The sequence below is a fragment of the Haliotis cracherodii genome, unplaced genomic scaffold (genome assembly GCF_022045235.1).
Source record: "Haliotis cracherodii isolate W230 unplaced genomic scaffold, xgHalCrac1.p SCAF_11, whole genome shotgun sequence".
NCBI classification, from domain to species: Eukaryota; Metazoa; Mollusca; class Gastropoda; order Lepetellida; family Haliotidae; genus Haliotis; species Haliotis cracherodii.
In genome coordinates this window covers 43,399,676-43,521,571 of record NW_027266266.1, presented here as the reverse complement: position 1 = coordinate 43,521,571, position 121,896 = coordinate 43,399,676, and the positions used below count along the sequence as shown (strand labels likewise).

General features: G+C 40.5%; 5 protein-coding genes and 2 pseudogenes across 5 annotated transcripts; 4 read left to right on the top strand and 3 right to left on the bottom strand.

Moving 5' to 3' along the window:
- Window positions 1-1,758: 1,758 nt before the first annotated feature.
- Window positions 1,759-6,988, bottom strand: LOC139456528 (proprotein convertase subtilisin/kexin type 5-like). Its single transcript, XM_071238297.1, has 3 exons — window positions 6,902-6,988; window positions 3,554-5,931; window positions 1,759-3,151 (listed from the first exon to the last, which is right to left on the bottom strand). Exons 2-3 carry the CDS (start codon window positions 5,855-5,857, stop codon window positions 2,846-2,848), a joined length of 2,610 nt encoding a protein of 869 aa, XP_071094398.1. The 5' UTR covers window positions 5,858-5,931; window positions 6,902-6,988; the 3' UTR covers window positions 1,759-2,845.
- Window positions 6,989-9,349: 2,361 nt separating this feature from the next.
- Window positions 9,350-26,299, top strand: LOC139455118 (uncharacterized; annotated as a pseudogene).
- Window positions 26,300-34,698: 8,399 nt separating this feature from the next.
- Window positions 34,699-35,328, bottom strand: LOC139455117 (uncharacterized). Its single transcript, XM_071236683.1, has one exon. It carries the CDS (start codon window positions 35,326-35,328, stop codon window positions 34,699-34,701), a length of 630 nt encoding a protein of 209 aa, XP_071092784.1.
- A 2,794-nt stretch (window positions 35,329-38,122) lies between these two features.
- Window positions 38,123-40,086, top strand: LOC139455116 (toll-like receptor 3; annotated as a pseudogene).
- A 5,233-nt stretch (window positions 40,087-45,319) lies between these two features.
- Window positions 45,320-47,377, top strand: LOC139456529 (toll-like receptor 13). The gene has a single exon (XM_071238298.1). It carries the CDS (start codon window positions 45,320-45,322, stop codon window positions 47,375-47,377), a length of 2,058 nt encoding a protein of 685 aa, XP_071094399.1.
- A 17,712-nt stretch (window positions 47,378-65,089) lies between these two features.
- On the bottom strand, window positions 65,090-68,618 carry LOC139456530 (proprotein convertase subtilisin/kexin type 5-like). The gene is made up of 3 exons (XM_071238299.1): window positions 66,499-68,618; window positions 65,569-65,667; window positions 65,090-65,521 (listed from the first exon to the last, which is right to left on the bottom strand). Exons 1-3 carry the CDS (start codon window positions 68,599-68,601, stop codon window positions 65,285-65,287), a joined length of 2,439 nt encoding a protein of 812 aa, XP_071094400.1. The 5' UTR covers window positions 68,602-68,618; the 3' UTR covers window positions 65,090-65,284.
- Window positions 68,619-70,335: 1,717 nt separating this feature from the next.
- Window positions 70,336-81,463, top strand: LOC139455829 (uncharacterized). The gene is made up of 9 exons (XM_071237380.1): window positions 70,336-70,383; window positions 70,930-71,518; window positions 73,953-74,006; window positions 75,088-75,218; window positions 75,833-76,093; window positions 76,938-77,039; window positions 77,680-77,715; window positions 79,658-79,726; window positions 81,096-81,463. Exons 2-9 carry the CDS (start codon window positions 70,948-70,950, stop codon window positions 81,282-81,284), a joined length of 1,413 nt encoding a protein of 470 aa, XP_071093481.1. The 5' UTR covers window positions 70,336-70,383; window positions 70,930-70,947; the 3' UTR covers window positions 81,285-81,463.
- Window positions 81,464-121,896: the final 40,433 nt, after the last annotated feature.

Below are 121,896 nucleotides of genomic sequence, written 5' to 3'. Positions count from 1 at the left end.
CCGTTGACGTCGCCATCACACATCGGTTTCGGAGGTGAATCTGCCGGATGTAGCGGCCTTCGGCCGCTGTTGTCACTCTCGGTCTTCCCGATCTTTGCCGGTCTTGAGTCTGTCCTGTCTGTTGGTAGCGGATTATCAACTTGCTGATGGTGGTCTGGGATCAGTTGAAGGTTCTGGCTACCTGCCGTTGAGTAGCCCCCACATAGGCCATACCGATCGCTCCGTCTCGTTGCGCTTGTGTAAGTCTGGGCTTATTCTAGGAATGCCTGCCCTGTCCAACGTCGGTATTTATGCCACAATCAGGCACGTGCATTTGGACCAATGTCTCAAAATCACGTTTTGCACGTTTTCAACAATGCATGATTTGGAAAGATGGCGTTCGAAAATCTGCGTTGTGGTTGTGGTGATGTTGCATTTGGGCGAAGGTTTTGTGCGGTGGTTCAAACATGTACCAGCTTTTTTGCTTTTTATACAACTATTTTTAAAGTGAAAACTTTCTTTTGCCCGGAAGTTTAGGAAAGTGTTATCCCACATATAGCATTTGTTACATGGCACCATGTTGCCTTAACTCCACTTTGCCTACAGTCTTATAACAACAAGTTATGGTCAGTGGTCGTGAAGATATGCTCTGATAGTCAGAAGTCTACCCTTTGTGAAGAGTGAGTGAGTGAATGTGGTTTTACGCCGCTTTTAGCAATATTCCAGCAATATCACGGCGGGGGACACCAGAAATGGGCTTCACACATTGTACCCATGTCGGGAATCGAACCCGGGTCTTCGGCGTGACGAGCGAACGCTTTAAACACTAGGCTACCCGACCGCCCCTCCTTTGTGAAGAATGGGCTGGACCATATTGTACTCAACAAGAAGACGAACTTGGGGTATTAATGTAAGAGATTTTATTATTTATGATGCATAAGATAAATATACAACACGGATACGGTCTAACACATAACAAGAAATATCAAAGTTTATCTCCAGTTGTGAGTGGCTGAACAAGTTACTTTCATCGTCCCCATAGTCACTACTCATACATACACTAAGTCATTTAAACTTCTAATAAGAGAGGGCGGTCGGGTAGCCCAGTGGTTAAAGCGTTCGCTCGTCACGCCGAGGACCCGGGTTCGAATCCCGACATGAGTACAATGTGTGAAGCCCATTTCTGGTGTCCCCCGCCGTGATATTGCTGGAATATTGCTAAAAGCGGCGTAAACCCAAACTCACTCACTCCAATAGGCCATACCATATATCTATATTATGGTCTCTATTTCAATAGAAGACCGGCAGGACACCCGTGAAGATCCGGGGTGGAATAGGTCTTCAGCAGCCCATGCTGGCTGTAAAAGGCGACTATGCTTGTCGTAAGAGGCGACTAACGGGATCGTGTGGTCAAGTTCGCTGACTTGGTTGATGCATGTCATCGTATCCCAGTGATTGACATCACGAGCATCGATCCACGCAATTGGGACACGATGATATGAATCAACCAAGTCAGCAAGCCTGACCACCCGATCCCGTCAGTCGCCTCTTTCGACAAGCATGGGTTGATGAAGACCTTTTCTAACCCGTATCTTTACGGTTAGCTTGTTTTGTAGTCCCCATAATGTATATCATTCGACCTTTCTTATTTTACTCATGACAGGAGTGCAAGAAGTGTAATGTTTATTTTATTGTCACACGCACATTTATAACAACATATTTACATATCCAAATACAAATTCTAGAACACTACAAAAGATTTGAATATAAATGTGGCGGTGTTGTAATTAGGATAATACTGGAAGAATAAAATACGTATACCAGCAAAACAGTGTCTCGTCGGTTTCACAATTAGATCCATCCATATAGATTCGGAGTGACAACAAATACTATCCGAATGGCTGTATGACAAGAGGGACGACTCCAAGTTTCCAATAGTCAACTTTCCAGCAGCTGCAGCCTTAAGAGCGTCATACAACTCAAATGTTGTTTGATCAGGGTTAAAACATTCAAGGCTTTAGTGAAGCTTTCACAAAGTTTTATTGTAGACATGTGGAAGGCATTTCCAAATAGTGGCAACAAATAAGTTTGATACAAATCGCTATTTTGACTGATGAATTGACTTGCCTTTGCATGTGTTTGCGCGTGTGCCACCGATGGGGCAGGATACGTTCACCTTTTCGCGAACACCTGGAAGCATTGTGTGTATGCAATGCAACCTCGAGAGTGTAATGGCGTCTTGTGGGCATTGCAGTCAAAGGGAGATAACTGCAGGTTTACAGTTAATAGCGACAGAAATGCTTCATTAACCACGAGCCACAAGCTGGTTTCTGTCAATTGCAGTCAGACATTCATAAGGTACAGGATGACAATAAAATGTCTAATAGTATTATGGTAAATATTTATCTGCCCAGAACAAGCGTAACATGAACAGAAATTACAAAGTGACATTCATCATCTTTGTACATAGTCGTCATCAGTTGGGCACGCCAGAAACCTATAGTCTTGGGTCCGAATTCCGGTTGACCCTGATTACGTTTCGAAGTTTGTCAGCACGACACGTGCTCGAGATGTTCACCAAAGTTGTAAACGTCCCGGACCGGCATCACTTCGGGCTTTCCTCCCACTTTGAGCTGACTTGCCGCGATGTAATTGGAATACTGTTAAAAGAGGCGTTAAACCCAACTCACTCACTCACTCACATAATTACAATAGCATCTAAGGATTAATTACTAATTATCTTTACAGAACGTGAGGATATATGCACACTTTGACATATGTCTATCTGTATAAAATTAACTCTGTCAGTTCTTATCCAAACATGACAGCAGTAAAACATATCTCTATAAGCAGGTTGTAAGTTAACCTAAACATTGTTTCCATCACCGAATAAGAGAGCATCGTCTGTTGAGTGACTGCGATAAATGTCCTCGTGTTGAATCAAAGGGTCGTCATCTGGAAGCAATGGCACATCATCTTCGTCGTTGAGGTGGTGGACAATGGCATCGACGACACCTTCCGCCATGGTATGGTTGGCATTGGATAGTTCTTCTATTGCAATCATCACCTCTGAACATTCTCTTTCTTGATCGGGTCCACTTGAGGTTCCTTGCTCTTGGTTTAGCATGGTTTGGAGAACTGCACAATTGAGGTCATCGTCGGCCTCCAGTAACTGCAGCAGAACATTTGATGTTTTAACCGAAGAACCTAAGACGTGAAGAATTAAACACGTGACTACGAACCACTTTATCATTAGGCAAAAAAGGTATTATGATTCTGATCTTTTGGTTTGGCCTAAATGACGCGACGACCTGACTTTCCTTTTTCCTTTTTATAAACCCGTTTGCATGACCAAAAAACTCTTTCATAAGTAACTGTTCTACACTGACAGAAAAAGTCAATATAAAGGATACAAAACAAACCAAAAGGCCTTCCCATTTCCCCACATTCATCATGCTTTCAAATGTACTGTTAGCGTAGTATCGTGATGTTGTCAATGGATAATATGACAGCCATTTTATCCATTGACAATGTTACAGTGTGTTATCATTATCCGGAATCCGATTCCACTTACCTTCTGATTGTCGGGTCGCACCTGTGTGATATCCTTTCCTTTCAAGTTGGTAGGATTATGGACCAAACAGAATAGTAACACGAACATCACCAAGATCAAGGCTGGTAACACTTTGACGGTGTATTGATCTACTCTTGCATCGTAGCATACTCCTCTAACGAAAGTCGAAGATCCTGGTGGGCACTCTGTGACACAGCTACCATTGTAAATAAAGTAATTATTGCTAAGTATACACATATATTCCTCGACACAGCTAGAACCATTTAAGACCGTGTTTTGTGGGCACTCAGTATGACATATTTTGTATAGAGTCATTTGGGCAGTGTATGGTGCCTCCGTTGGGCAGGCTGACATACATATTCCATTGTAAATTTTATTCTTGAGGCAGGAAAATTTGCTCACACAGGCAAATCCTCTAATAAGCATCCCTTTTGGACACTTTGACAAGCATTTACCATCCTGTGTGTAGGGAACATTCTGTGGGCACGATAGTAAACATGTACCATTGTAAATCACACTGGGAGGACATGATCTTGGATAAATACAATCATGATCGTTTATCAACATTCCCAATGGACACTTTGACAAGCATTTACCATCATGTTTGTAGGGAACATTCTGTGGGCACGATGGTAAACATGTACCATTGTAAATCACACTGGGAGGACATGATCTTGGATAAATACAATCATGATCGTTTATCAACATTCCCAATGGACACTTTGACAAGCATTTACCATCATGTCGGTATGGAACATTCCGTAGGCACGATGGTAAACATGTACCATTGTAAATGACGGCATTTGATTCAGAATAACAATTCATAATGGTCACACATCGGTTACCGGGAAACAAAGAGCTGTTGGAGGGGCATTCTGAATAACAGGTATTGTCCAGAGTATATGGAAAGGTTGATGAACATGAGTCAACGCACTCGGTTTCCTGAACAAATTTGTTTTGAAATTTGCAAGACAAGGCTAATATGCAAAACCTACTTGTCAAGCTTACAGTTTTGTTTGGGCACACTGAGTAGCAGTGACCAGCATAGATGTACGGACTTTGTAATGGACATGTTGCTACGCATGTGTTGTTGTACACCTTCTTGTTCAATTTGTTACACTGCAGTTCGTCAATGCACAGTTTCTGGCCGGGTTCACTGATAACACTGCCCCCTGGACATGTATGGTAACACAAGCTACGTAATACATATGGCGAGGCTTGTGGACACGTTGAAACACATGTTCCATTTGAAATATATCTATTGCTATCCAAACAGTCATTTATGTCAACACATTGCATATCACTGACAACTGTTGTTTTTGGGCACGTGTTGGTGCAGCCTCCATTATTGTCAAATGGTGCTTCTTGTGGACATATATCAACGCACGTCCCATTGAATATTACCATAAGATGACCAAATGGTGATACACACACCAGTTCGTTGATGCATGAACCATTATACAAGACTGTCCCTTCTGGACATTGCCCATAACAGTGGCTGTCAACATGTAACGGTGCAACATCCGGGCAGTTTGCTGTGCAAGCTTTCTGATACACAAGCATGCTCTTTTGCTTACATTCTTCAACAAAAATGCATTTTTTTCCAAGAGCAACCTTTCCTGTCGGACACTTTTTGTAGCAGGTGCTGGTATCATTGTATGGAGCTTCACGTGGGCAGGTCGCGACACAGGAGCTATTAAAAATTACCCATCCTAGTTTAACAGTGCAAGTTTCCTTATATAAACAGTTTGTCCCATTGCCTTTTACAGCGATACTGGAAGGACACGAACGATGACAAACACCTTTCAGAATGTATTTGTTTTCTGGAGGACATTGAGCCACGCATGCACTGCCATTGACGAAACCATTGTTCTTTTTACAATCTTCCCGAAGCAAACATTCCGATCCATTGACGACTGTATCTTTTGGACACATGCTGTAACAAGTCCCGTACTTCTTAAAAGCCATGGAGGAAGGGCATTTTGCCTGACAGGTTCCATTGACGAGTACCTGGTTGTTTTTGGACATACAGTATGTTCCATTCAAACATTCGGTTCCATTTAAAATGGTATGTCTCGGACACTGGTTATAACATGTACGTGTCTCCTGCAGATAGAATGTTCCAAGAGGACAGGAATGCACACACCTTCTACCGTAAACCAGAAATCCTCTACTTATACACTCCTTCACACTTATACACACCCCGTTGTTTCCTGTTGACACTGTGTTAGGACGACACGGAAAGGTGTTTGCAATTCCGGTCAGGAGACCTAAAAGGATAGCGCAAGATCCCAATGTAAGCATTGTCCTTGATCTGGCCAGGAACAAGAGATACGAGTTACAAGTATGTTGTTTGCTTCATGTATGTCCTTGTCGGTCTGAAATATAAAATAATAAAGTCCATGTTAGTCCAACATCTTCTTTATATTAGTTTCAGACATAGTACTTTCACTGTCTCATGAGGGTCTCTGTTTTGCTGTTTATGATGTTACATGTGTCGCATCTTGGTCTGTTACATCTTTTAACACATGATACACCCTGTACAAAAATACTTTGATGGACAAAGAATTTGATTGAGATTTTTGGGTTGCCGGGTACTTTTTAAAATTTTATGATTAAATGTATTCAGACCTTGTTTCATTGTCTCACTTTGGTGTAGAAAAATGGAGTCACTGTACACAAAGAGCAAAATAGAGACCCTAATGTTCCTAAGAGTCAGCAAACACATTAATGCTTGCGGAAACGGGAAACTTAATATTTTTTTCCGTTTGATAAATTATATACCAGTAATAAACATCAGAGACTGGAAAAAGAACAAATGTTTATCCGATTGATGAAACCCAAATTGAACTCTAGAATGCATTTTGGCATTTTAATCGTAAATGTTACACTGCCACTTTACAGATACATATAGAATGCTAAACGAGCTCCCGTGTAATACCAATTTTGTAAACGAGTTGATAGTTCTGGTATAGATACCACAACTTTTCACGAGTTTGATAAAATTTAAAGTTTACAATAATTTGTGGAATTTTGTTGCAAGATCCATCGGCGAAATAATGCATGTGACGTCAACCTAGCAACAACGTTGCTGGGGCCATTGAGTGTGCATAAGCTCCTCTCAGTGGTAAAGAGATATCGCTATTTGTTTGTGAAACGTGTTCTCGGCGAGAATACATAAGCACGCGTTTTGGTATTACACAATGTGTAATACAGCTGTATGTATATTAAACGGGTGATCTCTTCACGGGCTAGTAATAATATAGATTCTACCATGACATCGATGAATACTTGATTCTGATTGGTTAAAAAGAGGTTATAAGCTATAACAGAGAATGTTCGACTTACCAAAAGAAATCACTGAGCTCCACACTGTCGTATATTACTTCGGGAAATCCAAATGTACATGAGACTCTTACGTCATTGCGTCCTTGACCTTCATTCCCCCAGTGTTTGTGTCTATCCCGCTTGTTTGTCGGGTGTCAGTGACAACGAGTAGACAAGTGGAAGACTCGGGTAAGTGAAATACATTGTCTTGTGCATTTCAACAGGACATGGATACAAAGTTTCAGTTAATTTTAGTGATTTAATTTAGCAACTCAACAGTGAAGTGAACAAAAATACAAACAGCCAAGATTGACCCGTGCAAGTCACATTAATGTGCTTCAACAACCATATGTTGAACATAGCTGTGATAAACTCTTACCGTTTAGTTCCCAATACAAAAAACAAGAAAATACATTGTCCATTAACTCCAACAAAACAGTTTCGTTGTGGTAATCCGCAAACCACAGCCCAAACCGTTACTTTGTACAGCAATCTGTTTACTTCCTGACTCCAACAACGGCCCACCGAGGTAGTTACCCTACTTTTCCAGCTCTCTATACACTACAGAGGGAACTAATATGGCTATTCTATGTTCTAATAGTACGATTAACAACTGGTAAAACATTTTGGAGACTTTTTTTAACACGAGTGAGTATGGTTTTACGCCGCTTTTAGCAATATTCCAGCAATATCACGGCGGGGGTCACCCTGAATGGGCTTCACACATTGTACCCATGTCGGGAATCGAACCCGGGTCTTCGGCGTGACGAGCGAACGCTTAAACCACTAGGCTACCCGATCGCCCCTTTTTATCATGAAAACATTTCTACTGCACAAGAGTTTCCTGTTTCTCAAATCCAAGCTTTTGACGTTTCAAAGTAATATCCTTTGCACTTTTTGTACTTTTCACAGATTTTCCGATTAACGAACAAAATTGCGTAGATCGATGCTCATGTTATTAATCACTGGATTGTCTGCCGTCATATAGCTGTAATATTGCTGAGTGCGGCGTTAAACAACAAACAAAACAAACCATGCCTGATAAACGAAAACCTGTTCACAATGGTCCAGGTACCTTCAGGGATAGGAGCATCACTGTGCATAATGCCGCAAACCTGGAAAGTCCTGCCATACTAACTACTCATTATTTCATTGAAAGAACCCGTATAAAATAGTGAGTGAGCTTTTAACATTATTCCAGTTATATCACGGCGTTACAGCTTAATGTGGGAGGAAAGCCCGAAGTGATGCAGGTCTCAGACGTTTACCATGCACTTCGGTGAAACCCACGAACACGGGTATGGTGCTGACAAACCTAGAAATCTAATCGGGGCGAACCGGGAATCGAACCCACAATCATAGGTTTCCGGTGTACCCAAGGTACGCAGCCCTGCACAGCGAATCGCAGCGCCACCCGTGCCCCAGCTGCTAATAATGAAACTCCCCATACAGAAAACCCGACCTATAAGTATACACCCCTTAGCACTTGAGTAAACTTGTTTAGCTAAGAATAGTGGGGATTCCCCGATATTGCACCACACATTGAACAACGGAGTTGTTTACTGTGGCGTCACGCTCAATAACCGATCAAATTGCTGATATCATATTCTTCAGGTATACCCATTTGTGGCGCATCACCATGCGCGTCGGGTATCATTCCTGACTTTGACACTTTCAAGTAAGGTACATTTTGTAGTTCTACCTATCCGCAAATTCGGTCACTGCTTCAATAATTATGGTATCTTGATAACAAATGTTCACAACGCCATGTTCATGTTCAGTTTTTCATTCTACCTCTTGGTTCTATTTAAGCCCATACGTCTATCCGTTGATACTTGTACACATAATTTATTGATACATTGTTTTATGTTTCTCCAAAACTTATCCCAATCGAATATTTAGTTCTTTCTTAGGCGTATTAAATCAATCGAACGCTTCATGTCTCTTCTTCGATCTCTCAGCAATGAAAATGTGAGAAGACAATAAGACTTTGAGCTGGTACAACATCGCACAGTCTGAGAGAGCTGTTCGAGAGGAAGAAGAGCTTTCTGTACTGATGTTTCTGCCAATTGTATCACGATAGTCAAGTTGGCATGTTACATTCACAATGAAACAGCTGTGAGGGTGTCTGTTTTCTTCTGCTCACTATACGTTTCCTTTGTATGACGTAACCGATCTAATATAATATTCGAAATGAATTTATTTACAGTAAACTACGGCTTTTACAGTAAACTACGGCTTCGTGATAACCGTAGTTCGTTAAAAGCATTATACAGCATGTATGTAACACATGACCGGAAGTGAAAAATAAGTTCGTTATATCGGTCAGTTCGTTATAAGCGTGTTCGTTATAAACGTAGTTTACTGTAACCTGACCTAAGGCTGTGTTGTCTTATTCTATGCAAGTGTAATTTATCTATTTGTGTAAAAATGTTAGTTGAAAAACATTTATTAACTCTTGCAGATGTCGGAGAAATAAACAATGGCCACCTCGAGTGATCGTGATACCCTTATCCAGTTGGAAGAAGATGAGGAATATGACTTTGAGCTGGCACAACGCCGCATGGAGGCTGAGAGAGCTGCTAGGGAGGAAGAAGCGTTCCAAAGGAACACCCTGAATCTGGACATTCCCCCACTTCCAAATGGAAAAACACACCATCTTTTCATTTCCCATTGTAATGATCCTCCAGATGAATTGGCATGGGCAGAGCAACTTGTCAACACCATGGAGCGAGACTTTGGCTTGAAATGCCTTTGGCCAAAACGAGACTTTACCCCCGGCCATGATGTTGGATCCTTGATACAGAGTGGAATCGTGTCTTCTGTGAAGGTTGTCTTCATTCTGTCTCCTGCTTCCATGGAAAGCCGATGGTGCGAATATGAACGGAATTTTGCGTTTAACATTTCTGTTGAGAGTAAGGAAAATCAGATAATTCCTGTAATGTTTAGCCAGTGCGACGTTCCTGGCATTCTGAAGACCCTGAATTATATTGATGTGCCTGCCGGAGAGGACTATGCATTCAAAATTCGTCGATGCTTTGACGAAGACACACGTACGTAGTATTTGCTTGCTTAATTATACCTTTAATGTTTTTAAATAATGGATGGATAAGATGGCCTAAACGCCTGTTTAAAAAGTATGTAAGTTATAATCGGAATCGCAACTGAATGTCAAGGAAAGATACGCATGTATAATGTAGACGTTTATCAGGTCGGTGTAATCTACGCTCATGGGTATGGTGTGGACAAACCAAGGGATTAGAATACGAGATAAGCAGACCCTGGCACATCCAGGGGACATAACTCTGCTAACAAATTGTGATGCCTCAGATGAGTATGCCATCTGTGCCAAAATTCCTCTATGGCATATTTTAGTGTACCCCCGGAAATGATCTTGGAGAATTGATACAGGGCGGAATCCTGTGTTCCATGAAGGTCGACTTCGTTAGAGGCAGTAAGGAGCGGATGGTGTAGATATGAACTCAGTCTCGCTTTTTGAATTTCTGTGGACAGTACAGAGAATCACATTATACCTGTCATGTTGAAAATGTGTGAGTTACCTGGAATACTGACGACCATGAATTATGTTGATGTCACAGCAGGGGAAGACTATGCATTCAGAATTCGACGCTCTTTTGACGAAGACACGTGTTAGTTTAAGATTAGAACCCAAACAGGCCAACATTTCGACATGGTATAATATACTTCTAAACATCTTATAAGGTAACTGAAAACTTGAAGCATTTTAGGGCCAATAAATGACTTCCAAATAATATTCGTCGGGCCTATCATGGAATAGGCGGTCAAAGGCTCTATCCAATATACATCGGGGGCGGTCTTGACTGTTTCAAAGACTATTCAAATTCATTTTCCTTTTTTTTTTATCAACTTAATGACATTGCTGACCAAAATATTCCTAATATCTCTGCAGATCTTATTACTAAACCATGCTTTAACAATGAACGCAAACAGGCAACAAACTTCAGGAAGAAAGCAGATATACTTTTCCGCAAACTGCTAACAATTCATAATAATTTAGATGAACTGAACATTACGACGTGCTTTCAAACAAAATAGGCATCAATGTTGGAAGAATGTCTCCGAAACAAATACCCGAACACCAATGTGTGGAACATGATACACAATTACAAGGGAACGGTTCAAAATGTTCTGTTCACAATCTTAATAAAAGCGTCAATAACATTTCCATGATCATAATACATCTCTACTCCAAGAAGTTCATTGTACTATTCTGACATATCATAAGCATGTGTTCATGAATAACTTTTAAATAGTTATGATACCAGGTGTTCGGGAAAAGGTGAGCATATTCTGTCCCACCTGGGGCACACGTCACAAACATATGTAACTGTACGTCAATAGTTCGCCTGAAAAACAAACAAACATGGCAACATATGGTACAAGCAAAAAAAAAGGGAATTGCATAATCTTTTTCACTGATGCGTCAAATTTTAAATGTCCTCCACATTTCTACAATCACATTGTTTGAAAGCTTTACTGAGGTCTTGAATGTTGTATCCCTGATTAAACAACTTTTGAGCAAGGGTCATATTTCAAAAGTTGTGAAATATAGACACCAAAAGCTGGAGCTGCTGGAATATTGCACGGCATAAAGAGAAAGTATTATTCCTTATAATACGCTGGTAGATTTAGATGATATGGGAAAGGTAACACGTGGGCTTCACATTTTAGAAACCTTTGGTTTACTTACTGCTTTATATGGTTAAGTCAAATAGTTGTTGACGTTAACCTCGTTTTGAAACAATTTCGTGACCAATTTTTTAATATGTTTAATATGTCTCTAGAATTGCATTCCATTCTAGAAAAACGTTCACGTAATGACATTTTTAAAAGTAATAATACCCTAGTCAACCAGAAACATTCTTGTCTATATTTACATAACATAATTAGATGTCCCATTTATTCAATTTAGGCAATGTAGATCAGTATGGCGCGAGTTCGTATTGTTCAGTGGTCCTTCCAAGGACAATATGCAGTCTGACAGTCTGTGTGATCGCACCCCATATCATTACAGACCCGGCAATGCATTACACCCGAAATAGGTCATATTACCTTACGTTAACATACGCATGCATGGCGTTCGTGAGGACGCCTTCAAACACATCCACGTCTATCCAGAACGTCCAGAGTGAATCGGAATTCATCCGGAAACATTGCATGAGACCATAGGCGATTCCCCTGGTTTCTACGCCCTGAACACCATTGTCGTCTGGCTAGAACGTGTCGATTTGATAGTGGTGGTAACACATCGATCATTCAGAATAGCCACATGCAGACGATTGGTCATTGACTTGAACAACGGTGGCCTGACGCAAGTGAACAGTGATTTGATTGGAGCTATATTTCTTAAAGCCTGGTTTCTGACTGATCGATCCTGGACGTGTGATTTTGAGATGGAATGTCTTGCGCGGGCCGATCATTAAGAATGTGTGTCTGTAGAAACCTACCTCTCGCTGGCTACCTCTTGCTGATGTCTACCAGTTTGAAACATGCCAAAAGCCCTTAGGCATTTCCAGTCTGCTCAGAAATATTGCATTTAAGCAAGAGTAGAGAGCTTTCCATGTTTAACGTGGATAATGCATATAATTAAAAATACTAATAGGCACATATGCATGTAGGCTCAATGCAACGAGAAACACGCCCATCACCTCATCTGTAAACAAGATCCAGGTGCATTTAGGTACAGTCGGATAGGGAGAAGTTTCCTGGTATCGGTAGGTACTGTATTCATTCTATATTGATAGCAAGGTACCTCTTTTGCCAGACCTGCTCAGATCTCCTCAAGGTAAGAAATACCCTCTGGTGGAGAAGTAATTTACGAAGGGTGATTATCAACATCCGGGGGCATTTCGGAATGATCTAGCAGCACTACACTTCAGGCATCCACACACAGAAGAAGGTTTAACCTCAGTTTTGTCAAACTGTACGGTCATAGAGGCTGAAGTTGATACAACCTTGCAGCTGATTCCACATTGTGGGAATCAACAATAAAGGCTATGGTTTAAGGTATCTCTAGAGAAGAGGAACATTTTGTCTTTGCAGAAACCTGTTCCAAAGTCTGCAAATCACAGACAGAGACACATTGAACATATTGGCTACCTCTCAAGTCCTACCAGTTTGAAGCATGCCAATAGCCCTCAGGCGTTCATCACGTTGTAGACGACCCATTTCCAGTCTGAATACAAATATTGCTTTAAAAAGCAAGAGTAAAGTGATTACTTGTTTCTGTGGGTAATGAAAATCAACAATACCCATAATTCAGAGCGATTTGACGACATTTCACTGAAGTGACAAAATCCAAGAATGAACCCCAACCTACGTGCACGGTGAGCTGCATGGTCCATGTCACATGTTTCGGGTGTGTTAGGGTGCTAGGTTTTGGTTCCGACACCATTTTCCAAAGTTGATCTGTCTGCTGACGACTGATCATGACATAATACTTTACGATCCCATAGTTTTTTGAGAATATATATACCACATCATGTCACTTTGTTGTGTGAGTCCACACGAATGAGATTAATTTCACTGTACCTGGAAAGATGCAAGTAAATCAAGGTTGGTTGGTTTGTTGTTTAACGCCGCACTCAGCAATATTCCAGCTATATGACGGCGGTCTGTAAATAATCGAGTCTGGACCAGACAGTCCAGTGATTAATATCATGAGCATCGATCCGCGCAATTGGGATCGATGACATGCATTAACCATGTCAGCCAGCCTGATCATCCGATCCCGTTAGTCGCCTCTTATGGCAAGCATGGGTTGCTGAAGACCTATTCTATACTCCGTATCTTCACGGGTCAGTAAATCAAGGGGCATAATCAGGGATTTGAACCCATGACAATAGGGACGCAACTCTGCACAATGAATTGCTGCGCCTTTATGAGTGGGTCAGTTGTGCTCCACAATTGGGTGGAACAGGAGGTATATGTTTACCTTTTGATTGACAAGCTGTAGATGTTCACATAGTAATGAGAAGGTGAACGAGATCACCAAGATAGGCTAATGTGCTCAGTGCAACATGACACACTGTCAATACATCAGCCATAAACAGGATCCAGGGTGCCGTTGCACAAAACCTTAGCCCTAAGACTGTCGTAAGTCTATGTTAACGCATTGGAGTTACGACCCCCTTAGCGCTAATATCGCTTTGTACAACTACGCCCTGATGCATGATGTACAGAAGATACTTGCTATTAGAAGGTATTGTATCCATTCCATGTTGATAGCAATGGGCCAGTTAAGGTCAGTTATACCCTCTTGTGGAGAAGTCAACTTTGAACGGAGCTTATTAACCGAATTTTCAGAATGATCAGCAGGACTACACTCGAAAGCCTGGAGAAACATAACTCGGACATAATTTCAATGCTCTTTTGGAAAATCGTGTTTGATGCTGTGGTGAACAGGGAATTCACTTCAAAAACATGCATTCAGGCATCCATACAAGTTTTTCTCAGTACAGACTTTGCAGCTTAGGCCTATCAGTGGTCATCGATGCTTCAAGATGTCTCCAAGGTGGATATCTTGAAACAAGCCAAATGGCCAAAATGTTCTACATTTGACAAACGCATTCTGCTCTGACTCTGATACTATTCTTAAACATGACCATAAAGATGCATGAAGTTAACGGCTGTTTCATTGGTGAACTGTACATAGAATCAGCCATTGTGGAGGAATGGCGAGTAACTAATTACTGACAACTGACAGTGCCATTTGCACTGTTACTACATTCATATGTTTTAAGTTGTACAAACTGTACGCGTTTGAAAATATTCTAGGGGAGCATATATGAAGATGTATATTCATGTCACATTTTGCATTGTTATATTGTTTGTTGTTGTGAACATCTACGTTAAGATGAGCATCTCTTCATCTGTCCAAAACAATACTTTATCAGCATCTTTCATGGCATATTTTTCGGGTATTCATTATTTGGCCCTCGACGGTAGAGTCGCTGTAGTTGCTGCCCCAATAGTCAAATCATGTTAATATTTTCAGGTGATATGAAGTACCTCGTACCTGAAATCAAACATCGGGAAAAGAATATAGGTATTTACAAATTTGGTCATAAAATGAAACATGTTCTTGCAGGAGGAAACATTCAAACCATTGAGCCTGACCACTCGATCCATTCATCTTGTACTTTAAGCATAGGTTTTCATCATAGAGTTGAAATAAGCAAATGATGATCACTTAATCAAGGAACGTGTTGTCTTTGACATGAAAAATGTTGGGGTTGTATTATACATCCTTCGTAGTTTCAGTACGTTTCAGCCACCTCGTATGCTGAGTGCCGCGTCAAATACTCAAACAATAATATTGTGTGTCTGAATTTTCAATGCATACCTGTTTTAACAGTATTGATGCCAACAACTTTCCTCACCTGGTCATATTTCAGTTGACAATTTAAGACTCTAAACTAAACTACCTCGGTGCTTGCTTCTTCTTTGAAGCACCTTCAGTTTTTAATTTTAAATTAAAAGTGAATTAAATTAAAATATAAGATATGATCAAACTTCTATCTGCTCATGTTTAGCATTTGTGAAAGATAATTAATTAGCTTTATATTATTTTATTTGAAAAAATATCTGTTTTGAGGACCACTGAATCGACGAAGTGTTCAGATATGTGGAGGAAAACGTGTGAAATCCTGGAGAGGGCCAGCATGGTGGTTTTCAAGTCTTGACCAGCACCAGCGTTACCAGCTACGCCAGCTTGGAAGCAAGGTAATTATGCAGTCATTACAGCCGGTTGTGTATCTTTGTATTGTAACCTATCCGAGGGCTGAGAGTGGCCTTAAGCAATAGCATAAACTGGTTTTCATGACAAGCACTGAACTAGGCAAACATTCGCCAACACCTGGTGTCATTGAATTTCAGTGATCCATTCATATACTTTTTACCACATTTTACTCCTACTGAAATATGTTTCGAAGAATAATCGAGACGGGATATTCTCTGGCTTTGACTATTTATATTTTTGTCAATATTGAATCACGATATATATCTGACATGTTTTACGTCTGTTCTTCAATATTACAATGCAGTTCCCTCTGGCAGAAACTTTAGATATGATTGGGAACTTGACTATCAATTGGAGCATTAACTTATGATTCCAAGACTGCTAGATGGATTTACACGATCATTCTGCGTGCATCAGTCATCGTTAAATCTTCATCACTTCGAGGCTCACTCGTGTAATATATTGTATAGATTGCAACAACTTTCTTACTGAAAGACAAATGTCAAAGCAATATTTCAAATTACAGGAGAGGTCACCTATGGCGTTTCCGTCTGAACAGTAATACATAAACCTTCTATTTCAGTTTGCTGAAAAAACTTATTATGAAGCAAGTTATGTGATCAACAACTCATTTCGGATGAAATACTTTTCCCTCTTCAATTCCTGCGGCCGCTGCTGCAGTTGGTGCTGCATCAGTTTCGTCTTCTGGTTTCTACTTGTAGCTTTCATTGTGGGTTTAATACATTCGACACGGAGCCATCTGTTTGATGCCACATTTATGTGGTTTGGAATTTTCCCAGGGCTGCTAACTGCGCAAATAATCGCAATTTGCATTATGAAAAAAATGGTGAGTGTGCATTGTAACAAAGACAAGTCGTTTTTAGTCAAGGATGTTGTGCAATTGCTTAAAGGGGCATCTGCGGTTGGAACTACTGCACTCTAGTGGGCGGAGCTTATACGAGTGATCTGACAGGTCAATATGACGTCATGATAACACATTTCATTGGTTAATGAGTAAACGGGTGACGTCATGTAAACACCCACCCACGTGGACCGTTTGACAACAAGGACGTAAGTTTTAATTGTAATAAATAACTATCAAACGATTCCAAGACTTTTCAACAAAAGCGTAGGTCTTTGGTTTCAAAACCTACCTGCCATGTCGTCTTCACATCTTCATAAAATGATACCGCGGAATGTCCACGATTTATCCAACGCAGTCCAACACAGAAATTATAGATGTTCTCGTTCTGAGCTATATCTAGATCTATATATTCTAGATATCTGGACGAGAACGAAATACGTTTGTCGTGATGAATATGAGCAGTGTAATTGAACAAAAAACATAATATGTGTCACGACACCAATCGTTATCCTGTACGTGCTGTACGGTATATCTGCATTTTATAAATGGCATTTCTCACAATATGTACGGCAATCGGTGATTTCAGCAGCGTTTTTCTTCGTTGTGTTCGTCTTGCCTCATCTGGAATCTGGATTTACAACGATCGTGATTACCTGGTAATGGTCAAACATATTTTCAAGTGATCAAAGTAGTGTTTTGTCGTTTCCGTGACAGTATCAATGTATTTTGGCAAAGTCACACTTGTCCGACGAAGCTCCTCATGCCGAAGTTACTCGATCCGTGAAACTTGGCGGGTCCCAGTGACCCAGATCCCTGTTGATTGGCATGCCAAGGGTCATTTGCATAAGGCCATCCATATTTTTTGTATGTGTTTCTCCCCTCAAGCCTAAACTAACCAGAGAGTGGGTGGACGAGATAAAATATATTACTTACAAAAAAATGTCTTTCAATAATTGTGTAAGTTATTTTATGACATTTAAAAAAAAAGTTTAAACACTTGGTACTAGAATCTAATTAATTTATGATGTCGATCGATTCGCTTTGCTTCGGAAGAGAATTTTTAATAAACAACGGAACAAAGATAAAGTTGATCTAGTTCTTTTATGACGGTGCAATGGTAGATCTAGTAGTATTTCTTTTATTAGATCGGTGCGCAATTTTCCACAGCGGCAGCAAAATTAACACACGAAAACCTTACATTATTTCACGTCGGAATTGAAATAAAACTATTGAAATACGGACAGCCTCACAGACTTCGAAACGATGTACAAATAAATAAAAATCTGTTCACATTAATTCTGTCATGTGCCAGAAAATGGATTTCAACATTATTTTCATCAAGCTTATTCAGGTCACTGGCTCAAAGCAACAATGTTTCTCTCAGATACATTTTTTTCTCCATCCATGACGAGCATCTGTCATAATGTGCCTCAACAATCTTCCTGGTCAGTTGAATTCAACAATGTAATACACACGGCCTCATTCACGGCGTCATCACAAGATTCCTTCCAAATACCCACCACGTGATCAGGGTTACGACCTTGGGATGAATTAATAAATCAATTTGCACTTTTAGAAAAGATTTTTTTCCGTGAATATTATTATTAAAAAATATACTGTACATGGTACTTTTGGATTGCACTGCGGATTTCTTTTATTACTTTCTAAAACTTTTTGTTTTCCCCTTTCTGACCACGCGACCCCATGAGCGCATCGAGTTGCTGCTTACAACTGTCAAGAACTTTGTCATTTCGCTTGTCTTCAATATGAGCAACAAAACATTTTCATGTAAATCCTAATTTGACGAAGAGTTGTTCGAGATAATCAGGGAGCCTTGGGTCATTTCGATTATGACATTGGTGACTTTATCGTGGAGAAAGTTCAAATTCAAGATGACATCATTCCGATTCACAACTTGAATCGACAAGATGGCGCCTCTCTTCCCGCCCTTGCAAGTGCAACAGAAACTTTGACAAATTCAGTGCCGATTCTTGGGAGTAGTGAATCAGTGTCACAGCGAGATTTCATTGTGGAACCAGATGAAGCCGAGTATGTATATTCACACTTCTTTTGTCAACCATGCGTGACATGGCACGGGAATGGTGCGGCCACCATGTTGCAGAAATTCGTCGATTCGAACACATTGCTTCTGGACTGAGCTAAATAAACGAAGTGTTTGGAGAGATCGCAGATACTTGGATATTAAACGTTGCAGCAGATGAAGGACTTGTGTGGACAAAACGGGAAAGGGATCCCAGATTGTATTTTAAAACTTGAGCACGAAGTGTATCCAAATACCCCGAACATAAATACATGGGACAAGTGTGGATCTAATGATCAAATTCAATTTCGTATTTAAGTATCGTTACTGTTACATTAACCGAAACCGATTTTCTGCTGCTGTTCTGCCGTAAAAATATAAAACACAATGCACTTTGACCACAAATACATTGAATATGTCACATGTACACATGACCATGTGCTTTGCTATTTATAGCGCAACCGTAAATAAGCTCCGCCCACTGTGATTGATGCAGACGCCAAACACGATCGATTCGATTTTTTATAATAAAACTACAGAAAATCTGTTGACTTATATCTAGATATGGAGCCATTTGTTGTATCCATGGTTTGTCATTCAAGTTGATACAAAGTGTGACGGTCAAAGGTGATCTTCTTCCCGTATGGTTTTCAAAAAGCTTCTCCCGACACTGACTCGGTTGTGTTTACATTGTCAGTCATTGTTCGAAACTGAAACACCGCCACCTTGCGGGCTATTTATAGTCAGGGTGGGGCTTTAATATTTTTTCTGATGTATCAGCATAATGAATGGAAGAGGTACTGTAAATACAAGCGACAAAATCGTTTTCTATATTCATAAGAAGTCTATTCCAAAACAGTCGATTGTACAGTTCCGACTATATCATGAGCATGTGTTAATGAATCACTATTAAATAGTGATGATTCCCCACCGGTGGCACCCGTCACAAACACATGCAAATGCAAGTCAATTGTTCACCTAAAAAACACGGGAACATACAGTACAAGTGTAAATAGGGAGTTGCTTCGGACATAATTTTAAAGCTTCAAATTTGGAAATGTCCTCCCCATGCCTACAATAAAACTTTCTGAAAGCTTAACTGAGGCCTTGGGTGTTATAACCTTAATCAAACAACTGATCCATTCACATAATCTTCGCAGCTATTTTGATTCTTATACCAAATGGAATATGTTTAAATACTTACAAGTTCATATGCCTGGTTACAGTGTGAAAGACGAGTACAGAAGTGGGTACGCAACTACAGCCTTGGACATGTCTTGGAAACGAACATCTTCATACATGTCGACTTCACTGATCCCTCTGTATCCTTTGTAAACAGATTCTCCTTATCATATGATTTATTGGGTACTAGTGTTGGTTGCAGTTAGTTGAATTACCCAGTTATATGTAACATGGCGAGCATAATGAGCTTTATTACCCACGTTGTGAAGATACTAAATCCGTACGTCACACGTATGTCGTACATAAATGAACAAGGTTGAGCTCGTTTTATTCGTTCTGATTGGATAGCCGTGACCTCTGTCACATTGGAACTACTTTTTGATTTCATTAAAAAAAACACACGAGGAGTTATTCACTTTTACAAAACAATTATAACTACGGGGCAGAAATGAAGGAATCTCTTGAGAGCGGGAGACATTTACAAATTAAACACTGTATTAAATAAAACAAGATAGTCACATGCATCAAATTGGCTTTGCATTCTACATTTAGTTATGCATAGAGCTACTATATACATTATAATCGAGCTATATCAATTTGCAATGTAAGACTAGGCCTACCGATCGATAGATGAGTGTGACGCACCCGACCACTTTCGCAACATTCAGTTTGATTTAACTTGAAAGGTTAAGCGTGGTGAAATGAAGTCAGTTTAAACTCTGTGGACAGATATCTAGACTTACGTTGATGCCCCCGTTGTACCATCAGTCTCCCCATTCCAAGCGTAGTTTGTGGCACCGTTTCGGGAGGTGTTTGTTCGTGAATGAACGTACACGACTGCACAACTCAAAGTGAACAGTTCCGCCACATATCATTCGAAAACTCCGTAGAAGTGTGTCGGACTTATTTTGTGGCCCAAAACATCCAAAATTTGAACAATAACATTCCCTCTAAGATCTCTAGCGTAAAACGCTGTAAGTAGATCACTGTTGTCTTTTCTTATTCCGTGCGTGACCTTGCCCTTCTTTCGAAGCTATCACTGACATGCAAGCAGATTTGATTTTAACGTCTTCGTTATAGGGTCGTACAGTTAACATGGTCGTTTTCCTCTTCAAAAATGGCACGTTCAGGAGATAAATTCAGCTGATAGATCAAGGCAATCGAACCACTGTGATTGAACATCGTGGATCCCGGCGGTGCGAGTGACTGACTGTTGGTCCCATATTCAAAGCGCGGCGCTAATTGACTTTTTAAGTTTTCTTAAAGGATTCCAGCGTACTAACAACACTGCGTTTGAATTACCATAAGTTAAATAAATTATTTGAAAGGATCTTGGGCGTCGGTGCTGTTATGTTTGCAAACATAACAGTGAGTAAGAACATAGAGGATATTTCATGTGTCGAGGGAAATATCATGTTTCCCTCATCAGTGACGGGGGAAAAGGAGGTATTTTCACTCGTGGCTACACATGGGATACCCTATTCTCTCTACCTAACACACAGGGACGGGTCACCAGCTCTTGTATTTGCGACTAAAAACGTTTAGTTTTTGCAAAATCATGAAAAATATAAACAAAAGTAACAAAAAATATTTAGGGTCGCGAAAATTCTGTATCATACATATAGATATGATTATATACAAAATCAACTTGAACAAAAAATATTCTTGAAAACTTCGACACCGCTGTTTAGAAGCGAAAGAATACACGCTGGTCAAGTAACCAAAATAGCGCTTTGTGAAACGAACGGTCCCGATTGAAGAGTTAAGTGAGAAATTTACAGTTTATAACGGAACATTTTCAAGAGAACAACAAACGCCATGAGGAGATGTTTACTCCATAAATGACCATCTGTCCTTATTTTGCCTTGCCAGTGTGGAACTAACGTTAACAGGACGTCAACAGTTTGTGAACGGGCCAGACACCATACAGGGAGACAATTTGAGGGGAGGTCACTTCTTGTATGACACTAGTTCCGTCAAAGTGTTATGTACCCAGCAGTGAAATATCAAGTGTTATGTTCACTGCAATGAAATATCAAGTGTTATGTTCACTGTAATGAAATATCAAGTGTTATGTTCCCAGCAGTGAAATATCAAGTGTTATGTTCACTGTAGTGAAATATCAAGTGTTATGTTCCCAGCAGTGAAATATCAAGTGTTATGTTCACTGCAATGAAATATCAAGTGTTATGTTCACTGAAGTGAAATATCAATTGTTATGATCACTGTAGTGAAATATCAATTGTTATGATCACTATAGTGAAATATCAAGTGTTATGTTCACTGCAATGAAATATCAAGTGTTATGTTCACTGCAATGAAATATCAAGTGTTATGTTCCCAGCAGTGAAATATCAAGTGTTATGTTCACTGCAATGAAATATCAAGTGTTATGTTCACTGTAGTGAAATATCAATTGTTATGATCACTGCAATGAAAATATCTCAACTTCGGAAAACTCAGTCTTTCACACTTAAGTATATAGTAAATGTTGTTAATGCGTATGTATATAAATGTCAACAATGCCCATATTTGGGCATATATTAATATTCAAGCACAACCAGATTTTTCAACCGGTTTCAGTTTGGTGTGTTAACGAACGAATGTTGTTTTGTATTTACTCTTAAATACATATTTTACGTGGCTTTCGCTCGGTCAGATACCATAGAAAATACACTCATTTCGTAAAAAAATGGTATCTAACGAGAATGAGTGTGGTATTCTCTATTTATTACTCATAGGGTTAGAAATAAACGAGGTCCTAACAATCGTATGTGTTCTATTGCAAATATAACTTCATGCGCAACAGTGTATTGTTAACGTCATCCGGACGGCATTGTTGAGTTAATTCAAATCTTATTGTTTCTTAGAAACGACGTCATAGGTGAATATTGTTTGCGTCATTTGAGAGTGAGTGTAATGCTTGAATTATCACACTCTTTTCGTGTCATCGGTATGACACACATGCTCGTATGATAATCTCTATGTAGTGAATGCATAAACATAATGGCGGACTTTAACTTGTCTTTTGTTTTTTGGTGTCCTGGTGTCTTGGTGGCAAGGTGGAACTTAGGAAATAAATGACGTGTATGATATTGAAATGTAAAATATGATGGAAAAGGGGAAAAAAAAATAATGATAAAAAAATGATCTATGGATTTATAGATGAACAGCTCAGTATATATGGCGCATTGTCCGTCGTCATAAACTTCTCTGACACCATAAACCAATGAACCCTCAAACTTTACATTGGTTACCCCATCTATGACGTCTCTTAAAGCTGCTTACACTTAAAGGCGCTCTGATGCTATGGCCACAAATATGTTAATGCCAATTGGGCCATTTACTCAGCAAATTCTCTGCATGCGCATTTGAGACATTCATAAAACGACCTCTTCAAATTTGGACTGACAACCCACGTATGTGGAACCGATAGTTGGTTTAATTTGATGTAATTATTTATACCTACTCGGGTGTCCAACTTCTTTTGCATAATATCTCTGATGTAACAAATGCATACAGGTTTTTTGCAGCAGCATCTGTCTTTGTTTTATTCTTATAGTGCAAACCATTCCAATACGTTTCTCTAAAAACTTCATTTATCGAAATTACCTAATTGTTTTAATATGTTTCCAAAGTATTCCGAAATTCTGTCTTCTCTTGTTTCTTTAATGTATACAGCAAATATTCGGCGTATCCCCTCTAACCACAATACCCTTCTGGGCAGTATCCTCAATCTCTGGTTATATCTATAAATGTCATTTAACACTTTACATCGCCGGATATTACGTATGAACGTGGTCCAATGACCTCCTTCCACGTTACGTAACACTTCTATGTACAAAACATACATCATTGACAGAAGCAGACGCATTGTACGGCTAGTCGTGGCGTCGGCTACGGTCGTCGCCTCACCAACGACTACGTCGACGCCGAAGAATCGCCGTCCGACTTCCTGCCTATGTGTAAGTGACAGAGCGGGTCTCCGCACCTGGGAACGTTGGCCACTCGGTCCCGGTGTGCGTTCTGTCACGTGATTACAATTTCTACCTATTTCAACCTGCATCAATAAACATGGCTGCTGTCTTCAACCCTTCAACCCTGAGTTTTGTCTTCCGTCATCACCCAGAGCTACGACCAGAAGGCAAAACCTATGATCTTGGACATCACCAATGATTCCAACATGGCTGGGTAGCCAACTAAAATCGATGTGATATTGGCCAGTAGCAAGATCATAAAATAATTATTTAAGCTAATGTGTATATATGAGACCTATATGCCTAAAAATATTTACATTTCAAAGTACCGCTTACTAATTAGAATTAGTTAATTTATGTTGATGATGTCCCTAGATAAAAAAGAAACAATGATCTTAACTCAAAACCAGATACACATAATGTACTACAACATCAAACCTTGTCTGGTAAGTATAAACTTTCAGTTAGTTATTCCGGCATTACGTATTGGTTGTGACTGAGTTATAGTTTAACGTCACATCAGTAATATTTCAGCCATATCGCGACGAATTGTAACCTATGACCCCATTTAGCAGCGACGTGTGAAACAATGAAACGCTTTACTACAAGACTGTTAGGTTTTGGTGAGGTGAGGTGAGGTGGGGTGAGCTGAGATGGGGTTCAAGATTATTACACTTTATTACACATATATATATATATGGTACTTGTTGTTACCCTGTCTGACGTTCAGCATTACTGGGGTAAACAAGGACTGGTCGGAGTCAGAAAACAGCTATTATATGTGTTTGTGAAATCCGTGTTTTTACATTTATACGTTTCTTTTTGGTCCTGGGGGAAGGTTTTCTTTGACATTCAGGAAAGGGCTGGTACCGTTTGTTTTGCATGTAATGCAGACATTGTTTTCTCAGTATATATTTTCCCTGATTCTTCTTGCATCTTTACAGAAGTACATCTGTGACAAGATGCTTGAAACTCTAGATGGAGATGAAACCTACCAAGACGTGAACAAAGAGGTATGATAACACTCTCCGACCCCGTGAAGATTCGGGTCACTATAGGTCTCGGGCAACCGATGCTTGCCAGAAGAGGCGACTAACGGGATCGGGAGTCCAGACTCGCTGACTTGGTTGATGCATGTCATCGTATCCCAATTGCGTGGATCGATGATCATGATGTCAATCACTGGAAAGTGATCCAGACTCGATTATTTACGGATCGCTGGAATATTGCCTTATGCGGCGTTAAAAAACAAACAAACAAAATTTCCGACTCAGGAGTCCAGTTTGGGTTCAAATTCATCAATTTGCTTCATGATGTTTCGTGAAGCAGTATTGCGTCATTGAAGATGTTTGGCGAACTAGTTGAAATTTAGGAGGATCGGTCTTGATATTTCTTGCGTTATTTAATGTATCACATTTCTATCAGCAATAATTAAAATACAATAACAATGCATAACGCTTGCGACAACTTAGTTTAACTCGTTCACACTAGTTTGAATCACTGCGTTTTCAATCACAGGCAGCTTGGCTTGTATACTCCCCAGGGAGCTGAGAATGAAAATCGAATGCTCACTGATCCATAGACTGGGGTAATAATGTAAACGCCATGAGCACACGAGCTGGTATGGAGTTTGGCGCCATACGAATGGACGCATTATTATTATTATTATTATTACTGACATGCTTAATCAAGTAGCCGTCAGTAGCTAATCGGCAGTCCACGGAAGTTTGATTCAAGTCACTCAAAACCGACTTTAATTTGTTTGAATGTGTAGTATTATTTTATAAATGTATATCATTCTAGCGGTTAATGAGTGAGTGAGTTTGGTTTAACGCCGCTTTTAACAGTATTCCAGTATATCACGGCGTGTCAGCTTAATGTGGGAGGAAAGCCCGAAGTGATACAGGTCTTACACGTTTGCCACTTTGGTGAAACCCACGAGCACGGGTATGGTGCTGACACACATAGAAACATAATCATAGATTTCTGACGTGCCCAAGGAACGCAACTCTGCACAGCGAATTGTGGCGCCTTAGACGAGTGGGCCACCCGTGCTCCCCGGTTACTGAGTACTACACACTGACAGTGTCTTCCTATCTCACAGGGGTATGACTACACTGTCTAGACATAGATCGTAAATGGAGCATAGTCCCTCTTTTAAATGTTCGACAACTTCACTGTCCATGTTGAATTGCATGTCTGGCTCGCTAAAGGGTTCATGATATTATCATCTTTTGATTAAACCTTCTAGTAATAATCAAACACCAAGAGGCCGTTTAGCTATAAAAAAATGATTCATGTTAAGGCAGTCTGAAAAACTATATTTCATTAACCCACCTTTTCTCATAGTTTTCCCTTTTTTCAGGAAGCAGCTCGTACCATCGGAAGACGCAAGTTCTTCTCATTTATTGAAAGCAAATACGAAAGGCTCTTTTCTCTCAACTTGAGTGAATCTGTTGTTGCAAGACATCCTACGTTTCGTCAGAACAAATGCATTTGCGAAGTATTGGAGAAGGTGATGTTCGATGAAAAGAAAAAAACATAAGCTCATGGGTTGGAGTGTCGAGGTTAAACCACAAATATGAATCCAGAAGTTAACTTAATGATTGTAATTGTGCCATTCACTGGCAAATTAGTACCCTAATAATTCATCAAACATCGTGGCAATTCAGTTACACTTAAAGTCGTTTTCAAAAATGGTAAAATTGTGATTTTGGCGACACTTGTTGATATTTGGTGAGAAACGGAGAAATATGTCAGTGATACCATCCACTTCTCGCCATTTGATTTGTGTTCATTAGCACAGTAAAATATGTCACGCTAGACGCTGTTCACACGTTAGACTTGAGGTTGTGAACTCAACACTAGTTGTACATGTTATGACTTCTAAGTAACGTACGTTGCTATGGTTTATTCTATGCTCTTTCTACGCAGATTTAGAGTGAGTGAGTAAGTTGGGTGTAACGCCGCTTTTAACAGTATTCCAGTTATATCACGGCGTGTCAGCTTAATGTGGGAAGAAAGCCCGAAGTGATGAAGGTCTCAGACGTTTACCACTTCGAGGAACCCACGAGCACGAGAATGGTGCTGACAAACCTAGAACCATAATCGAGGCGAACCGGGATTCGAACCCCCAATCATACGTTTCTGGCGTGCTCAAGGAACGCAACTCTGCACAGCCAATCGCGGCGCCTTAGACGACTGGGCCACCCGTGTCCCCGCAGATTTAGAAGGACGTCATAGGATAAAATGATGTCTGACGCGATGCCGTATTCCAACTTGAAATGTGTTTGTTCAGATGAACATTTGACTTGCCTTTGCATGTGCTTGTGACGGAGTGATTTATAAACGCGTGCTCATGAAAAGTCGGAATCGTACAAGGAACTCTTTAAGTATATATTTCCTAACGGGAGAAGACCCGTGAAGATTCCGGGGTGGAATAGATCTTCAGCAACCCATCCTTGCCGTAAAAGGCGACTATGCTTGTCGTAAAAGGCGACTAACAGGATCGGTGGGTCAGGCTCGCTGACTTGGTTGATGCATGTCATCGATCCCAATTGCGTGAATTGATGCTCATGATATCAATCACTGGATTGTCTGGTCCAGACTCGATTATTAACAGACCGCCGTCACATAGCTGGAATATTGCTGAGTGCGGCGTTAAACAAAAAAACAACCAATCAACCTAACGGGAAAGTAAAGACTACATAGCAACTTTGTAGATTTTAATACATTAGGACCTACTTAATCGCAAATGCTTGACCAAAATGAAATTTGAAAACGGTAATAGAGTATATGTGAGGATTAAGTAAAAGACGAAAGGCCAAATCGCCCCACGTGTTTCATAAACGCATGCTTATGATATAGTCGGAATCGTACAATGAACTTCTTATGATTATGGAAATAGCTTTGCCGCTTTCATTTATGTTACAGTTAGAATGGTTTGTTTATTTGTTGTTGTTTTATTTGGTTGCATTAAACAGTTTTAAATACTTGTAATTACGTCCATGTAGTTTTGTTTGTGGGTAATTTAATGAAACACTGAGCAATATTCCATCTGTATGAAATAATAATTATAAATAATTGAGTATGGACCAGACAAACCAGTGATTGATATTATGAGCAACGATCCACGCCATCAGGTTGCTATGAAACACAATCAACCCGGTCACCGAGTCAGATGTATTGGGTCTCCTCGTACGATAATTAAGTGAACTTAAGTAATATTATCATGAAAAAGACATCATATCAAATCTGTCCAGAAAAACCAAGGCTCTGAAAATTGTCTATGTTCATTTAAAAAATCTGTGATACATTTCGAACGTGGTCTATTGGAAGAGCCTGGTAGAAGGTCGTGAGTTCGATTCCCGGCCGCGTCATACCAAGAAAGGTGAGTTCCATACCCGGCTCGAATATTGCTTGAATATTGCTTACAGCGGCGTATAACCACACACACTCACTCACAAGAAGAATGATACGTGAATGTACGCGACGCTAAACCATATTTCACGTCACCTCACGTTATGCACATGTGGTTGTTGTGTCTGTTCATGTATCTGTACCAGTTACTAGTGACATGAACTATTTTGTGTGGCCCATGTAAGCTTTGGAATGGATCAACCGCGCTTATCTTACCACCATTTCAGAATATTCAGATCTGACTGGTTCACGTTATCTTGATTAAAAAAATGGAGGGAAATACATTTCTGCGCGAGAGAATAAATCATTAATACCCCGCCACTAAGAAAACAGGCTGCACGTGGATTTCTGAGCGAGAGAATAAAAAACTCATACCCCGCTACGAAGCAAAACGCTGCACGTTTCACACGAGCCAATGACACAAGTTAACCTCAGCACACCAGATATTTTCTATCAATTTTTTAATTCGTTTTAATTATTTTACAACGGAAGATTGAAACATGTGGGCAAGATCAATTCGTTGTCGTTGTATCGCTCTTGATATAAGTGGTTTTATGCGGCCTCCGATCTAAAGCTAAAGCTTGACACATAAAACCCATATACCCCTCGTGATAATGCTACAACTTAAAACATATTGTTACACAAAGGAGAGGTTCGAAAGACGGCGAGAGCATGCAGGGAACCTCTGCAAATAGACCGTCTAAGCGGTTGACATGGCAGAACATCTGCAGCTATATATACCAATGTGCAGTGTATTTATGTATGTGCTAGCTTTGAAGTATCAACATCGTCAGAGATGTAAATAAAACATTGAGATATCTACATCATTTTCGAGTTACAATCAAACCTATGATGTCCCAGATGGAAGAATTATATAAAATAGATATACACTAGATAGACCCCCTTCGTCCGTTCCAGTGAAGCAGGTTCGCTCGTCACGCCGAAGACCCGGGTTCGATTGACGACACATGTACAATGTCTGAAGCCCATTTCTGGTGTCTCCCGCCGTGATATTGCTGGACGATTGCTAAAAGCGGCGTAAAACCATATCACTCACCCACTCCAGAGTAATTTGAACTAAGGCTTATATATATATATATATATATATAAAGCACAGTAAAGACATGTACACAAACGCGCTAGGAAAGTTACCCCACATAATAACAATATATATATATATATATATATATATATATATATATATATATATATATATATATATATATAAAAGCACAGTAAAGTTCTAACTCTCAGGCACAATATAGTAATAATTAAAAAAGTATATATGTATATATACATATATAACATTTAGGATATATAAAGACATATATATATATATATATACACACACACATACATACATACATTCATACATACACGTATACATATTTATATATTTCTCATATAATGGGTAGGTTTCTCGGCAGGATATAGCCAACGGATAAAAACGATATCCAGTGAATACACTACAGGGATAATTGCTATCATTATCAAAAGAACAGTCTAATATACTGGAAATCAGTGTCTAACGTACGAGTCTCATCAGGCCATAACTGAATAACGGACATGAAATAGTAACATATAGTTACGTGACGTCGTAACATTTAGGAAACTATGACGTCACAATACCAAGGTGACATTGGGCAAATAACTTACGCCTTTACATTTAACTAGGCGTGTATTTATGAATGAAATGTTGCTCTTTTTGAAACAATGTAGGTTCATGATCAAAATTTAGCTTATATAGCGGGAAAACTAAAAAGTTGCCGTTTCCACATGCTTCTATATGTTCACTGAGTGGAATCATGCGGTTGTGTGGCTGCTTTATTTGTGAACGGTGAAGATTCATTCTTCTTTTTAATTTAAGTTCTGTCTTTCCGATATACTTTTCATTGCATCCACTACAAACAATCAAGTAAAAAAACATTTCTAGTATCACAAGTCATATTTTGTTTTACAGTAAATTTAGTGTCCTTAGTAATTTGGACTGAACAGCCTTCAATTATATTGCTGCAAGTTAGGCAACGTTTGTCACTGCACTTAGAAACCTGTGGAGTGATGACAACAGAATCAATCTTTCTAAGATTTTTTGGTTGTCTTTGGCTGTTGATAATTTTGTATTTGCTTATATCGGCCTACCTTTAGAAAACAGTACCACAAACTTTTCAAAAACGTGATCATAGCCTATGACGTAATTTGTAGTATTTTGCTGCCAGTCACACCTGCGAAACAATGCCCTGTGACGTCAGGGGTCACCGACACTCTCCTTCCCAGAGTTCAATGCGGCCGGCAGTCAGCCAGCATAGTACCTCTGCCACAGGCCAGCGCCATGTGACGATTCGTCAAATCTTTCACAGTCCACTCAAGATATTGAATAATGAATATGCTTTTCATCCGTTTCATGCATGACAAGTCAACACATTTTCATAAACAAACGTCAAAGAATGGTTACGGTTCATTTAGAAAGTATCCTAATACGTGAAAATCTACTTGTTTTTGCGTAGTTATTCTTTGTTTACATTGATTGTAAGGCTCCACGTGCTGTCATCGAAGCCCAAGGGAGAGCTGGCGATACGGTCTTTTTGATGCATAAATATATATTGTCATGCAGCTCACTGTCGCAGTTGTAGTAGCATAGCTATATAATTATGCAAAACAAATACTTGCATTAGTCCGTTCTACATTGAGTTTTGAAAAAGCGCGTTTGTTTACAAACAAGAGAAAAGTCCGGTCACGTGATATGCTAATTAAGCCTGTGGCAGTGGTGTTATGCTGAGTCACCACTGCGCCGGAGTTCGCCTCCCAGTTTTGAATATTTGTTTACTGAATATAGCCTGCGGCGGCGCATTTTATAGCAAGCGCTAGTTAACGAAAGCACTTTTATTTGTTATATATTTTTTATTTCGTTTTTCTCGTAATTCAAGTGGCTAAAAGTGTTATAAATGGGAACTAATACACATATATTATATTTTCGGTGCATTAATTTTCATTATTTTGCACAAGAATGTAGTTTTTTAGGGATATTTGATTGGTGCTGAACACATCCAAATGTCGCCAGTGTTAGGGTAGGTTACCCCGAACTCTATCCTTAGCCCTTGGATCCCCTTCACGATTAATCACCCCTTTACGATCATTAGGGTTAGGTACTCGTTTAGTGGCTATTATAGATTATATAGCGTCTCCTTATATTCTTCCCACAAAAACGTCGAGTAAAAAGGATGACATGGTTTTGTGTCGAATATTTTGGCTACTGGAAACTGTCCTTGAACATTCACACAAGCCATTTTCACCAGCTACATTTTTCAGTACTGATTCAAAAGCGAACTCACCGTTGTGTCGTCACTAGTTATGCTTATTCCTCCATCGTTCCTAACCATCATCCTTACAGTGTTCCCTACCACACTTTTCTGTCACAAAAATCACCCTACTAATTATTCAATACCATATCATTCATGCGCACTCGCGAGTTCGAAGTCTGACGTCTGCATGACGCCTGGAGCCTTTTTCAGTTCGCAGCATATCGGCTCATTCCTCACCACCCGGTATCTTATAGATTACGGAATGGGACGAGTGTGCCAAATGATCGGGATCATTAATAAGTGTCCGTAGACGAAAGTCACGAGACACCATGCCTACCCGTAACCTTCGTAAGTGTCCGTCACCTATTCGACCCTTTTCGTTCAGTTCCGTAACGTCATAGGCATGACTAGGTAAATTTGCACTAAGTTTAACAGTGTGGAACAGTTTAACAGTCGGTTAGCTGTCAGGCTAACAATCCGAAGGTCGCGGGTTCGCGTCCGACGGATTCTCACTAAAACTGGTTGTTTGTCTTTTGACATGTGACCTACGGCAGAGATCGTCCTCACGAGAAGTTGTGGTACTGTATTCTAAAGGTGCTCCATTTACGTACACCGGTAATGAGACGCAAATACCATCACGTATATTTCAGCTGCGATACCTACATCCTTGATGTCCTCATACATTTTAGAATCAAATCGCCTTGTCACCAATACCAATTGTCTAGAAGAAATGAAGCAAAATAAATGAGGTGTGAAAACGAACGCTGAAAAAACTGCACTTGTTGGAAATGTAAACGGAGCACATTTGTATTGGTGACAAGGCCATTTGGCATTTCATTCTAAAATGTATGAGGAATTCAAGGATGTAGGTATCGCAGCTGAAATATACGTGATGGTATTTGTGTCTTATTTCCGGTGTACGTAAATTACCAAAACCACATTCACCATAGCAACAACAGAACGTTCCATGTTGACGCCTCACAACCGAGTAAGTACGAGATGTTAAAGAGTGCGCATGTTGTTTTCTAAATAAAACAATAGGTTTACAATATCGATAAATACTATGTGTGTGTCTATATCCGGGATTTTATCGAGTATTTGCATCTTGGAAATTCATCTCGAGACCCGAAAGCGTTAGTATATATTTTCTAAATCAAACCAAGATGAAATATAATGTTAATGTTAATGGAATGAGACTAAATAAAAAAATAAACTAATCAGCATATATCAATCACGGTAAAGAGGTTGAAATATGTGATGTGTATGTAGTGATTTTATCTCCGCGAACAATATGGTGATTAGCTGCTCTGACGGTTCCGCCAATTAATGGTATGATCGCCCGGCACGACCCGCGTAGTGCTATGTTAAAATGCGTCTTCCCGAGGCCAGAGAGTTAACTGACTATAAAAGTCCAGTTTCCACCCTTGCCGAACTAGGCTGGTAATATGAAGTTAGATTTTGACTGGACTAACGAGTCTATGCATAGTCCAATCAAAGTCTCGCACCGCAATCGAAATCCGGTTCGTAAAGTGTCATGCAGATTTCGGTCGACTGCAGGATTTGCAAAGCATGTGCACCGCTTACTCGTTGTCAACATATATTTTGATCAAGGTGCTCACGTGATTTGATGCACTTCGCGATCTAAGACTAGTTTTATCACAATATAGATCTTGATTATCGATCAGATTGTCTTGACTGGGCGCCACCGTTTTGTTTGAAGCAAATGCAAGTGATACGCGAGGTTAAATCTGATTAGTCAATAGGAGAGGCATAGAAAGGACATAACTCGTAGCCACTGGTGGCGCTACGATCGAGGCCAGGAATTCCAGCCTTTTAAAGTCAGTAAACTCTCTTGCCTTGGGAAGATGGTCCCATCCTGCTTGTGACTTCCCTACATGACAGCTTATGTCCTGTTATACCGTTCTACCTGTCCATTAGAAGACGGACGGTAGGGTGTTGTACGGGTTTTGTGAATGTGTAGCAAGGAAGATATTGACTTAAAGAGTTCACTCTCAAAATAACGACCTTGGTCCGTATGTAATTGGAACGGATAGCCAAATCGAGAGAAAAACTCATTGATAGCGGCTTGTGCCGTCACCTCCGCCTTTTGGCTTGGAAGAAGGATGCACTAAACCCACTTCGTGAATTGGTCCACAATCATCAATATGAAGTAATTCCCTTTTTTGCTTAAGGGCAATGGACCAATAAAATCCAGGTGCACCCTTTCCATCGGCGTGCCTGCATGGAAATTGGTCATTTTCGCCCTACATTTCTCACATGTGTGGACATATTCCTGTGCATCTTGAGAGCATCGGTACCAATAATATCGGGACCTTAGTCTCTCTCTTGTCTTTGAGATTTCCATATGGCCTGCTGCGGGAATGTCATGGACATGCTTCAACACTTCTTGCTGGGGGGTTACTGGAACAAGGAGCAGTTTGTTGTTGAAGACCTGATTACTCTCTCGGACCACCAGACCCCGGTGATCTCGTGAGAATAATTCTTTGTCTATCCAGTAGGACTTTGTTGCATGGCTTGCCAGAAATATTTCTTGTTCAGATGGTATTGTTTTATCATCCAACTATTGATGCAGAAAGGTTAGTTGTTTGTCCTTTCTTTGGAACTGCCTTAACTCGTCCAGAGAATATCCAAACATTGGTATCCTTTTCTGCATTAATGATGACCTTCTGAACTTGTACGTCCCTCGGCTCTGGAAATAATTCAAGATTTCCTGTTTGTGTGTCAGGCACCATTATTAGGCGCTGAACACTAACTTCAGGCTTTGGACAGATCTCTAAACAAGTCTGTAGATCTTGGGTAAAATACGTACTTGATGTACCTAGAACATTGCCCTCCATTGAAAATGTTGCTTGTCTGGAAGTGGAATCCAACAAGAGTTGTCTCACCTTGGCTTGAGTGATGTTTCTCCTTGACAAGGGTATGGAATCATCAACTTCTTCCTGGAAGGCCCCTCAATTTTTGTGTGCTCTTTTACAATATTTGCAGCCATTGCATGGGAGTGATAGGGGCTCCAACTGTTCCCTGATAATAAGGGCAATTATCCTTGGGAATCCGTGCTTGGCACCAGGTCTATGGAGTACTGTCATGTCGTACTGACTTAATTAGTCAAGCCAACGGGCGAGCTGTCCTTCAGGTGATCTGAACCCTAGTAGCCAGGTGAGACTGCTGTGGTCTGTTCTTACTGTGAACGGCCTACCCAACAAGTAATGGCGATACTGTCGGGTAAACCGTATCACTGCAAGCAGCTCCTTGCGCATGGTGCAGTACCCTCTCTGTTCCGGTGTGTGACTAAAATGCCGTAATTAATTACTCTCTCTTGACCATCTTGCACTTGTATCCGTTCCGCACCAATGGCCCAATCTGAAGCATCTGTATCCAAGATGAAGTGGTCTTTCTTGTTGTGCAAAGCAAACACCCGTGTTGACGTAAGGGCAGCTTTTAACGTTTTGAAGGACTGCTCTTGTTTTTCCTCCCAGATAAAGGGTTTTTTTCCTGTGAGGTCATACAAAGAACATGCCAGCTCAGCGTAATTCTTGATGAATCCTCTGTGATAGTTGGCAAATCCTAGGAATCGCTCAACTTCCTTTGTGCAGGTTGGGACGGGCCAGTTATGAACACATTCCAGGCTACCTGGGTTTACTTCTAGCCCATCCTTGCTGACCACTCTGCCTAAAAATTCCACTTTCTTCTGAAACAACTCACATTTTCTAGGTTTCAGCTTCAGTTTGTATTTCCGTAATCGTTCTAATACTCTCCTCAGATTGATGATGAAGTGGGAGGGTATACTGGTCTCATTAACCACTGCATCATCCAGGAAGGCAAGGACGGTGTCCCAAGTCAATCCACTGAGGACTAGTGCCATAACTCTAGAAAAGTGTCCGGGGCATTGCAGAGACCAAAGCCCATTCTGACGTGTTTATACAATCAATACTTTGTTATGAATGCTGTCTTTTTCTGGTCCTCTTTACCAATTTTGGACTTGCCAATATGCTGAATGAGCATCTAGATTGGTGAACCATTCACTGCCTGTTAGCGTGTCAATACAATCTTCAATCAAGGGCAGAGGCAACATGTCTTTGACCGTAACGTCATTCAGACGTCGGTAATCAATGCACCAACGCACCCCACCATTCAGACTTGCGAATGAGAACTGGAGCTGAAGCCCATTCTGACATAGAAGGTTGAATAACATTGGCTTCCAACATTTTTTTCAAGTGTGCTTCTTCCTCATTTTCAAATCCTAGCCGGGTACGCCTCATGCGTTGTCGGACAAGTTTAGCATCTGTTGTGTCAATCCTGTGTTCAAATGCGGTAAACTCCCCTAAATCCAGATCACCCTTTGCGAAGACATCCTCAAAATCTTTGAGTAGGTGCACTAATCGTGACTGATCATCCTGTGGCAAATGCTTGCACGAACGTGAATAGAGGTCCTTGAGAAGTTCTGGTAAGTTTACATGTGTGCCATGATCTATTTCACCTGGCTGTTCTGTCCCTAGATCGATGTCTTATTTGTTCCTGTCATCTCCTTCATCCAGAGCGACTTCCCTGATATCCACCTCTGATGCTTCCCCAACAATTTGACCTTTCTTTACCGTAATGTGGTGGTCTGTAGTGTTAAGGAAGCAAATGACTGGCTTATTTCCCGGTGAATGAAGAATTTGTGGTGATGTAATGTCGGCCATTTCTGGAGTTGGTTCGGAGATGTAGGTTTGTAAACTTTGCTCCTTGTAACAAGGTGTCCTGGTTACCGAATGGGGTGGTAGTAGCGTACGCCGGGGTATCATGATGCGACATACATTAACTGGTTTACCTGAATCCCTTAAAACCATGTCCACTGTTGTTCCATTTATGGTTAGGATATGATTTTTCATGTCAATTTCTGCACTATATTTCAGCAAGAAGTCAAAGCCCAGGATTATCTCATCTCCTATTGGAGTCACATATACAGGCATTTGGAAATGCTTGTCTTGAACCTGCAATGTGACTGGTTTGGTGAGGAAACCCTGCATCTTCAATTCTCGTCGAGCCGTGCGTAAGGTGACATCATGGTTCTTTGCTGGTTTATGTTGAAGCTTCTTGAATCTTAAAGTGTCCCACTTGGCCACACTGGTAACATTCATTGCTCCGAGCAGGTGATGTTGCAGGACTAGAGGAACCAGAACGCCTATTACTAAACCCATTACTTTGAATAGCATGGTTTCAATCTTGTCGAACCTTGCCTCCAGCTGGTCTATTTTCTTTTCCAGGGTTGGGGTTCTGGAGTTGCTAACTGGTGACCTTGACACAGCCCTGACTTTAAAATCTCCACCCTCTTCTTGATCAGATGCCAGGTATCTTATCTGCCTCTGTTTACCATAGATGGCCTGATGGATGTGCTGGAATGTGCGCACAGCATCCATTGCTGAGAAAAGGGATGTAGATTGGCTGCATACTGACCTGACTCCTCCTGCTCACATCCAAGACAGAACCTCATGATGACTTGTCGCTCAACATAGTCCTCTGGCAATCTGTCAAATGCAATTGTTGCTGTTGACATGAGCCGTTCTGACCATTTCTCGAGGGACTCATCTGGTTGTTGGCCCATGGTGTTGAATTATACCGGCGCTGTTTCTGGAAGATCTTTGCGATCATACCACCGTTGAAACTTCTTAACGAGATCCTCAAATGGGATATCGGGATCTCGCTCAATGCACGAAGCAAAGTATTTGCTCGCTCCGTCCTTCATGCAGAAGCATAACTGGTCCCGTAGCTCCTCAGAATTCCAGAAGTCCTAAACTTTAAATAAAAAGCCGACCAACGACTCTTTCCATCAATGATCAGGGCCCTAGGTACCTTGATTGCCGGGCTGTGTCGGTCCTGTCTTGCATAGCCCTGCCTTGGTTGATGCTGTCTGGCCCTTCCTCGGTTTGGAAACCAGTATTCTTCATCATGATGCACTGGCTCTATGCAGATCACCGGTACTTGGGCGACCAGGCTCTGTAACAATCTCTGTGTGTCGTCTGACATTCCCTGCCCCATACTCTCGGTCACTGATAAATTGCTCAGGGTGTATATTTCTTCCTGGTTGGTTTCCAACCCTTCTTGGCTGGGGAATTGTTTGAACATCAATGGTGGCCTGATAATTGTCAATGACAGAAATTAAATGTTCTTGCTGTCTTGTTCGGTCGTCTTGACTCCGAGATGCTGTTGCCAGTGCTGGCACTTTGGGTCGAACCCCACCATGGATATTTTGGTCTGGAGTTTGGACTGGGCTGCTTAACGGTACTTGTTGTGTTCGCCCTTGGCGTTCTGCCAATAATGACTGAATTAATGCATCTCTTTGACGCAACTCTTCCTCATATCGGAGTGCTGCAACTTGAGCAAACGCTGGCGGTGAGTATGGTGAGTACTGGTAAGGTGAGTGGGGGGTGGGGGTGGGGGTGGGGGCACCAGAGTGAGTGAGTTAAAAATTTAACGTCGAGGCCACCACCCCCGATTCACACATCACGGTAACCGACTTAAATGGGAATTTGGTGGTTCAGGTTGGGTGAGTGAGTGAGTTGGGTTCTCAGACGTTTACCACCTCGGTGAAACCCACGAGCACGGGTATGGAGCTGACAAACCTAGAAACATAATCAACACCATCGCATTCCGATCCAATTATGTTGCCTAAGGCAATGCATGTGTGTTTTGTGGTGGGGTTTATTGCCCGGTTACTTGTGTACAGCTGCGAACCGAGGCCATGTTTTGAGAAGCTCTGTTGGTGTACCAGGAGTGTTGCCAACTGCAGCTGGAATCCCACAAGTCTGACATACATCCCTCGCCTGAGTATAGAAGCTGAGAACATTTCCGTTCTCATTTTTTTCACATAACTACCTTCCTTATATTTCAAACCAAACTTTTGACAACATTACTTCTTTGAAAATCCAACATTTGAATCTTTTCGCAAATAATATTACATCAACGAGTTCCTATTCATTTGCTGGTTTACATTGGCTGACAAGTCTTGACCTAAGTAACAACCCCTTTATACTGACAGAGCTGACCAAAGCGTTTCACTTCTTGTCGCGGTACCTTGGTTATATATATCTAAATCACGTTGGCATCAGCGATTCGGATCTTGAAGAAAGTCTACTGGAAGGTCTCATGAGTTGTTCTATCACAGGGATCTATCTGGGTTTCCTGAACTGACAACTTTGAATCTTAATAACAACAGGATAAATCTTTATCCAGACTCTTACAATCAGGTATTTTCAAATACACTGACTACACTGTGGATAGGTCATAATAATATTACATCGATGCCTGATTTCTGTTCCAATGGTAAATCTGCCTTCCCTAACCTGTACACCCTTCAAATTGGTTACAATCAAATTTCGTATCTGAATAAGAGTAGTTTCGGTTGTTTGAGAATGTGTACAGGAGTGTGTCTGACTCATTTGCAAATATCGGCGAACCCCATTCAAGTGATAGGTAGTGAGACCTTCAGTTCATTTAAGAGTCTTCAAAAGCTTATTATGAAACAGTTGTCATCTCCTCAGACTGATATTGATGACGAGGCATTCATAGGATGCAACAGTTTCAACCAACTTGACCTCTCTGATACCAACATCACCGCAGACAAACTTGATCACCTTTTGCGACCATTACACAAAACATTAAACTATTTTAACTGCACCAACTGCAGCTTACAAAAAGTGCCCAGTGTTATATCTGAATTAAATGAACTGGAAATCATTCTTCTAGGTCACAATTTCATTAGTTCCATAAGCAACAACATGTTTGCCAACAACATCAAGCTTCTGAATATGTTATTATGTCACAACAATCTCAGCTATTTGTTTATACCGAACTCCATACGGAGTCGTCTCATCTATGCCGATATCGAAGGCAATCCCTTCAATTGTGACTGTGACTTACTCTGGTTGAAAACTTGGCTCGTCGAAGCCCGAAGTTTGTTCACCCGTCGTTTAACCTTTTATACTTGTTTTAGCCCTCCGGAAACTAAAGGGCAGAGACTGGTGGATGTTCAATCTGTTACGTACTCTGAATGCCTCCATGATAGCCAGTATGTCTTTCTAGTGGTTGGCGCTGTTGTTGCTGTGCTGATGAGTCTTTTGTGTTTCGCTCTGGGATACAAGTGGAGGTGGGATATCCGCTACTTTCTAGTTCATCATCTGAATCCATACCTCTCCTGATGAGTGACGTCTACCTTCTGTATTCGGATGAAGACTTCGTGTGGGCCAGACATCACGCATTGCCCAACTTGGAGGACAAAGGTCGTTTGAGGATTTGTTTCCGTTCACGGGATTTTGATCCTAAGATTCACATCATGGACAGCATTGTGAAGAATCTTAATGGCTGTCGGAAGGTTCTTATGGTCGTGTCCACTAGCTTCTGTAAGGACACTGGGTGTCAGTTCCAGTTGTCCCTGGTACAGAAACGCTTACAGGATCCCCACGAGGCGTTTGTTGTGGTCCTTTTGGAGGACATCGATGACAGGTATATGCCCGAGTTTCTATCCCGTCTACTACAAGATTGTAGGGTCATGACTTGGCCTGGGCGTGGTGGGAATGAAGTTGAATTTTGGAATCAAGTCCTGTTGATGCTAAATAGGTCAGACGAATTATACAAAATGTAACAACAATTCATTTTGGACAAAACAAGGTGGAATTCTTTAAATATCTTGTAACAGTTTCCTTCCTGTATTCGACCCGTGAAGATCCGGTGTAGAATAGGTCTTCAGCAACCCATGCTTGCCGTAAAAGGCGACTATGTTTGTCGTAAGAGGCGACTAATGGGAACGGGTGGTCAGGCTCGCTGACTTGCTTGATGCATATCATCGATCATCGATACTTTAATTTTATATCCAATCTTTATCAATTGTCTATGTTTTCATTATACTGAGTTTAGAGTGAAAATGAACATTGGACCGCTTTCAATTATTGTCCAAATTGTGTCCAAGTTATGTTGGTGGTGTTAGTTTAAAATGTTCGGCACACATACAAATACGTTTCCAATTACATATAGGAGTTGTGGTGATCGTAGTTTGTAGTTTAGTATTCTGTTGAAGAATTATCCATTATATGGAAGCAAATACGTTTGTAAATCAGTATATAGTCCAGCATTTCATAAATATTCCCCCTATATTAACTTGTAGATGGTTAGTCTTGTCATTTTGTCTTCGTGTGTCGAACTGTAATGTGTCGAACTTACAGTTGTCTCGAAGTAAAAACAAGGTCCCAGAGTATTCCTTCTTTATTCATTATTTTCTGTTGTGTTTAATCTCGGATAACTCGAAGTATACTGAACCAAATTAAAAACTTCACGATCCACAAATTTTAACATTTTGACCAGTTATCATTTTGGCCCTTATTGTGTATTTAAACAGTAATGGCCACGTATTGTCTTCAGATAACACCCGTTTTTGTGCAGGTGAATCGACCAAAATCATGTGCACGGCACTATAGTGGCAAAAGTGGTTTTTCACGTGCAACTGGTCACGTGGCCATAATACCGCACGTGTTTTCAGCCATACTTGTCAGCAGTCATTAACAAAACAAATAAAATACACAAGAAAACAAAAGTCTTTACGGCCATTTGACATGCCACGCCTTTCAAATGTGAAACGTGAACGTGCCATCGGCATGTTGCAGACGGGAAGGTCCGTAGCTGAAGTCGCAAGGACGATGGGTTGTAGTCGACGGACTGTTTATGATTTACAGATGTGTCTACAGCAAACGGGTACCACAGCTGATCGCCCTCGGCCAGGTCGACCAGGTGTGACGTCACATGCAGAGGATCGTCAGATTGTCTAAAGTCACCTCCGTAACCGATTTTTGACGGTTTTGTTTAGGGGTAGACTGAGTGCGCAAACTGTTCGAAACCGTCTGAGAACTGCTCACCTTCAAGCACCACGGCGATACTGCGGACCGATTCTGACTCAATTACACAGACGTCAACGTCAATTGTGGGCACAGCGACACTTACGATGGACTCAGAGGAATTGGAATCAAGTTGTCTTCAGTGATGAATCCCGATTTATTCTTCGACTTGCTGATGGTAGGGCGAGGGTGTGGAGGCGCCGTAATGAACGTTACGCCCAGTGTTGTGTAAAGGAGGTTGACAGTTTTTGAGGCGGAAGTGTCATGGTGTGGGGTGCTTTCTGTGGCAATGCACGTTCCAGGCTTCTTGTCATCCGTGGCAACCTCAACACTGCTGCTTACCGCGACCAGGTACTGGCACCAGAACTTCTGCCTTTTATGGCAGCATATGGACACGACAACACGACAATGCCGGACCCTACACAGCAATTTTGACAAGGAATTTACTTCAGAATGCGGGAGTCAACGTCATGGACTGGCCGTCAATGTCTCCCGTCAACTTTGAAACAACAGTGTTTGACTGTATATTGTAATTGCATATTAATATTATCACATATTAATTATCTCCATCTATTCAGAGCGTTGTAGCGTTACTGTGAAATTCAATCTTGTCGTTGTTGCGGAGTGTTAAACGAGAGACATATATAATATATGGACGATGAAAGAAGGTCGCTTTACCAAAATAGCCTTGTTGTATGGGAAATGAGCGAGAACAGTTGATCAGTTGTGTAATAAATTGACATTTTGAATAAAACTCCATTTTACGGAATCAAATACTTTCGTAAATAAGTAATATAGTCCAGCATTTCATTAATATTACTCCTACATTAATTTGTAGATCGTTTTGTCTTTGTTCTATTTGTTATACAATGAAACACCGCTGTATCGAACTTTGATGTGTCTAACGTACAGTTGTCTCGAAGTAAAAAGCATGGCCCCTGAATATTCTTCTTTAATCATTATTATGTCGAACCTCGGATAACTCGAAGTATTAACGCAGGTCCCGTCAACTTCGACATAACAGTGTTTGACTGTATATTGTATTTGTATAACTTGAGATTCGAACCCATGATCATTGGATCCTGACTCTGCTAAGGGAGGTAATTAGGTAAATTGACATCCGATGCCTTACACGAATTGACCATCCATGTCTCCTTGGCGCCGTGAAAGATGTCCAATTGAAATTTTGAAGTCACAGCGTGGTATTCACACTGACATTGTAAGGGATATGTTAGTCCTTCTTTAAAAATTATTATGTCGAACCTCGGATAACTCGAAGTATTAACGGAGGTCCCGCCAACTTCGACGTTTGACTGTATATTCTATTGAAAGTTTGAAGTCACAGCGTGGTATTCACACTGACATTGTAAGGGATATGTTAGTGTTACTTTCAGACGGATGTTGTTAAAACGGTCATGGCTGGTACACTGTAGCAACATGTACCATATCTCATAAAAGCAATGCTAACTAGGACCAGTGCTGCTGGGATAGCCTAGTCTCGTCGAAATCCTGAATTCCATTCCTCACATTCACAGTGTAAATCACATTTTGGTCACCATCTCCGTCTAACCATCGCTTGTACTTTTTCTAACCATCGATTGACCTCCGTCTGACCATCGATTGACCTCCGTCTAACCATCGCTTGTACTTTGTCTAACCATCGCTTGACCTCCGTCTAACCATCGATTGACCTCCGTCTAACCATCGCTTGTACTTTGTCTAACCATCGATTGACCTCCGTCTAACCATCGATTGTACTTCGTCTAACCATCGATTGACCTCCGTCTAACCATCGATTGACCTTCGCCTAACCATCGCTTGTACTTCGTCTAACCATCGATTGACCTCCGTCTAACCATGGATTGTAATTGGCCTTAACAAAAATTGTGCTTCCTTTATCTAACGATTGTACTTTGGTAAACCAACTATCGTACTTAGTATGAACAATGATTATGCATTTTCTTGCGCTCAACCTTAGTTCACCAGTAAGAGTATTTGAGACATGGTGTTGGTCTAACTGTACCCAGATCGTGTATGAAAACTCAACCTATCGGCGATTGTAGTGCAGTTTCCACTTCCTGCTCGCTTTTGAGCCAGTTCTACTTCCCTCTGTGTACGGTATTATCGCTAGCAGTGCAGTTTAGATTGCGGTGTATATAGTCGAGAAAGACACATATCATTTTCCTTATGACCAGGACACAATTCGTCGTGTGAATCAGGACCGTGTGACACTGAAGATACAGGTCGACATGTGCATGACTGTGGCGCTCACTTAAACATCGAAAGCGACTGTAACCTGTCAGGAATCTGCGTTAGTGTGAGAAATTGGTGGCAACCAGGACTGCATCTGTGTGGCTTTTGGGTAACCAATACTGAATCTGTGTGGCTTTGGGGGTAACCAATACTGAATCTGTGTGGCTTTGGGGGTAACCAATACTGAATCTGCGTGGCTTTGGGGGTAACCAGTACTGAACCAGTGAGGCTTGGTGGTAGCCAGTACTGAATCTGTGTGGCTTGGAGGTAGCCAGTACTGAATCTGTGTGGCTTGGAGGTAGCCAGTACTGAATCTGCGTGGCTTGGTGGTAGCCAGTACTGAATCTGCGTGGCTTGGAGGTAGCCAGTACTGAATCTGCGTGGCTTGGTGGTATCCAGTACTGAATCTGCGTGGCTTAGTGGTATCCAGTACTGAATCTGTGTGGCTTGGTGGTATCCAGTACTGAATCTGTGTGGTTTGGTGGTAGCCAGTACTGAATCTGTGTGGTTTGGTGGTAGGCAGTACTGAATCTGTGTGGCTTGGTGGTAGCCAGTACTGAATCTGTGTGGCTTGGTGGTAGCCAGTACTGAATCTGTGTGGTTTGGTGTAGCCAGTACTGAATCTGTGTGGCTTGGTGATCACCAGTGCGGCATCAGGGTAACTGGGTAGGTAACCAGTGCGGCATCAGGGTAACTGTGGAGGTAGCCAACACTGCACCTGTGTAACTGTGGAGGTAACTAGCACAGCACCTGTGTAACTGTGGAGGTAACTAGCACAGCACCTGTGTAACTAAGGAGGTAACTAGCACAGCACCCGTGTAACTCAGGAGGTAACTAGCACAGAGGTGACAGTGTGACATTAACATAGCTGTGGAGGTGACAGTGCGACATCAACAAAGCTTTGGAGGTGACAGTGCGACATCAACAATGCTGTGGAGGTGACAGTGCGATATCAACAAAGCTGTGGAGGTGACAGTACGACATCAACATAGCTGTGGAGGTGACAGTGCGACATCAACATAGCTGTGGAGGTGACAGTGCGACATCAACATAGCTGTGGAGGCGACAGTGCGACATCAACAAAGCTGTGGAGGTGACAGTGCGACATCAACATAGCTGTGGAGGTGACAGTGCGATATCAACAAAGCTGTGGAGGTGACAGTACGACATCAACAAAGCTGTGGAGGTGACAGTGCGACATCAACAAAGCTGTGGAGTTGACAGTGCGACATCAACATAGCTGTGGAGGTGACAGTGCGACATCAACATAGCTGTGAAGGTGACAGTGCGACATCAACAAAGCTGTGGAGAAGCGCACCACAGCACCTGTGTAACCAAAGCAACTAGTATGGCATCTGCTTAACTGTGTGGTGACCAGTGCGACATCTGGGAGATTGTCAGACATAGTCTGTGTGTATAACTGTTACTCAATAAGGCACACGTGTAACTTTGGAGGCAACCATTTCGCCGACTATGTAACGTTGGAAGTTCCCAATACGATATCTATGGAACTGAAGGTAGCCAGTTCGGCATCTGCTTAACTGTGTGGTGACCAGTACGACATCTGGGAGGCAACAATTTCGCATGTCACTTTCTATCCTAGATATATGTATATGATTGTGTACAACTAAATAATATTTGGCTGTTTGTAAATAGATAGGTAAGGGATCGTTTTAGCTCTTGGGGAGGTCCCAGGAAAAGGAGAAGGTTCCAAATAAGACACACCACGGTCGGTAGATGATGACGTCAGAGACACTGCTTGCCCTCCTGTTGATGGGTTGTCTAGTTAGTATTTATACCAGTAGCGGGGAGATTCCTGTCCCTTGTGGAAGGCCATGTTATGAAAACCTTTGTTGGTGTCGTAATAACACTGCTAATTGTAGTGATAATCACGACCGTTTAACATATATTCCTAAACTGAGAAGTGAGTGTTCTATTACAATTTTTCTCTTTCAAAATAACTACCTTCCGTATATCGGACACAATACTTTTGAAAACCTCACTACATTAAACCTACAGCATCTTAATCTTGGACACAGCAATATATCCCATGTATCTGAACGAGCCTTCAGGAAATTGACCAAGTTACAAAGCCTAACACTAAGTCATAACCCCCTCATTCTCACAAAACTGGCCACCGCTTTTCATTCATTGGCTTCTTCTTTAAGTTACATCTATCTCAATCACATTGGCATCAGCGACTCGGATCTTGAAGAGAATCTACTGAAGGGTCTCCAGAAAAGCCCAATAACAGGGATCCATCTTGCTGGAAACAATTTGACCAAATTTAACTTTAGCCACTTTTCTGTGTTTCCTGAACTGACAACTTTGAATCTTAATAGCAACAAGATTAGAATATACCCAGATAACTTCAATCGGGTATTTTCCAAGACACTGTGCACATTGTGGATTGCTGATAATAATGTTACATCGATGCCTGATTTCTGTTCCAATGGTAAATCTGCCTTCCCCAACCTGTGCACCCTTCGAATTGGTTACAATCAGATTTCGTATCTGAATAAGAGTAGTTTCGGTTGTTTGAGAATGTGTGCAGGAGTATGTCTGACTCATTTGGAAATATCGGGGAACCCCATTCAAGTGATAGGTAGTGAGACCTTCAGTTCATTTAAGAGTCTTCAAAAGCTTATTATGAAACAGTTGTCATCTCCTCAGACTGATATTGATGACGAGGCATTCATAGGATGCAACAGTCTCAAGCAACTTGACCTCTCTGGTATCAACATCACCGCAGACAAACTTGATCACCTTTTGCGACCATTACACAAAACATTAAACTATTTTAACTGCACCAACTGCAGTTTACAAAAAGTGCCAAGTGTTATATCTGAATTAACTGGACTGGAGATCATTCTTCTAGGTCACAATTTCATTAGTTCGATAAGCAACAACATGTTTGTCAACAACATCAAGCTTCTGAATATGTCATTATGTCACAACAATCTCAGTTATATGTTTATACCGAACTCCATACGGAGTCGTCTCATCTATGCCGATATCGAAGGCAATCCCTTCAATTGTGACTGTGACTTACTCTGGTTGAAAACTTGGCTCGTCGAAGCCAGAAGTTTGTTCACCCGTCGTTTATCCTTTTATACTTGTTTTAGCCCTCCGCAAACTAAAGGGCAGAGACTGGTAGATGTTCAATCTGTTACCAACTCTGAATGCCTCCATGATAGCCAGTATGTCTTTCTAGTGGTTGGCGCTGTTGTTGCTGTGCTGATGAGTCTTTTGTGTTTCGCTCTGGGATACAAGTGGAGGTGGGATATCCGCTACTTTCTAGTTTGGAAAAGGAGGACACGTAGCTCCTCATCTGAATCCATACCTCTCCTGATGAGTGACGTCTACCTTCTGTACTCGGATGAAGACTTCGTGTGGGTCAGACATCACGCATTGCCCAACTTGGAGGACAAAGGTCGTTTGAGGATTTGTTTCCGTTCACGGGATTTTGATCCTAAGATTCACATCATGGACAGCATTGTGAAGAATCTTAATGGCTGTCGGAAGGTTCTTATGGTCGTGTCCACTAGCTTCTGTAAGGACATTGGGTGTCAGTTCGAGCTGTCCTTGGTACAGAAACGCTTAGAGGACCCCCACGAGGCGTTTGTTGTGGTCCTTTTGGAGGACATCGATGACAGGTATATGTCCGGGTTTCTATCCCGTCTACTACAAGATTGTAGGGTCATGACTTGGCCTGGGCGTGGTGGGAATGAAGTTGAATTTTGGAATCAAGTCCTGTTGATGCTAAATATGTCAGACGAATTACACACAATGTAACTACAATTCATTTTGGACAAAACAAGGTGGAAATCTTTAAATATCTTGTTGATGCTAAGTAGGTCAGACGAATAGCACACAATGTAACTACAATTCAATATGGACAAAACAAGGTGGAGTTCTTTAAATATCTTGTAACAGTTTCCTTCCTGTATCCGACCCGTGAAGATCCGGTGTAGAATAGGTCTTCAGCAACCCATGCTTGCCGTATAAGGCGACTATGTGTGTCGTAAGAGGCGACAAACGAGAGTGGGTGGTCAGGCTCGCTGACTTGGTTGATGCATGTTATCGATCATCGATACTTTAATTTTGTATCCAATCTTTATCAATTGTCTATGTTTTCGTTATACTGAGTTTAGAGTGAAAATGAACATTGGACCGCTTTCAATTATTGTCCAAATTATGCTTTGTTTTCACATGCTTTGTTATGTTGGTGGTGTTAGTTGTAAAAGGTTCTGCACACATACAAATACGTTTCCAATTACATTAGATTACATGAGATTCGAATCCATGATCATTGGATCATGACACTGCTAAGGGAGGTAATTAGGCACAGCGACATCCGATGCCTTAGCCATATCTCCTTGGCGCCGTGAACGATGTCCAAATGAAAAGTAGAAGTCACAGCGTGGTATTCACACTGACATTGTAAGGAATATGTTAGTGTTACTTTCAGACGGATGTTGTGAAAACGTGGCCATGGCTGGTACACATGTACTATATCTCATAAAAGCAATGCTCAATGGGTAACTAGGTCCAGTGCTGCTGGGATAGCCTAGCTGAAACATTCTCTCGTCTCGACGAAAATCCTGAGTTCGAAACCTCTCATGTACAATGTGCGAAATCCATTTGGCATTTTGTAATATTACAGGTAAATAATAGAAAAGGAAGCGTAAAACCTACTTCTCTAATTAACTGAAACCACAGGTATTTTGATACAGTGTTCCAAATCAGAATGTCTTCGAAACGATAAATCAGATGGAGTACTTTAATCTGAGATTCCTGTCTGTTGTCTACTGGCAAAGTTGGACATTATACCGCATAACGTGACGTTTTTTCAGAAACACATAGCTGTGATTTTACTGTGTGGGATTGAGATATTTCTCGGAATTATATTTTACATTTAGTTTTGCTGATCAAGCTTCTTGTGACAGTAAATATTTATGAATGGGTTTTATTGTCACCAGACATATGTATAATTTGCGATCTATTAAAAGAATGTCTCCAACTTAAAAGGAATGTATGTGTAAACACACTCGCCTGCACTGGTTGTCTCACTTAAAAGTTTTTTAAAAATTAGAGAAAGGTTGGACCGACTCCTTGGTCTAGTGGATAGAGCGTCCGCCTGGAGAGCACATGGACAGCGGACGGTCGGTGGTTCGATCCCCGGCCGCGTCATACCAAAAGACAGTAAAAGATGGTACTTTTTGTTTCCCTGCCTGGCGCTCGACATAACTCAAAGACTGGTCAGCTTGGAATCAGCATACTGTGTCTGTGTTGGGTATTCATATTTGAAGACCTGTGATGATCCGGGTTAGAAATGGACAACAACCCATGCTTGTCGTAGGACGTGACGAATGTGATCGGGTGGTCAGGCTGGCTGACTTGGTTGATGGATGGCGTCGAATCACAATTGCGTGGATTGATGCTCATGATATCAGTGACTGGATTATCTGGTTCAGACTCGATTATTTACAGACTGCCGTAATATAGCTGACATATTGCTGAGTGCGTCGTTAAATAATAAACAAACAAACGTGCATGTACGTCGCAATATAAGTGTAATAATCTTGAACGCTACGTTAAACCCCATTTCACTCCACCTCCTAACTATGGAAAGGCTGGTTTGTGGAGTGAAAGACATACACCTACACCTCGAAATCGTAGTAACTTCTGTCCACACTGTAAGGGAGATTACTCTCTGGTCAATAGAGAAGTCGGGAAAACAAATTCATCTAACCTACAATTGTACCTCGTCTAAATAACGATTATAGTTCGTCTTACCATCGAGATTATTTCGTCTAACTACTGATGTGTACTTCGTCTAACCATCGATTGTACTTCGTCTAACCATCAATTGTACTTCGAAAAACGAAATACAATCAATGGTTAGACGAAGTACAATCGATGGTTGGACGAAGTACAATAGATGGTTAGACGAAGTACAATACATGGTTAGACGAAGTACAATACATGGTTAGACAAAGTACAAGTGATGGTTAGAGGAGTACAATCGATGGTTAGACGAAGTACAACTGTTGGATAGACGAAGTACAATAGATGGTTATATGAAGTACAAGCGATTGGTAGACAAAGAACAATCGATGGTTAGAAAAAGTCCAATCGATGGTTAGACGAAGTACAATAGATGGTTGGACGAAGTACAACTAATGGTTAGACGAAGTACAATCGATGTTTAGACGAAGAACAATCGATGGTTAGACAAAGTACAATAGATAGTTAGGCGAAGTACAATCGATGGTTAGACGAAAGTACAATCGATGGTGAGACGAAGTACAATACATGGTTAGACGAAGTACAACTGATGGTTAGACGAAGTACAACCGATGGTTAGACGAAGTACAATAGATGGTTGGACGAAGTACAACTAATGGTTAGACGAAGTACAATCGATGTTTAGACGAAGAACAATCGATGGTTAGACAAAGTACAATAGATAGTTAGACGAAGTACAATACATGGTTAGACGAAGTACAATACATGGTTAGACGAAGTACAGCTGATGGTTAGACGAAAGTACAATACATGGTTAGACGAAGTACAGCTGATGGTTAGACGAAGTACAATACATGGTTGGACGAAGTACAATACATGGTTAGACGAAGTACAATACATGGTTAGACGAAAGTACAATAGATGGTTAGAAAAAGTACAATACATGGTTAGACGAAGTACAATACATGGTTAGACGAAGTACAATACATGGTTAGACGAAGTACAATAGATGGTTAGACGAAGTACAATACATGGTTAGACGAAGTACAATACATGGTTAGACGAAGTACAATAGATGGTTAGACGAAGTACAATACATGGTTAGACGAAGTACAATACATGGTTAGACGAAGTACAATACATGGTTAGACGAAAGTACAATAGATGGTTAGACGAAGTACAATAGATGGTTAGACGAAGTACAATACATGGTTAGACGAAGTACAATACATGGTTAGACGAAGTACAATACATGGTTAGACGAAGTACAATAGATGGTTAGACGAAAGTACAATAGATGGTTAGACGAAGTACAATACATGGTTAGACGAAGTACAGTACATGGTTAGACGAAGTACAATACATGGTTAGACGAAGTACAATACATGGTTAGACGAAGTACAACTGATGGTTAGACGAAGTACAATACATGGTTAGACGAAGTACAATACATGGTTAGACAAAGTACAATAGATGGTTAGACGAAGTACAATACATGGTTAGACGAAGTACAGTACATGGTTAGACGAAGTACAATACATGGTTAGACGAAGTACAATAGATGGTTAGACGAAGTACAATACATGGTTAGACGAAGTACAATAGATGGTTAGACGAAGTACAATAGATGGTTAGACGAAGTACAATACATGGTTAGACGAAGTACAATACATGGTTAGACGAAGTACAATACATGGTTAGACGAAGTACAATAGATAGTTAGACGAAGTACAATACATGGTTAGACGAAGTACAATACATGGTTAGACGAAGTACAATACATGGTTAGACGAAGTACAATCGATGGTTAGACGAAGTACAATACATGGTTAGACGAAAGTACAATAGATGGTTAGACGAAGTACAATACATGGTTAGACGAAGTACAGTACATGGTTAGACGAAGTACAATACATGGTTAGACGAAGTACAATAGATGGTTAGACGAAGTACAATAGATGGTTAGACGAAGTACAATACATGGTTAGACGAAGTACAATACATGGTTAGACAAAGTACAATACATGGTTAGACGAAGTACAATAGATAGTTAGACGAAGTACAATACATGGTTAGACGAAGTACAATACATGGTTAGACGAAGTACAATACATGGTTAGACGAAGTACAATACATGGTTAGACGAAGTACAATACATGGTTAGACGAAGTACAATAGATGGTTAGACGAAGTACAATACATGGTTAGACGAAGTACAATACATGGTTAGACGAAGTACAATACATGGTTAGACGAAGTACAATACATGGTTAGACGAAGTACAATACATGGTTAGACGAAGTACAATACATGGTTAGACGAAAGTACAATAGATGGTTAGACAAAGTACAATACATGGTTAGACGAAGTACAATACATGGTTAGACGAAGTACAATACATGGTTAGACGAAGTACAATACATGGTTAGACGAAGTACAATACATGGTTAGACGAAGTACAATAGATGGTTAGACGAAGTACAATACATGGTTAGACGAAAGTACAATAGATGGTTAGACGAAGTACAATACATGGTTAGACGAAGTACAATACATGGTTAGACGAAGTACAATACATGGTTAGACGAAGTACAGCTGATGGTTAGACGAAGTACAATACATGGTTAGACGAAGTACAGTACATGGTTAGACGAAGTACAATACATGGTTAGACGAAGTACAATAGATGGTTAGACGAAGTACAATACATGGTTAGACGAAAGTACAATCGATGGTTAGACGAAGTACAATACATGGTTAGACGAAGTACAATAGATGGTTAGACGAAGTACAATAGATGGTTGGACGAAAGTACAATCGATGGTGAGACGAAGTACAATACATGGTTAGACGAAGTACAACTGATGGTTAGACGAAGTACAATAGATGGTTAGACAAAGTACAATAGATGGTTAGACGAAGTACAATACATGGTTAGACGAAGTCCAATCGATGGTTAGACGAAGTACAATAGATGGTTAGACAAAGTACAAGTGATGGTTAGAGGAGTACAATACATGGTTAGACGAAGTACAATACATGGTTAGACAAAGTACAATACATGGTTAGACAAAGTACAATAGATGGTGAGACGAAGTACAATACATGGTTAGACGAAGTACAATACATGGTTAGACGAAGTACAATACATGGTTAGACGAAGTACAATACATGGTTAGACGAAGTACAATACATGGTTAGACGAAGTACAATACATGGTTAGACGAAGTACAATAGATGGTTAGACGAAGTACAATACATGGTTAGACGAAGTACAATACATGGTTAGACGAAGTACAATACATGGTTAGACGAAGTACAATACATGGTTAGACGAAGTACAATACATGGTTAGACGAAGTACAGCTGATGGTTAGACGAAGTACAATACATGGTTAGACGAAAGTACAATAGATGGTTAGACAAAGTACAATACATGGTTAGACGAAGTACAATACATGGTTAGACGAAGTACAATACATGGTTAGACGAAGTACAATACATGGTTAGACGAAGTACAATACATGGTTAGACGAAGTACAATACATGGTTAGACGAAGTACAATACATGGTTAGACGAAGTACAGCTGATGGTTAGACGAAGTACAATACATGGTTAGACGAAGTACAGTACATGGTTAGACGAAGTACAATACATGGTTAGACGAAGTACAATAGATGGTTAGACGAAGTACAATACATGGTTAGACGAAAGTACAATCGATGGTTAGACGAAGTACAATACATGGTTAGACGAAGTACAATAGATGGTTAGACGAAGTACAATAGATGGTTAGACGAAAGTACAATCGATGGTGAGACGAAGTACAATACATGGTTAGACGAAGTACAACTGATGGTTAGACGAAGTACAATAGATGGTTAGACAAAGTACAATAGATGGTTAGACGAAGTACAATACATGGTTAGACGAAGTCCAATCGATGGTTAGACGAAGTACAATAGATGGTTAGACAAAGTACAAGTGATGGTTAGAGGAGTACAATACATGGTTAGACGAAGTACAATACATGGTTAGACAAAGTACAATACATGGTTAGACAAAGTACAATAGATGGTGAGACGAAGTACAATACATGGTTAGACGAAGTACAATACATGGTTAGACGAAGTACAATACATGGTTAGACGAAGTACAATACATGGTTAGACGAAGTACAATACATGGTTAGACGAAGTACAATACATGGTTAGACGAAGTACAATAGATGGTTAGACGAAGTACAATACATGGTTAGACGAAGTACAATACATGGTTAGACGAAGTACAATACATGGTTAGACGAAGTACAATACATGGTTAGACGAAGTACAATACATGGTTAGACGAAGTACAGCTGATGGTTAGACGAAGTACAATACATGGTTAGACGAAAGTACAATAGATGGTTAGACAAAGTACAATACATGGTTAGACGAAGTACAATACATGGTTAGACGAAGTACAATACATGGTTAGACGAAGTACAATACATGGTTAGACGAAGTACAATACATGGTTAGACGAAGTACAATACATGGTTAGACGAAGTACAATACATGGTTAGACGAAGTACAGCTGATGGTTAGACGAAGTACAATACATGGTTAGACGAAGTACAGTACATGGTTAGACGAAGTACAATACATGGTTAGACGAAGTACAATAGATGGTTAGACGAAGTACAATACATGGTTAGACGAAAGTACAATCGATGGTTAGACGAAGTACAATACATGGTTAGACGAAGTACAATAGATGGTTAGACGAAGTACAATAGATGGTTAGACGAAAGTACAATCGATGGTGAGACGAAGTACAATACATGGTTAGACGAAGTACAACTGATGGTTAGACGAAGTACAATAGATGGTTAGACAAAGTACAATAGATGGTTAGACGAAGTACAATACATGGTTAGACGAAGTCCAATCGATGGTTAGACGAAGTACAATAGATGGTTAGACAAAGTACAAGTGATGGTTAGAGGAGTACAATACATGGTTAGACGAAGTACAATACATGGTTAGACAAAGTACAATACATGGTTAGACGAAGTACAATAGATAGTTAGACGAAGTACAATACATGGTTAGACGAAAGTACAATCGATGGTGAGACGAAGTACAATACATGGTTAGACGAAGTACAACTGATGGTTAGACGAAGTACAACTGATGGTTAGACGAAGTACAATACATGGTTAGACGAAGTACAATAGATGGTTAGACGAAGTACAATACATGGTTAGACGAAGTACAATAGATGGTTAGACGAAGTACAATACATGGTTAGACAAAGTACAATAGATGGTTAGACAAAGTACAATAGATGGTGAGACGAAGTACAATACATGGTTAGACGAAGTACAATAGATGGTTAGACAAAGTACAATCGATGGTGAGACGAAGTACAATACATGGTTAGACGAAGTACAGCTGATGGTTAGACGAAGTACAATAGATGGTTAGACGAAGTCCAATCGATGGTTAGACGAAGTACAGCTGATGGTTAGACGAAGTACAATAGATGGTTAGACAAAGTACAATCGATGGTGAGACGAAGTACAATACATGGTTAGACGAAGTACAACTGATGGTTAGACGAAGTACAATAGATGGTTAGACGAAGTCCAATCGATGGTTAGACGAAGTACAATAGATGGTTAGACAAAGTACAAGTGATGGTTAGAGGAGTACAATCGATGGTTAGACGAAGTACAACTGATGGTTAGACGAAAGTCCAATCGATGGTTAGACGAAGTACAATAGATGGTTAGACAAAGTACAAGTGATGGTTAGAGGAGTACAATCGATGGTGAGACGAAGTACAACTGATGGTTAGACGAAAGTACAATCGATGGTGAGACGAAGTACAATACATGGTTAGACGAAGTACAATAGATGGTTAGACGAAAGTACAATCGATGGTGAGACGAAGTACAATACATGGTTAGACGAAGTACAGCTGATGGTTAGACGAAGTACAATACATGGTTAGACGAAGTCCAATCGATGGTTAGACGAAGTACAATAGATGGTTAGACAAAGTACAAGTGATGGTTAGAGGAGTACAATCGATGGTTATACGAAGTACAATCGATTGTTAGAAGAAGTACAATCGATGGTTAGACGAAGTACAATCGATGGTTAGATGAAGTACAAGCGATGGGTAGACAAAGAACAATCGATGGTTAGACGAAGTCCAATCGATGGTTAGACGAAGTACAATAGATGGTTAGACGAAGTACTGGATACAACGTGTTTGGAACTGGGAGTTGAATGTTTACCACTTATAGAGAAGAGCTCACCATAAATAATTATGGACTCGCGGACGGACTGTTTTCAATTCAAGACGCACATGTATCAAGTTGAACTTCTAAGGCAGATATAACTCCCTAACTGTTACATTAACTGCACTTTTCTTATACATATTTGTGATGGGGCGACAATGCGATAGCGAGACATTGACATTGAAAATGTCGCGTTACGGCATTGTCGCCCTTTTGTAAAATATTGATAAAGATTATTCAAAGAGCGACAATGCGACAACACGACTATGCGACAAATGGCCAAAATGTCGCGTTGTCGAATTGTCTCGCTTTGGTTTATTTTGACACGTTTTGCTTGTTTTTCAAAGGGCGTCAATGCGACAACGCGACAATGTCCCTTCCAAGATTCCATGGTGATCCGTGCAAATAAGTTATGAAATAGAAGTCTAACCTTCCAATTAAAAGATAAAGGGTAAAAATGCGCTGATGAGTTCATCTGCATGCCGAGACTATACGCGGTGATTAACAATAATGCTCTGAGTCAATACATTTTGTCAAATGTATGACATGTATTACCTGTAGGAACATATTGTTTATACTCGTCCATGTTTTTGACGGACAATATTATTTACATGCTCGGTAATAGTGAGGACGGGCATCATTGTGTGTTTCCGTGCTTTGTCCAGGTGAACAATTGACTTGTCCTTGCATGTGTTTGTGATGGGTGCCAACTGTGTGGCAGAATACGCTCACCTTTTCGCGAACACCCGTTGGATTACCTGAACCACTTCGGATTTTTACCCCACATCAGTCTGATACACCGTGATATAACTGAAATACTGTTCAAAGGGGTGTTTAATGCGATCACCGTAGTGTGTTACTGCAACTGTCCAAATTTTGTGCAGTGATGTTATGTAATATGTAAAATAAATCATATTCAATTATCCAATTGATTAGAATATACTTGCGTCAGTGTATTTTATTAACGCCCAAAACCGTATTTGTTAAACACATATAATAACAGATCATATACCCGCATGGTGCCTTGACTTACTATTAGCTTTAATAGGCCATTCCGGAATAAAATAGTTCCCCAAAAAGCGAGGAACATTTGTTTTAGTTTGTTTACAAGAAATATATTCCCAAAAATATCCTCATAAGATGAGAAAGTCTGTTAAGAACTACCCCTGTAAGTCAATCACAATGACAGAGCGTCGTAATACATTTACATTAAGTGCAAGACGTCAAAATGGCCGACACGATAAACGTGACGGGAGATATTTCCGAAGTTGTTAAATAACCTGTGGCGATTTCAAGCCTTTGTCATCACTGATCAATTGGCCGATCATTGAAAGGTGATTGTAAAGATGTGTCAAATAGATACTAAGGTAAATTCATAGATTGCTGTAGATTGTCACTACGATAGTTTGGATATATTTTTTTTCTCTAGGATGGGTTGTAGCAAGGGTATCCTTGAACGGGCATGCAACCAAACTCTATGACTTATCCCAGAGTATGCTGAGACGCTACGTTCAAAACTAAAGGGTCTAAATGATGAGAAACAACGCTTCTGTATGAATTCGTACTAGGGAATTCCTAGAGTTTTCCCCAGGAATGTGGAAGTCGTCAGTGTTTACGTAATGTCAAGAATACAGTCACGTGAAAAACGTCATGTGACCCACCTCTCGTCCTATGGAAAAGCCGTATATCGTGTAAACTTCACATTACAAAATTAGTTACTGTTATAACCAGATGAAACACAACCCATTATCCGATAGAGGTAACTGTGCATAGCGGAGGGATATGTTATCTCAATAAACTTGGTAACATGGTTTGGTTTGGTTTCTTGGCGCGTGTCTGAATTTCATTAACATGTTACATATCCTAAAACTGAATAATCAGCAAATCTCGCTGCACTGCGCGCGACAGATACTAGAGCAAGGCATGCCAGAAATACTAAAGGAAGCCTTGGGCATCGCATGCGTCGGGGGACCAGTGCCATCTGATTGGCCGTTAACAGTTGTACAAGGAGGAGCAAAAAGCATCGTTTTTCCGTCCATTTTACGCTTGAAAAACTCGACGCTTTTCCGGACACTTTCAAGACGCTAACCAATTAATCAATTTAATGAAGTTTTAGTCTTTTTTCCGTCCAATGACCATATACGGGAAAAAACGACGTTTTCGTGCTTGCAGTGTCAGGGGAACGAGCTGGCCAGGGGATGACATTCACGTTGTTTTGTTGAAGAGAATCCTGAAGTCGAGCAATATGAGGCCGGGCGTTGTCATGTTGAAAGATAAACGGTAGAACGACAGGGCCGATGATCTCGTCGCGGTAGCGCTGTCCATTAAGATTTTCCTCTACCAGTATCAAACGGGGCCTCTGTCTTGCTGTAATCCCACCCCATACCATAACGCTGCCGCCCCCGAGCCGATCGTCTTCCATGACACAATGATTGACGTAACGTTCACCTCGACGTAGGTACACTCGAATCCGTCCATCGCTGTGGCTGAGGTGAAAACGAGACTCGTCAGTGAATAGAACTTGTCCCCAATGCATGGCCGGCCAGCGTAGACGCTGTCTGCACCAATGTAGACGTGCTTGGCGGTGGTTTCCTGTCAAAATGGGACGTCTGGCGGGTCTTCTGGCGACAATCCCTGCACATCTGAGAGGGCGACGTACGGTTTGTGAAGATATTCGTCGAAGGCCAGGGATGCTTCTTGCAGTCACTGTTGCTGGCTGGAATCGATTTTGTAGGTGTGTTGTTCGAATCCAGTTGTCTTGTCGATTATTGGTTACGCGTGGCCTGCCACTCCGAGGATGGTCTAAGACTGCATTCGTCTGTTGCCAACGTTGCCATAAACGTCCAAATGGTGTTTCTGTGGACGTTAAATTGTCTTGCAATATCACGTTGAGTCGATCCTGCTTCAAACATACCAATGGCTCGCAGACGCTCATTTTCGGACAGGCGTTGCATTTCGTAATGTTGAATAATTGCGTAATTTTGTTTTTTATTCTGAGTGTTTGTTGTCAGCACGATTCTAAACAATGCATATGGAATCCCGTTAACGCACATGTTTTTATATCCATTTTGAGGTAGTGAAATGCATAGGGCTTGCATAAAAATCAACTTGTGCATGGAATGCATGTTTTTCTGTAGCAGTTGCGTTTTTGTGACTTGATTCCATACATGTACTACAATATTAAAAACCAAACTCTGTTTGTTTGAAAATTACACTAAAATATTGGTGTCACCGGAACTTTTGTTGTTGAATATTTATAAGGTTTGTGTAAATTACTGTCAAAGGGTGCGATTCACATGCATCATTGTGTTCAGTAGGGCTACGTGTGTGGAGTATTTCATCAAGTAAAGAAAGTAGGAACACACATATTAACGATATTTCTATTTCTAGGAACTTAGAGGCAACAGAATATTTAAGGCGGGTTGTTTTGTAGTCAGGCGGGAGCGGATGAAAATTTACTAATTAATTTGTTATTGCAAAACCTCGGACCATCTCATTTTCGACGAATGCTACAGATTGGTCTGTGAGAATTGTGTTTTAATGAATATGCTAGCCGTGTATAATATTGCCTCGTGGAAAAACCCACAGTTATTATTTCTATAACTGACGGTGTAGCCTCGAGTAGCTTCAATACTGCTGATGTGGCTTTAGGCAATATTTACTCAGTCACTGACAGTTATATTTTGTTTCCAGCTTCCAGACACTTTTTTTACTGCCATTGCACATTCATGTACAAAGCTTCTTTTGTAACAAAACTGTAACAACGGGAGATGACTCAACTCTATTCTACATAGGACTTTGTGAATGTAAATTACATAGCATTTTCAAGTTCAAGTCATAAGTTTGCCAAATGGTACTTGATGTATGAAGAACATGAAAGAAACATGACCGCAGGACTAATAACGTGCGCATGCGCCTTGACCTTATGATATTACGCATGCGCACGGACAGCGTCTTAAACACGAAAACGCGAGATCGCGAGAAAATGTAATGTCGCATTATCGCGTTCTCGCGATCTCGCATTCTCGTGTTTTTGACATATTTGGCTCGTTTCTAAAAGTCGAGATCGCGAGAATGCGAGATCACGAGAATGAGAGATCGCGAGAATGTCCCTTACAGTATTACATACTGTTTGTATATTTGTTCGAATACCCCTGCGCTTATGATAACAGAATATACCACAAAGACTTTTTACGCCATTTTTAGCAAATCTGTAGCCAGATCAGAGAAGCACAAGAAATGAGCTTCTGTTGGGAAATCGAACCGAATCTTCGACGTGACGAGCAAGTCCTTTGTTCTCCAGGCTACGCCAAAGCCATGTCCTGACTCATTGGGTAGCATTGAACCTTCCTTCAAAAACATTTATGTGCACAATTTGACGAAACATCTAATGCTTCATTTGTAGAATAGGGTCTCGATCGCATCAGTTTTGGAGTGATTTCCGTGTGAGGCCAATGTCACAAGGGGTCATTTTGAGACATTGCTCAAATTCTGCTTTATACGAAATCCAAGCATTTTCGATAAAAATAAAAGCGACAAAACCCTTTCAAAATTCATAAGAAATCTCTGCCAAAAGCAGAGTCGATTGTACGATTCCGAATATGTAAGTGTATGTGGAGTAATGTATTTAAGAAATAAACGATTCGTGGGCGTTGTTTATGGTACAATAAAACACTGCAGGGAGAATAAACCACTCGGGGCTGCGCCCCTCATGGTTTATCTGCCTTCAGTGTTTCATTGTACGATAAACAACGCCCACGAGTCGTTTATTTCTTATATGATATATCCACATTATTGACACTTCTTTAAGGATGACGATACCTTGTACAACATATTTACCCGTTTTTAAATAACGACGACTTCCTTAAAAGAATCCGACCTCGGCAATGTCGGACAAGTCCATTTTATGACGACCTAAGTATGTCCCGCATATACTCACAATCCTCACTTCGATTACCTGTATGTCTCCCCCCAATACTGATTGTCATAGCTATTTCGTTTTTGGAGGCCATCGTTCGGCCATCGCGTTTATCTGCGTTGCCTAGCTACATCTACGGGGGACTAGACAGTCAGTCCCCTCTAAAAATAACGACGTCATCAAGTTGCGAGCTCATGTCCGAATCTCCGGAAATGCTATTTCCTTAATTTGGGGGGAAAGCCCCAAGTGATGCAGGTCTCAGACGTTTACCACTTCGGTGAACCCACGAGCACGGGTATGGTGCTGACAAACCTAGAAACATAATCGGGGCGAACCGGGATTCGAACCCACAATCATAGGTTTCTGGCACGCCCAAGGGACGCAACTCTGCACAGCGACTCGCGGCGCCTTAGACGTCTGGGCCACCCGTGTCCCCGCAGATTTAGAAGGACGTCATAGGATAAAATGATGTCTGACGCGATGCCGTATTCCAACTTGAAATGTGTTTGTTCAGATGAACATTTGACTTGCCTTTGCATGACGTGTGCTTGTGACGGATGGAATAGTGATTTATAAACGCGTGCTCATGAATAGTTTGGAATCGTACAAGGAACTCTGCTTTAAGTATATATTTCCTAACGGGAAAGTAAAGTCTACATAGCAACTTTGTAGATTTTAATACATTAGGGCCTACGCAAATGCTTGACCATAATGAAATTTGAAAACGGTAATAGCGCATATGTGAGGATTAAGTAAAAGACGAAAGGCCAAATCGCACCAATTGTAATCATGTCCATGTATTTTTGTTTGTTCGTAATTTTACGAAACACTGAGCAATATTCCACCTGTATGAAATAATAATTATAAATAATTGAGTATGGACCAGACAAACCAGTGATTCATATTATGAGCACCGATATACGCAATCAGGTTACGATGAAAAACAATCAACCCGGTCACCGAGTCCGATGTATTGGGTCTCCTCGTACGATAATTAAGTGAACTTAAGAATCAATTTAATATTATCATGAAAAAAAAATCATATCAGATCTGTCCAGAAAAACCAAGGCTCTGAAAATTGTCTATGTTCATTAAAAACATCTGTGGTACATTTCGAACGCCTCCGTGGTCTATTGGAAGAGCCTGGTAGAAGGTCGTGAGTTCGATTCCCGGACGCGTCATACCAAGAAAGGTGAGTTCCATCCCCGGCTCGAATATTGCTGGAATATTGCTAAAAGCGGCGTATAACCACACACACTCACTCACAAGAAGAATGATACGTGAATGTACGCGACGCTAAACCTTATTTCACGTCACCTCACGTTATGCACATGTGGTTGTTGTGTCTGTTCATGTATCTCTACCAGTTACTAGTGACATGAACTATTTTGTGTGGCCCATGAAAGCTTTGGAATGGATCAACCGCGCTTATCTTACCACCATTTAAGAATGTTCAGATCTGACTGGTTCACGTCATCTTGATAAAAAATTGGGAGCGGGATAATATATCCCTTATACCCAGCCAAGAAGACAACAAGCTGCACGTGGATTTCTGGGTGAGAGAATAAAACCATCATACCCCGCTACGAAGCAAAACGCTGCACGTTTCTTACGAGTCAATGACACAAGTTAACCTCAGCTCAACAGGTAGTTTCTATTAATTTTCAATTTGTTTTAAATATTTTACAATGAAAGATTGAAACACATGGGCAAGATCAATTCGTTGTCGTTGTATCGCTCTGGGTATAAGTGGTTTTATACGGCCTCCGACTCGTGTCATAAAATCTAAAGCTTGACACATAAAACCCATATCCCCATCGTGATAATGCTACAACTTATAACATATTGTTACATAAAGGAGAGGTTGGAAAGACGGAGAGGGCATGCAGGGAACCTCTGCAAATAGACGGTCTAAGAGGTGGATATGACAGGTATACACCAATGTGCAGTGTATTTATGTATGTGCTACGCTAATATGTGATGGCGGGTGTTGAAGTATCAGCAGCGTCAGAGATGTAAATAACATATTGGGATATCTACATCAAACTTATGATGTCCCAGATGGATATCGGCTGACATAGATGAGAGCTGTTGTAATGTTACAAGGAAGAATATACCCGTGTGTGACCCCACTCCCCAGTAGTTATGTCCTCAGTCGCACTCTTCATAAGTGGTGTCATTTTATCATGATCGCCATTTAGACAAAACTTGGGTAAAATGGGTAAAAATGAATTCCTGAAACATAAGTTTAAAGATATTTTATTATGTAAAAAGTACAAACAAGGATGGGAAAAAGGTGGCTCACTTATATGACCAACTCCATAAAAACATTGTTAATTGTGATAGATCAATGTACACACACACACAAGATGTATATAGAATAGATATACACTAGATAGACCCACTCGTCCAGTCTAGCAGGCTTAAATCAACCCCATACAAATTCACTCCGGAGTGATTTCAGCTTAGGTTCAAAGCGCTCTATAGGTCTTCAGCAACCCATACTTGCCGTAAAAGGCGACTATGCTTGTCGTTGGCTTGGTTGATGCATGTAATCGTATCCCAATTGCGTGGGTCGATGCTCATGATATTAATCACTGGATTGTCTGGTCCAGACTCGATTATTTACAGACCGCCGTCATGTAGCTGGAATATTGCTGAGTGCGGCGTAAAACAACAAACCAACCAATCAAAGAACTCTAGGCTCAGATCACGCCCCTCTGCTAGGCCCAAACCACTCAATAAAAATAAGGGTCACATCTCTCAAATAGTTAGGATAAAAGTCGCTTTGTTTCCACTTTAGTTTTTTCTAATTATAAAAATCATATCAGGGGTAAGCTTCGACGCATGAAAATAATAAGATGCGTCTATACAATTGTTATGTACAAAATATTTGTCTGCATGTAATTGTTTGAAGGGAACATGCACTTTTACCCCATAGTATCGATCCAACATGTACAGACGCGCTAAGAAAGGTGCCATGTATAATTACATCATTTCTATGTAGGAATAAAATATATATTAAATAATTCATAAACATTAAAAATACATACAAAAAACATAACTGGTTCAAGTTTTGTATACAAATTCTTACTCAACAGTTCATTTCAGACATAAGCACGTTTCTTTGAATTGCCAGCACATAGATTTCATCAGTCCCAAGTGAGACAGTTCTGGTGTTAAAATATTCGCTTTTTTCGTAAGTTTGTAAATGAACAAATAAATATGTAGTTACACGGATCCACATAGCCAGGGCGTTTCAGGTTACATAATGTCTGAGAAAGCGGCGCAACAACATGAGGCGTTGGCAACATGCACAACCCACGTCACCAACCACACGCGCCTCAAATAAATCTATAAATTGATACACAAACATACGCGAAAATACAATGAAACATAGACATTTGAAATAGCAAGTGGAGTCATATTTGAGCCCGGGGTGTCATTTGGTTATGATAGACGGGATTATAATAGAATGTGAAATTAATCTGCAACAGAAGAATTTTTAAGAATAATTAAGACTGGGAGATACAGAAAAGAGCTGAAACATCAAAGGTAATCAGGCCCATGTAGAAGATGAGTATCCTTTTGTACATGTAATAATTTGTAACCGGTACCACAATTTGAGATGCTGTTTGTTTGTTTGTTTGTTGTTTGACGCAAACTCAGCAATATTCCAGCTATATGTCTGTAAATAATCGAGTCTGAACCAGATAATCCAGTGATTAACATCCTGAGCATCGATCCACGCAACTGGGATCGATGACATGCTTCAACCAAGTCAGCGAGCCTAACCACCCGATCCCGTTAGTCGCCTCTTACGACAAGCATAGTCGCCTGTTACGGCAAGCATGGGTTGCTGAAGACCTATTCTTCCCCGGATCTTCACAGGTTCATTTGAGATGCAAATATATACCACGTAAATTCTATAACCAACATTAAAAAGGTTTGATATTTTGATGGCGTCAACCGACAAAGAAATGCGATTGCGACTTTTGTAAACAGCATCTATTTTGCATACTGGACATGATATTCTCTCACGGTGTACACGCGGTGATGTGGAATGGACCCGTAGCCTACACTATTTGATGAATAAAAAGATTAGAACTAATTGTCACACATTGTACATAATCGACATTGTCTTTGCACGGCATCGCGTCTAACACTATTTCTGTACAAGAGTCTTCAGATTTAATATTAATCAATATGGTTTAATACAAAAAGTCTATTTTATAACTGAATATAAATATTAAAAAAAATGGACAATTGTGAACAACTGAAAATTGTTACTGCTTATGACAGTCCCGTATCCTGAGATGAAATTAATTTTAAAATAGTTCTTTGTTACCTGTTGATCGTGTACGTTCAAAGCTGCGTGTAAATTGAAGCAAAAGCTTAGCCATACCATATATACTTTAGATATATACAACTATAAATACATGGGTCAAATCATGTCCAAGAAAGCAACTTATGTGCATTTAAAAGAAATATGATAACAAGCCAACAGAAGACAATAACCATATAGAACAAAGAAACAAGCAGGGAAATAAACAAACAAGCGTTGTTACAGAAAGTTAAGAAAGTAAGATAATAACACCCAATTACAAATTCATGACAGCAACAAAAATACAGAAAATACACCTATTCAGAGCAGGTTAATATAAACTGATAACCATTGGCTGAAAAGCCAGTGGAGATAGCCACCAACCCATCATTTTCACTTTCATCATTCTGGTCAATTCAGTTCGTTCCATCACTAAACACAAAAGCTTCATTAGGGTGCTGGATCAAAGGCTCGTCTTCTGATGTTACTTGTAACAACTGCACATCGTCGTGGTCTCTTCGTGGATGGATAATCCCGTTATTGAAACAGTTCGTAACTCCATAGATGTCTCCATTGTGACTCAAAGCTGGTGCTTTCTGAGAAGAATTTCGCTGTTCTTGCAATGACAGCAGCTCTTCATCTGTCTTAACTGACTTCCATGTTTTCCTGCAATGACAGCAGCTCTTCTTCTATCCTAAACGACTCCCATGTTTTCTTCATCCGGAAGTTCAGCGCGGTCTTGCTGTTGTCCGGGGAGATTGTCAAACGTCACTAACTCCAGCATATCACACTCTGTGAGCTGCAATGATAAATTGTGCAACACGTTTACACAACTACAAAAGGTCTGACACAGAAACATACAATATACGACACGAAAAATCAGATGTACAACATTAATGTACATCATAGGGAGGACGTAAATTTCAGAATTGAGTTTCACAATGTATTAACCAATGTATATATCACACACACACACGCACGCACACACACACACACACAGACACGCACACACACACACACACGCACACACACACACGCACGCACACACACACACACACGCACGCACGCACGCACACACACGCACACACGCACGCACACACACACGCACACACACACACACGCACGCACACACGCACGCACACACACGCGCACATGCACACACAAACACACACACGCACACACACACACGCACGCACGCACGCACGCACGCACGCACGCACGCACACACGCACGCACACACACACACACACACACACACAAAACCCCAACCAAACAAACAAAACAACAACACAAAACAAAAACAAAAAAACACAAAACAAACAAAACAAAAATGACGCATATGCAGATGCATATTTATCTATATATCCATATTTATCGACATCTATATCTATATACATACATCAGATTATGTTATTATTCTCAATCAGTTCGTGGTCAGGCCAACCCGGTGGTTAATATCATGAGCAAAGAGCAATGACACATAATGCACATACATATATCCACGTATATTTTAAGGCTGACCAGAGTTCATCTGTTACTCCTTATCCTTATATCTTACATAAACACTACACTTGCTTTACATTCAATATACAAGTTTATCGATGGAAGTGGAACTAACATTTATACTTACCTGTTCTCTTTGAACTTTTTGCGGTGCATTCATTTCCCTTGATTTCTTAGGATTATAAACCATGAAGAACAGACACATCAGCACCGTCAACATCAGAAATGGCGTAACTTGAATTGCGCTATACACATATATCAAGGGGTGACATACGTAATCTGTGAAACCTGCACTACCAGGTGGGCACGTTGACACGCAACTACCGCCGGCGATGTAGAACTTCTTCTCCTGACAATCATATTGACCTATGCATTGTTCCTGATAAATGTAGGTGTCCGGTGGACAAATGGCGTAACAGTTGCTGTCCTTTCTATTTGGTGCCTCTTGGGGGCAAGATGATAAGCACGATCCGTTGTATAAGATATTTGAGCACTTGTTATTTTCTAGGCAGTCAAAACCATTTCCGAAAAACCCTGACGGACATTGCGACTGACAGTTTCCGGAAAGTTTATATGGGACATGAGGAGGACAATGTGGCAAACATGCTCTATTGTATTTGACTGCGTCTGTTATCGTCGAGCAGTCGGATATAGAAACACATTTGTTGTCTGGGAATACGCTTGTGTTTGAAGGACATTCCAAGATGCATGTGTTGTGTAATTTATACTTAAACGTTGATGGACAGTCATGAAGACATTTGGATTCATGAACAAACATCCCTTGCCCCTTGCACTCTTGATAACTTCCACAGTTCATATCAGGCAAACCAACCGTTTCCTGTGGGCACGTTTGGTAGCAGTGGCTTGACCTGTTGTATGGAGCTTCTTCTGGACATGCTGTTGCACATGTTCTGTTAGCTACCATTTTCCCCATCTCAATACATTCGGATTCGCCAATGCACTCGAATTTCCCTGGGGCTGTAACAATATAGTCATCTGGACAGGCAGGCTGGCAGAGGCCATTGGCTACGTAGGGTGCTAGGCCATTACACTCGGACACACATGTTCTGTTGGCTATAAACCTATGGGTCATTATACAAGCAGAAGGATCAACACACTGCATGTCAGCGATTACAGTTTCATCTGGACAAATTGTTACACACATTCCGTGATGGTTTAAAGGTGCAGCTTGTGGACAGGCATCAACACAGGTATTGTTGAAGATGGCTTTATAGAGGTAATATCGTTCTGTGCATCGTTGCAAACTTATGCATGTTTCATCATGCAACACAGTGTTAGGAGGACATGTCGAGTAGCAGATGTTATCTACTTCATACGGAGCTTCAGCAGGGCAGGTGGCAATACATTCATTTCGGAAACTGACCATATATTGGCGATCAAAGTCAGAAATGCATTTAGTCCCAAGAACACATTTCCCAGTTGGGCACAGTATTGTGCATGATCCCTGGTCACTGAACATAGCTGCAGCTGGACAAACAGGAACACAAGTATTGTTGTATATGAATTGTTGCCGCTTGACAGTACACTCCTGTTTTGAAAGACACTGGTTTCCATTTACCGTGACAGGTTTTTCAGGTGGACATGAGGAAAGACAGACACCTTGTAGGATAGACTGCTTGTCAGGAGGACAAACTTTAACACATGTCGTGTTGTCTATGAAATTTCCCCTCTCTATACAGTCTGACTGAGACACACAATCGGACCCGTTCATAACAGTATCAACTGGGCATGCCTGATAACAAGTCCCATTTGTCTTGAAAGGCATGGAGGAAGGACAGGACGGCACACAGGTGCCATTAAACAGGACCTGGTTGTTATGGGACACACAGTATGTCCCATTCAAGCAACGCGATCCTACCATGATCGTATGTGCCGGACACGTGTTGTAGCATGTGGAAGTGTCCTGTTGGTAAAGCGTCCCGTGGGGACAGGAATGCACGCATGTTTTCCCATACACCACACGCGAACTTGCTCGACATTCCTGTGCACTAAGACACATGACCTTAGAATCTGACCACATCTGTAGCGATGTTGGACTGTGGCAAGGAACAATGCATCTTTTCCCATACACCACATACGATAACATTCGACATCTTTGTACACTAATACACCTGCTCCTCGTACCAATCAACAGATTTGTGGGGGTGCAAGGTTCTGCACCTACCACACAACCGGACAACAGCACACACAATACCAAAATTAACAACATCTTTACATCTGTTTTAATGGAGGAGCAACTCAGACACACTAGTCTTCATGTGATTCAAACATCCAGGCGTTGCTCTCTGAAAAAAAGAGGATAAATTATTTTAAATTTGACAAGGAATGTATACATGATGTATCTTTTGGTATATGAGTGCCATTAAAACGTCTAATCTTTAATATATCAGCCATACACCAACGGGCCCATTCAGTTCACTAAGATAGCAAATCATGTATGCAAAAATACAGTTTGCATTATGTTGGTTGTTATTTAACGCCGCACTCAGCAATATTCCAGCTATATGACGGCGGTCTGTAAAAAATCGAGTCTGGACCTGACAATCCAGTGATTAATATCATGATCCACGCAATTGGGATACGACGACATCCATCAACCAAGTCAGCGAGCCTGACCACCCGATCCCGTTAGTCGCCTTTTACGGTAAGCATGGGTTGCTGAAGACCTATTCTCACCCGGATCTTCACTGGTCAGATGTCTTCATGAACATGTATTGATGCATTATATTATTTCAGATAAGTTTATTTTCATTGAACTTTATATGAAGCAAAGTTACATTTTCCCTTTATTATATATCAGTATGCCTTTATGAATCACAATCAATTAGTGATAATACCAGGTGTTCGCGAAAAGGTTAGCGTATCGTACCCCACCGGTTGTATCCGTCACAACACGTGCAAGGGCAAGTCAAGTGTTCGCCCATACCACCAGAGCCTTACCTCAAGAGTTAAGACCCGTTGTGTAGAGAACGAAACCGCACATTAAACGCACAAAAAATTGCAAACTCACACGACAATTACGATAGATAAGGCAATTTTACAAAATCGTTTTCCTCATAACCAACTGTAATCGGATTTACAAAATCGTTTGTCCTCGTAACCCACTGTAATCGGATTAACTCACCGTTGTAAATCATATATATCACCTTATTTGCTTCATAATATGGAAGAGCAGATCTTGACTCCCTAGCACAGATATTTAGAGAATAACTCACGAGCAACATGGAAATAAGGATTGTGTGTCTCGAGTGAAATTAACGTTCATGTAATCTGCAATTCCGAGTGTCGACAGAGTTATTTTTATATTACCCAAATATGTCCTATGTGGTCATCTCCTACAACATCCTACCCCCCCCCCCCCCCCCCCCCCCCCCCACCCCCCCCCCCCCACACACACACACGTTGCATCGGCATTATTTCTGCCATGTAGCGACGAGACCAAGTTAATATGTTTTAGTCATTTATGAAGAGTTATATGTAAAAACAATCCATGAAACATATTTTAGCATAACAAGATCATGCATACATTTTTAAAACACGGCTAGAGGCCACCAGTAACCTAAGCTGGTTATGGCTGAAATAAGGCGACGTTTAATTTAAACTCGATAACTCACTATAATGTGTAGTAGACGAGTATTAGTCCATGCAACACCTACCTTATGTAGCATTAGCATCTGAAATCATGGACACATGATTCAAATGTGGATAACGAAACAAAAGAAAGTCGAGTCCGGATGCAGGGTGGGATAGATTTGTGCACGTAGGGGCGAGCTGACTCATACCACGTGACGTGGACCAGGAAGATGTAACGCCTCAATGATGACCAGGTATGTGAATTGTGCTAGTTTTACAATTGCATGCAGCCATAGCCCCTTAGTTACACAGACTGCAATACGAGGCCCGACGTCCTGCAGCACACAACGTCCCATGGTTGTCCGGAATGCAGAGAGACGCCCCTGACAGCTAGTGCTTAATGAAACACAATCACCAGGTAATCGCTTTAATTACAGTGAGTGAGTGATTATGGTTTTACGCCGCTTTTAGCAATATTCCAGCAATATCATGGCGGGGGACACCAGAAATGGGCTTCACACGCTTTATTTACAGCAGACAACAGTAGATAAACATTAAAGGCTTCGGCCCCTTGGCTCCTGCTCACTTTACGTACATGCAAGACGTCACAAGGTGAGGTTAGGTGAAATTGGGTTTAACGTCGCGTCCAAGATTATTGCACTTATATAGCGACGTGCATGTACGTGTATGTGTTTGTGTTTGTGTTTGTGTTTGTGTGGCTGCTTGTAGTAGTCCGGACTGATGCCAATTTATAGTGCTAGCTCATTGAGATGCCATGCCGCATTTTAACATGAATATCCCACTCAGACACTGTATACTGACTCCGAGCCGACCAGTCCTTGTTTAAGCCCCTTAATGCCGAGCGCCAGACAGGGTAACAACAAGTACCGTCTTTTAATGCAAGTGTAATAAGATCTCTTTGCGTAAATACATTTTGTTGTAAAAACCCTTTTTGGTCTTGCAGACATTGGAAAAATAAACAATGGCCACATCGAGTGATCGCGATATCCATGTCCTGTTTGAAGAAGATGAGGAAGAAGACTTTGAGCTGGCACAACGCCGCATGGAGGCTGAGAGAGCTGCTAGGGAGGAAGAAGCGTTCCAAAGGAACACCCTGAATCTGGACATTCCCCCACTTCCAAATGGAAAAACGCACCATCTTTTCATTTCCCATTGTAATGATCCTCCGGAAGAAGCGGAATGGGCAGAGCAACTGGTCAACACCATGGAGCGAGACTTTGGTTTGAAATGCCTTTGGCCAAAACGAGACTTTACCCCCGGCCATGATGTTGGATCCTTGATACAGAGTGGAATCGTGTCTTCTGTGAAGGTTGTCTTCATTCTGTCTCCTGCTTCCATGGAAAGCCGATGGTGCGAATATGAACGGAATTTTGCGTTTGGCATTTCTGTTGAGAATAAGGAAAATCAGATAATTCCTGTAATGTTAAGCCAGTGCGACTTTCCAGGCATCCTGAAGACCCTGAATTATATTGATGTACCTGCCGGAGAGGACTATGCATTCAAAATTCGGCGATGCTTTGACGAAGACACACGTACGTTTATTTGCTTGCTTAATCATACCTTCAATGTTTTTAAATTATGGATGGATAAGATGGCCTAAACGCCTGTTTAAAGAGTATTTAAGTTATAATCGGAATCGCAACTCAATGTTAAGGAAAGATACGCATGTATAATGTAGACGTTTATCAGGTCTGTGTAATCTACGCTCATGGGTAGTGTGCGGACAAACCAAGGGATTAGAATACGAGATAAGCAGACCCTGGCACATCCAGGGGACATAACTCTGCTAACAAATTGTGATGCCTCAGATGAGTATGCCATCTGTGCAAAATTCCTTTATGACATAAATTTAGTGCAGGCCTCTGCTTTATCATATAGGTTCAGAGCCGCCTCAGTACTGTGCCGGACTCGGTCAAGTCAGATTGTCATAGATGTTCAACCAGTTGTGCCTTAATGACTTTTTCTAGAATCTTTGACATGAATGACAAATTGGATACCAGATGGTAGCTGCTCAATATTTGAGCATCAAGAGTAGGTTCCTTTATCAATGGCTTTATCACTGCCTTCTTGAAACAAGCCAGTACAGTGCGTGTTGACAAGCTTAAATTGACAATCTTTGTGATCACATGAAGTACCACATCCAATTTTCCTAAGAGGAATTTTGGGACCCCGATGTCACTATCAAAGGTACACAAGAGGATATAATCATGCACATATTTGATTTAAGGGAACTTTTGTCTTTTATTAGCAGTGTTTAATCACTGTCATGACCATTGACGTGATGTCTCTCATCTTTTATGTATTGAAGTCATTGCTAACTGTTGTGACAATTCCACAGAAATCCTCACTGTTGTTACCAAGTGATTCTGTAAGTGGTCTGTAAATAATGAGTCTGAACCAGCGTTAAAAAATATAAAGGCCTCTGTTCTTCAATCCAGAATAGTGTTGGAAGCTATAACAGTTTGATGTTTTGAGACGCGTAACCAACCCACGCAGATAATACGAAAGTCAGGTCGTAAAAGCCTCATGTTGCCAACGTGTCGCTTGTAAGCCCAGCCAGGCCATCCAGAAACTTCCCGACAGATCAAGCGTGGCATGTTTGCAGTTTACACAAAGGCGGATAACTATAAATAACGCCTTGTGTCGCCGTGTACCGCTAAACATCTGGCAACGAAACCTCTGACATTTTACAAACTCTTCAATCACGTGCTGTCACATAACACTTTCCTCAGATACATGGTTTGATTATTGGTTTGTTGTTTTACGCCGCACTCAGCCAAATTCCAGCTATATGACGGCGGTCTGTAAATAATCGAGTCCACACCAGACAATCCAGTGATTGACATCATCAGCATCGATCGGCGCAATTGGGATCGATGACATCCATCAACCAAGTCAGCGAGCCTGACCACCCTATGCTGTTAGTCTTCTTTTACGACAAGCATACGTGCCTCTTACGGCAAGCATTGGTTGCTGAAGACCTATTCTACCCCGGATCTTCAGGGGTCTTCCTTAGAAGAAGAATCAATACTTCATTTAGAAATAATAAACTCCACGATAATATTTGTTTGGCTTGCCTAAGGAATGCAGTTCTGTACAGCGAATTGCAGCTATACAGACTGCTAGGACACTCGTGGCCCCTCTTAGCTATAAACCTTCTGGACTGCATGTACAGGTTCAGCACTGAGTCGTGTCCAAACACACATACCTATAACGTTAAGTGCATGAATGTTTTGTGCCGTTGTATCCTAGCTATATCAATCCTTGGTGAGGCCGACACATGAACAACGTTCGTGAATAGTACACTAAATCTGTGGATCACACATATTGTACCCATCCGCTCTCTGTCGGCTCTTTCGATTTGGGGGAACTGACGACCAATCCCATCCCCGAATCCTCAACTTGACATCCATAGTGGAACTATTGTTTAACACATTGCGGGGCGACTTTTTGGTATGGTTTCACAAAGGGGTTAATGCGTTCATGTTTAAGAATTGTGGTCTATCTACAGGAATGGAGCAGAGTAAAGCGAATCTTTGTGATTTTATGAATAAAAGTTAATTTTGGTTTCAACTATGTGGTGATGTTTAAACCAAGTTATTGACCTTTTCCTGAAACCTGGCCCTGCCTCCTTTTGGAATATCACAATGTACATACACGAAATACATTTCTGTGTGAAAAATAATCTGAGGGAGCTATGGCCCTTGTTATTCTGGATTTATCAATCGTCCATGTCGATGTCGCAAAGACACCACGTGTGTCTAGGGTTAAGACACCTTTACACGACAGCGAGCAATTTGCTGCAGAATGTACATAGGCTAATATACTGAACTGACTTTTTAACAGATTGCCAATAGGCATGTACATTCCGGGAAAAGTTCGATTATTACCAGGCTTCGATCTCATTTGACAATGTGTGTTTAAGTTACCACTTGTTTCTTGTACACCAAGTTTCATTCTTTTCAGGAGATTTTGAACAGCTTGTTCCGGAAATGATGAGATACTGGAAAAACGAAAAAGGTGAGGGCGTAGATTAGGCACGATAAACTGTTTATTTTGATAGATTTTCAACAGAAACCGTAGGATGATGGTTGTATTATAGGACTGAAAAGAATAGATCGCATCGGCTATATTAAAATGCAATTAAGGTATGACTGTGGATTTTACAACCGAAAAAAAATCCCCAGTCAATCGTTATAATTAAATTCGACAAGGAAAACATGTGTTGTCTACAATAGTTTAACCAACAACAGTTCTTTGTATCAAAGCAGACAGAAATGTCGAGATTGATAAACATACCAAGTGTAGAAATACATACTGTGACGTGATATGAATCGGTGTTTTATTTATGCTCATAACTTGGCACGCCCACAAAGTCAATAGCTAATCAACGGAAAGTAGGATTAAAACAAAGTACATAGGACCTGTCAGTCAAGGCAAGAGGCGAGAAGAACGTCAAGACTGTAACGAACCGGAACAAATATGTCCGGGAGAAGGCGGCTGTTTCAAATGACATGGTCAGTTACCTGCCAGATTCGAACATCAGGTCCCTGAGAACGGGAGGACACAGTTTGAAAAAGTGCGGATTTGAAACGAAACCCGAAGACATGAAATATTTGTGGAGCGAGCCTGCACGTTTGTTGTCTCAGTCCTTCTCGGCTGTCGGCCGCAAAGGATAGTTTGAAAATGAATATGCATGACGATACACGTGAGCAGAAAGGTAGTTCCTTCGACTATAAAATATTGGGATTCCCGGACACTCCGTAGTTTATATAAAAATAGTCCCCGTCGATTGGCGTGGCTTATGTCTTCACATTCCTTGGGAAATGAATTCAATAACACGTGACCAATTCAGCTAATTAGAATGCACGAATTACAGTGAACACAACGAAAATTTGATTATTATTTCATGATATCGCTCTTTTTCCTAATTTTCAAGGGGCAGCAAATGGAACTGTTACTAAGATCATTGGGGAGAAAAATTTGAAATCCACTTGCAGAGGGCCTGCGTATTCAGCTAATTAGAATGCACGAATTACAGTGAACACAACGAAAATTTTATTATTATTTTATGATATCTCTCCTTTTTCTAATTTTCAAGGGGCAGCAAATGGAACTGTTACTAAGATCATTGGGGAGAAAAATTTGAAATCCACTTGCAGAGGGCCTGCGTGGTCTTTTCGAGATCTCGACCAGCACCAACGTTACGAGCTTCGCCAACTTGGAAGCAAGGTAACATGACGTATATGACTTGACAATGTTATACACAGCTCTATAGAATGCAACGCCAGGTAAAATAAAGAAAGACGTATGAAATGTCAACCTTACAGAGAAGCTTAACTGGAAGTAGCCTATTGTTAAGATGAAGTAATGTAATCAATGTTTGGCGTCATAAACAGTGTATGACGTCATATCGTATTTTTCTCAATGATGAAGCACTGTGACGTCATATGGCTTCAGTTGACCAATCATCACAGAGAATCGCCGAAAGGCATATGTGGAAATATCGGAAAGATATTGCACAGGATCATTCTACCCTTATTGGTAATATAAACTGTTTCAGGCTCAAATGTTAAGAGTGACTGCTGCTATTCAGTAATGATGTACCCATCCTTAAAAACTGTCCCCCCGCTTTAGCAATGAGGGCAGCCTATTATATACATAATATTACAGAGACTATTAGCTTGCTCCAGAAAATACTGAAAAAGAGAAATTCTTTCTTCTAAAAGGGAAAAGAATGATCACTGAAAAACATAAGTTGTTTGCTTCCTCCTATCAGAGATGAAAAGTTTTGAAACAGTCACTCTGACGGGCCTGGAACTTGCACACCTTTGTGTTTATTTCAGTTCGCTGAAAGAGTATATTATGAAGCGAAGGATATTGCCAACACCTCTGCCTGTATGAAGTACTATTCCACCATCCACTCCTTTCGTCATTGTTGCGGCATTTGCTGTTGCGGCACAACATTCTGCATTTTGCTGATGCTGCTCATTATCTGCATAATGGTAGCATCAGATAAGAAAATGTTGAATAGTGACTTTCTTTCAGCCCTTGTTCTTGTCATACCTCTCCTCGGAGCAGGTTTGGTCTATGTTGCACATGTGCAGGTAAGTGCGTATTACTTTGTTATACTATGGTTAAATGGGGTTCTGTCGGTTTTATAATGCTAGCCCACTGAGATATAATGTCGCAGTTTGACATAAATAACCCACTAGGACACAGTATACAGACTTCGAGACGACCACTTTTTCTTTTATTCCATTAATGCCGAGCGTTAGGCAAGGTAACAACAATTACCCCCGTTAACGGCTTCTGGTATGGCCAGGGGTATCCACTAGACCATGGTGGCGGTCCATCCCTACAAGCACTCCGTGTGGATTCTGAAGCGACTAAATTTTTCGGGTGGTAAGACCTGGTGAATTGGTTGAATGTATATTATAAAACCCTGACGGCGCAGGGGGTTCCTAATAATAATACTTTTGTCGGGTTCAGACTCTGCTGGAATATTAACTCCAGCGTTAAACAAACAAATCTACCATGGCTTTCAGCATAAATTACTCATGTGCCCATTACTAACGCTATTTTCCCTTGACATCTCCGATACTTCAATGAATTATTATTACAATAAAAGTGAGTTGGCGATTTTCGATATGGTTTAACGCCGCTTTGAACAATAATGATCGTGGTTGGGAAGGTGTCGCAAGTGACGTTGGCAACTTGGGAGAAATGTACGAACACAGATATGGTGCTGACAAACCAGTGACATGTCTAATGTACTTTTGACCTCTGAGGAGCCCTACCTGTGCAAGTCCGACATTGCTGTTCAGGTGTTGGTCGTAATGAACCGCTGCCATGTGATGCCCCATGTGATAGGTTAGCTGTTAAGATTTTCATCTGTGTTTTTCATCTAATGACGTGCTGTCACATGAACATGCTTGTTTGTTTTGTCAGATGTTAAAGAGATTGAAAGCTCGAATACAAGCATATTCCCTGAGGCATGTTTTAAGAACCAATATCCTCATCAACTATGAATCAAGCCGCTGGAGACCGACCGTATCCTTTGGAAAATTCTATTAAACTATCAGCATCATCATTATCATCATGGGGAAATTATTATTATTACATGTATTATCATCATCACTATAGTCAAATTAATCCGAACCATGAACAAGAATATATGTCAGTCATGTATTCAATGCTATCTTTCCGGGTGGTCAGACTCATTGACTTGGTTGATGCATGTCATCGATCCCAATTGCGTGGATCGATGCTCATGATATTTATCACAGGATTGTCTGGTGCAGACTTGATTATTTACAGACTGCCGTCATACAGCTGGAATATTGCTGAGTGCGGCGTTAGACAATAAACAAACCAACCTTGCAATTAGGAAGTGGATATTTGGAATTTTTATCATAACGAGACTGTTTAGTAGTTAAAAGAACATATTTCCAATATATTTCCTTCATTTTGGGAAGCGTGATTTCCTAGAATCTCATAACGGTTTTAAATCATAATTAAAGTCTTGTCTCAAAATTGTGCTTGTCATATTTTGGCAGCCACCTGTTTGGTATGTTAGTTTTACTAGCTCGAATAATTGATTCAAAGATACTATCCTACGAATGCAACTATTCTCTTTAAAATCATGGTTTCATATGGTTGACCTTGCAGCTTTCCTTAACATTGTCTTCAGTTGGAGGTCATGTTTTATGACTTACAACCATGTATGGTAAGTATCAAATTGCTATGATATATAGATTGGTGATGTGTGACACCGGTTGTAATGTGTGACTCCTAAAGTAGTGTGTGACACCCTGTGTAGTGTGTGACACCCTATGTAGTGTGTGATACCCTATGTAGTGTGTGACATCTCTTGCAATATGTGACACTCTATGTTGTGTGTGACACCCTATATAGCGTGTGACACTGGTTGTAATGTGAGACACCCTATATAATGTGAGGTACCTTATATAGTGTGTGACACCCTATGTAGTGTGCAACCCCTATGTGATGTGTGACACCCTATATAATGAGAGACACCCTATGTAAAGTGTGACACCCTATGTAGCATGTGGCACCCTATGTAGAGTGTGACACCCTATGTAGTGTGTGACCCCCTATTTAGTGTGTGACACTGGTTGTAATGTGAGACACCCTATGTAGTGTGTGACACCCTATGTGGTATGTGACACCGGTTGTAAAATGTGACACCCTATGTAGTATATGACACGCTATGTAGTGTGTGACCCCTATGTAGTGTGTGACACCCTAAGTAGTGTGTGACACCCTAAGTAGTGTGTGACCCCCTATGTAGTGTGTGGCACTGGTTGTAAAGTGAGACACCCTATGTAGTATATGACACGCTATGTAGTATATGACATGCTATGTAGTGTGTGACCCCCTACGTAGTGTGTGACACCCTAAGTAGTGTGTGACCCCCTATGTAGTGTGTGGCACTGGTTGTAATGTGAGACACCCTATGTAGTGTGTGACACTGGTTATAATGTGAGAAACCCTATGTAGTGTGTGACACCCTATGTAATGTGTGACACCCTATGTAGTTCGTGACACCCTATGCAGTATGTGACACTGGTTGTAATGTGAGACACCCTATGTAGTATGTGACACCCTATGTAGTGTGTGACACTGGTTGTAATGTGAGACACCCTATGTAGTGTGTGACACTGTCTGTAATGGGAGACACCCTATGTAGTGTATGATCCCCTATGTAGTGTGTGACACTGGTTGTAATGTGGGACACCCTATGTGGTGTGTGACACCCTGTGTAATATTTGACACTTGTTGTAACATGTGACACCCTATAAAGTGTATGACACTGGTCGTAATGTGAGACACCCTATAAAGTGTGTGACACGGGTCGTAAGGTGTGACACCCCATGTAATGCGTGACACTGGTTGTAATGAGCGCCGTCAGTTGTAATGTGTAACACCATTTGCAACGTGGGGCAGCCTATCTATTGTGTGATACCAGATGTAATGTGTGACACCCTATGTAGTGCGTGACACCCTATGTAGTGCGTGACACCCCATGTAATGCGTGACACTGGTTGTAATGAGCGCCGTCAGTTGTAATGTGTAACACCATTTGCAACGTGTGACACCCTATGTAGTGTGTGACTCCCTATGTAGTATGTGACACCCTATGTAGTGCGTGACACCCTATGTAGTGCGTGACACCCTATGTAGTGCGTGACACCCTATGTAGTGTGTGACTCCCTATGTAGTGCGTGACACCCTATGTAGTGTGTGACTCCCTATGTAGTGCGTGACACCCTATGTAGTGCGTGACACCCTATGTAGTGCGTGACTCCCTATGTAGTGTGTGACTCCCTATGTAGTGTGAGACACCATATGTAGTGCGTGACACCCTATGTAGTGCGTGACACCCTATGTAGTGTGTGACTCCCTATGTAGTGCGTGACACCCTATGTAGTGTGTGTCTCCCTATGTAGTGTGTGACTCCCTATGTAGTATGTGACTCCCTATGTAGTGCGTGACTCCCTATGTAGTGCGTGACACCCTATGTAGTGTGTGACACCCTATGTAGTGTGTGACACCCTATGTAGTGCGTGACCCCCTATGTAGTGCGTGACACCGGTTGTAACTGTACTGTAACCCTTAATGCTAACCCACGTGTTATCTGTCCTCAGAAATACCTATGTGACGTCATTTACGAGTCACGTGACGCTGGTGAAGCTGTCCCGGACAGAGACAGAGAGGTATCTATATTGATGAAAATACTTTAAAAGTGAAAAAATGGAAATATAAGAGACAAAAACCATTTCCATGTTCATAAGAAATCCCTACTAAAGGTAGAGTTCACTGTACGATTCCGACCACATCATAAGCTTAATGCACATTTTGTTTTCTCAGTAAACTTCAGATGTCATTTCCTTCCATTTTTGACAAATTGCAGTGAACCTTTGACGATAGAGATGCAACTTTATCTAAGGTCGTCATGTTACGTTCGTCGTGTGGGATAGTGGTGTACAAATTTGAAAAATCAAATGTTTTCACGTAATTGAACTTGGTTCTGTTCTGAGATTGAAAATTCAAGCAGATCCTTGGAAGTTTCGAGAATCCACATGGTTTTAATTCCACTATCAATATAATGTTTAAAAAGCGTGCTTGTCAAGCGAATCCGCTGGCTGACCACATCGATTACTTTCAAGTGATATAGATGTTGCCTATGCTTGTAATATCAACATATATGTTAGCTCCACGATGGAGGAAAACACAATCCTGACGTGAGCCTGAATCAGCTGAACGACAGTAACAAATTACAATTGCCGACCTATGTGCATCCGCAAGGGCAACTCAAATTATGTCAGTCATTTCAACATAAAACAGGGGGCACGGGTGACCCAGTCGTCTAAGGCGCCGCGAGTCGCTGTGCAGAGTTGCGTCCCTTGGGCACGCCAGAAACCTATGATTGTGGGTTCGAATCCCGGTTCGCCCCGATTATGTCTCTAGGTTTGTCAGCACCATACCCGTGCTTGTGGGTTTCACCGAAGTGGTAAACGTCTGAGACCTGCATCACTTCGGGCTTTCCTCCAACATTAAGCTGACACGCCGTGATATAACTGGAATACTGGAACCCAACTCACTCACTCACTCAACATAAAACATGTTGTTTCATCAATGTCAAATAACGTGTCATGGCATGCCGGAAGTGAAGCGACTTTATGTTAACATTTCGCATACTTGTATCCATACGCACCTTTGCTCTCTTTATAATGACACGTGGAGATAGCGTTATTTTGTTGATAATACATTAAATAGCATCGTTGGTAATAAATAAATCGTTCCCATTTGATATCAAGTTCATGTCCCGAAACGAATGTGTTTTGCCCGCCCCGAGTTTTAAGCTCGTTTGATATGTTGTTAAAAGCGGCGTTTAAACCCAACTCGCTCATAAACTCAAGTATGTCTCGAGTGGAATAAGTTTTTCCTGTCCAAAGCATTAAGCTTTTTTTTATCCTACAGATATTCTGTAAAATGCGATGTTAAACCCAAATCCCTCACTCACGCATAAACTCTGCCTTGTGATGACGTCATCATGAAATATTTATTATGTTCTTATTTTAGTTTCAGGATAGAGCACGAAACACTGGAAAAGACCAAATACTCTCTTGCATTGAAAGGAATTATGACGATCTATTTAGGAACAGATTTGAAACAAGTGTCGTAAACAGGCATCCCACATTACACAAGAAGAAATGCATCTGCGAAATGCTAGAAAAAGAGGTGTTGCAAATGTGTCAAAACCAAATATGAACCCAATTTATGTATTATTCTGGTGAACAGTTGTCTCAAGTAGACACAAATCTTCATGTCATCAATATGATTTTATTACCGTCACCTAATTTGACAGTTCTGCAACAAAGCTGGCACAATACAATTGGCCAAAAAAAACAGGAGAGAGCCCTTCGATTTGATTGTGTGATGGTGATTGTAACAGCTCACTTCCCAGTCGATTAACTATGTCTGGTACTACTTTTCTTCATATAAATAGTTAAAGGACATGGCTCGGGAAGTAATTCAACATCATTTCCCCAAGCTACATTCAAAACTTAATAACCTTAAAACAAACCACCTATTCCCTCAGGCAGGCAGTATTAAAACGACGGAGATCCCCCGGGTTAAATCATCAAAGTTCGGGTTAAAGTCATGTTCATATGAAGCTCCTCGGGTCTGGCATTTGTGCCGAATGAGTTCCGAAAATCATAATCATACTAAGATTTCTGCAGACTGCTCCAGAATACGAAAGCCTAATGGTGCCACTTTTGTAGCATGTATAGTTTTTTAAAATGAAATTTCTCGTTATTTCAAGAATGTGTACATTTTCTCGAAATTTGGAGGATTTTACTCCTTACTTCGATCATATTTTCGTTATTTCAAGTTCACTTCAAGAACTCGAAATTTCGATTTTTTCTCTTTGCTTCAATTATTTTATTATTATTTCAATTATTTCTCGTTGCTTCGAGTTTTTTCTCGTAATTGCGATTATTTTCTCGTAATTGCGATTATCTTGTTATTTCAAGTTTATTTAAAATACTCAAAATTTAGATTTTTTTCTCGTTGCTTCAGTTATTTTCTCGTTGCTTCGATTTCTCTCTCTCTCGTAATTTCAATTATTTTCTCGTTATTTGAAAAAATCGAAGTTTTGAGGTTTTTGTCGGTACTTCTATTACTTTCTCTTCATTTCAATTACTTTTTAGTTGCTTCGGCTTTCTTCTCGTTTCTTCGACTATTTTCTCGTAATTTCGATTATTTTCTCGTAATTTCGATTATTTTCTCGTAATTGCGATTATCTTGTTATTTCAAGTTTATTTTCAAGTTTATTATTATATTTTCTACTTATTTCAACTATTTTCTCGTTGGTTTGAGATTTTTCTCATTAGTTCGATTATTTTCTCGTAGTTGCGATTATTATCCCCCGCCAGGAAGTGGAAGGGGGATATTGGAATTGGTGCCGTCCGTCCGTCCTTCCCTCCTGCCGTCTATCCGTCCTTCCGTCCGTCACATTTCGTTTCCGGAGCAGATCTTGAAAACCGTACCATATTTCTTCACCAAATGTGGCACATAGATAGGTCTTGTGGTGAACTGGTGCCTTTTGATAGTTTGGGATTTGAAAAAAAACTATTTTTCGAGTTTCCATGGCAACAATTTTGACTTACACTGAAAATGGCGGTAGTCCTCGTTTTCGGAGCAGATCTTGAAAACCGTATCATATTTCTTCACCAATCTTAGCACATAGATAGGTCTAGTGGTGAACTGGTGCCCTTTGTTGTTTGGGATTTAAAAAAAATATATTTTTTTTGAGTTTCCATGGCAACGTCTTTGACTTAGACTGAAAATGGCGGTAGTCCTCGTTTCCGAAGCAGATCTTGAAAACCGTACCATGTTTCTTCACCAAACTTGGCACATAATGTCATCTCGCAGTATTGAAAACATTTCCTTTCTTGTTGGTAAGTTCTGCATTGCTTGTGTGTATGTTCCTCCAAAAGTGTCATGGACACAGTGGTTGCATTCACTTACTAACTTCATGCAGAAACACAACTCATTACAAAGACAACAGTGTAACTGATCTTAAACCTACTCAACTGTATAAACACAATCTCCTATCCTGTATATATTCTTGTCAACCATACGGGGCGGTCGGGTAGGCTAGTGGTTAAAGCGTTCGCTTGTCACGCTTAATCATGTCACCATTAATAGTGGATTAGCTTTATATTCAATAGGAGCCTGGGAGTATTTGTAACGTACAACACCCAGTATTAGCAGCTCCGACTTCACGCTCTCTTAGTTTTTCAACTCTGTTGTACAGCATAATTGTGATATAAGGTTTTAAAAGTTGTTTTTAGTCATGTTAACATATTTCTTGGCGAGTGTCTTGTTTAACGCCGCGTTCAGCAATATCCCAGCTATTTACTATTTCTATTTACATGAAACTAACGTCTCGTCTCACGCCGTTTGGGTATTATGATACACGATCAACCACGTTATCGGGCTTAAAAACACGATCCATTAAGTCGCCTGTTACGACCAGTATAGGTTTCCGCAGACATATTTTATCCCGAAATCTCCACGAGGACAATGAGTTGTATTTTTAGATGTAAAAGTTATCTGTACTGTTTATCTATAACTCAAATATCTGTCATTATCTGCCATGAAATTAATTTTCTTTGCATTGTTTATGTGATATTGCTTCTCAAATAAATAGTTTCATTGAACTGAATTCAATTCTTCATTGTATGAAAGGCCACAAGCCCATTTTCAATGGAGTTACATTCAATATTTATAAGATACAAAGTCAAGGTAACAATTCACTTCGTAACAAAAACGCATGATGTATGTACAATGCCAGTTGATTTTGTATTAGAGGATCCTAGCGGGATAGTAATGAAGACAATCTTATAGCATTAAAATGAGATAAAGACTACTGCTGTAAGTACTTCTTTTTTAGATTTTCGTATATAGAGCAAATGAGCATAAAATGATATTCACCTTCGACAACAATGTCACAGAATGGGCATAACCTTAGGGATTTCTCAACAGATGAAAATCTCCCTGTGTTAATTTTACTAGATCTTCAGGCCAAGTTTAAAACGAATAATGATTTTACGAAAATTTCTGCACCGTAAGTTTGATAATTAAGATTCTGGTTCAAGCAATGACTTGAACTGACGATAAGTATAACATCTTGAACTTTCGTAAATATCTCAATGCCATTTCTGGTTAGTGAAAACATTTGCATTACCAATTGTCTGGATTAGCCAAATGAAACCAAAGCCATATTTAAAAAAGCAATGTACTTATACAAGAAGCCCATGTGTTCTTTCCAAGACAAGCATGTTGTAGGCTTTCTTAGATAAACTGTGTTCAGGCATTATTACTATTTTACACCAATACTTCAAGCAACGAGTGTAAGATACAATGTACAATGAGAATCTCCCGCATTCTCCATTGACCATATTACTTGGTGTTGACATACCAAAAATCAAAAACCTTTTACAAGCGGGGAGATTGATTTTTTTCACTTGTATAGAACTCTTTACAACCCCATATCTCATATAGTAAAATAGGTTGTATTTGAGAATCAAATAATTTAAAATACGTTTTCGGTGAATTAACTCCAAGCTTAGAGATAACAAGAGTAACATAGCTTTCTTTGCTCTATTTGTGATTACAGACTTATTCAGATTTAGTCTATGGGTAAACAATATGCCAAGGCATTTGTATTCATTTACAACATTATTACATTTATCTTTAAAAAAACATTTCTCTCTTGCGGCCACTCGAGCACCTCTACAAATTATTATAACAATATTTGTTTTATCAAGATGAAAAAAGTATAGGAGTTGAAACACATCCTTGGCGTAAGCCTATCGGGCAATAAAAAAGTCACTTTTAGTATCACCGCAGCACATGACACATGACTTTACATTTGCATACATTGATTTAACAATGGCAACCATTTTGCTTCCTAAACCCTTATTTTTCACAATTTAGCTCTATTTACAGAATGAAATGCCTTTTTTAAATTAAACAAAGACCACATTCAACTTGCGTTTGCCGCAGGATAAATATTTCTCAATGACTGCATGCAAAGTAAATAAGTGGTCAAAGATCGAATAGTCCTTTCTAAATTCCGCTTGTGTTTCAGGAATCTAATCTGTCATTTTTTACCACTGTGTTAATCTATAGAATTGATAGAAGTAAATGATTTGCCAATAATAGTAGTGAATAATAGATTTTGACCAGACACAAGGAAAAATACCTCTGTCAAAAGTCCGATTGTAACATTTAACCAGAAAAGGTATAATATCAGGTAATGAGTACTTAAGCATATCAGCTATAACGCAATCATCCCCAGCAGAATTACCAGTTTTAAGGCGATTTTTAGCATTCAGTATTTCCGTTTCCGCGAAAGGCAATTCCAACAGAAGCATGTCAACATCACTAAAATTTCACTGACGCCATCATTATCACGTTCAAAGAACTCATTGTCTACCAAATATATAGAATCATCTTTTGAGAATAACTTCTTGAAATAGTGTAACAATTCTTTTGGGGATTTAGATCCTCTGGGGTAGAATGTCGGTCTGTGTAAAGTGCTGTTTAGTCGTACTATCCGTGACAATTTAAGATCATATTTGAACTTTCTACAAGAGGTTTTATACTCATTTCTCAGTTTGCAGTAGTGTTTTCGGTTGTATTCACTGCTTCTTAGTACACTGAAGAAAATGAACTCTTTTATATCGCTATAACCCAATACATCAGAGCAAAATAAGATCTGTGTATCGAATATCTAAACCGAAGGTCAACCATTCCAGTATTGTTTAAATTTATTTATATTTTCATAGTTCCCCAGGTGTGGCATGTCATTAACGCAGTTTGTCATTTCATACACGCTGGAATATTACACCTGGCTACTTAAAATTCTTAAGTTTGTGAAGCAATTACTCCTTGAAGATAGAATATCACCCTTTCTAAGAACAGCAAGGTTTCATTGGTTGATAACGTACGGCGTAATAGCATGGACAGTGGCCAAAGGTATTTAAATATCGCAAACAGACAAGAACAACTTGGCACATATGACACTTCTCAATGGAGACCTGCTGTGGTCGAAGGGAGGTAACTCTATTGGTATACGGCGAACGAAGACGTTGAGAAGCTGTTGGTTAAAACGTTCGCTGTCACACTGACGAACCGGTTTCCATTACCCGCATGGACCCCATCTAAAATTCCCGCTAATGCGACGTCAAACAGAACGGTACTCCCCCGGTGTTCCCCGGGGGAAAGTAAATAAGTGGTCAAAGATCGAATAGTCCTTTCTAAATTCCGCTTGTGTTTCAGGAATCTAATCTGTCATTTTTTACCACTGTGTTAATCTATAGAATTGATAGAAGTAAATGATTTGCCAATAATAGTAGTGAATAATAGATTTTGACCAGACACAAGGAAAAATACCTCTGTCAAAAGTCCGATTGTAACATTTAACCAGAAAAGGTATAATATCAGGTAATGAGTACTTAAGCATATCAGCTATAACGCAATCATCCCCAGCAGAATTACACTGTTGCACTGTGTACTGTGGTACCGAACTACTACTACTACTACTACTACTACTACTACTACTACTACTACTACTACTACTACTACTACTACTACCCTGACTACCACAATTTGACTACCACAGTATTCACGGCTACTACTACTACAACTGTTGCTGTTGCTACCACTACATCTACCGCTACTACTGCTGCTACTACTGCTACTACTACAAATACTGCAACTACTATTCTGTTTCTGCTACTACTACTACTACTACTACTACTACTACTACTACTACTGCTGCTGCTACTACTACTACTGCTGCTGCTACTACTACTACAACTACTACAACTACTCTGACTACCACAATTGGACTACCACAGTATTCACGGCTATCCTAATTGTACCTGTTGTACCGTGTCTCAACCTATTCTTTGTGCACTTTCATCTTTTGGTTTAAGGTGAAATGTGTTATGTAATAGAATCTCTTTATAAGTGACATGACTTCAAATGTTATTATCAGACGACTTGAATTCTTTTATTAGGGTTTCGCTACAATTATGAGAGGACATTTTGCTGAACCCTATTCGAAGACCGCGTTAAGAGCTGCGTATGCTGCAGCGCCCGGCGATACCACGCGTTACCAGTCCCTCGGTACCACACATTACCAGTCCCGTGGTACCACACGTTACCAGTCCCGTGGTACCACACATTACCAGTCCCTCGGTACCACACGTTACCAGTCCCGTGATACCACACACTACCAGTCCCGTGGTACCACACACTACCAGTCCCGTGATACCACACGCTACCAGTCCCGTGATACCACACACTACCAGTCCCGTGGTACAACACATTACCAGTCCCGTGGTACCACACACTACCAGTCCCGTGATACCACACACTACCAGTCCCGTGATAGCACACATTACCAGTCCCGTGATACCACACGCTACCAGTCCCGTGGTACCACACGCTACCAGTCCCGTGATACCACACATTACCAGTCCCGTGATACCACACGTTACCAGTCCCGTGATAGCACACATTACCAGTCTCGTGATACCACACACTACCAGTCCCGTGATACCACACATTACCAGTCCCGTGGTACCACACATTACCAGTCCCGTGGTACCACACATTACCAGTCCCGTGATACCACACACTACCAGTCCCGTGGTACCACACATTACCAGTCCCGTGGTACCACACATTACCAGTCCCGTGGTACCACACATTACCAGTCCCGTGGTACCACACATTACCAGTCCCGTGGTACAACACATTACCAGTCCCGTGGTACCACACATTACCAGTCCCGTGATACCACACATTACCAGTCCCGTGGTACCACACATTACCAGTCCCGTGGTACCACACGTTATCAGTCCCGTGGTACCACACATTACCAGTCCCGTGATAGCACACATTACCAGTCCCGTGATACCACACGTTACCAGTCCCGTGATACCACACGTTGCCAGTCCCGTGATACCACACGCTACCAGTCCCGTGATACCACACGCTACCAGTCCCGTGATACCACACGCTACCAGTCCCGTGATACCACACGTTACCAGTCCCGTGGTACAAAACATTACCAGTCCCGTGGTACCACACATTACCAGTCCCGTGGTACAAAATTGGGACAACTCAGGCGTCTCACACACCACTTGATTGCAACAGTTTATACTGGGCGTTTATAAACAACATGTCTGCATTCGGAACAAACTTAAGAATACGCACAACTGATGTTGGCGATCGTGTTGACGTCTCCCATCAAGGTTGTCTTGTTTGGCGGATGTTCCCAAAATCTCAACTTCCCCACCCTCACCCTCGACCTTCTACACCTTCATCACCTCCTCCTACTACTACAACTACTGCTACTAAAAAATAATAATTTGCACACACATACATTATTATGTACATGAAAACTGAAGTTGTTATTTCTTCAATCAGCTAACCTTCGCCCGGCTCCGGGCAAGTCCCATGTGTTGAATCAGAGTGTCGTTGTCGATGTAGTTGCGGACGCCATTGACACAGTATCTGCCATGCTAGAGTCGTCCATGTAACTTCTGTCTTGAACAAACTTGTTCTGTGAGACGTTGTGTATTTCCACCATTGCCAGTGTGTCTTCGACACCTGCTGCTGCTCCTTGGTCGTGATATATATGTGTTGTGTCTGGTTCTTGTGCTGGTATATTGACGCAGAACACGTCTTTCTTTTTCTCTTCGATATCCAACTCATGCAACGTTAAGAAAAATGAATTATCAACTGGTTTAGATACACCGTATCCTTTGAAATGAAAGCTGAACACATTCAGAGAATTGTCAAAATATCTATGAGTACATGTACCATATTGAGTGAGTTTTACGCCGCTTTTAGCAATATTCCAGCGATATCACGGCGGGGGACACCAGAAATGGGTTTCACACATTGTACCCATGTCGGGAATCGAACCCGGGTCTTCGGCGTGATAAGCTAACGCTTTAACCAATAGGCTATCCGACCGCCCCTATGAGTACCATATACTCTGATGTGCTTAGAAATGGCCCCCAGCAACCTATGCTTGTACGAGGCGACAAATGGTGTGTCCCCGTTACATGGTTCATTGCGTGGCATCGTACCCGACGGCGAGGGACGTTGTTCAAAGTAACTGGATTGTCTAGTCCAGCCACAATCATTTAAAAGACGCCGACATAAAGGTGGAACATTTGCTCAGTGCGATGAGAGACAACAAACAACAAACCATATGCCAAAATAACTCGACCTAATGTACTACTTACCTGATCAACCAAAGTCGCATGTCAGATTTCCTAAGACTTTGGGATCCATGGGTCACGATTACTCCTAGTAAATCTGTCGCGAATCAAATACAATTATTCAGTTCCGAGGGAAAGATATATTGCTTACTGTTTTCGATTGTTGCATATTATTACTAATTATTAGAGCCTCTCTTCCTAATTTGAGACCAAGCGTTTGTCATCACTTTACTCGTGGGTCTTATCAAAAAGCCTCAGATCTGCAACACCTAAGGCTTTCCCCACACATGAATCTGACACGTCGTGATAAAAGTGACATAGTTGTTGAAAGCGGCGTTACACACAGGTCACTCACTCACGCATCTATAAACCAATGATATCCTTGAGCTAAAGGTATTGGGGTCAGATGTGAACGAAAGTGTTCCGGTATAGAAACTGCTTTCAGATTTGCTCACCTACATGGCTATATTGTTGCACTGACCACATCGAAATATTTTTTATAAAAGCCACACATGACACTCTAGCCCTCTTTTAACTCAAACAAGGATCTAAACTAACACAGGCAATTGTGAAAATACATTGAGACCGCTGTATGAAGATGATATTCAATCACACTTATTTGACTTACTTTATCGGCGTCAAGGAAAGGGGCATCTGTGATTCATTCGCCTCGACTTTGAAGCATTATAGACCAAGAGGACAACTAAAGCCAGCACCACAAGGAACATAGGAGGAATCACTTTCATGGCATAGTGGTCGATTACGAGATTGTAGCACACTTGATTGACGAACGTTGCACTTCCAGGCGGGCATTCTGTGACACAGCTGCCATTGTAGATCAATGCATTCTCCTTTGCATAGCAGAAAAGTTCAAGTATACACACAGAGCCATTCCAAACCGTGTCTCTTGGGCAAACGGAATGGCATGTGCATGAGAATATCAACTTGTACATGTCTAGTGACAGTGGTTTTGGGTCCCCCGACTCGTTATCAGAGGTGGATATTCTTGGTCTTTAATATTTGAATGTAATACTTAGTAAATATTTGATTCAAGACAGAACACATACCCACAGATGTTTGCTACCCAAGTAACAATACTTTCTATCCAAAACAGATGTATATATATTTTTAAGATATACGATTTTTCTTCACACACAAAGAGTTATCATTTAGACAAGCGTTTGAATGCATATATGTACACATCTGATCTTCGGAGTAACTCGGATACAGTTTGTTTATGTTATTGCTTACTTACTTACTTACTTACTTTGGAGATTTAACGTGCGCTTTCCGACTGATGCGTATTTCGCACACGGGCCCGGCCAGGCCATTTAATGTGTTTCCGAAAGGGGCGAAGGTGGCCTGTGGAACTAAGGGAGCTGGGTATGGTGGATGTTTGTTTATTTATGTGATTTTGATTTGGTAGGTTATTATGTTTTTAGATGCGTTTTATTAGTTCCGTTTTGATTAAGAATACGCCTAAGGCCTTGAAGTTTTCTAGTTTATTTTGTGGGTTTAGTATTGCTTCTAGAGTGAGAGCCTTGTTTAGATTGAGGGTGGTTTGTAATGCGGTTCGATGTGTGAGGTAGTGTGTGCAGTGGATGAGTGCGTGTTCTGGGGTTTCTGGTTGTTTGCAATGTGGGCAGTTACCTGTAGTGTGTTTTTTAATTTTTTTAGGTGGTTATCTAGGTTGGTGTGTCCTGTTTGGAGTTTAGTGATTTTTTTGATGGATGGAGAATTTTTGGTTTGGTTAGTGGTTTGCTGAGCACTTTTTTGATTTAGCTATTTGAGTTTAGATATAGGTTATGCCATTTTTTGGTGATTTTTTGCTTGTTTACACTTTTAATTTCTGATTTTGAGATGGGTAAGTTTAAGCTTATTTCTGGGATTTTGAGGGATAGTTTAGCTGCTTTATCTGCGTTTTCATTACCGTATATTCCTACGTGGACGGGATCCACAAAAAGGTTATTTGTTTGCCTACCTTAGTTAGGTCGTTGGAGCTTTTAAGTATTTGATTTATTAATTTAGGTCGGTTTTTGGTATTTTTGTTTTGGAGGGCTTGAGGTCCACTTAGGGAGTCGGTAAGTATTAGGATTTTTTTTGGTACCAAGTTACTTGGTATGGGGGCATTGCATTCAATTAACATCAAAGGGATTACAATAAAGCTTATTTTGTATTTCAACGTCGTCATTAAATCTGACCTCCAGATCAGTGTGTACAGTCACGTCTACAAACGCGTGTTGCTTTAAGCTGAATCAACGTTGACTTGGTCTCTGTCACTCAACCAGTCACCTCACTGTGAAATGAGCTCACACTAATCCAATCAAGAGATCATCTCTGGCTTCATTAGGAAACAGCTTATAAGCAAGCGCCCTCGGGAGACTTATTTTCGATGAACATCTCACCTGGGATGCTCACATTCAAAACCTAACAACTAAATGCAGTAAAGACCTAAACACCCTAAGATGCCTAACTGGCTCTAACTGGGGAGCATCCAAAGATACCCTTCTCTCTCTCTACATATCACTAATTAGATCAAAACTAGACTACGGCTGCGCCATATACAACACCCTAAACAACTCTCTATCTAAAAAACTTGACTCAATACAATATCAGGCTCTCAAACTAATTACACGCACCCAACATGGCACCTCCTACACCTCACTTCAGGCCTTAACAGGAGAAATGCCACTAAGTCTACGCAGGGAACAGCTAAGCTTAAATTTCTGGGCCGCGTCCCAATCAAACCCTCTCATCCAAAACTTAATAAACCAAAACATCAGCCCCAAAAACCAAGCTCTAGCTCGTAAACACCCCTTACTTACCCCAATATCCCAAAGAATAACAAACTACCTAAATGAACACCAAATTAAAAATCTTAAACAAAACTGCAAACAATCAAATATCTTCACCCCTAAACTTAAAATACCCAAAATAGACACAACACTAGCTAGCCAAATAAATAAACAAACCGACCCAAACATAGCTAAAACTACCACACTAGCATACATACACGAAAATTGGCCAAATTGGTGTCACATTTACACGGACGGATCCTCAAATCCGACCTCCAAACACACAGGTTTCGGAGTCCATACCACACAACCAACTAAAACCACACAATCCTTCCGACTCCCAAACAACCAATCAATATTCACGGCAGAACTAATGGGCATGGCCTCAGCCCTCCATAATCAAGAATCCAAAAAACACAAAAAAATCCTAATACTTACCGACTCCCTAAGTGGACTGCAAGCCCTCCAAAACAAAAATACCAAAAACCGACCTAAATTAATAAATCAAATACTTAAAAGCTCCAACGACCTAACTAAGGCAGGCAAACAAATAACCTTCTTGTGGATACCCGCCCACGTAGGAATATACGGTAATGAAAACGCCGATAAAGCAGCTAAACTATCCCTCAAAATCCCAGAAATAAGCTTAAACTTACCCATCTCAAAATCAGAAATTAAAAGTGTAAACAAGCAAAAAATCACAAAAAAATGGCATAACCTATATCTAAACTCAAATAGCCAAATCAAAAAAGTGCTCAGCAAACCACTAACCAAACCAAAAATTCTCCATCCATCCAAAAAAATCGACAGAGTAATCACTAAACTCCAAACAGGACACACCAACCTAAATAACCACCTAAAAAAATTTAAAAAACACACTACAGGTAACTGCCCACACTGCAAACAACCAGAAACCCCAGAACACGCACTCATCCACTGCACACACTACCTAACACATCGAACCGCATTACAAACCACCCTTAATCTAAACAAGGCTCTAACTCTAGAAGAAATACTAAACCCACAAAATAAACTAGAAAACTTCAAGGCCTTAGGCGTATTCTTAATAAAAACGGAACTAATAAAACGCATCTAAAAACACAATAACCTACCAAATCAAAATCACATAAACAAACAAACATCCACCATACCCAGCTCCCTTAGTTCTCCTCCCCAATCCCATCGGCATCTATTCCAAATCTCAAAATTCCCAAATTCTATATAAGCAACCCCTAAAACCCCCCTCTTGGGTTGCACAGACCACCTTCGCCCCCTTCGGAAACACATTAAATGGCCTGGCCGGGCCCGTGTGCGAAATACGCATCAGTCGGAAAGCGCACGTTAAATCTCCAAAGTAAGTAAGTAAGTAAGTAAGGAGACTGACCATTATATCCAGCGTCTACCAGTTGCATTGCATTTAACTCAAATATTCCACGTCACAGTAATCAAACAAACACCTAATTGGCAACAATATACACGAGGCGTAATTAGGGTTAACCCAAGGGAAACAACTGAAGACTTACAATTATACTCTCTAGAAGCTAACATAAACCAAGACCAAAACCCTCAACCCCTAATCACCAGCACGCGTAGAATAACCTCAACTAGAAACGGAAAAACGGTCCCAACCTCCATTGTTATAATCAACTTCAAAAAGACCGCTAAATTCCCTGAAGCCCCCAAACACATATCCTTCGGAGCCCACACCAACTTAGAAGTCAAACCCTATATAAAGCAGGTTAAGCAATGTACAAAGTGCCTCAAATACAACCACACTGCCTCCCAATGCACATACCGTAAAACTAAATGTAAAAAATGCGCACAAACAGACTGCCCAGGCACATGCACACCCTGGTGCATCCACTGCAAATCCACCCAACACACTTCACTCTCAAACCAATGCCCATACAGACACACACTCACCCAGCAGGCCAACAAAAACATAAACATAGACACGGCTAAAATCCAAACACGAAAATTTGCTACACCTGCATCTAAACCACTCCTCCCTACACCACACCCAAACACCATCCCACAAACAAACACCACACCCATAACCGACAGCTCTGTCTGGGGCCCCTACCGAGAAACCGCACCCACCTCACACATACAAGCAGCCACTCAACCAACCACGAACCCTCCCACATCTCACATAGCCAAAACATCAACCCCCGCATGCAAAACAAACCTCAAAATGACCACCACAACACGACCCTCATCCAAGCACCCTACAGCCCATATGGTAACAACACTCTCCCACAAGCAAGCACAACAACAAAACACAAACACTAAGAAATCATCAGCTACACCCATCCCACAAACACCTTCACAATCCTCCACATCACATGCCTCCCCCATGGAAACTCAATCAGCTAAACCTAATCTAACCGATGACGAAGATTTCTCCACTACTGAGGAAACAATAGACACTACTCCAACTAAAACAAACCAAACTCCCCAACCAGCCAACACCCAAAACCTAAATAACCTCACCTTACTCCTAGCATACATGCATAGTCAAAACTCACCAAAAGCTAGCATGAAATCCTTCTACAAAGTAGCTTTCAATCTAAAATTAACCGATCTTCCCTTCTTCCTCTTTAACCTCCATCTAAAAGAACTCACCGAATAAAATAAAAACTAAAAACTAAATCACCAATCACCCGAACCCAATATTCGAAGGACTAAATATTTTTCAGTGGAACGCCAACGGACTCACCTCCCACGGCCATGAACTAAAAAATAAATTTAAACTAAATAAAGTCCCTCACATTGCTTGTATACAGGAAACCAAATTCTCAAAAAAATCCAAATTCACACTACCTAACTACAACTCAGTTAGAACTGACAGAGCTAAACCGAAAACAAGAAGAGCCGCAGGAGGACTAATCATATTTATCAGGGAAGATATAAATTACGAAGAAATAAAAATAGACACGCCAAACCTAGAAGCCAACGGCATTAAAATCACATTAAATAACCGAAACATAAACATCATAAATATTTACCACTGGGCGGAACAAAAAGTCCAACCTGAGGATCTAAACAAACTACTCAAAATAAGCGATAAATCTACTATATTCCTAGGAGACTTTAACGCTCACCATCCTATGTGGAGCATAGATGATAAAATAGATAATCATGGCAAATTAATCTCCGAATGGATAGAAACAAACGACCTAGTACTCCTTAATAGCAACCAACCCACGAGGTACGATAAGATAAACCAAAAAATGTCGGCTATCGACCTAACCATATGCACCGCAGATCTAGCCCAAAGTACTCAATGGGAAGTGCACGACGTCCCGCTAGGTAGTGACCACTTCCCCATAAACATAACCATAGGAAATACAAACGTACCAATCCAAACAGAAAACCAAGAACCAAAATTCCATTACAATAAAGCTAACTGGGACCAATTCCAAGATATCTGCAACGAAGCTAACTTAAACGAAATAGAAAATAATGATCCAGAAACCTATTGTAAAAACCTAACAGACTATATAATAAACGCAGCCAAAACCTCCATCCCCTTCAAAACATCTAAGACAGGCAAACCGACGGTACCATGGTGGAATGAGGAAATAGAACAGACTAGACGAAAACGTAAATCAGCCTTCAATAAAGCAAAACGCGACTACAAATATTTAAACATAGCCCACGAACTAAACCACCAGGTTCAAAAACTAGTCCAAATAGCCAAAAGTAGAGACTGGAAAAACTTCTGCGAAGGTATAAATAACCGTACAGATGCCAGAATGGTCTGGCGCAAAATCCACGCCATCAGAGGCTTAAAACGACATAAAAAAAACCCTAACATTGACAACTCAACCAACCCCGCCCAAAAAGCAAATAATCTCGCCAACCACTTTTCGGCCGTTAGCAGTAACACCAACTTCAGTAAAAAATTCCAAGATAAACTTAAAACAGAAAACAAACCCACAAAAGAACCAAACAATAACAATCTAGAAATAAATCAACCCTACACAATGGAGGAGCTCCTCTACGTAATCCAAAACAGGAAAAAGGGCACAGCCCCAGGATTAGACCTAACTTCTTACCAAATAATTAAAAAACTCCCCCTAAAACTACTCCAGGCACTACTCAAACTATACAATCTCATCTACCTAAACGGACAGGTTCCTACTCCCTGGAAACAGGCCCTAGTCATACCAATCCCTAAACCTAATAAACCAGCTAATCAAGCTAACTCATATAGACCAATATCCCTAACTTCAAACTTATGTAAAGTAATGGAATCAATGGCTAAAAATAGATTACAACATTACTTAACCCAAAATAACATCATTAACCCAGATCAAAGCGGTTTCACTCCTGGCCGCTCAACCCTAGATAACCTCGCCCGACTAGAACAAGATATTAAGACAGGACAACTAAATAAACAATATACCACAGGCATCTTCTTAGACTTCTCTAAAGCTTTCGACATGGTATGGCACGATGGGCTAATACAAAAACTTAAAAAAATAGGACTCAAAGGTCAGATAATAAACTACATCCAGGACTTCCTAAACAATCGTAAAATAACCGTGGGTATAGACCAAACTCTATCGGACCAATGTCCCCTAGAAAATGGTACTCCACAGGGCAGTATCCTCAGCCCCTCCCTCTTCAATATAATGATAAACGATCTATTCGAGGGCCTATCCCCTAAAGTAAACACATCAAAATTCGCGGATGATGGAGCCATCTGGATCCGCACTAAAAGCATGAACATGGTCCAAAATTTACTCCAAAAATCTCTTAATAAAATACAACAATGGGCTGACAAATGGGGCTTCTCCCTTAACTCAGAAAAAACAACAGGAATAGTATTCAAACATAAAAACATGAAACCCGCCTCCCCAATCCTCCAGCTAAACAATCAAACAATCAAATTTCAAAAACAAACCAAATTCTTAGGACTTATTTTCGATGAACATCTCACCTGGGATGCTCACATTCAAAACCTAACAACTAAATGCAGTAAAGACCTAAACACCCTAAGATGCCTAACTGGCTCTAACTGGGGAGCATCCAAAGATACCCTTCTCTCTCTCTACATATCACTAATTAGATCAAAACTAGACTACGGCTGCGCCATATACAACACCCTAAACAACTCTCTATCTAAAAAACTTGACTCAATACAATATCAGGCTCTCAAACTAATTACACGCACCCAACATGGCACCTCCTACACCTCACTTCAGGCCTTAACAGGAGAAATGCCACTAAGTCTACGCAGGGAACAGCTAAGCTTAAATTTCTGGGCCGCGTCCCAATCAAACCCTCTCATCCAAAACTTAATAAACCAAAACATCAGCCCCAAAAACCAAGCTCTAGCTCGTAAACACCCCTTACTTACCCCAATATCCCAAAGAATAACAAACTACCTAAATGAACACCAAATTAAAAATCTTAAACAAAACTGCAAACAATCAAATATCTTCACCCCTAAACTTAAAATACCCAAAATAGACACAACACTAGCTAGCCAAATAAATAAACAAACCGACCCAAACATAGCTAAAACTACCACACTAGCATACATACACGAAAATTGGCCAAATTGGTGTCACATTTACACGGACGGATCCTCAAATCCGACCTCCAAACACACAGGTTTCGGAGTCCATACCACACAACCAACTAAAACCACACAATCCTTCCGACTCCCAAACAACCAATCAATATTCACGGCAGAACTAATGGGCATGGCCTCAGCCCTCCATAATCAAGAATCCAAAAAACACAAAAAAATCCTAATACTTACCGACTCCCTAAGTGGACTGCAAGCCCTCCAAAACAAAAATACCAAAAACCGACCTAAATTAATAAATCAAATACTTAAAAGCTCCAACGGCCTAACTAAGGCAGGCAAACAAATAACCTTCTTGTGGATACCCGCCCACGTAGGAATATACGGTAATGAAAACGCCGATAAAGCAGCTAAACTATCCCTCAAAATCCCAGAAATAAGCTTAAACTTACCCATCTCAAAATCAGAAATTAAAAGTGTAAACAAGCAAAAAATCACAAAAAAATGGCATAACCTATATCTAAACTCAAATAGCCAAATCAAAAAAGTGCTCAGCAAACCACTTACCAAACCAAAAATTCTCCATCCATCCAAAAAAATCGACAGAGTAATCACTAAACTCCAAACAGGACACACCAACCTAAATAACCACCTAAAAAAATTTAAAAAACACACTACAGGTAACTGCCCACACTGCAAACAACCAGAAACCCCAGAACACGCACTCATCCACTGCACACACTACCTAACACATCGAACCGCATTACAAACCACCCTTAATCTAAACAAGGCTCTAACTCTAGAAGAAATACTAAACCCACAAAATAAACTAGAAAACTTCAAGGCCTTAGGCGTATTCTTAATAAAAACGGAACTAATAAAACGCATCTAAAAACACAATAACCTACCAAATCAAAATCACATAAACAAACAAACATCCACCATACCCAGCTCCCTTAGTTCTCCTCCCAAATCCCATCGGCATCTATTCCAAATCTCAAAATTCCCAAATTCTATATAAGCAACCCCTAAAACCCCCCTCTTGGGTTGCACAGACCACCTTCGCCCCTTTCGGAAACACATTAAATGGCCTGGCCGGGCCCGTGTGCGAAATACGCATCAGTCGGAAAGCGCACGTTAAATCTCCAAAGTAAGTAAGTAAGTAAGTAAGCATTGCATTTTCTTCCTAGTCCCCCAATACAAGAAGAATGTTCTTCCCTAGTTTCTCTTTGAGTGTAACTTCCGAGGCTGACATCAGCTTCAGCGACCTGAAGACCTTACTCTTTGACAGCCCATGTGCCTGGAGAAACAGCGACTCCGAATCAAGTGACAGTGGTTTTGGGTCACCCGACTCGTTATCAGAGGTGGGTATTCTTGGTCTTTAATATTGGAATGTAATACTTAGTAAATATTTGATTGTAATACTCTAGTGAGTTACTGACACGTTTGACCTAATGATCAGGAGGTCATATCGATACAGCATTCGTTTTATTCTTGATTGGTAAATTGTGAGTTTGATGAATTTATTATTCTATTTCAGATTTCCACGGATGGTAGCCCCGTTTCTCTGTGTGGATCCCTTGCCAGACGTTCACTATTCTCTTCCAAAAGGCAGCGCGAGGATGTGGATGACCATGACGATTCACCCCTCAAGCCTTCACGACAGGGTCTGATATCCTGGGATGGGGATTCTGATGATGAAGAAGAGAGAACTCGATCCGCCATAGAAAGGTTACAAGCTGTTGAGAAAAACCTGGTTGGTGATGGCTCAAGAGTACATTCCCATCCCCCTGTGGAGACGAGAAACCACAGAGATTTGAAGACTGTTACTCCTTTAACGGTATGTATGACAATATTGCAAACAACAATGAGAATATACAAAAATATGGAACTTTCTTGTATGCACAGTTTAATAACTTCATGATAAATTAGGGTGAAAAACATTTTATGCATTTTTCTTATGGTTTGTCTTCTTGTATATTTTCAGGTTCAACAGCTTATGAAAGGCCAGTTTCCAGAGATTAGCGAGTATCAGATCGTTGACTGCAGGTACCCCTACGAATTCGAGGGAGGACACATCCAAGGTGCAACCAACATATACACAGAGGAAGGCATTTCCGAGCTTGTTCAACATCCTGCTAGCCAACCGACAGTTCTCATTTTCCACTGTGAATTCTCATCTGAAAGAGGTCCCAAAATGTAGGTTGTTTAGCAATCTCATATTGCATTATGTCTATGAGACATCGTACTTTTGCTAACTTATTGTATTATCTTAACCACTATAATTTGTAAGAAGTTGTGGATCATTATTTGAATATTTGTGAATGTATTCTTGGATGCATAATGTCGTCCCTTTGTCGTCATAAATTTTATTTTATATCTTTATTATCTTCATGCATTGTTTTTTTGTAAAGAAATTGCAAATGGACATTATTATCCTGATGCGCATGCAATCGTATATTTTGTGTTTGAAGTGGTTGTTAACGATTGTTACTGTTGTAATATATTTTACAATAATGTTACTTTGTGTATGACGCCGATTTATGTCCTGTTTTCAATAAAACGAATTTCAACATTACATCGATTCTGTTATTACCCTGACGTATATGTGACAAGTCATTATTTTGAGAACTAGCTGCTGGCAAAGTTCAAGAAAGAACACATACCCACAGATGATTGCTACCCAAGTAACAATACTTTCTATCCAAAACAGATGTATATATATTTTTAAGATATATGATTTTTCTTCACACACAAAGAGTTATCATTTAGACAAGCGTTTGAATGCATATATGTACACATCTGATCTTCAGAGTAACTCGGATACAGTTTGTTTATGTTATTGTATGTGAAGCCACTTACATCAATGCAGCTCCAAGTTACTTGGTATGGGGCATTGCATTCAATTAACATCAAAGGGATTACAATAAAGCTTATTTTGTATTTCAACGTCGTCATTAAATCTGACCTCCAGATCAGTGTGTACAGTCACGTCTACAAACGCGTGTTGCTTTAAGCTGTAATTGAATCAACGTTGACTTGGTCTCTGTCACTCAACCAGTCACCTCACTGTGAAATGAGCTCACACTAATCCAATCAAGAGATCATCTCTGGCTTCATTAGGAAACAGCTTATAAGCAAGCGCCCTCGGGAGACTGACCATTATATCCAGCGTCTACCAGTTGCATTAAAATCACATTAAATAACCGAAACATAAACATCATAAATATTTACCACTGGGCGGAACAAAAAGTCCAACCTGAGGATCTAAACAAACTACTCCGAATAAGCGATAAATCTACTATATTCCTAGGAGACTTTAACGCTCACCATCCTACGTGGAGCATAGATGATAAAATAGATAATCATGGCAAATTAATCTCCGAATGGATAGAAACAAACGACCTAGTACTCCTTAATAGCAACCAACCCACGAGGTACGATAAGATAAACCAAAAAATGTCGGCTATCGACCTAACCATATGCACCGCAGATCTAGCCCAAAGTACTCAATGGGAAGTGCACGACGTCCCGCTAGGTAGTGACCACTTCCCCATAAACATAACCATAGGAAATACAAACGTACCAATCCAAACAGAAAACCAAGAACCAAAATTCCATTACAATAAAGCTAACTGGGACCAATTCCAAGATATCTGCAACGAAGCTAACTTAAACGAAATAGAAAATAATGATCCAGAAACCTATTGTAAAAACCTAACAGACTATATAATAAACGCAGCCAAAACCTCCATCCCCTTCAAAACATCTAAGACAGGCAAACCGACGGTACCATGGTGGAATGAGGAAATAGAACAGACTAGACGAAAACGTAAATCAGCCTTCAATAAAGCAAAACGCGACTACAAATATTTAAACATAGCCCACGAACTAAACCACCAGGTTCAAAAACTAGTCCAAATAGCCAAAAGTAGAGACTGGAAAAACTTCTGCGAAGGTATAAATAACCGTACAGATGCCAGAATGGTCTGGCGCAAAATCCACGCCATCAGAGGCTTAAAACGACATAAAAAAAACCCTAACATTGACAACTCAACCAACCCCGCCCAAAAAGCAAATAATCTCGCCAACCACTTTTCGGCCGTTAGCAGTAACACCAACTTCAGTAAAAAATTCCAAGATAAACTTAAAACAGAAAACAAACCCACAAAAGAACCAAACAATAACAATCTAGAAATAAATCAACCCTACACAATGGAGGAGCTCCTCTACGTAATCCAAAACAGGAAAAAGGGCACAGCCCCAGGATTAGACCTAACTTCTTACCAAATAATTAAAAAACTCCCCCTAAAACTACTCCAGGCACTACTCAAACTATACAATCTCATCTACCTAAACGGACAGGTTCCTACTCCCTGGAAACAGGCCCTAGTCATACCAATCCCTAAACCTAATAAACCAGCTAATCAAGCTAACTCATATAGACCAATATCCCTAACTTCAAACTTATGTAAAGTAATGGAATCAATGGCTAAAAATAGATTACAACATTACTTAACCCAAAATAACATCATAAACCCAGATCAAAGCGGTTTCACTCCTGGCCGCTCAACCCTAGATAACCTCGCCCGACTAGAACAAGATATTAAGACAGGACAACTAAATAAACAATATACCACAGGCATCTTCTTAGACTTCTCTAAAGCTTTCGACATGGTATGGCACGATGGGCTAATACAAAAACTTAAAAAAATAGGACTCAAAGGTCAGATAATAAACTACATCCAGGACTTCCTAAACAATCGTAAAATAACCGTGGGTATAGACCAAACTCTATCGGACCAATGTCCCCTAGAAAATGGTACTCCACAGGGCAGTATCCTCAGCCCCACCCTCTTCAATATAATGATAAACGATCTATTCGAGGGCCTATCCCCTAAAGTAAACACATCAAAATTCGCGGATGATGGAGCCATCTGGATCCGCACTAAAAGCATGAACATGGTCCAAAATTTACTCCAAAAATCTCTTAATAAAATACAACAATGGGCTGACAAATGGGGCTTCTCCCTTAACTCAGAAAAAACAACAGGAATAGTATTCAAACATAAAAACATGAAACCCGCCTCCCCAATCCTCCAGCTAAACAATCAAACAATCAAATTTCAAAAACAAACCAAATTCTTAGGACTTATTTTCGATGAACATCTCACCTGGGATGCTCACATTCAAAACCTAACAACTAAATGCAGTAAAGACCTAAACACCCTAAGATGCCTAACTGGCTCTAACTGGGGAGCATCCAAAGATACCCTCCTCTCTCTCTACATATCACTAATTAGATCAAAACTAGACTACGGCTGCGCCATATACAACACCCTAAACAACTCTCTATCTAAAAAACTTGACTCAATACAATATCAGGCTCTCAAACTAATTACACGCACCCAACATGGCACCTCCTACACCTCACTTCAGGCCTTAACAGGAGAAATGCCACTAAGTCTACGCAGGGAACAGCTAAGCTTAAATTTCTGGGCCGCGTCCCAATCAAACCCTCTCATCCAAAACTTAATAAACCAAAACATCAGCCCCAAAAACCAAGCTCTAGCTCGTAAACACCCCTTACTTACCCCAATATCCCAAAGAATAACAAACTACCTAAATGAACACCAAATTAAAAATCTTAAACAAAACTGCAAACAATCAAATATCTTCACCCCTAAACTTAAAATACCCAAAATAGACACAACACTAGCTAGCCAAATAAATAAACAAACCGACCCAAACATAGCTAAAACTACCACACTAGCATACATACACGAAAATTGGCCAAATTGGTGTCACATTTACACGGACGGATCCTCAAATCCGACCTCCAAACACACAGGTTTCGGAGTCCATACCACACAACCAACTAAAACCACACAATCCTTCCGACTCCCAAACAACCAATCAATATTCACGGCAGAACTAATGGGCATGGCCTCAGCCCTCCATAATCAAGAATCCAAAAAACACAAAAAAATCCTAATACTTACCGACTCCCTAAGTGGACTGCAAGCCCTCCAAAACAAAAATACCAAAAACCGACCTAAATTAATAAATCAAATACTTAAAAGCTCCAACGGCCTAACTAAGGCAGGCAAACAAATAACCTTCTTGTGGATACCCGCCCACGTAGGAATATACGGTAATGAAAACGCCGATAAAGCAGCTAAACTATCCCTCAAAATCCCAGAAATAAGCTTAAACTTACCCATCTCAAAATCAGAAATTAAAAGTGTAAACAAGCAAAAAATCACAAAAAAATGGCATAACCTATATCTAAACTCAAATAGCCAAATCAAAAAAGTGCTCAGCAAACCACTAACCAAACCAAAAATTCTCCATCCATCCAAAACAATCGACAGAGTAATCACTAAACTCCAAACAGGACACACCAACCTAAATAACCACCTAAAAAAATTTAAAAAACACACTACAGGTAACTGCCCACACTGCAAACAACCAGAAACCCCAGAACACGCACTCATCCACTGCACACACTACCTAACACATCGAACCGCATTACAAACCACCCTTAATCTAAACAAGGCTCTAACTCTAGAAGAAATACTAAACCCACAAAATAAACTAGAAAACTTCAAGGCCTTAGGCGTATTCTTAATAAAAACGGAACTAATAAAACGCATCTAAAAACACAATAACCTACCAAATCAAAATCACATAAACAAACAAACATCCACCATACCCAGCTCCCTTAGTTCTCCTCACCAATCCCATCGGCATCTATTCCAAATCTCAAAATTCCCAAATTCTATATAAGCAACCCCTAAAACCCCCCTCTTGGGTTGCACAGACCACCTTCGCCCCTTTCGGAAACACATTAAATGGCCTGGCCGGGCCCGTGTGCGAAATACGCATCAGTCGGAAAGCGCACGTTAAATCTCCAAAGTAAGTAAGTAAGTGCATTGCATTTTCTTCCTAGTCCTCCAATACAAGAAGAATGTCTTCCCCTAGTTTATCTTTGAGTGTAACTTCCGAGGCTGACATCAGCTTCAGCGACCTGAAGACCTTACTCTTTGACAGCCCATGTGCCTGGAGAAACAGCGACTCCGAATCAAGTGACAGTGGTTTTGGGTCACCCGACTCGTTATCAGAGGTGGGTATTCTTGGTCTTTAATATTGGAATGTAATACTTAGTAAATATTTGATTGTAATACTCTAGTGAGTTACTGACACGTTTGACCTAATGATCAGGAGGTCATTTCGATACAGCATTCGTTTTATTCTTGACTGGTAAATTGTGAGTTTGATGAATTTATTATTCTATTTCAGATTTCCACGGATGGTAGCCCCGTTTCTCTGTGTGGATCCCTTGCCAGACGTTCACTATTCTCTTCCAAAAGGCAGCGCGAGGATGTGGATGACCATGAAGATTCACCCCTCAAGCGTTCACGACAGGGGCTGATATCCTGGGATGGGGATTCTGATGATGAAGAAGAGAGAACTCGATCCGCCGTAGAAAGGTTACAAGCTGTTGAGAAAAACCTGGTTGGTGATGGCTCAAGAGTACATTCCCTTCCAACTGTGGAGACGAGAAACCACAGAGATTTGAAGACTGTTACTCCTTTAACGGTATGTATGACAATATTGCATTTATCTGGAAACAACAATGAGAATATACAAAAATATGGAACTTTCTTGTATGCACAGTTTAATAACTTCATGATAAATTAGGGTGAAAAACATTTTATGCATTTTTCTTATGGTTTGTCTTCTTGTATATTTTCAGGTTCAACAGCTTATGAAAGGCCAGTTTCCAGAGATTAGCGAGTATCATATCGTTGACTGCAGGTACCCCTACGAATTCGAGGGAGGACACATCCAAGGTGCAACCAACATATACACAGAGGAAGGCTTTTCCGAGCTTGTTCAACGTCCTGCTAGCCAACCGACAGTTCTCATTTTCCACTGTGAATTCTCATCTGAAAGAGGTCCCAAAATGTAGGTTGTTTAGCAATCTCATATTGCATTATGTCTATGAGACATCGTACTTTTGCTAACTTATTGTATTATCTTAAACACTATAATTTGTAAGAAGTTGTGGATCATTATTTGAATATTTGTGAATGTATTCTTGGATGTATGATGTCGTCCCTTTGTCGTCATAAATTTTATTTTATATCTTTATTATCTTTATACAGGATGCGCCATTTGAGAAGCGAAGACAGGAAAGCCAACAGTCACCGTTACCCACAGTTGCATTATCCCGAGGTGTACCTCCTACATTCAGGATACAAGACCTTCTTCGCTGAGCACAAGGTAGGTTGGCTGCATATCAATTTATTCACATTCATATGGACAACCTTAATAGCCCACTCTGGCATATACTTTGTATCTTGTACGGAGACGGCACGTGACTGAATTCGCTAAAGGTAGATTTTAATATCTCTTGTTTGTTTCTTTGCAGGATATGTGTGAACCCCAGACCTACGTTCCCATGCTGCACGCTGACCACGTTGACGATTTGAAGAAGTTTCGGGCACGATCCAAGTCAGGGACCGCAGGCCAGAAAAAGATGGGAAGAAGTAGGCAAAGGATGAGTGCTCGAAGCATGTCTTCTCCCTCTTTCGGTCAGCAGTGTCTACCAGAGTCTCATCTAATGGCCTGTTTGCAGTTTTAAACCTAGTTGGTGTGCTATTTGGCCTTTGTTATATTCTTCCACGATTGAGGCACTTAATATGTTTTGTTGTTGATTGTTACTGTTGTAATATTGTTACAATCTTAGCATGTTACTATGTCCATGATGGTTCATGCATTGTTTTTTTGTAAAGAAATTGCAAATGGACATTATTATCCTGATGCGCATGCAATCGTATATCATGTGTTTGAAGTGGTTGTTAACGATTGTTACTGTTGTAATATATTTTACAATAATGTTACTTTGTGTATGACGCCGATTTATGTCCTGTTTTCAATAAAACGAATTTCAACATTACATCGATTCTGTTATTAATTACCCTGACGTATATGTGACAAGTCATTATTTTGAGAACTAGCTGCTGGCAGAGTTCAAGACAGAACACATACCCACAGATGTTTGCTACCCAAGTAACAATACTTTCTATCCAAAACAGATGTATATATGTTTTTAAGATATATGATTTTTCTTCACACACAAAGAGTTATCATTTAGACAAGCTTTTGAATGCATATATGTACACATCTGATCTTCGGAGTAACTCGGATACAGTTTGTTTATGTTATTGTATGTGAAGCCACTTACATCAATGCAGCTCCAAGTTACTTGGTATGGGGCATTGCATTCAATTAACATCAAAGGGATTACAATAAAGCTTATTTTGTATTTCAACGTCGTCATTAAATCTGACCTCCAGATCAGTGTGTACAGTCACGTCTACAAACGCGTGTTGCTTTAAGCTGTAATTGAATCAACGTTGACTTGGTCTCTGTCACTCAACCAGTCACCTCACTGTGAAATGAGCTCACACTAATCCAATCAAGAGATCATCTCTGGCTTCATTAGGAAACAGCTTATAAGCAAGCGCCCTCGGGAGACTGACCAAACCTAGAAGCCAACGGCATTAAAATCACATTAAATAACCGAAACATAAACATCATAAATATTTACCACTGGGCGGAACAAAAAGTCCAACCTGAGGATCTAAACAAACTACTCCGAATAAGCGATAAATCTACTATATTCCTAGGAGACTTTAACGCTCACCATCCTACGTGGAGCATAGATGATAAAATAGATAATCATGGCAAATTAATCTCCGAATGGATAGAAACAAACGACCTAGTACTCCTTAATAGCAACCAACCCACGAGGTACGATAAGATAAACCAAAAAATGTCGGCTATCGACCTAACCATATGCACCGCAGATCTAGCCCAAAGTACTCAATGGGAAGTGCACGACGTCCCGCTAGGTAGTGACCACTTCCCCATAAACATAACCATAGGAAATACAAACGTACCAATCCAAACAGAAAACCAAGAACCAAAATTCCATTACAATAAAGCTAACTGGGACCAATTCCAAGATATCTGCAACGAAGCTAACTTAAACGAAATAGAAAATAATGATCCAGAAACCTATTGTAAAAACCTAACAGACTATATAATAAACGCAGCCAAAACCTCCATCCCCTTCAAAACATCTAAGACAGGCAAACCGACGGTACCATGGTGGAATGAGGAAATAGAACAGACTAGACGAAAACGTAAATCAGCCTTCAATAAAGCAAAACGCGACTACAAATATTTAAACATAGCCCACGAACTAAACCACCAGGTTCAAAAACTAGTCCAAATAGCCAAAAGTAGAGACTGGAAAAACTTCTGCGAAGGTATAAATAACCGTACAGATGCCAGAATGGTCTGGCGCAAAATCCACGCCATCAGAGGCTTAAAACGACATAAAAAAAACCCTAACATTGACAACTCAACCAACCCCGCCCAAAAAGCAAATAATCTCGCCAACCACTTTTCGGCCGTTAGCAGTAACACCAACTTCAGTAAAAAATTCCAAGATAAACTTAAAACAGAAAACAAACCCACAAAAGAACCAAACAATAACAATCTAGAAATAAATCAACCCTACACAATGGAGGAGCTCCTCGACGTAATCCAAAACAGGAAAAAGGGCACAGCCCCAGGATTAGACCTAACTTCTTACCAAATAATTAAAAAACTCCCCCTAAAACTACTCCAGGCACTACTCAAACTATACAATCTCATCTACCTAAACGGACAGGTTCCTACTCCCTGGAAACAGGCCCTAGTCATACCAATCCCTAAACCTAATAAACCAGCTAATCAAGCTAACTCATATAGACCAATATCCCTAACTTCAAACTTATGTAAAGTAATGGAATCAATGGCTAAAAATAGATTACAACATTACTTAACCCAAAATAACATCATAAACCCAGATCAAAGCGGTTTCACTCCTGGCCGCTCAACCCTAGATAACCTCGCCCGACTAGAACAAGATATTAAGACAGGACAACTAAATAAACAATATACCACAGGCATCTTCTTAGACTTCTCTAAAGCTTTCGACATGGTATGGCACGATGGGCTAATACAAAAACTTAAAAAAATAGGACTCAAAGGTCAGATAATAAACTACATCCAGGACTTCCTAAACAATCGTAAAATAACCGTGGGTATAGACCAAACTCTATCGGACCAATGTCCCCTAGAAAATGGTACTCCACAAGGCAGTATCCTCAGCCCCACCCTCTTCAATATAATGATAAACGATCTATTCGAGGGCCTATCCCCTAAAGTAAACACATCAAAATTCGCGGATGATGGAGCCATCTGGATCCGCACTAAAAGCATGAACATGGTCCAAAATTTACTCCAAAAATCTCTTAATAAAATACAACAATGGGCTGACAAATGGGGCTTCTCCCTTAACTCAGAAAAAACAACAGGAATAGTATTCAAACATAAAAACATGAAACCCGCCTCCCCAATCCTCCAGCTAAACAATCAAACAATCAAATTTCAAAAACAAACCAAATTCTTAGGACTTATTTTCGATGAACATCTCACCTGGGATGCTCACATTCAAAACCTAACAACTAAATGCAGTAAAGACCTAAACACCCTAAGATGCCTAACTGGCTCTAACTGGGGAGCATCCAAAGATACCCTCCTCTCTCTCTACATATCACTAATTAGATCAAAACTAGACTACGGCTGCGCCATATACAACACCCTAAACAACTCTCTATCTAAAAAACTTGACTCAATACAATATCAGGCTCTCAAACTAATTACACGCACCCAACATGGCACCTCCTACACCTCACTTCAGGCCTTAACAGGAGAAATGCCACTAAGTCTACGCAGGGAACAGCTAAGCTTGAATTTCTGGGCCGCGTCCCAATCAAACCCTCTCATCCAAAACTTAATAAACCAAAACATCAGCCCCAAAAACCAAGCTCTAGCTCGTAAACACCCCTTACTTACCCCAATATCCCAAAGAATAACAAACTACCTAAATGAACACCAAATTAAAAATCTTAAACAAAACTGCAAACAATCAAATATCTTCACCCCTAAACTTAAAATACCCAAAATAGACACAACACTAGCTAGCCAAATAAATAAACAAACCGACCCAAACATAGCTAAAACTACCACACTAGCATACATACACGAAAATTGGCCAAATTGGTGTCACATTTACACGGACGGATCCTCAAATCCGACCTCCAAACACACAGGTTTCGGAGTCCATACCACACAACCAACTAAAACCACACAATCCTTCCGACTCCCAAACAACCAATCAATATTCACGGCAGAACTAATGGGCATGGCCTCAGCCCTCCATAATCAAGAATCCAAAAAACACAAAAAAATCCTAATACTTACCGACTCCCTAAGTGGACTGCAAGCCCTCCAAAACAAAAATACCAAAAACCGACCTAAATTAATAAATCAAATACTTAAAAGCTCCAACGACCTAACTAAGGCAGGCAAACAAATAACCTTCTTGTGGATACCCGCCCACGTAGGAATATACGGTAATGAAAACGCCGATAAAGCAGCTAAACTATCCCTCAAAATCCCAGAAATAAGCTTAAACTTACCCATCTCAAAATCAGAAATTAAAAGTGTAAACAGGCAAAAAATCACAAAAAAATGGCATAACCTATATCTAAACTCAAATAGCCAAATCAAAAAAGTGCTCAGCAAACCACTAACCAAACCAAAAATTCTCCATCCATCCAAAAAAATCGACAGAGTAATCACTAAACTCCAAACAGGACACACCAACCTAAATAACCACCTAAAAAAATTTAAAAAACACACTACAGGTAACTGCCCACACTGCAAACAACCAGAAACCCCAGAACACGCACTCATCCACTGCACACACTACCTAACACATCGAACCGCATTACAAACCACCCTTAATCTAAACAAGGCTCTAACTCTAGAAGAAATACTAAACCCACAAAATAAACTAGAAAACTTCAAGGCCTTAGGCGTATTCTTAATAAAAACGGAACTAATAAAACGCATCTAAAAACACAATAACCGACCAAATCAAAATCACATAAACAAACAAACATCCACCATACCCAGCTCCCTTAGTTCTCCTCCCCAATCCCATCGGCATCTATTCCAAATCTCAAAATTCCCAAATTCTATATAAGCAACCCCTAAAACCCCCCTCTTGGGTTGCACAGACCACCTTCGCCCCTTTCGGAAACACATTAAATGGCCTGGCCGGGCCCGTGTGCGAAATACGCATCAGTCGGAAAGCGCACGTTAAATCTCCAAAGTAAGTAAGTAAGTAAGAGACTGACCATTATATCCAGCGTCTACCAGTTGCATTGCATTTTCTTCCTAGTCCTCCAATACAAGAAGAATGTCTTCCCCTAGTTTCTCTTTGAGTGTAACTTCCGAGGCTGACATCAGCTTCAGCGACCTGAAGACCTTACTCTTTGACAGCCCATGTGCCTGGAGAAACAGCGACTCCGAATCAAGTGACAGTGGTTTTGGGTCACCCGACTCGTTATCAGAGGTGGGTATTCTTGGTCTTTAATATTGGAATGTAATACTTAGTAAATATTTGATTGTAATACTCTAGTGAGTTACTGACACGTTTGACCTAATGATCAGGAGGTCATTTCGATACAGCATTCGTTTTATTCTTGACTGGTAAATTGTGAGTTTGATGAATTTATTATTCTATTTCAGATTTCCACGGATGGTAGCCCCGTTTCTCTGTGTGGATCCCTTGCCAGACGTTCACTATTCTCTTCCAAAAGGCAGCGCGAGGATGTGGATGACCATGAAGATTCACCCCTCAAGCGTTCACGACAGGGGCTGATATCCTGGGATGGGGATTCTGATGATGAAGAAGAGAGAACTCGATCCGCCGTAGAAAGGTTACAAGCTGTTGAGAAAAACCTGGTTGGTGATGGCTCAAGAGTACATTCCCTTCCAACTGTGGAGACGAGAAACCACAGAGATTTGAAGACTGTTACTCCTTTAACGGTATGTATGACAATATTGCATTTATCTGGAAACAACAATGAGAATATACAAAAATATGGAACTTTCTTGTATGCACAGTTTAATAACTTCATGATAAATTAGGGTGAAAAACATTTTATGCATTTTTCTTATGGTTTGTCTTCTTGTATATTTTCAGGTTCAACAGCTTATGAAAGGCCAGTTTCCAGAGATTAGCGAGTATCATATCGTTGACTGCAGGTACCCCTACGAATTCGAGGGAGGACACATCCAAGGTGCAACCAACATATACACAGAGGAAGGCTTTTCCGAGCTTGTTCAACGTCCTGCTAGCCAACCGACAGTTCTCATTTTCCACTGTGAATTCTCATCTGAAAGAGGTCCCAAAATGTAGGTTGTTTAGCAATCTCATATTGCATTATGTCTATGAGACATCGTACTTTTGCTAACTTATTGTATTATCTTAAACACTATAATTTGTAAGAAGTTGTGGATCATTATTTGAATATTTGTGAATGTATTCTTGGATGTATGATGTCGTCCCTTTGTCGTCATAAATTTTATTTTATATCTTTATTATCTTTATACAGGATGCGCCATTTGAGAAGCGAAGACAGGAAAGCCAACAGTCACCGTTACCCACAGTTGCATTATCCCGAGGTGTACCTCCTACATTCAGGATACAAGACCTTCTTCGCTGAGCACAAGGTAGGTTGGCTGCATATCAATTTATTCACATTCATATGGACAACCTTAATAGCCCACTCTGGCATATACTTTGTATCTTGTACGGAGACGGCACGTGACTGAATTCGCTAAAGGTAGATTTTAATATCTCTTGTTTGTTTCTTTGCAGGATATGTGTGAACCCCAGACCTACGTTCCCATGCTGCACGCTGACCACGTTGACGATTTGAAGAAGTTTCGGGCACGATCCAAGTCAGGGACCGCAGGCCAGAAAAAGATGGGAAGAAGTAGGCAAAGGATGAGTGCTCGAAGCATGTCTTCTCCCTCTTTCGGTCAGCAGTGTCTACCAGAGTCTCATCTAATGGCCTGTTTGCAGTTTTAAACCTAGTTGGTGTGCTATTTGGCCTTTGTTATATTCTTCCACGATTGAGGCTCTTAATATGTTTTGTTGTTGATTGTTACTGTTGTAATATTGTTACAATCTTAGCATGTTACTTTGTCCATGATGGTTCATGCATTGTTTTTTTGTAAAGAAATTGCAAATGGACATTATTATCCTGATGCGCATGCAATCGTATATCATGTGTTTGAAGTGGTTGTTAACGATTGTTACTGTTGTAATATATTTTACAATAATGTTACTTTGTGTATGACGCCGATTTATGTCCTGTTTTCAATAAAACGAATTTCAACATTACATCGATTCTGTTATTAATTACCCTGACGTATATGTGACAAGTCATTATTTTGAGAACTAGCTGCTGGCAGAGTTCAAGACAGAACACATACCCACAGATGTTTGCTACCCAAGTAACAATACTTTCTATCCAAAACAGATGTATATATGTTTTTAAGATATATGATTTTTCTTCACACACAAAGAGTTATCATTTAGACAAGCGTTTGAATGCATATATGTACACATCTGATCTTCGGAGTAACTCGGATACAGTTTGTTTATGTTATTGTATGTGAAGCCACTTACATCAATGCAGCTCCAAGTTACTTGGTATGGGGCATTGCATTCAATTAACATCAAAGGGATTACAATAAAGCTTATTTTGTATTTCAACGTCGTCATTAAATCTGACCTCCAGATCAGTGTGTACAGTCACGTCTACAAACGCGTGTTGCTTTAAGCTGTAATTGAATCAACGTTGACTTGGTCTCTGTCACTCAACCAGTCACCTCACTGTGAAATGAGCTCACACTAATCCAATCAAGAGATCATCTCTGGCTTCATTAGGAAACAGCTTATAAGCAAGCGCCCTCGGGAGACTGACCAAACCTAGAAGCCAACGGCATTAAAATCACATTAAATAACCGAAACATAAACATCATAAATATTTACCACTGGGCGGAACAAAAAGTCCAACCTGAGGATCTAAACAAACTACTCCGAATAAGCGATAAATCTACTATATTCCTAGGAGACTTTAACGCTCACCATCCTACGTGGAGCATAGATGATAAAATAGATAATCATGGCAAATTAATCTCCGAATGGATAGAAACAAACGACCTAGTACTCCTTAATAGCAACCAACCCACGAGGTACGATAAGATAAACCAAAAAATGTCGGCTATCGACCTAACCATATGCACCGCAGATCTAGCCCAAAGTACTCAATGGGAAGTGCACGACGTCCCGCTAGGTAGTGACCACTTCCCCATAAACATAACCATAGGAAATACAAACGTACCAATCCAAACAGAAAACCAAGAACCAAAATTCCATTACAATAAAGCTAACTGGGACCAATTCCAAGATATCTGCAACGAAGCTAACTTAAACGAAATAGAAAATAATGATCCAGAAACCTATTGTAAAAACCTAACAGACTATATAATAAACGCAGCCAAAACCTCCATCCCCTTCAAAACATCTAAGACAGGCAAACCGACGGTACCATGGTGGAATGAGGAAATAGAACAGACTAGACGAAAACGTAAATCAGCCTTCAATAAAGCAAAACGCGACTACAAATATTTAAACATAGCCCACGAACTAAACCACCAGGTTCAAAAACTAGTCCAAATAGCCAAAAGTAGAGACTGGAAAAACTTCTGCGAAGGTATAAATAACCGTACAGATGCCAGAATGGTCTGGCGCAAAATCCACGCCATCAGAGGCTTAAAACGACATAAAAAAAACCCTAACATTGACAACTCAACCAACCCCGCCCAAAAAGCAAATAATCTCGCCAACCACTTTTCGGCCGTTAGCAGTAACACCAACTTCAGTAAAAAATTCCAAGATATACTTAAAACAGAAAACAAACCCACAAAAGAACCAAACAATAACAATCTAGAAATAAATCAACCCTACACAATGGAGGAGCTCCTCTACGTAATCCAAAACAGGAAAAAGGGCACAGCCCCAGGATTAGACCTAACTTCTTACCAAATAATTAAAAAACTCCCCCTAAAACTACTCCAGGCACTACTCAAACTATACAATCTCATCTACCTAAACGGACAGGTTCCTACTCCCTGGAAACAGGCCCTAGTCATACCAATCCCTAAACCTAATAAACCAGCTAATCAAGCTAACTCATATAGACCAATATCCCTAACTTCAAACTTATGTAAAGTAATGGAATCAATGGCTAAAAATAGATTACAACATTACTTAACCCAAAATAACATCATAAACCCAGATCAAAGCGGTTTCACTCCTGGCCGCTCAACCCTAGATAACCTCGCCCGACTAGAACAAGATATTAAGACAGGACAACTAAATAAACAATATACCACAGGCATCTTCTTAGACTTCTCTAAAGCTTTCGACATGGTATGGCACGATGGGCTAATACAAAAACTTAAAAAAATAGGACTCAAAGGTCAGATAATAAACTACATCCAGGACTTCCTAAACAATCGTAAAATAACCGTGGGTATAGACCAAACTCTATCGGACCAATGTCCCCTAGAAAATGGTACTCCACAAGGCAGTATCCTCAGCCCCACCCTCTTCAATATAATGATAAACGATCTATTCGAGGGCCTATCCCCTAAAGTAAACACATCAAAATTCGCGGATGATGGAGCCATCTGGATCCGCACTAAAAGCATGAACATGGTCCAAAATTTACTCCAAAAATCTCTTAATAAAATACAACAATGGGCTGACAAATGGGGCTTCTCCCTTAACTCAGAAAAAACAACAGGAATAGTATTCAAACATAAAAACATGAAACCCGCCTCCCCAATCCTCCAGCTAAACAATCAAACAATCAAATTTCAAAAACAAACCAAATTCTTAGGACTTATTTTCGATGAACATCTCACCTGGGATGCTCACATTCAAAACCTAACAACTAAATGCAGTAAAGACCTAAACACCCTAAGATGCCTAACTGGCTCTAACTGGGGAGCATCCAAAGATACCCTCCTCTCTCTCTACATATCACTAATTAGATCAAAACTAGACTACGGCTGCGCCATATACAACACCCTAAACAACTCTCTATCTAAAAAACTTGACTCAATACAATATCAGGCTCTCAAACTAATTACACGCACCCAACATGGCACCTCCTACACCTCACTTCAGGCCTTAACAGGAGAAATGCCACTAAGTCTACGCAGGGAACAGCTAAGCTTGAATTTCTGGGCCGCGTCCCAATCAAACCCTCTCATCCAAAACTTAATAAACCAAAACATCAGCCCCAAAAACCAAGCTCTAGCTCGTAAACACCCCTTACTTACCCCAATATCCCAAAGAATAACAAACTACCTAAATGAACACCAAATTAAAAATCTTAAACAAAACTGCAAACAATCAAATATCTTCACCCCTAAACTTAAAATACCCAAAATAGACACAACACTAGCTAGCCAAATAAATAAACAAACCGACCCAAACATAGCTAAAACTACCACACTAGCATACATACACGAAAATTGGCCAAATTGGTGTCACATTTACACGGACGGATCCTCAAATCCGACCTCCAAACACACAGGTTTCGGAGTCCATACCACACAACCAACTAAAACCACACAATCCTTCCGACTCCCAAACAACCAATCAATATTCACGGCAGAACTAATGGGCATGGCCTCAGCCCTCCATAATCAAGAATCCAAAAAACACAAAAAAATCCTAATACTTACCGACTCCCTAAGTGGACTGCAAGCCCTCCAAAACAAAAATACCAAAAACCGACCTAAATTAATAAATCAAATACTTAAAAGCTCCAACGACCTAACTAAGGCAGGCAAACAAATAACCTTCTTGTGGATACCCGCCCACGTAGGAATATACGGTAATGAAAACGCCGATAAAGCAGCTAAACTATCCCTCAAAATCCCAGAAATAAGCTTAAACTTACCCATCTCAAAATCAGAAATTAAAAGTGTAAACAAGCAAAAAATCACAAAAAAATGGCATAACCTATATCTAAACTCAAATAGCCAAATCAAAAAAGTGCTCAGCAAACCACTAACCAAACCAAAAATTCTCCATCCATCCAAAAAAATCGACAGAGTAATCACTAAACTCCAAACAGGACACACCAACCTAAATAACCACCTAAAAAAATTTAAAAAACACACTACAGGTAACTGCCCACACTGCAAACAACCAGAAACCCCAGAACACGCACTCATCCACTGCACACACTACCTAACACATCGAACCGCATTACAAACCACCCTTAATCTAAACAAGGCTCTAACTCTAGAAGAAATACTAAACCCACAAAATAAACTAGAAAACTTCAAGGCCTTAGGCGTATTCTTAATAAAAACGGAACTAATAAAACGCATCTAAAAACACAATAACCGACCAAATCAAAATCACATAAACAAACAAACATCCACCATACCCAGCTCCCTTAGTTCTCCTCCCCAATCCCATCGGCATCTATTCCAAATCTCAAAATTCCCAAATTCTATATAAGCAACCCCTAAAACCCCCCTCTTGGGTTGCACAGACCACCTTCGCCCCTTTCGGAAACACATTAAATGGCCTGGCCGGGCCCGTGTGCGAAATACGCATCAGTCGGAAAGCGCACGTTAAATCTCCAAAGTAAGTAAGTAAGTAAGAGACTGACCATTATATCCAGCGTCTACCAGTTGCATTGCATTTTCTTCCTAGTCCTCCAATACAAGAAGAATGTCTTCCCCTAGTTTCTCTTTGAGTGTAACTTCCGAGGCTGACATCAGCTTCAGCGACCTGAAGACCTTACTCTTTGACAGCCCATGTGCCTGGAGAAACAGCGACTCCGAATCAAGTGACAGTGGTTTTGGGTCACCCGACTCGTTATCAGAGGTGGGTATTCTTGGTCTTTAATATTGGAATGTAATACTTAGTAAATATTTGATTGTAATACTCTAGTGAGTTACTGACACGTTTGACCTAATGATCAGGAGGTCATTTCGATACAGCATTCGTTTTATTCTTGACTGGTAAATTGTGAGTTTGATGAATTTATTATTCTATTTCAGATTTCCACGGATGGTAGCCCCGTTTCTCTGTGTGGATCCCTTGCCAGACGTTCACTATTCTCTTCCAAAAGGCAGCGCGAGGATGTGGATGACCATGAAGATTCACCCCTCAAGCGTTCACGACAGGGGCTGATATCCTGGGATGGGGATTCTGATGATGAAGAAGAGAGAACTCGATCCGCCGTAGAAAGGTTACAAGCTGTTGAGAAAAACCTGGTTGGTGATGGCTCAAGAGTACATTCCCTTCCAACTGTGGAGACGAGAAACCACAGAGATTTGAAGACTGTTACTCCTTTAACGGTATGTATGACAATATTGCATTTATCTGGAAACAACAATGAGAATATACAAAAATATGGAACTTTCTTGTATGCACAGTTTAATAACTTCATGATAAATTAGGGTGAAAAACATTTTATGCATTTTTCTTATGGTTTGTCTTCTTGTATATTTTCAGGTTCAACAGCTTATGAAAGGCCAGTTTCCAGAGATTAGCGAGTATCATATCGTTGACTGCAGGTACCCCTACGAATTCGAGGGAGGACACATCCAAGGTGCAACCAACATATACACAGAGGAAGGCTTTTCCGAGCTTGTTCAACGTCCTGCTAGCCAACCGACAGTTCTCATTTTCCACTGTGAATTCTCATCTGAAAGAGGTCCCAAAATGTAGGTTGTTTAGCAATCTCATATTGCATTATGTCTATGAGACATCGTACTTTTGCTAACTTATTGTATTATCTTAAACACTATAATTTGTAAGAAGTTGTGGATCATTATTTGAATATTTGTGAATGTATTCTTGGATGTATGATGTCGTCCCTTTGTCGTCATAAATTTTATTTTATATCTTTATTATCTTTATACAGGATGCGCCATTTGAGAAGCGAAGACAGGAAAGCCAACAGTCACCGTTACCCACAGTTGCATTATCCCGAGGTGTACCTCCTACATTCAGGATACAAGACCTTCTTCGCTGAGCACAAGGTAGGTTGGCTGCATATCAATTTATTCACATTCATATGGACAACCTTAATAGCCCACTCTGGCATATACTTTGTATCTTGTACGGAGACGGCACGTGACTGAATTCGCTAAAGGTACATTTTAATATCTCTTGTTTGTTTCTTTGCAGGATATGTGTGAACCCCAGACCTACGTTCCCATGCTGCACGCTGACCACGTTGACGATTTGAAGAAGTTTCGGGCACGATCCAAGTCAGGGACCGCAGGCCAGAAAAAGATGGGAAGAAGTAGGCAAAGGATGAGTGCTCGAAGCATGTCTTCTCCCTCTTTCGGTCAGCAGTGTCTACCAGAGTCTCATCTAATGGCCTGTTTGCAGTTTTAAACCTAGTTGGTGTGCTATTTGGCCTTTGTTATATTCTTCCACGATTGAGGCACTTAATATGTTTTGTTGTTGATTGTTACTGTTGTAATATTGTTACAATCTTAGCATGTTACTATGTCCATGATGGTTCATGCATTGTTTTTTTGTAAAGAAATTGCAAATGGACATTATTATCCTGATGCGCATGCAATCGTATATCATGTGTTTGAAGTGGTTGTTAACGATTGTTACTGTTGTAATATATTTTACAATAATGTTACTTTGTGTATGACGCCGATTTATGTCCTGTTTTCAATAAAACGAATTTCAACATTACATCGATTCTGTTATTAATTACCCTGACGTATATGTGACAAGTCATTATTTTGAGAACTAGCTGCTGGCAGAGTTCAAGACAGAACACATACCCACAGATGTTTGCTACCCAAGTAACAATACTTTCTATCCAAAACAGATGTATATATGTTTTTAAGATATATGATTTTTCTTCACACACAAAGAGTTATCATTTAGACAAGCGTTTGAATGCATATATGTACACATCTGATCTTCGGAGTAACTCGGATACAGTTTGTTTATGTTATTGTATGTGAAGCCACTTACATCAATGCAGCTCCAAGTTACTTGGTATGGGGCATTGCATTCAATTAACATCAAAGGGATTACAATAAAGCTTATTTTGTATTTCAACGTCGTCATTAAATCTGACCTCCAGATCAGTGTGTACAGTCACGTCTACAAACGCGTGTTGCTTTAAGCTGTAATTGAATCAACGTTGACTTGGTCTCTGTCACTCAACCAGTCACCTCACTGTGAAATGAGCTCACACTAATCCAATCAAGAGATCATCTCTGGCTTCATTAGGAAACAGCTTATAAGCAAGCGCCCTCGGGAGACTGACCAAACCTAGAAGCCAACGGCATTAAAATCACATTAAATAACCGAAACATAAACATCATAAATATTTACCACTGGGCGGAAGAAAAAGTCCAACCTGAGGATCTAAACAAACTACTCCGAATAAGCGATAAATCTACTATATTCCTAGGAGACTTTAACGCTCACCATCCTACGTGGAGCATAGATGATAAAATAGATAATCATGGCAAATTAATCTCCGAATGGATAGAAACAAACGACCTAGTACTCCTTAATAGCAACCAACCCACGAGGTACGATAAGATAAACCAAAAAATGTCGGCTATCGACCTAACCATATGCACCGCAGATCTAGCCCAAAGTACTCAATGGGAAGTGCACGACGTCCCGCTAGGTAGTGACCACTTCCCCATAAACATAACCATAGGAAATACAAACGTACCAATCCAAACAGAAAACCAAGAACCAAAATTCCATTACAATAAAGCTAACTGGGACCAATTCCAAGATATCTGCAACGAAGCTAACTTAAACGAAATAGAAAATAATGATCCAGAAACCTATTGTAAAAACCTAACAGACTATATAATAAACGCAGCCAAAACCTCCATCCCCTTCAAAACATCTAAGACAGGCAAACCGACGGTACCATGGTGGAATGAGGAAATAGAACAGACTAGACGAAAACGTAAATCAGCCTTCAATAAAGCAAAACGCGACTACAAATATTTAAACATAGCCCACGAACTAAACCACCAGGTTCAAAAACTAGTCCAAATAGCCAAAAGTAGAGACTGGAAAAACTTCTGCGAAGGTATAAATAACCGTACAGATGCCAGAATGGTCTGGCGCAAAATCCACGCCATCAGAGGCTTAAAACGACATAAAAAAAACCCTAACATTGACAACTCAACCAACCCCGCCCAAAAAGCAAATAATCTCGCCAACCACTTTTCGGCCGTTAGCAGTAACACCAACTTCAGTAAAAAATTCCAAGATAAACTTAAAACAGAAAACAAACCCACAAAAGAACCAAACAATAACAATCTAGAAATAAATCAACCCTACACAATGGAGGAGCTCCTCTACGTAATCCAAAACAGGAAAAAGGGCACAGCCCCAGGATTAGACCTAACTTCTTACCAAATAATTAAAAAACTCCCCCTAAAACTACTCCAGGCACTACTCAAACTATACAATCTCATCTACCTAAACGGACAGGTTCCTACTCCCTGGAAACAGGCCCTAGTCATACCAATCCCTAAACCTAATAAACCAGCTAATCAAGCTAACTCATATAGACCAATATCCCTAACTTCAAACTTATGTAAAGTAATGGAATCAATGGCTAAAAATAGATTACAACATTACTTAACCCAAAATAACATCATAAACCCAGATCAAAGCGGTTTCACTCCTGGCCGCTCAACCCTAGATAACCTCGCCCGACTAGAACAAGATATTAAGACAGGACAACTAAATAAACAATATACCACAGGCATCTTCTTAGACTTCTCTAAAGCTTTCGACATGGTATGGCACGATGGGCTAATACAAAAACTTAAAAAAATAGGACTCAAAGGTCAGATAATAAACTACATCCAGGACTTCCTAAACAATCGTAAAATAACCGTGGGTATAGACCAAACTCTATCGGACCAATGTCCCCTAGAAAATGGTACTCCACAAGGCAGTATCCTCAGCCCCACCCTCTTCAATATAATGATAAACGATCTATTCGAGGGCCTATCCCCTAAAGTAAACACATCAAAATTCGCGGATGATGGAGCCATCTGGATCCGCACTAAAAGCATGAACATGGTCCAAAATTTACTCCAAAAATCTCTTAATAAAATAC

Excerpts from the sequence above, each read along its gene's own strand:
- LOC139455117 (XM_071236683.1), bottom strand. The coding sequence starts at position 35,328 with ATGGCACTAGTCCTCAGTGGATTGACTTGGGACACCGTCCTTGCCTTC.
- LOC139455829 (XM_071237380.1), top strand. The coding sequence starts at position 70,948 with ATGGCCACATCGAGTGATCGCGATATCCATGTCCTGTTTGAAGAAGAT. Across the intron at positions 75,219-75,832 it reads TTCGCCAACTTGGAAGCAAG|TTCGCTGAAAGAGTATATTA; the intron begins GTAACATGACGT and ends TGTTTATTTCAG. Across the intron at positions 77,040-77,679 it reads CAAGCCGCTGGAGACCGACC|TTGGAGGTCATGTTTTATGA; the intron begins GTATCCTTTGGA and ends CATTGTCTTCAG.
- LOC139456529 (XM_071238298.1), top strand. The coding sequence starts at position 45,320 with ATGATGACGTCAGAGACACTGCTTGCCCTCCTGTTGATGGGTTGTCTA.
- LOC139456530 (XM_071238299.1), bottom strand. The coding sequence starts at position 68,601 with ATGTTGTTAATTTTGGTATTGTGTGTGCTGTTGTCCGGTTGTGTGGTA. Across the intron at positions 65,668-66,498 it reads AAAAAGTTCAAAGAGAACAG|CTCACAGAGTGTGATATGCT; the intron begins GTAAGTATAAAT and ends TTATCATTGCAG. Across the intron at positions 65,522-65,568 it reads ATGAAGAAAACATGGGAGTC|TCAGTTAAGACAGATGAAGA; the intron begins GTTTAGGATAGA and ends AAAACATGGAAG.
- LOC139456528 (XM_071238297.1), bottom strand. The coding sequence starts at position 5,857 with ATGCTTACATTGGGATCTTGCGCTATCCTTTTAGGTCTCCTGACCGGA. Across the intron at positions 3,152-3,553 it reads TGCGACCCGACAATCAGAAG|TTACTGGAGGCCGACGATGA; the intron begins GTAAGTGGAATC and ends GTTCTGCTGCAG.